We start from the raw sequence: 144,179 nt of genomic DNA, 5'->3' as shown, positions 1-144,179 counted from the left end.
AATGGAGTATTAAGGTCCTCCATTACAACTGCATTATTCTTTGATTTTTCAAGACTGCTCATACTTGTTTTATACAGTTGGGCACTCCCACATTTGATACATATATATTTATGGTCTTAATTTCTTCCTCTTGAATTTTTGCCCTTACAAGTATGTAGTGACTGTATTGGTTACTTTTTTCTCAATGCTGAGACAAAGTATCCAATGCCCCAAATTAAGGAAGGAAATATTTATTTAGCTCACAGTTTGTGGAGACTTTATCCCATAATCAGCTGGCTCCAAGACACAGTGGCATGGCACAGGGGCATTCTTTTGTGGTGACAGAAAACAGCAAAAGTAACAATAGCCAAAAAGGGAGGAGCATGGAGAGAAGTCGCTTTCTGTCCTTATGTTGTATATAGACCACACCCACACAAAGATGGGTGTAGTACTCACCTTAAGGTGGTTGTAGTACTCACACCCATAATCCCAGCACTGGAGCATGAACCAATCACAAATTCCAGATACCTGCTTCCATGACTGTGTGAGGCTTTGGGGAGACATCCAGACACAAGCCATAAACGTGTCTTTCTTTATCTTTTTTGATCATTCTTGGTTTGAAGTTCACATTGTTTGCAAACAGAATAGCTATCCCTGCTTTTTTCTGGGTTCCTCTTGCATGGAGTATAGTTTTCCATTCTTTGATTTTCAGTCTATGAATTTTATTTTGAGTTAAGCGCATTTCCTAGATACAGTGTATAGTTGGATTGTGTTTCTTGATTCATTCTGCCAATCTTACTCTTTTGATTGGTGAATTTGGTCCATTTACATTGATGGTTATAACTGATATGTATTATTTTATCTTTGTCATGTTATTTTCCTACTGTTGATTCCCTGTTTTTTCCCATCATTTAATTGCTTTCTCTGCCGGTAGTTTCTTTCTGTTGTTGTTCCTGGAATTGTGGGCATTTTAATCTCTATCTAGGGTATCTTTCAGTATTCTGTTGTGTTGTTTTGGTAGTCATGAACTTATTCAGTTATTATTTGTCAAGAGAGTATCTTATTTTTCCATTAATTTTGAAAGATAGTTTTGCAGGGGACATCAATCTGGGTTTGAACTTGTTTTCTTTCAGGAGAGTTGAAATACTTCACTCCAAAATCTTCTTGTCTTGAGGGTTTGTGTTGAGAAATCAGCTGTGATTCTGGTGGGTTTTCCTTTATAGACTATATGTTTCTTTTCTCTAATAGCTTTTAATATTGTCTTTTGTGCTTAATTTCTGGGATCTTGATTATTACATGTCTGGCTGTAGATTTATTTTGGTGATGGCTACTTTATATAGGCCTCACCACTTATTTGTATGTCAGATTTTTTTCCATGCCTAGGAAGTTTTCTGCCTTTACTTCTGCAAATAGTCTTTCATTTGTGCCAAATCCTGCTTTTTAATTGATATGAATCTTTTGCTATTCTTTGCATCATTTTACAGATGTTGAATTTCTTTAATTGTCCTTTGTTACTTTTAAGAGATCTTTCCTTTGGTGATCACTAGCTGTGATCCTGCCTTCTAAGTCTCATAGTCTATCTTCACTTTCATTCATGTGGTTTTAAAATTTTTTAATAGAATTTCTAATTTCCTGGATATCTCTTTGAGTCTGTTTCAACCCATTGCTTACCAGGTGTAAGGGTTGCTATTCTTGTCTCTTAGCCCATGCACTGGCTAGATCATGGGAAGACATGATGGGGTTCTTGATTCTCTTCCTGTTCTCCATGGCAGCTGCCGCTGACTCATGGGAAGGGGTAGTTTGGCTTTTTGATTCTCTTCTCATTCTGCATGGCCGCTTCTGCCTCAAGGGAAGACACAGTTTCTCCATCATTTTCTTATACTCCTCTATTTTTTCAATCTATAGGTACTCTAGATTTCCTGAGCAAGTTCTTCTTTGTGGTTGTCATCTCTTTTTTTACCTGAGAGATTATTTTTTATCTGATTTCCTCTATAGCCTCATGGATTTGTTTCTTTACTTTGGTTGCTATCACTTTGGAAATTTCAGGTGTGTGTCTTCCATTTTTCTCTATGTCAGTGTCTCCTTGTTCTGGAGGTCTGGGGTTATATTTTGCTTCTATATCTTGTCATTTTCTATTTTTTAAAGTTTTATTTTGCTTTCTCTGTTGATTCTTGTAAGTTTCTATAGTGAATAGCTTTATAGCTAGTATCAAGGCCTCCCTAGGAAAAGTCTGTTCTTCTGGGATATCTTCTGTGTCAGGGGTTCTTCGATTTGCGCTGTACCAAGATCCTACCTATCATATTTACTAAGGGTGTGATGTGGTATCTATTTGGTCCAGTCTCCATTCCTTTGGTACTGGATTATGGTGGTAGTTATTACCCCAAACCTTCCCAGGATTGTTATTCAAAGGAAAATAACTCATTATTACAGATATGACCTCCTTGCTAAAGTAGTATAATTAGCCATAATGATAGCATTGAGCACAACTTAGAAACTGAAAAATTGTAGTAATTATTTGTTCGATACCTTTAGCTATAGGAGCAAGACCTACAGTTGTATAACAGAATCCAAAATAAATTGGGAACTTATATGCAAAGTTTTTGCCCTTGGTAGAGTGGTTTTACCTTGTGGTGGTGGGGGATTTAAGAGGGATAGCAGATAAAACAGATAAATGAAGAGAAATAAAGTAGAAGTGAAGCTGGAGGACAAAGGATGATCACACAAGCTTTGGGAAACTAGCAAAAAAGGCAGAAGAGAAAAAATGAGGGAGTAAACAAAAGATTATCAAAGATAGCCAGGAAGATTACAGAGAATATTACTCAAATGAAAATGTGATTAAATCAAGAGAGATAAGAGGGAAAGGAGAAATATGACAAATAAAGTAGAACAAAAATATAGGTAAAAGACCTAAAAAAAAATGGGAAGAGAGTGAAACAAACAGCAAAGAAGGAATAAAAATAAAATTCCTCTAGGGTCCACTGAAAGTCCAAAATTACTGCACAACCCTGCCCACTCTGCAGTAGAGTTTGTGTTGGATATGAGACTGATCATGGGCTAAGATATAGTGGGTTGGGACCAGAATCTTCAACCAGTACTTTTTGTATGTCCTTTAGTGGCCCTCCGTCTCCTGACTCTGTTTCTCTCTGTAGTAGTTCTCTCCCAGTTGCTGTATTTCCCTCAGACAGGCAGCACACGGCTCCCAGTTCCATGTATAGCTGGCTCCTCCTGGTCCTTGCACAGCCTCCTGCATCCCTTCTTCTACTGAAAAGGCTCTGTCTTCTCAGGTCACTTATTGCAGGGTAGTGTAAGGTTCTGTGATGTGGGATGGCCCTCTGCTCCTGAAGGCACAATTCAAGGCTGCTCAGTCCTAATCCTTACTCCTCCCCCGAAAGGAGAATGCTAACCTGACCGTTGTGTGAGGGAAGTGCTGCTTAAGTCCCACAAGCCACTGGTAGAAGGGTGGCAGTAGAGTCATGCTGTTCCACTCCAGGTTTTCACATGGCACCTCCACAGCCACTCCATTCACCTCAGCTGTAGTCTGTAATCTCTTTGTGGCAGGCAAGATGGAGTAGTGTGTTGAGGAGTGATTTTCTGCTCCTGCCATTGGCATGGGGACACCGTGGCCGCTTGGTCTCACAATACAAGGCCATTTAAGTCCCCATGTCCCTCTAGTCACTGGTCACACAGAGGGGTTGTGCTGTTCCACTCACTGCACTCCCCTACAGTCTTTAATCTTATTCCTAGAGGTGTCAGTTAGTGCTCTGATGCATGAAAGGAGGGGGAAGGAAAAGAAAATTTAAAAAGAGAAAAAGAAAAGCTGGCTGGTCATCAGAGAGCCGCACGCATGCCTATGTGTGCTGGAAGAACTTACTCCTGGGCTGTCGTAGCCTCCATCTGGAGGAAGGCAAAAGAGGTAGGGGATCTTGTGTCCCAAGTCCACACTGTGCAGCTCGATTAGCCACACTACTTTAGTTTATCATTTTCTTCCCTTTCTTCTTTTGAACTTCCTAGTATAGTGGGCCTCTTTAGCTCATGGTCAGGTGACCCACCAGCAGCCCTAGGGGCTGAGGTCCTATGTCTATGCTTTGTTTGATCCACAAGTCTCTTATTCCACACTGATTTTGGCTTCAGGATGTGTGTCCTCCCCTTCTTCCAGTTATCTGTTTTTAGTTGAATTTCTCCAAGTAGCTCTGGATATGGCTCCTCCTCTATTCAGCCATTTTTCTTTTTGGCCTTATTTAATTTTTATACTAATCCCTTAAACCGTGTCTTGGTCATAATAAGTTTTCATTGATTACAATTCAAGAAGAGAAGGACTAACAGAAGGAGGGTAAGAATTAAAACACCAAAGGTTACCTATTTATATCTCCTGGAGCTGCAAGTTTATAATTCATCAGGAAGCAAGTTTAGGCCAGATATATCTGTTTCAGGCATTATTTGTATGAGCCACAATACTCCTTGCAATACTTCTTTCCTTAAGATTTCACACCAAAGTCCAGCAGCAAAGAAAAGAAATACATTTTCAGTGAGAGTGTACAACTTTCTAAAACTGGAAAGCATCACAAGCATGACTGCCATCATAACTGACATAAATGTCATTGCAATTTAGATGTCCTTGAAATTAATGAAAAATGGAAATGACAGAATTTATCAAGTACAGAAATTAAAATAAAAACCACCTAGATTGAATTAAATAAAAAAGTTTAATCGTAACTGAATTTGGATTTAAACACAACATATGAGAGAAGGGAGAAGACAATGTGGGGGAAAAAGCCCATTTTCATTCAGAAAGAATTGCCCAAATGTAAACACTGATTCACAAGCCCCAGCTTATCTGCATGATTGCATTTAAGAGGATTATTGTGACAGCCTTAGTCTGCTTCTCTGCTGAACCCCAGTAATCAGGTTGACAAGAGGGAAACCTACGCCAAACAGTGAGCACATTTGAGTTCTAAGGTCCCGGTGAACATTACAATTCAGTGTGACCCCAGCATCACTGACTTCACCAGTCACAGACTTTCTTCCTTATGCTAATTCTGAAAAATGTAGTAGTTCTAAAACAAAGAAACGTATCGTATTAAGACTTCATATACATAGCAGAGCGCCAAAAGTCCACATACACTCTCTCCTTAGAGTCCTCGGCCACAAGTAGCTGTGCCTCTTTCCTGATTTCTGTCATCTACCAATCTCAAGGTCATTTCCTCTCAGTCTCATCTTGGATTTTGTCTTTCTGTGTCACTAACCCGTGTATTTCTTTGTTGTTGTTATTTTGCCTTTTTATTGTAAAAGATTTCAATCATATGTAAAAAAGAAAGAGATTATGTAATAATCCCCATAACTCAGATTCCACAGTCACCAGCATCCTACCATTTGTTTTTGCCTGTTTCCCCAAGTTGCTTTGCTTTCTGTTTGTTTTTTATTTTGTTTTTGTGGTACTGAGGATTGATTGAAGGCCCTTTGCACTTGGTTGTATCTGCAGCTCTTTTTCATTCTTTGTTTTTTTAAGTCATGGGTGTCCTAAGTCATTAAGTTGCCCAGGTGACCTCAAACTTGAAATCCTCCTGCCTCAGTCTCCCAGAGTATTGAATTACAGAGGTACAGCATCATGCTTGGCTTGTTTGGTTTTGTCAAGTTTTGTTTTGTTATGATACATTCTAATTACTTTATCCTTTCACCTACAAAAAAAATGTTCAGTCGGTGCTCTGTGTGCATGTTTATGGTTAGGAATACTACACCGCACAACCTCAGAGAAACCATTCCCATGCCATGCACAATCTAAGCAGCCAGACATGGTGTTCCTGCCCACTGCTTAACAACAAGGGAAGCTTTGGATCTCATAGTACATTTATTTTTTATTTTTTGGGCCATATAGTATCTACAGAGACAACTACTCCAATCTATCATTGTAGCACAAAAACAGCCACAGACAATATATAAACAAATGAGCATAGCTGTGTTCCAATAAAATGTTACTTGCAAAAACAGGCAGGAGAAAAATCACCAGACTTCAGGGTACAAGTTCCTGACAGCTAACGCCAACACTGGCATATAGGAATGGTTCCATACATGATATCTAGTGTGAGAATAGAACAGAACATGTCTAAAAATGGATTCTTAAATGAAATACACTCCTAGCAAGAAAACACTTATCCCAATATGATGCTTTTCTTTTCATCTGAAATTTTTCAAACCCAACATCACCAATCAGACAGCCAGTAGATTTCAGCCTCCCACAGCACATCACATTCCGATGGGGATGCAATGTACAAGGCAAAGAAAATCAAAGATTCACATGTGCACTAAAAGCAAGATTCAGGCCTCGAATGTTCTCAGAAATTCCAAATTTAATCAACATCAGAACAAAGATAATGAATGTTTTGCAACAAAAACAATGCTCCCCACATTGGGGTGGGGGATAAATTTATATCACAAAAATGACTGACTTTTCCGGCAATGTACAAACAATGGATAAACTAAGAAAACAAAAAAAAGAAGGAAATTAAGCTAAAAAAAAGAAAAATGAGAAAGAGGATAAGCGAAGCACTGTAGGATGTATTTTGAGAAAACTCTTTAAACTTAATTTTCTTAAAGTCATATTGGGTTCTGCCTCATGTGCTTCCTGAATCTGAAAGTTTCCAAGGGCAACTTTCCAAAGGAAAACTAGTGTCTAGAAAAATATCCAACAAGATTAAAATCTACCTACCTTACCTCCCCATAGCTACCACCAAAGTCAATTAAGAAGGTTCTAGTGTCAACCCTGATCCAAGGCTGAAGGAATTTCAAGCCTTCCAGCCCTACACTGTAGGACTCGGAGATTACCCCCAGCTTCTGGACCAGCCTCAGCTTTGTACCACATAAACTCTGGCTTGTCCTCCTAGACTGGTCCCTTCATTCTGCAGCATTGTTCAGGTTACTGTGTCCCCCATACCTTATCACACCTGAGAACCTAGCCTAGAACGCCAGATCCCAGAAAGTTCAATCCCAGAAAAGACTGACTTTTAGGCTTGTACCCAGCCTTTCTACTGATAATGGGCATTCATTATGTCTGCTGGTCTGGCTTAGGTTTCTGACAATGGCCACCACCTGGGACTATCCTGCATCAGGAGCAATCCCTAACCCTTCCTTCAGTGCTCTACACCTTTAACCTCTCCTTCTTCCTTCCTACCTCTTTCTTTAAAGCATCTAAATTAATTTCAGTCTGAAAATATTTTCCCTTCAGCCCTACCCTTCAGAACAAAAAATCCTTAAAAGATTTCTTTCTATCTCTAGCTCCTGCACTAATATAAAATCTATCAATATTTACCTCACTGAAATGAACCTACTCAAGACTTTGAATGCCTTCCTTGTTGCTAAATCCAATACAAACGTTTCATCCATTAACTTCTTACTTTGGTGGCCCTTGACAATGTTGTATCACTAATTTTCAGCTAGTCTTTTTTTTCCCTCAGTGTCTTGACCTCTATCCATGCTGCTTTTCACACACACAACCCCTACAGTTCTCAACTCAATCCTCTTCTTTACCCCTCACTTCCTCTTAGTGTCTCAAATTATCTATTAACTCCTAAGTCCTTATCTCTAGCCAAGACTCTCCTGAGTTACACAACTCAAGTGGCTCCAAACTAAATGTCTCTAAACTCTGAAAGACTTCAAATTCAATATATCTATCAATGATCCTTCCATCCTATCCTAAAATCTTATTCTATTACTGAGTTCTCTAGGTCAACATTTTTCCCGCCCATGTACTGAAGAATACCTGTCATTCAAGGTGGACCAGGAAAGCACGATTCAAATAAATGTGGAAACACTACCTTGAAGATTCTCAATGAATATTGGCTACTCACACTAAAAATGCAAAACTTATCTAACATTGTTACTACTATACTTTCTAAACACAATTTCCCACAGAACTTCAGTAAACCCTATAGCAAATTCAACCATTGTCCAATCCATTAAAAACACTAAAAAAATTTTCAGTTTCTCACCAAATATCATGCTCTTCCCAACTGCCCAAACCAAAATTCAGAAACCTTATTTTATTGTTTCCTTTCTCTCGACACTCAGTAGCTCTGGTCCTTTCAACTTTGACTCCCTTCAATCTCTCCGACACATCTTCCCCTCCATCTCCACGGCCATGCCTTCCTGGCACCATTGCTGTTGGCCAGAATGACTAAAAATCATTGATAACTCGTCTAAATATAGCTGTCTTCAAATGATTCTCCATTGTCTAAAATAAAAATCAGATGACACTCTCCATTACTCCTGGCTGCTCAGACTTCCATTTGTGATCTGGCCATGCTCACCAGGCTTCATGTCTTTACCATTCTTCTTCCCTGTGTCCAGCTCCATCTCTGAGCTTTAACCATGCTAATCTATTTACAACCCTAGATTGGTTTGTCCTCTCCTACATTTTACCCTGTTGGTCCTTCTGTTTAGAATGGTTTCTGTTTGCCCTGTCCTTCAGGAAAACTCTTCAGTACATTTTCACCAGAGAAACTTCCACAGCCCATTCCCTATGTCCAGCCTAGATAGTATTCCTAAGCACCTAAAAAACTCCTAAGATGCCATCACTGTTCTATCACCCTGATTATTTGTCTTTGTAAAAGAACAAGCTATATTTGAAGGTAGAGAATATTTTGTATTTAATGACATAACTTTCTGTGTTCAGTTTAATGTTTGTTACATAAATTAATTAGACCTAGCCAGTGCATATTGCTCACCCGAACTACTTGCTATTGCTTATAGCTACAGCATTTAGCTGCTAAATAGGACTTTTGCCAGCATCTCTGAGCAGTTCTCTCAGGGTCACCAAAGGTCTCGTTTTTGCATAAGTCCTTGCCTAGATATAATGGCCTACCCATTCTCATTCAACTCAGAGTGTAACACATGATATTGCATTCACTTCCAATATAATGCATACATGTGGTAATAGATTATTAGGAACACTGATGGAAGGGGAGCCTAGGTGTAGGATTTCACTGGTTGTTTCCTCTCCCTCAAATGATGGGCTCTTGGCAGAAATCCTGTTAAAGGAAACATTATCATTGAGCATAACATCTATCAAGCTTCCCTTTGGGCAGTATTCCATCATAGTAACAACATCTGGCAGCTCAATCCAGTTTCCAGTGAATCTGCAAATGCTCAGATGATCTAATTCCCTGAGAAAACCAACAGAGATAAGGAGAGATTTATCTAGGACATGATCTCCTAATTTTTACTTTAAAATCTGACCCAGTTTTTTTAACCACATAAAGGAACGAATATCCTCCAGACCTAGTGCTATCTACAAAGCTTGCAAATCCACCCACTGTGATGCAGAGCAAAGCATTTTAGAAAACATATCATTAAGAACACAATTCATTGTGGCCTGGACATTTTATATTCTGTGTATAATCTATACAACAGCCATGACTGATGGCTATGATTGTCCTCACAGTAAAGGAGGAAATTGAGGCTGAGAGAGGTGAAGTGAGTTGGCCAGCATCTTCCAAAGAGACAGACCTTAAATCTAACTTTACCTGGCTCCAAAATTTATTCATGGCATTTTATCATTGCACTCCAATACAAACACAAATACAAATACAAAAGTCTCAAGTGAGAAAAAGTTTTCTTTTTCCAACCAAAGTTCAAAAAAAGGATAATTTTTTCCAATCAAATAGTTACAGACTTCTCACAGTTTCTCTGCACCTGCCTCTCACATGCTTGTTTTTATTGAGTTGGAATCCATGCACCTCACTCTGGGGGAGGGAGCAAAGCCTCCCTAAACCCCAGGCATGCACCTGGAATTTCAACAAGGTTAATTATTACTTTGCACTGTCAGCACAAAGGCAAAAATGCTGTTTTTGCACAAACCAAGGACTGACTTGCAAATTATCCATTAAGAGTTTTCCAGTCATAAAACTTTTCTCAAGTCAGAAATCTACCATCTTTATAGCTTATGGCTTGCCATCCCAATGACCAATCCTTAAATTAAATCAGAAATGAGGTATTCACAAGGGATAACATCACTTTTCAAAATCAGTACAAGAGTTAGGAGTAATGTTGAATTCCCACCTGGAAGATGAAAAGCCTTCTCCTCTCTCACCTCTCTCTTGGAGGCACTGAGCTAAATACTTGGTCCTGTCTACTGCTTACTCACTTTCCATCAAACAGTGGGTCATATGATGAATAGGAGCTCCTATTGTGCAGTGATTGCCAGTGAGCACCTCACTGGAGCAGAGACCATCTCTTCCATTTCTGCTTCCACAAGGTACACTCCCTGAGTAGTTTCTCCTAGCTGACACAGGGCTGTCTTTCTTGTTCTTGCTTTATCTACAACTGGATAAGTAAAACAGGCCTGTAGTCCTGGTGTGTGGATGTTTAGATAAGCAACCTTATTTCTGCTTTGCAGAGCAAGGTGCTCATTTTCTCACTCTCATGGCTGAGCACATGACTCTAGTGACAGATTTAGGCTGGGAGGAGGAAGCATGCACTTTAATTTTAATCCAGCATCACATTCTCCAACCATCTTTTCTAACAGCTTGCTTTGGAAATCAAGAACTTTCTATCCATAAAATAAGCGATGCTTTCCTTTCTTGATATTATTGCTTATATATGCTCCTCATAACCTCAGTGTCTTACAACTGAGAATTCTTGAGAATGAGGCTCTGGGCATATCACTCTCAGCATTAGAACACCAAGTCAAGGGTACATAAGTATCCCTCCTCCCACTGCAGGATGAGAAGTTTGAAACATAAATAATGGTATATTAAAAGAAGAGTTGATTCTGTCAAATTTCATGATCTATAATGTATTCTTATGTGTATACAACACATCAAATTAATAACTGGTTTGTTAAACCTATTGAGCTATAGAGCCCTCTGTGACAGTGAAAAAACAGAATGTGGTTTCCAATATGGTAGGGTACTCTGCTACCTGGAAGGCCAGTTTTAGTATCAGGACTACTTTGAAAGCCCTCAAAGTTCAACACAACACAGTATCTCCTAATAAAAATAACCTATTGTCAAATCATTCTTTTCCTCCATCCATCCCCTACCCTTTGGTACTTAGGAATAATACCAGAGGAAACTGAAGACTGACATTGTCACATGAACCTTTTGAAATAAAAGGAGAGGAAAAGAGAACAATGTGCCTTTTTCCTTTTTCTTTCCTTGTTCCTGCATCAGAAGCCAATCTAATGGAGTAGGAAGGGCTGAGAGGGCAAGAAGCTCAATCACAAAGAGGAAGACCAGTCATGATGTCCACTAATAGTTAAGTTTTTGGCATAACATGTTCACAAAATAAAGCCTAAGATTATAAGAAAATGATGACTCTTACATAATAAATGCCATTGTACTTTTGCTGCAACCAACTTTCTAAAACTGAGAAACTGATTAATTCAATCCAGTTATAATACTATGATCACACTAGTTTTCTAGTCCTTAGTGGATCTCTGTTTATCCTTTACCCTAAGGAGTTAAATGTAAAATAAAGTATAATAAAAATCAGTGAAAATTAAAGAAGTTTTATATTCCAGCTCTAAGAAGTTATTGGTAATGATTTACTGAAACATTGTACTAAGAAAGATTCTGAGATGACATGTGGACTCAGACGAAAATGTGCAATATTAAGGAGGCCCATAAACACGAGCAAGTCTCGTGGCTGTGAATAAATGCATATATTTTCCATCCTTTATTCTTGAGTCTAAAGGGCTAATTTGCAAGAACATTGGCATAAAGTTGATGTCCCAACAATGTACGAGGTGTGATTGAAGGATGTAATGAATGTTTCATTTTTTAAAGAAATATTGACAGTAAAAGACACATTACCATTAATCTCTCAAAAATATTGGCTCTCACTTTGAATACACTTATCCCACTAGAACAGTTCTTGCCACAGTTCCAAAAGTCCTCTTTCATGAGTATTTTTAGGAGGTGTGATCAAAAAGGCAGTGAAGATGAAAAGTCAACACCTCCTGAGAATTGGCCATGCCAAGACTGGGAGGACCCCACTGACAAGTCAACTATCTACCTTTCTGGTAAGCCATGCAAGACATGCAGGGCCAAGGAAGAGAAAAGTCTGATAGCGCCTCCCATGAACCCACCGGGAAAGGGCTGAGAATCACCAACTCCCCCTTCCCACCCACCCCCATAAGCAGCCAGCTGGTTTGGAGGACAGGCTAAGCTGATAGCAACTGAGGCACAAATCTCTTGCACTGTTCGGTTGATTTTCCAGGTCGAGGGAGAGCAGTCTGAGCACCTCTTTAGAGGATGACAGTATGCAATTTGGCAAATATGGGGGATTCCCTTCTATCTTATCTTTGAAACCCAATATTGTTCTGTTTTGTTTTGTTCAAATTAATTGTTTTGCTTTATTCAGTGTTCTCTTTTGATTGGTTTTATTCTGTTTTGCTTTGGTTTGATTTTGCTGTATCCAATGGAATGGACAACTATTGTGAAGATAACAAGATACACTATGGCACCATGGTTGTTTTTCTAGTATCCCTCTTCAGAGTTCTGTAACAATTTCACTGCTTTGATTAGATTTATTCTGTTTTGCTTTGATGGGTTTTATTATCTTTAAAGTTAAAAAATGCAATGAATGTTGGGTATTAAGATTCAATTAAGAAAAATAGACTTGTAAAACATTACAGTGTGTCCTTATCCAGATTATTCACCAAATCAGGTAGTTGGCCCTTCTGGCTCTTCCCCAAAGTCAAAATGATCATGAGAGATAAAAATTGTGAATAAATTCTGGTTCAAGGAAACCAAAAAGTACAACAAAAGAAATTCATAAAACAAGACTTCCAGATCTGCTTTCAGAAAATGACAAGAAAGATAGGAAAGGCACACCTGAACTGAGGGAAAGTATTTTGTGAGGAATTTAATGGCTATCTGCCTTTATTAAAATAAATGTTTATGTTCTGTTATTTTATTTTTAATTAAGTTTACAGATACATTTAGATAAACATAATGATCACATTCATCATAAGAAATTTGTACCTGTACAAATAGATAGATCTTGATTCTTCTTTTTTCCCATTCTCCACCTCTCCTTTCGACCCTTCTTCTCATTATCTATAAAAGCTCTGTTTTCATTGGCCCTTCTTTTCTCTTTATTCCTTTTCCCTTCCTTTATCTCTACATCTCCTGAATTCCCCTTCTCATTTAAATACTTTTTCTATATCACAATATCTATTGTATAGTTTTATCATTATTATACATTCAGTTTCTCATACTTAAGAAACAATACCATATGCTTTCAATTTATTTCACTTAAAAGTATATTCACAAGTGCATGCTTCTTTATGGGTGAGTAATACTCCATTATATTAAAACATGCATCTTCTTTATCTATTCCAGTTGATTGGAACTTGGGCTGTTTACAAGAATTACCTGTTAGAAACTGTGCCACTAAACCTCTACTCTCATAAGTTCCATAACACAGAAGAAATGGACAGATTCCTAGAAACATATGAAGTACCAAAGCTAGGTCAAGAAGATATTAAACTGCTGAATAACCCAATTTCTATTAATGAAATTGAAAATGTAATTAAGTCCCTGCCTACAAAGAAGAGCCCAGGCCCAGACAGATTCACTGCAGAATTCTACAAGAAGTACAAAGGGGGGCTGGGGATTTAGCTCAGTGGCATAAGCACCTGCCTTGCAAACAGGCAGTCGTGAGTTCGATCCCTGGTACCGGTAAAAAAAGAAAAAGAGAAAAAAAATTTAAAAAAAAAAAGAAGTACAAAGAAGACTTAATGGCTACACTCCTCAAACTCTTCAATGAAACTGAAAGGGAAGCAATCCTTCCTAAGTCATTCCTGGAAGCAAATATTACTCTAGTATCAAAACCAGAGACAGACCCAACTAAAAAAGAGAACTAAAGGCCAAACTCCCTAATAAACACAGATGCAAAAATCCTCAATAAAATATTGGCAAATAGTATGCAGCAAATCATCAAGAAGATTATACACCATGACCAAGTGGGATTCATCCCAGGCATGCAGGGATGGTTCAACATATGTAAATCAATAAATGTAATCCACCATATCAATAAAGCCAAAAGTAAGAATCACATGATCATTTCTATAGATGCAGAAAAGATCCATAATACATTCATGATAAAAATCTTACAGAAAATTGGAATAGATGGTCTTTACCTCAATATGATAAATGCCATCTATGACAAACCAACAGCTAACACCATATTAAATGGCCAAAAACTGAAGGCCTTTACCTTAAAATCAGGCACAAGACAAGGATGTCCCTTATCACTGTTCCTATTCAATATAGTACTGGAAATACTAGCCAGAGCAATTAGACAAGAGAGACAAGTAAAAGTGGTCAAGATAGGAAAAGAAGTTAAAATACCATTATTTGCAGATGACATGATACTCTACATAGAAGACCTCCAAAACTGCTTTGAAAGTCTCCTAGATAAAACAAAAAAATTCAGCAATGTAGATGGATACAAAATCAATACTCAAAAATTAATAACATTCCTATACACTAACAACAAAATCACTGAGAGAAAAATAAGAGAAGCCACACCCTTCACACTAGCATCCAAAAAAATGAAATACTTCTTTGTGACTTAGTAATACTCCATGGTATAAAAATATCACATCTTCTTTATCTATTCCTTGATTGATGGACATTTGTGTTGTTTCCAAGATTTAGCTATTACAAATTGTGCTGCTATAAACATGGGTGCACATATATCATTGTGGTATGATGTTTTCAATTCTAGTGCTTTGTCTGAGGAACAGCTAGAAAATTTTTTTTCCATTCTGTGGGCTGTCTCTTCACTCTGTTTGTGGTTTCTTTTACTGTGCAAAAGCTTTCTGTAAGATGAAATCCAAGTTATTGATTCCATGTAGTATTTCCTGTGTAATCAGCAGTTTTTTCATAGTTTGCCTACACCTACGTCTTCAGAAATTCTACCTATTCTCTCTTCCAGCAGATTTAGTGTTTTGTTTTAATATTTATATGTTTGATCCACTTTGATTTTACCTTAGTGTATGGTGATAAAATGGGTCTAATTTTAGTCTTCAGCATTGGAAAGCCAGTTTTTCCTGGACCATTTATTAAAGGCTGTCTTCCAGTGAAGGTGGTTGGTCCCTGTGTGGCAGGTAAGGTAGCTGAGTGTGTTTGGAGTTTTTTGTGCATTCTTCTAATCTGTTCCATTGACCCTGGGTCTATTTCTTTTGCCAGCATCATCCTGTTCTTATCACAATACCTTTGTGGTATAATTTCAAGTCAGTGATTGTAGTATCTCTGGCCTTGCCTTTGTTGCCCAGAATTGCTTCTGCTATTCTAGGTCTCTTGTGGTTCCAAGTAAACTTTAGGGTTGTTTTTTCTAATTCTGCTAGGTATGCTATGGGTATTTTTATCAGGATTGCATTACATCTGTATAACAATTTTAGGAGTAAGGCCATTTTCATGATGTTGGTTCTTTATATCTATGAGCAAGGGATATCCAATACACTCCTCAGTATCCTTCTTCAGAGTACCATAATTTTCAATGCAGAAATCCTTTACTTCCTTTGTTAGACTGATTCCTAAGTATTTCGTCTTTTTTTTACTCTGTTGTGAAAAATGTAACTTAGCTGATTTCTCTCTTAGTGAGTTTGTTATCTATGTAGAGGAATGCTATTGATTTTTTTTATTTTAAAGAGATTAAGACAAAAGAGGACATAACAAAGCAGATCAGAACAGAACAATTTAAGCAACATAATTTTGTACAAGACAAACCATAATTAATAGCAACTACCATAATGTCTCTTTCTTTGAAATATTTGAGCATAACTTCATATACAATAGTATCAAACATAACAAAATAATATAAAATCATTCAAGAGAATGAAAGTATCACAGGGCATTCAGAACCAAATAACAGAAAATGAACAATGGCTACTATATTATCTCATTTTCCATAGAAAATTTATGTATACTATCACACATAATAAAATCCAATAAGATACAACATGACAGAACCAACGGAAACAGAAGAACAAAAACATGGTAGGACTTCAAAACAATATGATATTAAATCAGCACTGGCTTTTATAATGTCTTGTTTTCTTCAAAATAGCTATTCATACCATCACACATAATAAAATCAAACAACCCAGAATAAAACCATTCCAACTAATGAATGAAAACATTATAAGGCTTCAAAGCAATATAATGGGGATTCATGATTACCATAAACTTTTATGTATTCTTACTATTTCTTACACTAGGGAGACTATATGGTATTTACAAATGAGTTTGATTTATTTTGCTTATGAGTATGATCTGTTGCATCCATTTATTTATAAATATCTCAATGTGATCATTCTTTATAGCTGAGTAGTACTCCATTATATAAAAATACCACAACTATTTTATCCATTCCTCAATTGATGGACAATTAGGTTGTTTCCAAGTTCTGGCTATTACAAATTGTGCTGCTATAAACATGGGTACACATATATCACTGTGGTATGATGTTTTCAGTTTTTCTGGGAATATGCCTATAAGTGGAATAGCTGGATCAAATGGGACTTCCAATCCCAGCTTTTTGAGGAATCTCCAGACTGACCTCCACAATGGTTGCACCAGTCTACACTCCCACCAACAGTGCAAGAGAGTTCCTCTTTCCCCACAGCCTCCAGGATAATACTTTCTTCCAGGAATGACTTTGAGAACATTGCTTCCCTTTTAATTTCATTAAATAGTTTCAAGAACAATGGCATTAAATCTCTAAATTTCTTGTAGCGTTCAGCAGTGAATCTATCAGGACCTGGGCTTTATTTTGTTGGTAAGTTTTTAATTACATCTTTGATTTCATTGACTGATATTTGGTCTTTTTAGGATTTTTATATCTTCTTGGTTCAGCTTTGGTAATCATAGGTATCTAGGAATCTGCTCATTTATTTTGTGCTTTCCATCCTATTATATAACACGGGTTTTCAAAGGATGTATTGATGATCTTATGGATTTTTATAGGATCTATTGTGGTGGTACCCATTTCATTCCTAATTGTATGGATTTGAGCTTTTCTTTTCTTAGTTTGATAAGGTTGGCTTTTTATTTAATCTTTCAAAGGACCAAATCTAACAAGATATACTATGGCAGCCATTGTTTTTCTATTATCCTACTTTGAAGTTCTGTATCAATTTCACAGCTTTGTTTTGATTGTCTTTATTCTGTTTTGTTTTGTTAACTTTTATTATCTTTAAAAAAAAAGAATCAAAGGACCAAATCTTCAAATTAATTGACTCAGCCTCAAATGCATAGATTTCCACTATGATCTTTACAATTTCTTCCCTCATTTAAGCTTTGAGCTTGACTTGTTCTTTCTCTAAAAATTTGAGGTTCAACGTTAGGTTATTTGAGCTCACTCTGTTTTCCTGATATGAGCATTCACCTGCTATAAGTTTCCTTCATAGGACTGCCTTCATCATGTCCCATGAGTTCTGGTATATTGTATTGGCATTATCATTTAATTGTAGAAACAGCTTAATTTCTTTGATTTTATCTGTGACCCACTGGTTGCTCAAAAGAGTGTTTTTTAATTTCAATGTGTTTATGGAGTTTTTGTGGTTTCTTTTGCCATTGATTTCCAATTTCATTGTAATGCAGTCTGATCATATAAATAGGTTAGTTTCAGTTCTTTTGTTTTGACTTGAGCATGTTCTGTGAGCTCATATGTAGTCCATTATGGAGAAGGTCCCATGTGCAGCTGCAAAAATGTGTATTCTGATGTTGTGGGGTAGAGTAATCTATAGACATCTCCTAAGTCCGTTTGTTCACAGATTTAGTTCAGATCTGATATTTTTTGTTGATTTTTGCCTACTTGATCTATTTGTGACAGTGGGGTATTAAGGTCCTCTATTATAACGGTATTAGTGCTTTTTGATTTTTCATGTCTGTTAATACTTCTTTTAGATAGTCGGGTGTGCCAGTTTGGTACATAAATATTTAAAATTCTCTTCCTTGGATTGTTCCCTTTACCAGTATGCAGTAAGCTACTTGTTACTCTTGATCAGTCTTGGCATGAGGTTCACCTCATCTGAAAATAGAATAGACACCCCTAGTTTTTCCAGGTTCTTGTCACACAAAATACTGTTTTCTAACCTTCAACCTTTAGTCTATGAATTTATTTTTGAGTTAAATGTGTTTCTTATATGTAACCTATTGTTGGGTCTTGTTTCTCAATCCATGGTGCTGGTCTGTTTACTTGATTGGTGAATTGAGATCATTAACATTGACAGTTATAACTGATGTGCATTGGCATATCTTTGTCATATTATTTTCCTATTATTGACTTCTGTAATTGCTTTCTGTTTGATTGTTTGCTTTGTTTAGTGGATTCTTTCTGTTGGTTGTCTTAGAATTATGGTCTTCTTCAGCTCTCTTTTTTTCTAGAGTAAAAAAAGCTTGTGTTCATTATTCATAAATAATACATCAGAATTTTCTATCCTTTTTTCATTTGCCTTTTCATTGACTTTGATTCTTCTGCAGTTACTCTAGAATTTTTCAAAATATGGACTATGAAATTGATGCTGTAGGTCAAAATTAACTTTTTTATTTGTTTATTTTAAAGATAATAAAGCTAAGCAAAATAAAACAGAATAAATCCAATCCAAAAAAATCAGTGTTAGTGTACAGAATTTCAAAACAAGATAATAAAAAATCAACAATGGCCACCATAATGCCTCTTGTTGTCTTCAAAATAACTGCCCATACCATCAGACATAGGAAAATCAAACAAAACAGAACACAATTGAACCAATAAAAACAAAATGATGAACACAATACAGGACTTCAAAACAAGATAATAGTACATTGAAAATAGCTACCATAATATATCTTGTTATCTTTGAAATAGCTGCTTGTACCCTCAGCTATAATAAAATCAAATATGACAATACAGAATAAAATGAAACCAAACAAAGCAATAAAAGTGATACAGGACTTTAAAACAAAATAATAAGAGATTAACAATGGCTATCATCTTCAGAAGGAGATCCCTCATTCATGCAATGCAGTGTATTGTATCCAGATTACTAGCTTTAGGCCTGCAAAGTCAATAAACCCTAAACACTACAAGCATTAAATTGTATTTTACTTCAATAGCTGTCATCTAAGTCTGTGTTTCACTGGACCCGGGGTTGCTTACAGGCGTGGGGCAAACCCTGGCTCTTCTTGTCTCCCAGCCTGCATGCCAGGAGGGACTAGCATCTGGTTGTCCTCCGCACAGCTCACACATGGTGCTGACTCACAGGAAATAGCCGGCCTCTTGTTCTCCTCCCCCTGGCCCATGAATGGTACTGACTCACAGGAAGGGGCTGTTGTCTGGTTGTCCTCCCTGTAAGCCATGCATGGTGCCAACTCACAAGAAGTAACTGGCTTCCTGTTCTCCCATGGCCCACGCATAGCACGGACTCACATGAAATGGCTATCTTCTTTTTCTCTTCCCCATGGCCCACAAATAGCATCAACTTGCAGGAAGTGGCTGGCATCTGGTTGTCCTCCCCATGGCCCACACATGGTGCCAACTCACAGGAAGTGGGTGACTTCTTGTTCCCCTCCCTGTGGCTCATGAATTGGTTTTTCATCTCTTTCTAAAATACTATCCAGAACATTTTGAAGAGCCTGTTTGGTGCTCTTTCTCATGGGAGTATCCTACCTCTCTGTTGACTTTGAAAGATAGTTTCGCAGGGTACTTCAAACTGGGAGGTTGTTTACTTTCAGGACTTAAAATACTTCTCTCCAGGATCTCCCTTATTTGAAGGATTGTGTTGAGAAATCCGCTGTGATTCTGATAGGCTTCCCTTTAGAAGTGATTTGTTTCCTTTCTCTAGTAGCTTTTAATGTTCTGCTCCTGTACTTGAACTTCTGGACTCTGGTATGTTATTATATTCCTTGATATAAATTTATTCTGGTTATGGCAAATTGGAGTCCTATATTCTTCACTTATCTGTATGTCAAATTATTTTTTCTGCTTGGGAACTTTTCTGTCACGACTTCTGTGAACAAACTTTTTATGTCATTGGTGCTATTTCTTGATTTTTTCCATTGACTCCAATCAGTCTTATGTTGTTTTCATTTATATCATCTTGGAGCTGTAGCATTGATTTTTCATGGTGCCATCTTTTTACAGAAATCTTTCCTTTTATAAACACTAACTGCAATCTTGTCTTCTAGATCTGATATTCTGTCCTCATCTCAGTTCATTCAGATGCCTATACTTTTGAATCCATGTCATGGATCCCATTTTTTTTCTACATTGGGCATTCATGCTCTCCATCATGTTCATAAGCTTCTCTGCTTTTTCTTTATCTGTGTGTACTATAGATTCACTGATCAAATTCTTCATTATGATTTTCACCTCTTTTTTTTACCTGAGATATTATTTCTGATCTTATTTTCTTTATTACCTCATTCATTTGCTTTTTTTCTGATGCTGCTACCATTTCACAAGATTCAAGTGGGTGGCTTCTGATTTCCTCCAACTCATTGTTCCATGAACTTGTCCTGGGTTTGCCAGAGGTCTAGGGTTGTATTTTGCTAACTGCATCTTTTTATTTTATATTTTTATTTTAATTTGTTTTCTGTGTTGATGGTTGTAAATTGCTTATGGTAGGTAGCTTTATCACTAAGATCAAGGCATCCCTAGGAAATGTCTATTCCTCAAAAACTTCTTCTATGTATAGCTGTCTATTGGTTTTTGTGTCCATCCAAAAGCTTACCTGCTGAATTTTTTGGGAATGAAAAGTTGCTGTCTATTGACCTGGCACCCAATCCTTTGGTACTTGATTATGGTGATGATTATGAACCCAGGCAATACAGTGTAGTAATACAAGGGAGAACAACTTATTACAACAGGTATGACTCATAGACTGTAGTAACTATTAATTTTGTACCATTAACCATAAGAGCAAGACCTATAGTTTATTTTTAAAATCCAATATAAAACAGGAATTTGTATGCAGTGAGTTTCTCCTTAGTAGAATGATTTTATCTTGGGAGGAATTTAAGAAAGATGGGGAAACAGAGTGATAAATGAAGAGAAATATAGTAAATGCAAGGTTGAAGGACAAAAGATGATCATACAAGTTTTGAAACACTGGAAAAGAGGACAGGAAAGAAAGAAAGGAGGAGAAAGCAAAAGAATAGCAAAGCAAACTAGAGAAACTAATGATGATGTTTATGCACATGATATAAATAAAAGAATTGAGAAAAGCAGTTGAAGAAAAAGAGAAAAAAAGACAAACAAAAAAATAATATAAATAAAAACCTAAATAACAAAAAAACAACAGACAGAAAAAGGAAAATAAAACAAACAAAAACAATAAAATTTCTCTGGTATCCACAATTCTATGGTAGATCCAGGTCAGAGCCCCAGTCTGTACTGGGTAAATCCACCAAGTCTGAAACAGGATTAGTGCTGGGTGTTGGGCTGATCTTGGCCTCCAGATGTGGGAGATTATGGCAGGAATGTTGGGTTCCATTCCATATGGAAATGTCAAATCAACAGACTGGAGAACAATGAACTCAATAAAGGACTTTGGAGCCTGTATTTTATGAGGAAAAACAAAAATATCCAACCTGCTGGAGAGAAAACTCAATGAAATCCTGGTACCTGTGACTTACTGTCATCCCCAAGGTTGCTCTCCCAAAGATTTTAGCAATCACTACTTTATCTAATTAGGCAATTCATATGAGCTATCTGGCATATTTACCTGCCTGTCACTTACATGGCATGCCTGCTGCTCTTAAATTGTTGGCTGGAGTCAATTAGCAATTATAATTAAAATTGAATGTTGATCATCACTTAACAGTGTTCTTGTTTAATTTCCTGAAGTTCAGAGATTATGAGATCCCCGACAGAAGATAATAAATACAAATAAAGCTACAAAATTCACATGTGCATTTCAGTCACAACCAAACAACTGCTCACCAAACTATTGTTACCAGTCAGAAATTCACCAGCCCACAAGATTAATGACCTTGTGGCTTACTACCAAAAGACTTGGATGCCTCTGCTATCTTTAAATGTTTAAAAATAGATAGCTGATGATTGCACAACAATGTGAATGTGCTTAATACCACAAAATTGTAGATGTAAAATGATTAAAATAGTAAATCTTATGTCAGGTACTATTGTATGACAATAGACATAAAGTGCCATCTAGAGAGCACCAATAGACATAAAGTGCCATCTAGAGAGCCTCATAGATCAGTTCAGGAATGAAGTTATTAATGACCTGAAGCTAGAAATAAGCAGAATAGTTAGAGAAATGCTAAGCACTACCCAAGAAAAAAAAAAGGTGGAATGGACGAACAGAAAAAAAGGGCAGAATTGTTTGATGGAGGAAATAGAGAAAATATAGAATACGTGAAGCAGGTTAAAAGAGATTACCAGGAAACTAAAAACTCTATCAAAAACTGGCATAACAGCTTGAAAGAAACTAAGGATAGATTATCTGAACTGGAGGGCAGATTTGTAATATGGGAGCATGAAATGAAAAACTTCTTAAAAATAACAAAGAAACAAACAGCAATAATACAAAGACTAGAAGATGATAAGAGGATCTATAACTTAAGAATAAAGAACATTAAAGAAGAGGTAGGGACACAAACAAATGAACTACAAAAGCTACTCACAGAAATAATCCAGGAGAATTTTCCTAATTTAGCAAAAGGTAAAGATACTCAGATGTGTGAAGCATACAGGACTCCAGCCACCTACAACACAAACAGAGCTACACCCAGGGATATAATAATCAAAATACCAGAAATCCAGTATAAGAACAGAATATTAAAAGCTGTCAGAGACAAGAAACAGATCACTTACAAGGGAACACCCATCAGAATTACAGTAGACTTCTCGGCACAAACCATCAAATCACGAAGACAGTGGGGGGAAATAATACAAGCTTTGAAAGACAATAACCTCCAGCCAAGATTGATATATCCTGCACAACTATCCCTGGAAATTGATGGAAAAACAAGGTGCTTCCAGGATAAAGAGGAACTAGAGGAATATGCGACTACCAATTCAACCCTACAGAGAATACTGCAGGATATTCTAAAAAAGAAAAATACGAAGAATCCAGAAATAGTGGCAGAGAGCGGCCACAATGAATGGAGCAGAAAACAAAATGAAGAAGACAAACTGACAACTAATGACAGAAAAAGAGCTCAACAGAAATGAGGCAGAGAAGATTGGAACAGCTATTTTGGAGAAAACAATGTCATAATAGGTAATGCTGATTTAATATCATCTTGTTTTGAAGTCCCATCAAGCTTTTGTTCTTCTGTCTCCATAGGTCTTAACATGTTGTCTCGTATTGGATTATATTATATGTGATAGTATAAACAAAAACTTTTATAGACAAGGAGATTATACAGAAACCATTGTTCATTTTCTGTTAATTGATTCTAAATACCCTATAATACTATCATTCTTTTGAATGGTTTTACATTGTTTTGATATATTTGATGCTACAGTATACGAAGTTACACTCAAAGATTTCAAGGAAAGAGACAATATGGTAACTACTTTTATGTCGGGATTATCTTGTGGTGAAACACTATTTTGCTTAAATGGTTATGTTTTGATCTGTGCTGTTTTGTTGTTATGCCCTCTTTTATCTTAATCTCCATTTTTTTATTTACTTTTTTATTTTTATCCTTTTAATTAAGGGAAAAATAAATTTTAAAATAGCAGGATATATTATAGTAACCCACTTTGATTTTTTATTAACTTGATTTGAAGCCCTGTATTGCTCTCACCATCTTGTTTTGACTGATATTCCTCTATTCTGTTTTGCTTAATAGTACCAGGTTCGAAAGTTTAGGCAACAGCTGTGAAGATAGTGGGATTCATTATGATGCCCATTCTGGTTGACTATTATATACTTCTGAAGACCTGTAATATCTCCAATGTTTTGGTTCTGTTGGTTTTGTTCTTTACTGTTTTGTTCAATTTTATTATAACTGATGATATAGGCAATTCTATTGGAGATAGCGGGAGGCATTATGGTAACCATTGTTGATCACCTTGTATTATGTTTTTATGTCCACCCTTTTGATTTGAACGACTCTGTTCTGTTATGTCACATTTGGTTTTACTTTCTTCCAAAAAAGTAATAAGAACTGTGGGAGTAATAAAACCCAAAAAGTATAATAGTCATTGTACAAAAGAGAGGAAAAGAAAGTGCTCTAAACGATATAACTGCATGTATATTTAAGTGTATAAGACAGACAATGATATTACTGAGTTTTGTTGGATCATTGAACAGAACTGCTTGCAGTCTCACTGTTTGAATGTCCACTTTATATGCTTTAATTTTGTAACTTGAACAAATATTTCTAAGATGACAATATGTAATCCATTAACTAGTGTTTTCCTACTGTTTATTTTTTTTCTGAAATTCTGTATAACTTGTACCCTTTTTCTGCTTTTTTTTTCTTTTTCTCCTTAAATAAAATTTTTTTAAAAAGTATGTCGTAGCCATAAAAGTATAGGATTGTCAGTTAAGAGTGATAGAATTCTGGCACGGCTGAAAAGACAAGAAGTATGAAATATGAATGACCTTTATTTTAAGAATGTGAGGAGGGACTCCCCGACCCTCCAAGGGGCGTTGTTTGTTTCCGCGGGCTGGCATTCTCTCCGTCGGACACGTGGAGTGGGGGCATACATGTAGCTTAGGTTTGGGGTGGTGCCTAAGGGGCATTAGTGACGCACAGGTAGCCCATTGGTATTCATTTCATGCCACAGATAAATTCCTAGGGGTGGGGAAGATAGAGCCCCTTGGTTCTGCTTCCAAGGCTTTACTGGCTACAGTGTCTGGGGCAAAAACCTTTCAGAGAGAAACTTAAATACTTTTTGGGCTACTCGCTGGATCTGTAACCTTCAAGCAAGTTGCTAAACCTCTCTAAATCTCAGTTTATTCTCTGCAAAATGAAATCATTTCCTAGTTAATGAGGTAAATAGTTGGAGGTAAGGAGCAGAAGTGATGTATAGAAATTACCCAGTGGTGACGTGGCTATTGAGGACAGATTAGACTCAGCATAAGAATCATTGGGTAAAATTTACAGTAGGGCCTACTAATATTCAAAGTAACAAAGATTTGATGACTTAGAGCTGTCAAACAGTGGAAGAAACACCTTCACAGAGGGACTATAGTTCCACAAAACCACAACTCTGCAAACCACAGAAATGGAGAAACAATGACCCAAGAACCTGAGGTTCACAAATGATTCACTCCCTAAGACCAAGGCTCCTAGTCCATTTTCTAGGATAACAGTAAGCTTTCATTATGCAGCTGAGACTTCCCAACAAGTAAGCCACCAGTCCCATGTTTTCTAATTACCCTCTTTGCTTCACTTCCTCATGGGTCACCTTGGAAAGAGTGAATGTCTTCTGGATTCTCCTCATGGCCACAGTCCTACCATCATCATAATAAGAAAATCATTTAACCTCTTATTTTTGTAAGTCTAAATTGTGTTGCCCCTCTCATCCTGGATAAGCCTAAGTGTATCCTCCTAGGACAAGTCACTTCAATGGACACAGGGATTTGGTTAATAATGTGGAAATTGATAAAACTGTGGGCTACTGGCGGCAGCTGAAAAGTTAAGAAGTATGAAATACAAATGACCTTTATTTTGAGAATGCGGGTAGAGACACCCCCGACCCCCTGGGCGTGGCATCTCCCCCAGGGGTCGGCAATCTCTCTGTGGAAGACGTGGAGTGGAGGCATATATGTAGCCTTGGTTTGGGGTGGAACCTAAGGGGGCATTAGGAATGCACAGGTGGCCCATTGGTCTTTGTTTGGCGCCATAGGTAAATTCCTAGGGGTGGGGGAGATGGAGCTCCTTGGTTCCACCTGAGGCTTTACCAACTACGGTTGTCCTGTCTGGGCCAAAACTCTTTCAGAAACCACTCCACTGAGGGTTTAAGCTGAGAGTCAAAACAACTGTCAGATATATTAATGGTACTATACCCTGTCTTGCTGAAAACCTTCCCTGGGAGTCCTAGTTGTTACCTTCAGGCCTCTGAGAGGAATAAGAAGAAGCAGAGATGGGGATACCTGTATAGTGCCTAGTTTTGCTATTAGTTCTTCAATTATTTTTCCAGCTTCTCCTGGCACTGTTTTCTTGGAGATCCCACAAAACTGTAGCAAATCTTTCTTACTGTCATGTTTCTGGGCTTATCTGTGTAAGTGTTCATGACCCAAGAACTGAGAGCCAAAAATATGTCTCTTTCTTGTTTGTACTTCCAGAACAGGAGCCAAGTACAAAATAAAATTTCAATGTAATATTGATGAAAAAATTAGATAGCAAGCTGAGGCCAAGTGGGCTACAGAAGGACAAAGAGAGGAAAACAAAGAAGAAAAGGAAACATTCATGAGGGACTGAGTCCATCCTGCTTTCAGGTGTTAGTTAATCTTCATGAGAATCTAAAGAAACAAGGCACTGTAATTTGAACTGAACAAAGAAGCAACTTTTCCAGAGATGTTCTTGAATGAGTGATGAGTCAAGATTCCAACCACACCTGTCTGTTCTATAATCCTGTGCTGTTTTAACAAAAAAACTACAACCCACTCCAGTCCCTTGCCCTGGTTCTGAAGTCCTGTCCAATCTCCATTCTGCATGACCCCTTCTATCCTTAAAGTTTCTCCAAAAATTCACAGAGCTTGGTTTTACTACAATTCCAAATTCAATGGATCCATACTAATACTTTCATGGGTTCTTCAAATGGGAAATATTTTTAAATGACTTCATGTACCTCAGCTACTTTCATTCTCAAAAAAAAAATGATAGCTATAGTTGCAGTGAAAATATGGAAGGGAATAAAAGACAACTCATGCTTTTATTTGGACAAAAACAGCTGTACAGAACTAAATTCTTGCATGCTAAGTAAAAATTGAGCTGAAAATAGTATTTTGATAAGAATCAACAAAGCAAAAGATTAATTTTGAAGTATCCACGTTTCATTGTGCAGACAATTTTAATAGAAATTAATTTGACTTCGTCTTCCCAATAGGATCAACTTTATTATTCCTACAGCTTTTAGAAATCTGTATTTTCAGATTTTCTCATAGAATTTAGCAAAATCCTATTCTAATTAAACCTATGTCATTGGGAGGTCCAGCCTGGTAGAAAGTTTCCAGTTTTTGAGGGCATATTCTCCTGGAAAGAGAGTGGGAACCTGGTCTTCATCATTTTCTTTTGCATCTAGCTATATGATAAGTAGCTTTTTGCTCTCCATGTGCTCCTTCCATGACCTACTGACTCCCTACTGGTCCAAATCCAAGGAGACCAACATATTGCAGAATGGAGCCTCCAAAATCATGAGTCGAAATAAACCTTCCTTGCTATAAGTTGATTTTTTCGGGCATTTGTACAACAGTGGAAAACTCACTATAATGAATCTTTAGAGGGGATAGATAGTAATAAAGGCAGAGGCTGCTGAGAAATAGCACTTTGATCACAATGTATTGCTTGTAGCAGATAATCTCAAAGTTACTTCAAAATTTAAAGGGGGAAATTGTCAGAACTGTGCCTTGTAAATGAATTGTTTTACTATAAAAACTTGACTGCCTTGACTTGGGTAAAGAAAATATTTTTAGTTAAATAGATTTCCTCCCTGGTAATTGTTGCAACATTTGCAGTTTTCATAGCAGTTTTCAATTTTACCAAAACCTGTTAGTTTGTTATGAGTGTTCTTTTGTTTTGTTTTGCTTTTTGAGTATATTCTTGAGAAACTGGGTACAGATACATGAGAGGCTGCTAAATAGATGTCATTTAAGCCATTTAATTGTTATTTTAATGGCATGTTGGAAGAAAGTATATTAGAGTACTACTAGGTAATCTGTCGATGTGTGACCCAGAAAAACAGATATATGTCAAACGTACTTTTGACTACTACTGGGAAAAACCTCATTTACTAGTGAACAAATGACTTAAACTCTAACAGATTTGGATTCTAACCCTGGATCTACTCAATACTATTTAAAAGCCCTGGGAAATCTTACTTAACAGGTCTGTGCCTCCATTTTCCCATATGTAATGTTAGAGAACTAAAACATAACTTGTAAGATTAAAGGACTACAAATAATGCATATAAGGAGCTTTCCAACAATAGCTGACACAAAGTAGCTAATAAATGCTAGGTATTAAGGCCATCAATCCTCGGTATGCCCATATTTCTTTATTATTTCTAGTCTAAAGAGTTCACCAAGAGAAAAGGAGGACATGAATTACGCTGAGTAAAGGGAAAAGGTTCTAAATGATTCTTCTAATTTGCAGAGTTTCTGACTAAAAAATCAAGCGTTTGCCTTTTAAAACATCAAGACAGCCCCTCAAGCTTAGCTCAGCAATGGGAATGTGCCACACTAAACACAAACTTAGGAATCCACTTGCTAGATCCTCAAAGAATCACAGCATCCATGAAAATGGGCCCCTTGTGTGCCAGCTGGCACAGGACCCCATCACCACTGCTGACTTGCTGCCTAGGCTCCATCATGAGCCACTGAACTACATCTGAGTGAAAGAAACAAACAATGGCAAAAGTTTGTGCAACCAATGAGGGGAACACATTGATCAGCAAATGTTTACTGGACAAGCCTTCCTAATAATATCGAAGGTTCCCGCATATGTTTCAGATACCCTCACAATAATACTGTGAGACAGGTATAGCTATCATCATTTTACAGAAGCCAAATGAGACCCGGAGAAATTCAAAGTAATTGCCTACCATTCCACAACTGGTAAGTCAGAAATAGGATTCCAACCCAGATTTGTCTAACTACAAACCTCTATCACAGCAGATAGGCTCTTCAAGAGTTTGTGTACAGAGCTGAACTGTTTTCTGCATGGAGTTCAGAACCTACTTTATAGACTCTGACCTGGAAAAACCTTGAAGTTGATTTTAGTTATTGAAACCCAAGCCTGCCATTGCACAGTCCACTTCTCCTTTGTCATTGCCCCCTTGAAGCATTTCCAGTAGTGGTGTGGGTGCAAGGTGCTAAAAGGAGACAGAGGGAAGATGAAGCACATCTGTTACTTCTTGCATGCCCCCATTTAAGTCACCATAACCCCAGCACTGTCTCCTCTTTACCTTGGCTTCAAGTCATTCGTTTCTGTAACACAACAATTCTGTTTATAGTTTTCTTGACCCCAGTCACACTTTGACAGCCTCCTTTCCCCTCCCCAGAATCTGCAGGTGTTAGGAAGCATGTGGCTCCTGATTTTTAAGTATCAATTTCTTACCTCTCTTGTCCTAGTCCTAAGGGTATGCCATGGTTTGTGTTTGGGTGCCCTCCCAAAGGCTTGTACAGTTATAGAAGCAGCTGAATCTAGCATTTATGATTGGTTCCTTGTCTAGCACTGGAATTGGTGGTGTGAATGCTGCACCCACCTAGGGGCAGGGAGCTGGTGTACAAAATAAGGCAGGGAAGGAGGTGCACTGTCCACTTCTTTGTCCTTTTCACTCGTTGCTGGCAGCCACCATGGCTGCCCCTCAACCACCCCACCCTGCCTTGGAGCCAGCTGAGTATGGACTGAAATCTCCAAAACCTGTAAGTTAAATAAACCTTTCCTCCATTCACTTTGGGCATTGGGTATTTCGTCCCAGCAATGAGAGAAAAGTAACCAAGACTGAGTGTTAGCTGCATCTTGCCGTTGCTACTTTACAGTTCTTTCATAAACTCTGAGTGCCTTTCCAGTTCTCAACATGTGACTAAGAATTGTTTATACTCATTTCTTTGTTAAATAACTGGCATTGTTTCTCTTTCCTGACAGTACCCTGAGTGGCATAAGAATCATCTACTTTAATCCAATCCAATGAGGAAAATGAGGACAAGAGAAGTGACTTGCTTAAGCTTTCACACCTTGATAATACTAGAATTTAAAATGGTTTGGCTAATAATTGTCAACTTAAAAATGTGTTACAACTTGAAGGAGGAGCAAAGATGGTGGATAAGTTACAACTGGCTACAGAGACTCCCTGAGATAGTCAACTTAGAATTCAACATAATACAGAGTGGGGAGCCCCAAACAGAGGAGATGAATTCTCTCATCCCGAGAAGAAATTAAGCAGGCGACTTGCCAGCCATCCAAGGTCCCGCCACAACCTGCTGAGGTTCCCCCCTGCAACATGCCAACGTCCTGCCACTTTGACTCATTGGAGGTGCAGATACATTAAGTTTGGGGGTCGGTGAGCCAAACAGAGAGCTGAGTTGGCAGGGTGGCTATATAGACCTGTGGTGAGTGACAGGAATGAAGCCATTCCATAAATAGGGGGCTCCAGTGGATGACATTCTGGGACTGGGCAGGACTGGCAAGTACAAGGGGCAGTGGTGACTTCAGTTTTGTTCCCAAACGGGATTGGTGGAGCGAGCTAGGCCTGGATCACGTGACCTGGCTGAGACCCAATAAGTTATCTGAAATCAAGTCCCTACAGTGGTGGCACACACTAACCACACTAACCCAGTGAAGCCTCAGAAGTTTGACTGATCTGGAGGGGAGGCAGCACAAAGTAATACAGTGCAGGCCACAGCAACTTGACTGACCTGGAGGAAAGGTGGTGCAAACCAGTACAGTGCAGACCACAGCAATATGACTGATCCGGAGGGGAAGGGCCAGCATATGCTGTCCCTGTCTGCTACTCACTAGCACATGGCAGTGGGAAGGTTCATCTAGCCAGCACACTTAGGAAGAATTGTAACCAAAAAAGAAACAAACTAGGGACTCCAGGAAGAAGCAAAAAAGATGGGAAGAGGAAGCAACAACAAAAAGTCCCCAGGTCCCAACTCTGAGAACACTGACCCAGGACAGATAAATACAAAGGAGAATGAGAACAACAAACATGCAATATCAGACACAGTGCCAGTGGACATAAAGAGATATATTAGGGAATTCATAGATGAGTTCAAAAGTGAAATATTTAGCTATATAAAGCAAGATATAAGAAGACTTAAAAAGAGATACTAAGCACCCCTCAAGCAGACACAGACGGAAGAAGGGAGGAACTCAAACAAAGGAGACAACCATTTGATGAAGAATATAAAAAAATATAGAATACAAGAAGCAGATTCAAAGGGATCACCAGGAAATTAAAAACTCTGGAAAGATGGCAAATCTGCTTGAAAGAAACTAAGGATAGATTATCCAAACTGCAAGACAATTTTGCAATGTGGGAGTATGAAAGGGAAAATTTTTTTAAAATAACAAGGAAACAAGCAGTAACAATACAAAGGCTAGAAGATGACAAAAGGATCTATAATTTGAGAATAAAGAATGTGAATGAAGAAGCTGGGGTACAAACAAAGGAACTACAAAGGTTATTCACAGAAATAATTAAGGAACACTTCCCAAACATAGTTTCCTATGATATTCTGATCTATGAGGCATACAGAACTCCAGCCACCTACAACCAAAACAGAACTACACCCAGGCATATAATAATCAAGATCCCAGAAATTCAACATAAGAACAAAATATTAAAAGCTATTAGAGACAAGAAACAGACCACCTATAAGGAAGGCCCATCAGAATAATGGCAGACTGGCGTGTCTGGAGGACTCTGGATATCTCCACCCAGACTGCTGGAGTTCCCCCAGGCTTCCAGGTGCAGTGAAGGGGAGAGGTGGGTTTGAGGCTTCCACATCAGCCTCCCCATTCCGGCTTCACTTGGAGAACTGCTGAGCTCCCGATAGGTGGGCTGGCCCACACTACCAGCCTAGCCCAGACTGTTTAGCTGCCGCGCCTGGCCATAGGTCTGCAGAGGAAGAACTGGGCAGATCTGGGGTGCCCTCACCGGCCTCTCTGCATGTCTGGAGGACTCTGGATATCTCCGCCCAGACTGCTGGAGTTCCCCCAGGCTTCCAGGTGCAGTGAAGGGGAGAGGTGGGTTTGAGGCTTCCACATCAGCCTCCCCATTCCGGCTTCACTTGGAGAACTGCTGAGCTCCAGATAGGTGGGCTGGCCCACACTACCAGCCTAGCCCAGCCTGTTTAGCTGCCGCGCCTGGCCATAGGTCTGCAGAGGAGGAGCTGGGCAGATCTGGGGTGCCCTCACCGGCCTCTCTGCGTGTCTGGAGGACTCTGGATATCTCCACCCAGACTGCTGGAGTTCCCCCAGGCTTCCAGGTGCAGCGAAGGGGAGAGGTGGGTTTGAGGCTTCCACGTCAGCCTCCCCATTCCGGTTACACTTGGAGAATTGCTGAGCTCCAGATAGGTGGGTGGGCCCACACTATCAGCCTAGCCCAGCCTGTTTAGCTGCTGCGCCTGGCCATTGGTCTGCAGAGGAGGAGCTGGGCAGATTTGGGGTTTCTGCATCGGCCTCTCCATGTGTCTGGAGGACTGTGGATATCTCTGCAACCAGGGAGGGTCCACCAGTTCCTGAAGCACTGCGGCCTGTGGTGAGTACCCTAACCCGGCTGCGATTGAAGAACTGTGGAGCTTCCAAGGGGCAGGTGGGCGCACAATATCCCTGAGGCCCAGCTTGTCTGGAACTGCGGAGTTCTGAGCAGGCAGAGGAGGGCCACTGGTTCTGTAGGCCCAATGGCTTGGGGTAGCGCGGTGCCAGAGTCTCAGTAGCTCCAAACATAGAAGGGGATTTTCAACAGATCCTGAGGAAGCTTTCAAATAACACTTGAAACAGAGAAATATAGGAAAATGACAAAATGAAAGACCAAATTACAACCTCAAACCTCCAGCCCATCTCAAGAAACCCTAGGAGCGATGTATATAGAAGAAAATATATCCCATCCACCTCATATATCGGACACAATAGCCACTGAAATTGACAAGTAACTCCAGGAAGCTTTAAAGAAATTCAAACTCGAAATAATCTCCCAGATAAAAGAAGAAATGATAAAAGAAATGAAAGAGATTCTAAATATATCTAAAGTAAACACAGATAAAAAATTGGAGGAACTAAACAAAAAGATAGAATCCCTAGACGAGCAATATAAGAAACAAACAGAATACATAATGCAGATGCACAGAGATATACAGGAAATAAAAAACTCCACTGAAAGTTGTAAAAACCGCCTTAATGAAAGTGAAGATAGAATTTCAGACCTTGAAGACAGGATTGCAGCTAGTGAACAGGAAAGGAAAGATCTTTTGAAAATAACAAGGAATCAGGAAACAACAATTCAACAACTGCAAGACGATGCAAAGAAGAATAACATAAGAATGATAGGGATTAATGAAAGAGAGGGAGACAACATGAAGGATGTCAGGAGGATATTTAGAGAAGTAATAGCTGAAAATTTCCCAAGCATGAGATCAGAAACTGACATCAGGATCAGTGAAGCATATAGAACTCCAAACAGTCATAACCAAAATAAAACTACACCCAGACATATAATAATCACCATCCCAGAAATCCAACACAAGAATAGATTATTAAAAGCTGTCAGAGAGAAAAGACAGATCACTTATAAAGGAAAACCTATCAGAATCACAGCAGACTTCTCAGCACAAACGATAAAGTCAAGAAGAGCATGGAGTGAAGTATTCCAGATCCTAAAGCAAAATGATTTCCAACCAAGACTGATATATCCTGCAAAACTATCATTCAAAATAGATGGTGAAATACTATACTTCCATGACAAAGAACAGCTGAAGAACTTCATGAACACCAAACCAACCCTGCAAAAAATATTGAAAGACAGTTTAGATACACAAAGGAAAAAACCACTAAGCAAAGCAAATAATTAAACAGAACAGAAAGATAAAGATGCAACAGCAGAGAGATAACATTCCTACAATTAACCAGCATTTAACAGTAATAACCATTAATGTAAATGGTCTCAATGCACCAATCAAAAGAAACAGACTAGCAGAATGGATCAAGAAACAAAATCCAACCATATGCTGTTTACAGGAAACCCATCTAACCCAGAAGGATACTCACAGACTGAAAGTCAAAGGATGGAAAACAATTCTTCATGCAGCAGGAATCCAAAAAAAGGCAGGAGTAGCCATTCTGTTTGCAGACAAGTGAACTTTAAACCAACAATGACCATAAAGGACAAAGAAGGTCACTACATACTCGTAAGGGGAAAACTCAAAGAGGAAGCAATAACTATCTTAAATATATACGCACCAAACTCCACAGCACCCAGTTATATAAAACAATTATTAACAGAAATGAAAACTCAAATTACCAGTAACACAATTGTAACAGGAGACCTTAATACACCACTGACACCAAGGGACAGATCAACCAGACAGAAAATGAGCAAAGAAATAATAGAGCTGAATCACACCTGTGAACAAATGGGTTTGATAGACATATACAGAATGTTCCACCCAACAACATCAGAATACACATTCTTCTCAGCAGTACATGGATCATTTTCTAAAATAGACCATATTTTAGCTCACAGAACATATTTAAGCAAATGCAAAAGAGTTGAAATCATCCCTTGCATATTATCAGATCATAGCGCTCTGAAATTAGAAATTAATGACAAAAGATACTGCAAAAATTCCGCAAACACATGGAAACTAAATAACACACTCTTGAGTAATCAGTGGGTCACAGAAGAAATTAAAGAAGAAATTAAACAATACCTAAAAGAAAATGAAAATGCAGATACAACTTACCGTAATCTGTGGGATGCAATGAAAGCCGTTCTGAGAGGAAAATTTATTGCACTGAGTTCCCACATCAGGAAAACAGAACGAATACAAATAAATAACTTGATGCTACACCTCAAACAGCTAGAAAAAGAAGAGCAAGTCAAGCCCAAAGCCAAAAGAAGAGAGGAAATTATAAAAATCAGAGCAGAAATCAATGCAATAGAGACTAAGAAAACAATCCAAATAATCAACGAGTCAAAGAGTTGGTTCTTTAAAAGAATAAATAAAATCGATAAGCCCCTAGCCAACCTTATTTAAAAAAGGGAAGAAAAAGCTCAAATTCATGCAATAAGAAATGAAAAAGGAGAAGTCACTACAGACCCAATAGAAATACAGAGGATCATCAACACCTATTTCGAAAACCTCTACTCTCAAAAGTTTGATAACACAGAAGAAATAGACAGATTCTTAGAAACATATGAAGTACCAAAGCTAGATCAAGAGGATATAAAACTATTGAATAACCCAATCTCTGCTAATGAAATTGAAAATGTAATTAAGTCCTTACCCACCAAGAAGAGCCCAGGCCCAGATGGATTCACTGCAGAATTCTACAAGAAATATAAAGAAGACCTAATGTCGACACTCCTCAAACTATTCAATGAAATTGAAAGGGAAGCAATCCTTCCTAAGTCATTCCTGGAAGCAAATATTACTCTAGTACCAAAACCTGAGAAAGACCCAACTATAAAAGAGAACTATAGACCGATCTCCCTAATGAACACAGATGCAAAAATCCTCAATAAAATATTGGCAAATAGGATCCAGCAAATCATCAAGAAGATTATACACCATGACCAAGTGGGATTCATGCCAGGAATGCAAGGATGGTTCAACATACGTAACTCAATAAATGTAATCTACCATATCAATAAAGCCAAAAATAAGAATCACATGATCATTTCTATAGATGCAGAAAAAGCCTTCGATAAGGTCCAACACTTATTCATGGTAAGAACTTTACAGAAAATTGGAATAAATGGTCTTTACCTCAATATAATAAAGGCCATTTATGACAAACCAACAGCCAGCATCATACTAAATGGCCAAAAATTGAAAGCCTTTACTTTAAAATTGGGCACAAGACAAGGATGTCCTTTATCACCACTCCTATTTAATATAGTACTGGAAGTACTAGCCAGAGCAATTAGGCAAGAAAGAGAAATAAAAGGGGTAAAGATAGGAAAAGAAGTTAAATTATCATTGTTTGCAGATGACATGATACTCTACATAGAAGACCCCCTAAACTCCATTGAAATACTCTTAGATACAATAAATAAATTCAGTAATGTGGCTGGATACAAAATCAATACTCAGAAATCAGTAGCATTCCTATACACGAACAACAAAATTACAGAGAGGGAAATAAGAGAAACTGGACTATTCACATTAGCAAGCAAAAAAATGAAATATTTAGGAATTACTCTTACAAAAGAAGTGAAAGACTTATACAGTGAAAATTATAATACACTGAAAAAAAATTGAAGATGATCTCAGAAAATGGAAAGACATCCCTTGCTCATGGATAGGAAGAACAAACATTGTGAAAATGGCCATTCTCCCAAAACTGTTATACAGATTCAATGCAATCCCAATAGAAATACCATCAACATACCTTATAGATCTAGAGAAATCACTCCTAAATTTCATCTGGAACCAGAAGAGACCTAGAATCGCAAAGGCAATTCTAAGCAGCAAAGACAAAGCAGGAGGCATCACAATCCCTGACTTGAAGTTATACTACAAAGCAACAGTAGTAAAATCAACATGGTATTGGAATCAAAACAGAGCCGAAGATCAGTGGAATAGATTAGAAGATACAACCACAACTACGAACACACTCAACCACCTTATCTTTGGTAAAGGAGCCAAGCAGGTTCACTGGTAGAACGACAGTCTCTTTAATAAATGGTGCTGGAAAAACTGGCTCTCCATTTGCCGAAAACTAAAGCTAGACCCATGTCTATCACCATGTACTAAATTAAAATCTAAATGGGTCAAAGATCTGAATATTAAAACAGAAACACTAAATCTGTTGGAAGACAAATTGGGTAGAAACCTTGGAGACATAGGAGTAGGTAGAGAATTCATGAACAGGACTCAAACCGCACAGGAAATACTTCCCAGAATCAATAACTGGGACCACTTCTTATTAAAAAGTTTCTGCATGTCAAAAGAAATCTCCAGCATAGTGAAAAGAAAACCCACAAACTGGGAAAAGATTTTAGTGAACTCTCTCTCAGACAAGGGCCTCTTGTCTAAAACATATAAAGAATTAAAGAAACTCAGACCTCCGAAATTCAAAGATCCAATCCAAAAATGGGCATCTGAGATGAATATGCAATTCTCAGATGAAGAAATGCAAATGGCAAATAAATACATGAAAAAATGCTCATCATCATTGGTCATTAGAGAAATGCAAATTAAAACCACACTGAGATACCATCTCACTCCTGAAAGAATGGCCAGGATCAAGAAAACCGACAACAAATGCTGGAGAGGCTGTGGGAAAAAGGAACTCTCCTGCACTGCTGGTGGGAGTGTAGACTGGTACAGCCTTTGTGGAGATCTGTCTGGAGATTTCTCAAAAAGTTGGGACTGGAAATCCCATTTATTCCAGCTATTCCACTTCTAGGCATATTCCCAGAAGAACTGAAAGCATCATACCACAGTGATATATGTGCACCTATGTTTATAGCAGCACAATTTGTAATCGCCAGATCTTGGAAACAACCCAAGTGCCCATCAACTGAGGAATGGATAAAAAAGTTGTGGTATTTCTATACAATGGAGTATTATTCAGCTATAAAGAAGGATCACATTGAGATATTTATCAATAAATGGGCGCAGCTTGAGACCATACTCATTAGTGAAATAAATCAATCTCGCATGTGTGAATACCGAATAGTTTCCCTAATGTAAATAATGATTCAAATATATAAAAATATGTGGTAATCATGATTCCCCATTAGGTGGCCTTGAAGCCTTATAAAGTTTTCACTCATTAATTAGAAAGGCTTTATTCTGGGCTTCTTGATATGAAAATATTTGAAGCTAGAGTATATGAAGTTTTATCCAAATATTTCAAGGAAAAAGACACTATGGTAACTACTATTAAGTCGGGTTATATGGTGGTGAAGTACTAGGTTGTTGAAACAGTCATGCTGTGACCTCTATTGTTATATTGTTATGTCCTGTTTTATCTCAATCTCCCCCTTATTGTTTCAAAAAAATTATTTAGCCATTTCTTATGTTTGTCTTAATTAAAGAAAAAATTCAAAAAATTAGGATATATAAATAGTAACTCTTTTTGATTTCCTATTAACTTGTTTTGAAGTCCTGTAGTACTCCCACGATCTTGTTTTGACTGATTAGACTCTGTTCCATTCTATATGATAGTATCAAGTTTGAAGACATAGGCAACTACTTTGAAGACAATAAGATTCACTAAGATATCCATTCTGGCTTGACTATTGTCTTCTTTGGAAGTCCTGTAATGTTTACAATGCCTAAGTTTTATTGGTCTTGTTCTCTACTGTTTTGTCCAACTTTATAATATCTAATGAGATAGACAATTCTTTTTAAGGAAACAAGGGACAACGTTGATAACCATTGTTGATAAACTTGTACTCTGTTCTACACCATGTGCTATGTCTATCCTTGGTATTGACTGACAGCTTTGTTTTGCCATATTTGACTGTATTCTTTCCCCCCCCCCCCAAAAAAAACTAATAAGCACTAAGGAGTAATAAAATCCAAAATGTGTAAATTTTGTTGTACAAAAGAGAGGGAAAAAAAAAAAGAAAAAGAGCTCTAACGGATATAACAGCAAGTGTGTTTAGGGGTGTTAAATAGCTGACTATATCAATGTTTTTGGATCATTGAACACAGCTGTTTGCAGTCTCCCTGTTTGAATGCCACCTTGTATTCTTTGATACTGTGATTTGAGGAACTATTTTCAAGATGATAATATGTAATCTACTAACAGGTGATTTCTTACTGTTATGTTTTTTTTGTTTTTTTTTTTTTTTTGTAGTTCTGTATTACGTGTACCATTACACTGCTTTGGTTTGTTTTGTGTTTTTCTCTTTTTCCTCTTAAATAAAAAAAAAAGAATAATGGCAGACTTCTTGACACAAACGATCAAGTCAAGAAAAGCCTGGAGTGAAATTCCAAGCCCTGAAAGAAAATAACCTCCAGCCCAGATTGATATACCCTGCTAAACTGTCTCTCAAAATTAATAAAGAAACAGGATGCTTCCAAGACAAAGAGGAACTTGGGAAATTTGCAACCATCAAATCAAGTCTACAGAGAATACTGCAGGGCATTCTAGAGAGAGAGAAAAGTACTAGGGTTCCAGGAACAGTGGCAGAGAGGCCTCAATGAATGGAGCAGAAAGCAGAATGAAGAAGATAAACAGACATCTGATGACAAAAAAAAAGAGCATAACAGAAATGAGGCAAATAAGATTTTATTCAAAACTGATATGATTGATAGTATCAAGTCTGAGAGTACAGGCAACTACACTGAAGATGACAAGACTCTATGATACACATTCTGGTTTGATAACTGCCAGTTTTTGAAGTTCTATACTATATACAAAGATGTGTTTTTTAATACTGTCATGTACTGATATATTCAATTATACTATGTCTGATGATATAGCCAATTCTACTGGAGATAATAAGAGACAACACAGGAACAGGTAGAACTCTTCGTACAACGGTCTTATATGTTTAGTTCATTTCATGTGTTTGTAGGAATATGTTTTGTTTTGCCTTGCTTTGTTTCGTTTCTCCCTCTAATATAGAATGTGGGAAGCCCTGTAATTGGCTGCCACCTTATATCTGCAGGCTGCACTAGCTTAACATCTGCAGGCCACACCATCTTAACTCCCTCTAGGAGTTAAGTTTGGTAGCTAAGCAGCACCTTGCCTACCTAGCTTGTTTGATCTATTCAGGGATTATGTTAATCAGCCTGCCTTATCAGCCCATGCTCAGGAAGTTTGAATTGACCTATAACCCTCTGTCTTGCCACTGTTGCTAAGTTATCTGCTGACATCTCAGAACCCAAACCCCTCCTCCTCAATACCCTATATGATTCTCCTTCCTTGAATAAATGAGACTTGATTGGACTTCTTCATCTTGTCTCCATCCTTTGTGTCTCTTGTCCCCTCTTCATCCCCACTCCCCTTCTAGGGTCTCCTTGGACTTACCTGCAGGCCAGGACAAATGGCACCCAATGTGGGGCCCGAGAATGGGGGACTTAGTGAGGCCCAAAGTAGAAAAAGGAAAAGAAAATAGAGGACCAACGTGGGAGCCCGCCATGCTGCTGAACCTCGGTAAGTGAACATTTATGGGACAGGTAAACAATTCACATAAAGTGAATCGTTCACATAAAGTGAATGATTATGGGACAAGATTAGACAGCATGAGATTTTTGTTGAAAGTTTAGAAATGCTTTAAAGATGCAAAGGGTAAAGGAAAAAACAATTTAGCAATTGTGTCCCCTAGGACAAGAAATGAGCCAACATGAGATTTTTGTTAAAAATTTAGGAAAGGCTTTAAAGACGCAAAAGGCAAGAGAAAAAAATTAAGCAATTGTCCATTAGGGCTTAATAAACTTTAACTCGGGAGCAAAGCGACCTGGTAACTACTTGCACCCAACCCCCTACAGGCTTAACACACTGCAGCCTCACCCTGCACCAGGCAGCCAGCGCAAACAAAGCCCTTAGCGTGGCCCTAGCCACACATACCTTTCCCCATACTGTAATGGCCATATAGTTCTGGCTTCAGCATGTTTAACTTTTGATACTAGGAAGGGATTAAGAGACCAAATTAAACTTTTAAAACAACAGATTAAACTGAAAGAAGAATGTCAGGATTTGATAGTTCATTTAGAAAAGCTAAAAATAGCAAAATTTAAAATGAAAAGTGAAACTAACCCCAGAGTTTCCTCCAGGATTTCTCCCTCTCAGCAATCCCCACTGAGAGGCATGATTTCTAAATTTACCCCCCTGGCCTGATCCAATATTAAAGCTAGATGATAGGGAGGCTTTCCCTGTCACAGAAATGATGGATGCAGAGGGCGGAGTTTTTTGCCACCACTCTGGTTTCGATTTCAAACTGAACAGAGAATTAAAAACAGTGGTTGCACAGTAGGGAGACACAGCCATGTATACTTTTGTTGTTTTGAATTCTTTGGCTGATGGTTGGCTCACACCTACAGATTGGCAAGGATTGGCCTGAGCAATTTTATCAGGTGGGGATTATTTTTTGTGGAAATCAAAATATATAAAAAATTGCAAAGAGACTCCCGGCACAGTTCACAAGCCGGCAATGGGTGGGACCTTGATATGTTAATAGGGGAGAATGCCTATGCAGACAGAGAGGCCCAAAAACTATTTTTTCACTCAAATTCAAACAGCAACTACTGGAGCATGGAGAAAGCTGCCTGCAAAGGATAATATGAGTTCCTCTCTCACTATTAAGCAAGGCCCAGATGAACCCTTCTCAGAATTTGTTGATCATTTGATTACTGCTGCTAGCAGAAGCTTTGGCCACGCTGATGCATGACCGGCACAGCCCCCCAATGAGACAGGAGACGCTCTTGTGGGCGACAGTTAACTGCTGCTTTATTTACGCGGGCTCTGGTTTATATATTTGGCCATGACCAATCACAGGCTGCCACGAGGAAGCAGGGCGGGAATGGGACGCAGGCTCTGGCTACTATATCCAGCTGTGGCCAATCAGGAGTTGCCACAGAGTCGGCACGGGGTGAATACGGAGTGAGCACGAGGTGCGCACGGGTTGCCTAATTTAAAGAGGGACGTAGCGCATTGCGGAAGCTGACGTGGTCCTTAGTCCCGGGTGGGGTATGGTATGTTGAGCGCCTGCACCCAACAGATGCGGGTACCAATTTTATTAAACAGCTAGCTTTTGAAAATGCCAACATCACCTGCCAGGCTGCTATCAGACCTTAGAAAAATAAAACAGACCTAACAGGATGTATATATGCCTTTGCTGTGACATTGGAACTGCTTATCAGCAAGGCCTTGCTATGGCTGCCGCCTTGCAAGGTTTACAGTTAAACAGTTCTTATCTCAAAAGCATAAACAAAAATGTTTTACCTATGGAGAGACTAGTCATTTTGCAAAGAACTGCAAAAAAGACTCCAGAGATAAGAGATTCCAATGTCAATGCAAAAGCCAAAGCACCAGGATTGTGCCCTAGATGTAAAAGGGGATAGAATTGGGCTAATGAATGCAAATCTAAAAGGGATATTAATGGAAAAGAATTGCTTCCACTGCAGGGAAACAGGAATCAGGGCCAACCACAGACCCCCAAACCCAAACAAATCTTTGGGGCAGTAAGCTTTGTTCCAACAAACAACAATCCATTTCAGACCTCTTTAGAGCCACAACAGGGAGTGCAGGATTGGACCTCAGTTCCACCATCCACACAATATTAACCCCTGAAATGGGAGTTCAGGCCCTCCCTACAGGAGTTTTTGGGCCCCTACCAAAAAATACATTCAGCCTTATAATGGGATGCAGCAGCACAACGCTTAATGGGCTACAGGTTTTTCCAGGTGTAGTTGATAATGATTATTCTGGAGAAATAAAGGTCATAGCATCCTCACCTAAATACACCACTACTATCACTTATGGACAAAGCTTTGCTCAGTTACTACTCTTGCCTCTAATTCAAACCTCTAATAAAATAATCTCCCAACAATGAGGTAATAAAGGATCTGGATCTTCAGATGTCTATTGGACAAAAGTAATTTCCACTCAGAAACCCCTTATGTTATTATGGCTGGATGGTAAAAAATTCTCTGGCCTTATAGATATAGGTGTGGATGTCACTAGTATAAGAAAGCAAGACTGGACTCCTGCCTGGCCCTTAGATATTACTTTGACTCATTTAAAAGGCATAGGTCAAAGCCAAAACCCAGAGAAAAGTTCAAAACTTCTGACCTGGAAGGATAGAGAGGGCAATCAAGGCACAATACAGTCATATGTCATAGCTGGATTACCAATAAATCTTTGGGGTAGAGATCTACTGGCACAAATAGGGTTAATTATAGGTAGCCCAAATACCATTGTCACTGCTGAAATGTTAAATAATGGATATTCACCTGGTATGGGCCTTGGAAAAAATAATACAGGAATGACAGAGCCCATAAAGACAGTACCAAAAACAGACCAAGCTGGATTGGGCCATTTTCCATAGGGGCCATTGACACTCCTGTGATCCATGCAGAAAAAATTATGTGGCTGTCAGAGGAGCCTGTATGGGTCAATCAATGGCCTCTCACCTCTGAAAAGTTAGTGGCTGCACAACAACTGGTGCAGGAACAGCTTAAAGCAGGCCATATAGTACCTAGTAATTCCCCATGAAACACTCCCATCTTTGTCATTAAAAAGAAATCAAGGAAATAGTGATTTCTTCAAGACCTTAGAGCAATAAACAAGACTATGGCCTTGATGAGAGCCTTACACCCAGGCCTCCCTTCACCTGCTTCTATAGCTTTGGGCTATTTTTAAATCGTCATAGATCTCAAGGATTGCTTTTTTACTATCTTCCTACATCCAGATGATCAGAAGCATTTTGCTTTTAGTTTACCAGTTATTAATTTTAGAGAACCCATGCAAAGATTCCAATGGCATGTTCTCCCACAAGGCATGGCAGAAGCCCTGCCCTATGCCAGTTTTTTTTACAGTCTGTAAGAGACTACTGGCCAGAAATATATCTCATTCATTATATGGATGACATCTTGATAGCTGGAAATAATGGGGGAAAAGTTTTGAGCTGCTATGATGCATTACAGGCTGCCCTACAAGATAAAGGACTTGAGATAGCCCTTAACAAAGTTCAGCTCACCAACCCATATACATATTTGGGTTTTCAAATGAGGGGACCTCAGATTTCTTCTCAAAATATACAGTTGAGGCTAGATAAACTTCAGACTTTAAGTGATTTTCAAAAACTTCTTGGGAATATTAACTGGATCATGCCCTACTTAAAAATTAGTAAGAGTGAATTAAAACCCCTCTATGATATCTTACATGGTAATCCTGACCCTACCTCCCCTCACAAACTCTCTCCAGAAGGAAACCAGGCAATACATGCTGTTGAGCAGGCCATTCAATCCCAGACCATTGCTTTTATAGATTATGGTAAACTCTTGAAATTTATCATATGCAGGATCACTCTCTCTCCAACTGCTGTCTTTGGCAGACAGCACCGTTAATGTGGATTCATTTGCCAGCAACACCTAAAAAGGTCATTGAACCCTATTATCAGGCTATATCTACCCTCATTCTCTTGAGAAGAGAACAAGGAAAATGTTATTTTGGTAAGGAGCCAGATATTATCATACTGCCTTATACCAAAAAACAGATTGATTGGCTCATGCAAACAACTGAATCCTGGCCCATTGCCCTTGCCTCCTACACTGGGCTTATACACAATCATTATTCCCCAGACAAGCTTATTGAATTTGCCAATCGACATACATTTATCTTCCCTATGGTCACATCGTTCCATTAAACCATTAAAAAATGCTTTGTTGGTATTTACTGATGGCTCCTCAACTAGCTTAGCAGCCTATGTTTTTCAAAACCAAGCTGTATCTTTCCAAACAAACAGTACATCAGCCCAGATCACAGAGGTGCATGCTGTCGCTGCAGCCCTTTCAGCATTTCCCAATCAGCCCGTGAATTTATATACTGACAGCACTTACATTGCACACTCTGTGCCCCTGCTAGAAATAGCTGGCCAAATCAAAAGTGCCTCCAACAGTGGAGAACTGTTTAGGCAAATACAGGTGCTTATTATAAAAAGAACTTGCCCTTTTTTATTGGACATCTACATGCTCACTCTGGGTTACCAGGACCTTTGGCCAATGGTAATCATGCAGCAGACCTGGCCACTCGACCGCAAGCTCTCCTTTGTACTTTAGCTAATGTTAGCTCCAGTGATCATGATGACAACGTTACTTCAGCACAAAAGAGCCATCAATTACACCATCTCAATGCTCAAACCCTCCACCTTATGTACAAGATCACTAGAGAACAAGCCAGACAAATAGTAAAAAATTGCCCCTCTCGTGCCATGCACCTCCCAGTTACACACTTTGGGGTTAATCCTGGAGGACTTATCCCCAGTGCATTATGGCAAATGGATGACACCCACATTCCTGAGTTTGACAATCTTAAATATGTTCATGTAACTATACATACATTTAGTGATTTCATTTATGCCTCTTCCCAGACTGGCAAAGCTACCAAACATGTTATTAGCCATATGTTAACTACCTTATCAGTTTTAGGATACCCACAACAACTAAAGACTGATAATGGTCCAGGCTATGCTAGTTCTGCCTTCGCCTGTTTCTGTCAACATCTTAATATTCATCATATAAAAGGCATACCTTATAACCCTTAAGGTCAAGGCATAGTTGAAAGGGCACATCTCTCCCTAAAACTCACTATTGATAAAATAAAAAAGAGGGAATGGTATCCCACAAGGGGGACACCTAAAAATATTCTATCTCATGTCTTATTCATCCTTAATTTTTTAAATTTGAATGCTGCTGGACAATCAGCAGCCACGCGTTTTTGGCATACTGAAACACAAAAGCAATTTGCTTCTGTACTATAGAGAGAGCCCCTGACTCTGGTCAGTCCTTATCTGGGGATGAGGATCAGTATGCATTTACTCTAAAGAGATGAGATGTCTGCCAGAATGATTGGTTAAACAAATAGATCAAATACAACAAATAGAGGATAATGTTACAGATGTTTCCAGTGATGAAAAAAAGACCTCTGAGAGAATTTTTTCACAGCTTTTATTTTTCAGATGATGGAACCAACAGCCTGGATCCTATCTCTTGGGATTATGATGACTAAGTTGATGGCTTTTGTCAAACAACAGGTGGATGTTATAAAAATGCAACCTACAGGACCATTACCACAGGCTTAGAATGGCTGATAGAGAAAATTACATGGAGCCTGCAAAACTGTATTATGATAATGCTTTGTGAAAGCATGCTGCCCGCTCCATTTCTCTTGCCTTGGTGCAATAGACTGAATAGTCAGAGATGGGCAACTGGGCCTCATACAGGATGCCAACCTCCACCTAAGACAGGAACTGGGCCTGTTGCTGCCCTGCCTTCCAATGATGGATAAGGCTAGGTTGGTCCCCCTGTGGAAGCGCCCTGACCCAAGACAGGCAGTCTCCTCAAGGATGCAGCCTCTTATATGCCTCTTATATTTTAAAGTAAAAGGGGACCTGTGGGAAGCCCTGTAATTGCCTGCCACCTTATATCTGCAGGCTGCACCACCTTAACATCTGCAGGCCACACCATCTTAACTCCCTCTAGGAGTTAAGTTTGGTAGCTAAGCAGCACCTTGCCTACCTAGCTTGTTTGATCTATTCAGGGATCATGTTAATCAGCCTGCCTTATGAGCCCACGCCCGGGAAATTTGAATTGACCTATAACCCTCAGTCTCGCCACTGTTGCTAAGTTATCTGCTGACATCTCAGAACCCAAATCCCTCCTCCTCAATACCCTAAATATTTGATTCTCCTTCCTTGAATAAACAAGACGATTGGACTTCTTCATCTTGTCTCCATCCTTTGTGTCTCTTGTCCCCTCTTCATCCCCACTCCCCCTCTAGGGTCTCTATGGACTTACCTGCAGGCTGGGACAATAAAAGAATAGAAATACATGTTAGGACTCATGGATGTGTAGAATCTATAAACAGTTTATGAGAACTGATCTTATGACACATGATGAAATGAACAGATTCTTTGAAGAAAAAGAGACACTAAAATACTCAGTGCTGACCCTGGAGTATCATAATGTGAAAACCAGCAGTAGTATTATTCTTTGTTCAGAGTGATATTAGCCTGCTTGGGTTTATTCAATCTCAACATAATTGAAGATATGGATAAAGTATGTTTAAGTGTATAGGATTGATAATCATATTTCTAAGTTTTTGTTGGATAGTTGAACAGAACTGGTTGCAATCTCACTGTTTGAATCCCCACTTTATATACTCCACTTTAGTATCCTGAATAATTATTTGTAAGAAGACAATCTGTAATCAACTAGTGATTTCTTACTGTTCATTTTTTCTTTGAAATTATGTCTTATTTCTACCCATTTTGTTTTGTTTAGTCTTTCTTTAGATTAAATTTTTTAAAAGACACTATATTACCCAGTATTATCACCGAGTGTCATGATGTGAAATCCAGCAATACTATTATTCTTTGTTCAGAAAGATTTTTAACCTGCTTTAGTTTGTTTAATCTAAACATAAATGAAGATACGGATAACTGCATGTATGTTTAAATGTATAGGATTGATAGTCATGTTACTAAATTTCTGTTAGACAGTTGTACAGAACTGTTTGTGGTCTCACTGTTTGAAGTCCCACTTTACATGTTCATTTTTTGTACCTTGAGCAACTATTTGTAAAACAATATGTAAACATCAACTAGTGATTTCTTACTGTTTGTTTTTTTTCTCTGAACGTATGTATTATTTCTACCTATTTTCTGTTTTGTTTAGTCTTTCTTTAAATAAAATTTTAAAAATAAATTTTAAAAATGTGTTACAATCTAATGAGGCACATACCACCATTCCTATAAAACATATGTGCATACTGAGGCTAAAAGTCATACTGTTATGACTTTTTTTATCCACTTCAGTTGAAATTGTTACAACTCAAAGAGATGTATATCATCATCCCTACAAAACAGATGTGCCATTTTCCCACACAATGAGTAATAGAGATATAATTCAACCAAATAGTCATTACTGCAAAACCAAGATTCTCAATCACTCCTCTGTACTTGGGTCTTATCTCCCCACACCTTCAGATTAGGTAAATATCCCTGCATGTTCAAGGGCTGCTGATGTTCCAAACTGTAGTCTTTCATCTTCTTCTTAGGACTGTTTACTCTTTTTTACATTCCTAGCATGCAATAAATATCTAAATATTATTCTGTCTACTAACATTTCTTTACCCACATCCCCAAACCAAAAGCAGCTATTTTTTAACATAGCATAAGTTGTCTCTCAAGCTATCCAGGAATCTTCAAAATGACTGAAGCTTCTCTCATTGCCAATCATAGTGACTCTGAGTTCTGGGTGATTCACAGACAAAAGAGGAAGAGAATGCTGAGCAATTAGCAAAATGTAAAATCATAGTTATGAAAGTTATAAATACCTTTCACGTGCCCCTTATAGATTGTGCTGCAAAATGAGAAAGCCCCAATATGTTACTTACTAGTTATCAAAAAGTGCAAAATTGTACTTCAAAAGTACCAGTAAGTCTTCCTTGCCCCCCTTGATAGGTGATGCCCAGTTAGGAGGTTCCAAGAAGCCGGGCTTGGAGTGCAGCCACTCCCTGTCTGAGAGCTCTGCTGAACACAGCTGAGCTGCACTCAGTAAATCATGGAAGGAGATTGACTGGGTCCTGTGTCAGAGACACTGCAGGGTCATGGCAAGATGGGAGGGTGCTTGGTGTCTACTAATAACTGTTACTGAGCCTAGCACCCCTGTGAACACCCCCCTCAGAGGAATTTGTCTCAGTTCAAGGCAAGGTGGAGATTATAACCATGAGCATCAGTGCATGCAGGAGGCCTGACCACTGTCTGAGGGTTGAGACCATGTACAAGTTGAGGAGTAGAGAACACAATGAGAAAAGACATGGCCTTTCATGCATCTGGCATCTTGGTGGACAGCTCCCTTAAAAGTCTGGAAAGTGTTGTTGCTTTTATTTGATAACTACAAAACACTAACTAGGGACCAAGCACTGACAGTATTGCTTTATTCAAGTCAATAAATGTTGACTGAAGAAAAAGGATTTATTCCCAGAGTGGTGGCTTTCTATGCTGGTGTGTGACTTCCTGCTCATCTCAGCACCCTAACTTTCCTAACTTCCTCAAAACTCATAGTAGAAGAATTTCAGTGACTAGAAACAGCACAAGATCATGAACCAGAGTGCTAAGTCTGGCCTCTGCCACTCATCTCCTGTAAAGTGCAGGCAAGTCATGGCACTAATTGAAAGGGTTTTGGCCCAGACAGGACACTGTAGCTGGTAAAGCCTTAGAGGCAGAACCAAGGAGCTCTATCTTCCCCAACCCTAGGAATTTACCTCTGGCACAAAACGAATACCAATGGGCTACCTGTACATCCCTAATGCCCCTTAGGCTCCACTCCAAACCTAAGCTACATGTATGCCCCCCACTCCACGTGTCCAACAGAGAGATTCCCAGACCCCGGGGAGAATGTCAGACCTCAGAGGGTCGGGGGGTCTTTCCCTGCATTCTTAAAATAAAGGTCATTTATATTTCATACTTCTTATCTTTTCAGCCGCGCCACAATTCTATTACTAATCACTTCATTTTTCTTACATGCCAAAAGGAAGCTGACTGATTAAAAGCCAATGAGACAAATCTAAAACTAGTTATTACTGGGGGCAAACAGCACGGTGCTGAAGTCCCTCAGCAAAAAAAAAAGCCTGCCAGGAGGAAGGTGGCCCCAAGCCTACTAGCGCACTGCCTGGGAGGCTGGACCTTCAAGAAGTGGCCAAAAATGAACCCCCAACAACAGCTCATGGCTCAATAGGGACCAATCTGGAGCTGAGTGTCCGGCTGGACTTCAATGCAATGTCTTCCCCATCTGTTAATAGTGAGAAAACCAGACCACCAACATTGGGAAGCGGTCAGTTCAATGGATCAGAACTGATAAGATGATGAAACACCTTTCTTTATGAAGCCAGAGCTAATCTGATTATCTAGGCCAGACAAACAGTAAACAATAGAAGAAGGACAAAGGAAAAGAAAACAGTGGACCAATTTACCTCATGAATATACTTCAGAAATCTTCAAAAAAAAAAAAAACTAGCAACTTAAATTCCACTGTTCATAAAAGGAAAAACATAATCAAAACTGAAAGAGTTTTGGCCCAGACAGGACTCTGTAGCCAGAAAAACCTCAGCCAGAACCAGAGAGCTCCTATCTCCCCCACCCCTAGGGATTTACCTGTGACTCTATCTCCCCCCACCCTTAGGAATCTGTCCCTGGCACCAAACGTGTGCCAATGAGATACCTGTGCATCTCTAATGGCCCTAGGGCACTACCCTAAACTTAGGCTACTTATATACCCTCCACACCAGGTGTCCGCAAGCGAGAAAGCCGGACTCCAACAGTTGGGGGGGGAGGGTTGTTCTCAGAATAAAGGCCTCTTTTGTTTTATACTTCACATCTTTTGGATATAATCTTATCAAAAACAAACTACAACTAACATCATACTTAATGGCAAATAGTTTTCTTCTATGACTAAGAACAAGGCAAAAATGTCTACTTTTAGCTTATCTCAAGCTCAGTGTTTTATTGTAAACTCTAGTCAACATTAATATAGCAACAAAAGACAGTAAAAGAGGAGACTGAAAAAGAAGGAATAAAATTGTTTCTATTGGCATACAACACAATTGTCCCAAAGAATCTTGTCCCAAAAATTGTCCCAAAAAACTAGCGTTTAGCAAAGTCACTGGAGACAAGATACACACACACACACACACACACACACACACACACACACATCTTCATTCAGTATACATTTGGCTCTCTATTTCTCCAGGCTCTTTGTCTGCAGATTCAGCCAACCATGGATTTAAAACATGTGCAAAAAATGTGTTTGAACCAAGCATGCATCTGAACCAAGATTCTTGTTTCCAAGTTCCCTAAGAAATACACCAATTGCTTACTGAGCTAATACATTGTAGTGGGTATTACAAATAATATGGAGATGATTTAAAGTATACAGGAGGATGTATATAGGCTGTATACAAATATTATGCCATTTTTAAAGAAACTCAAGTACCTGTTGGTTTTGGTATTTGTGTGGTTTCCTGGAATCACTTTTTCTCTCTCTGAAAGACCATTGTCTAGCAATGTACAATAGGAACATAAAATGATAAGAAGTACTTACATTAGTTCCAAAGGAACAGATACTTAGGTATAAACATAACATGCATGTACACTTGATCTCTATGCTGAAATCTAAATAGTGCTGAAGGAAATAAAAACATCTAAATAAATGTGTAAGTATACTGTGTTCATATAAAAACTGTCAATCTTTTATAGATTTCATACAGCTCCAGTAAAAACCCTAGCGGTATATTTTATGGACAGAGGGTATCCAACATCAAAATTTAGAGGAAATGTAAAGAAATTAAAATATTTAAGAGAATTTTGGAAAAGGAGAGCAAAATTAAAAGATTATACTTTGTGGTTTTGAGATAGTGTAATTTACAAAAAGTACTATGGAAGGATACAGACGTCCCTCCTCCACCTTTCCCTCTGTTGACTACTTCCTGTATTTGAAATGCTGGACAGAACACTAAACCAACAAAACATGGTTGTCAGACAGGCATGTCATTTCTAGAGTCATCCGTAGTTATATTCCCATCCAAAAAAGAAAATTAAATTATTTGAAAGAAGTTTCTAAAGCTCTCCTTTCAGCTTACAAACTTTCAGTCTAAAGACAGTCTACATACCCATTTATTTTGTCTGTCAAAGCTTCAGGTTTAATCAGATGAAGCAGAGGTAATCTTCTCATGCTGTACTAGATGTGCTAGTTCTGAAGCACTTTGTGAATCATGACTGATCCAAAGTACTCCTTTATCATATTCACACGAAAAGCAAACAGATAACATAGGTTCTACACTGAAGAAAAATAGGCTAGTTCTAAAAACAACAAACTGAATTCACTGTGAGCTGAAAGTTCAGTATTTAAAATTGTACTTGTAGAGTACATTGCTACTTCATTCACAACCAACAGAAAAAGTCGTTATTCCACAAAAGGAACATGATAATTTCCTAAGGTCTCTTTCATGAAAAGTCCTAATATTAAGAAAAGTTCTTGTGCAAAACCCTATTTTCTTTTTTTTTTTAATTTTATTTAAGGAGAAAAGAAAAAAAAAGCAGGGAAAGGGTACAAGTTATACAGATTTACAGAAAAAAAATAAACAGTAGGAAATCACTAGTTAATGGATTACATATTGTCATCTTAGAAATAATTGTTCAAGTCACAAAACTAAAGCTTGTAAAGTGGACATTCCATCAATGATACTGCAAACAGTTCTGTTCATTGATCCAATAAAACTCTGTGATATCATTTTCTATCTTATACACTTAAATATACATGCAGTTATATAGTTTGGAGCACTTTCTTTTCCTCTCTTTTGTACCATGACTATTACACATTTTGGGTTTCATTGCTCCCACGGTTCTTATTACTTTTTTGGAAGAGAGTAAAACCAAATGTGACATAACAGAACAGAATCGGTCAAGTCAAAAGGGTGGACATAAGAGATAATGTAAAAACATAACACAAGGTGATCAACAATGGTTACCATAATGCCTCCCACTATCTCTAATAGAATTGCCTATATCGATAGTTATAATACAATTGAACAAAGCAGTAAAGAATAAAACCGACAAAACCAAAACATTGGAGACATTGTAGGTCTTCAAAAGTAGATAAAAGTCAACAAGAATGGGCGTCATAATGAATCTCATTATCTTCACAGCTGATGCCTAAACTTTCGAACCTGATACTATCCAGCAAAACAGAATAGGGGAACATCAGTTAAAAACCAGATGGTGAGAGTAATACAGGGCTTTAAATCAAGGTAATGAAAAGTCAAATTGGGTTACTGTAATATATCCTGCTATTTTTTTCCTTTAATTAAAAGGATAAAGATAAAAAAGTAAATAATGGAGTGTAGATTGAGATAAAAGAGGGCATAACAACGAAACAGCGCAGATCAAAACATAGCCATTTAAGCAGAATAGTGTTTCACCACCAGATAATCCTAACCTAAAAGTAGTTACCATATTGTCTTTCTTTGAAATCCTTGAGTACAACTTCGTATACTGTAGCATTAAGTATATCAAAACAATGTAAAACCATTCAAGAGAATGACAGCATTACAGAGTATTTAGAATCGACTAACAGAAAATGAATAATGGTTTCTGTATAATCTCCTTGAATTTACAAGGTTTTTCTTATACTATCGTACATAATAAAATCCAGTAAGATACAACCTATTTAGACCATTGGAAACAGAAGGACAAAAGCTAGATGAGACTTCAAAACAAGATGATACTAAATCAGTATTACCTATTAAGATGTCATTTTCTCCAAAATAGCTGTTCCTATCATCCAATCTTCTCTGCCTCATTTCTGTTGAGCTCTTATTCTGTCAGTAGCTGTCAGTTTGTCTTCTTCATTTTGTTCTCTGCTCCATTCATTGTGGCCTCTCTGCCATTATTTCTGGATTCTTTGTATTTTTCTTTTTTTAGAATATCCTGCAATACTCTCTGTAGAGTTGAATTGGTGGTTGCAAATTCCCCCAGTTCCTCTTTATCCTGGAAGCACCTTGTTTTTCCATCAATTTCCAGGGATAGTTGTGCAGGATATCTCAATCTTGGCTGGAGATTATTATCTTTCAAAGCTTGAATTATTTCCCCCCACGCTCTTCGTGATTTGATGGTTTGTGCAGAGAAATCTGCTGTAATTCTGATGGGTGTTCCCTTGTAAGTGGTCTGTTTCTTGTCTCTTACAGCTTTTAATATTCTGTTCTTGTATTGAATTTCTGGAATTTTTATTATTATATGCCTGGGTGTTGCTCTGTTTGGGTTGTAGGTAGCTGGGGTCCTATATGCCTCATACATCTGAGTATCTTTACCTTTTGCTAAATTAGGAAAATTCTCCTGGATTATTTCTGTGAGTAGCTTTTGTAGTTCACTTGTTTGTGTCCCTACTTCTTCTTTTATGTTCTTAATCCTTAAGTTATGGATCCTCTTATCATCTTCTTGTCTTTGTATTATTGCTGTTTGTTTCTTTGTTATTTTTAAGAAGTTTTTCATTTCATTCTCCCATATTACAAGTCTGCCCTCCAGTTCAGATAGTCTGTCCTTAGTTTCTTTCAAGCTGTTATGCCAATCTTCTATAGACTTCTTGGTATCTTGGTAGTCCCTTTGAACCTGCTTCATGTATTCTATGCTTTCTCTGTTTTCTCCATCAAACAATTCTCCCCTTTTTTTCTGTTCTTCCATTCCACCGCCTGTTTTTTCTTGGGTGGTACTTAGCATTTCTCTAACTATTCTGCGTACTTCTAGCTTCAGGTCGTTGATAACTTCATTCCTGAATTGGTCTATGAGGCTCTCTATATGGTGCCTTATGTATATTGGTGCGGTGTCTGCTATTGCCTGTTTCTCAGAATTGGGGGCCGAGGAGCCTTTCTTGTTGCTGCCTCTTCCCATGCTGCCTCTTCTTCTCTGTTCCTTATATATGCAAGCTTATATAAGAGGCCCAGCTTCTCTCCCAGTCAGCCACAGCCTGATCGAATTGCGCCAGTTAGGTGTTCCCGCTCACAGCTGCGCACCAGGGAGTTACGGACCAGGCAGCCTACGTGTCTCCCCTCCTGGCCACCGTCAGGCTCTGGGATCTGGGTTGGGACAGCCTACCAGGTCCGCCGGCAGCGTCACGCAGGTCAGGCACTTTTCACCAATCCCGCCTGAGAGGGGGATGTGTGGCTGGAGTCGCCACTGCGCCCTGCTCCCGCAGGACTGCTCGGGCCCAGAAAGTCCTCCGCTGGAGTCAAACTGTGGTAGAGTGTCAGCTTCTCTCACTCACCTCACCACAAGTCAGTGCACGCCTCCCTGCCGTTCGCAGATTGCCGTTCTCAGAGCTTCTGCGCGTCTCTCTCCTTGCTGAGCCACTGTAGAGGCAGCCAGCCGCCGCGCGGCGGGAAACCCAAATCACGGCTTACAATGGCGCGGGGTCCATCCTCCACACCGAGGCTTTTCTGTTCCTGTTTTAGCACCAGGAATGCATTCCAAGTTGGTTTCTCTCAGCCCAGTTCGTTCCTGAGTCAGCAGAGCATATCTCCACCTGCTTATGTCTCCTTAGTCCGCACCATTCCTGGCTTCTGAGCCGAGTCTTTTAGAGAGCCTCCGGTAGTTGCTGTTATCTGTCCGCCATGTTCTCCCGGAAGTAAACCCTATTTTCTATAAGTGAAAGAAACCTATTGGAGATATGTGCGGTACTGGTTAAATGAGAGGATCCTCATTCTCAGTCATTATGTTCTGTAAGGTCAATATGAACAGTGAATTAGTGAATACTGAACTTACTGTTCAAATTTCTGCATATACCTGGACACATTTTCATTAACTAATAGGTCCATAACTGTGTTTTATTATATTTAACAGTGCTTTCATTAATGGATATTATTGATTCATATACATATATTATTGTATATTGAGTATATATATATATAGATTCGATAATGCATATTACTGATTAAACTCACAGCCCACAGTATAACTTGTGTCTGAATAAACCTTATCAAACACACATTTTCTCCTTAACCGTACTACAGCCTGTGCTCAGAATACTTCACAGCATTTGAGATGGCTGGAAGAGCATTTTTAACAAGCAAAATCACCAACAGAACCCCAAAATTAAATTAATAAGTCACTAAATAGAATACACAAAGGACACTCTTTGTGGTAAGAGCACTGAAAGAAGAAGGCCTTGTCCCAGGTTGATTGAGAAAGTGGCTGGTTGGTGACTCAATGTTTGTGCTGCTCTTCAAATGTCCACAAACGAATGGAAAGCCCAGGGGCTGTACAAATAAATTTTAGTGAGACAAATTTGCAAATATGGATCTATGACTAACCAAGATCACCTGATTCTAATGGTCTCCAGTACTTCTGCAGGTACTACACATACCTTCCAAGACAGGCACTGCCCTGGACTGTGAAATGCTGCATGCGTTTCCTGGAGTTAAGTGAACGTGGAATTTGAGTGATGTGTGTTCCACTTGAGGGATCAGTGTTCTGTGGGGTGAACTTGGGCAAATGCTGACTATGATAGTCTCCATACAACTTCCTCCTATAGATCGCATTGCTGCTATTGAAACAAAATGCATCTATTTCTCTTATAACAGTCTGCTTAGTATTTTAAATTCTAAATAGTAATTCTAATTGCCTTTCAGTAGATTTCCAAATATATTATGTTTTATTGGACATATTGGTATTGTCTTATTAGATTTTAATGTCAGTTATGACAAAGGATGTCTCATTATCTGGTATGCATCATAGTACCATGCATTATGTACTTAGTTAATATTTAGTACATTAAAATGCACTTCCTTTGAAAAATAAAAGTAGTTGTTGAAATTGGGAGAGGGAATTAAAATGACTTTAATTTAATCATTAGAAGAAACAAGTATAATTCTCTGAAGAGTAAAAAAAGACATGGGGAGAAACTAATACACAAAATCAGCCTCAAGAAAATGTGACCACAGATAGTTTTCTCTTCAGGATTGCTCCACTTTAACTTTTGGTGTCCACCTCAGCCAGTTCCTAAACCCAGAAGATAGACCAGCTCCACATCACTTCCTTCAGGCTCAGTGGGTCATAACAGGGAAGGCCCTCTGAGCCCTTCATCTAGTCAACTGTTCTACAGGACTCTGGTCTCTAACACTCGCTAAGGCCTTCTATCTTTTGCGTGGATACATTCATGGCTACCATGCTCGTTGTTTATCAGTATGACATTCCATGCCTGCTCAGCTTTGATGAGCAGAAAACACAAATCCAAAACCTTTCCCTGTAGATATGTCCCCTTACTTGTAGCTCAACACTTCTAACACTAAAGCCTCTTCCCCTAGAGCAGCATGTGACCCAGTCTCACTCTCCTCACCTTCCTAAGAACTGCTATCAATCTCTTTAGGGTTTACAGAAAATTTTCCCTACAGGTCATTAACAAAATAGTATTTCAAAGGAAGGGAGAAAAAATCCCACACTCTTACATTGCTTGGGCTCTATTAACAGAAAGGAGTTCTTCACCTTGTTGTTTGGAAGTTAGGCATGAAAATAGGCATGACCTTCTCAGTCAGACCCCAGAGAAGAAATACTAAAAATACAAATGTACATTTTCAGGCACCATGGCAGAGCTAACACTATAAATAACTTTCTTTGATCCCTAGAGACTCAGACAGGCAACACGAAGGGACCCGCAGGCGAATTTGTATGTCGGATGCTAGGACAGTCACAGTCAGGGCTGGTCTTTGTCCTCTAAAATGTAGTGTGACCCAGACCAACACAGGCCTCATCCATTCCTGAGCCTTAAAGTAGCCCAAAGGAGGAAATGGAGATATTCAATTACTAGGGTATTTGGATGTATTGTAATCATAACAATTCTCTACACTATTTGAGATTTATAATCAAAGAGTTGGACTCAAATTAACTTATGATTAAACCCAAATAATATCATCATATTGTTGATTAAAGTAAAATAAAGTCAGACCACTGTATTCATGGTTTCTAAAACTGAGGATTCGGCCAATCACAGGTTAAAAATATTCAAAAAACCAAAATATCATCTGTATTGAATATGTTCACAGCTTATTTTTGTCATTATTCCCTAAAAATTCCCTAGCTACTTTTATAACACTGACATTGTATTAGGCATTATATGTAATCTAGAGATGACTTAAAGTGTATGAGAAGATATGTACAGGTAATTATTATACCATTTCCTATAAGGGATCCACAGATTGTGATAGCCATGGGGATCCTGGAACGAATCCCTGCAGTAGCCAACGCTGTACCCTTCAATGAGTACTTAATCCTACATAAATACTATCAGCTAATAATATTTATTGAGCCAGTCACCATGCTTTTCTATCTCATTTAATCTGATCTCGTTTTATTCTCATTTAATCTTCACAACAACCCAATAAGGGTATACAATTTTTTTTCATTTTACAGATGAGAAAACTAAAGCCTATAGCAGGTAGGCAACTTGCTGGAGGTCATGCAACTAGTAAATTTTACCTTACATATACACTTCTGAAAGAAAACAAAACAGGCTCTGGCAGATGTGGAGTCTCTAGGTGCCTTTTTCCCCAAAGGTTCTTGATTGTAACCTAAACTACACCTGAGGTGCCAGTCGTATCATTTCTGGATTCCCAAGCTCCTCTGTCTCTTCTGCTACCTTAACTGAGCAAGGTACATTTCTTCCAAGCCTGTGCTAAAGCCCTGAACCCTTAAGCATGGAAGATCCACCTGGTGATTCCCAGACATCTGTCAGTCACGTGCTACCATCACAAGTTTGGAAATCTCTGTAAACCACTGTTACTTATTCCATGAGTTTCTACAAAATAGCTTCCATTAGTCCTCCACTTACTGAGATTTTACTTTACATGATTTCAGTTCCCCCGCGGAGCTGAACAAATCATAAATACTACACTATTTTATAAAAATATTACATGAATTGACAGGGAGCTGCTGGGACTGGCAGGTGGAAGGTCTGAGGAGGGCTCTTGTCCCCACCATTGAGCTGAGCTGCTGTTACTGGAAGGAAGGGAGCTTGAGAGGGGCTCCTGCTCCCTCCACTGATGGGACTCAGGGACCAGAAACCATCAGGAACCCAGTTACACAGTGGAACCCCAGCTAGAGCTCACACAATGGACTGGCAGGACCAGTGGCATGGGAAAGTCTGAAGCAACAGTAACAGTATGAGCCAGCAGGTAGTTTAAGTTAGGTGAATTAACTTTTTATTTGTGGACAAGGACATGTGGAGTAGGAATGGGTGAGTAGTGACAGCTTCTTTTCTTTTCCCTATTTTTTCTTTCTTTCTTTTTCTTCTTCTCTCTTTTTTTTTTGAAACATCTGGGGACAATTCCAGCTACAGAAAACATCCCACTTCCCAAATCCAGAGACAAAGATTGGACCCAAACCCAGCACAAACCCACCTGCAGTCCTGACTGGAGTGCACACTTGGAGATCAGATATGACCGACCACAGAACTGTAGACACTAAAGGAGTCTCACTACTTTTATTTTTCTCTGTCTGATGACTTTTCTTCTTAATAGTCCACTAGGTTAGTGTGTTTTGTTCTGCTGTTTGTTTTTATCTTATTTTCATTGTTGGGGGTTTTTTGTTTGTATTTTTTCTATTTTCTTTTCTCTTTTTCTCTCTGTTCTGTTTTGCCTTGTTTTGTTTTTCTTTCTGTATGTTTGGGTTTTTTTCCAGGTGTGTGATTATTTTTGTTTCCTATTTTTTCTTTTCTTGTTTTTTCTTCTTTTTTTCTTCTGTTCATTCTCTTTTCTACTTTCTTTTTCCTGTCATTCACAATTTAGATCTCTAAACTTTTCTTTTGTATTATTCCACTCATCCTCTTCCTCTCATCATCTTGCTGGATTTTATGAGACTTTCACTGCCTCTCACTTTTCTGGTTCACTTCAATACTCCTAGGCTTTCCTTCAAATTCATCCCTCTTATATCCTACAATTACCCAAAACTTGCATGACAATCCTTTGCCCACCAAATTTGCTCCTCCTATATTTAACCCCATCTACTTCTTCATCCTACCCTCTATCCCTCTAAAAGCCACACACACACGGCAGGGTAAAATCACTCCACTAAGTGGAAAAACATTGCATACAAGTTCCTCGTAGAAGTTGGATTATATTAAATAACTGTAGCACTTACTCCTATGCCATGGTTCTTCGGGTTAAGGACCGCAAGTAGATGAGAAAAATAAGGAAGAGACAAAGCTGGGGTCAGGTGGAGCCCTCATCCTCCTAATGGGAGGAAGGGAACTGCTCAACCAAGGCAGCATATTTATTTATATACTGGGAGGGATGATGTCAATTTCAGTCCCTCTGCCTAGCAACCCATTCCTTGGATTGTCTAGGAGCTTGATGTTTTCCTGGGCTGTAGCAACTTCTTCACGTGGCTGACTCAGGAGCTCTTTATTTTCTGGTAGGATCACATCTGGGTCATGCTTTAGGTCAATCTGCAGCTTCAGTGGCTCCCAACACTCCTACAGTTAAAGAAATAACACTAATAGTTACCTCAGTGTGTCATTTATTTGCATATTTTGAATCATCTCTGTATCCCTGGAAGAATTCAGCTTAATCATGGTGCCTAATTATCTTGACGATTTGCTACAGTCTATTAGACAGTATCTTATTGAGGATTCTTTCATCTATGTTCATTAGGAAGACTGGCCTATAGTTTTATTTTTTAGTTGGGTTTTTCTCTGGTTTTGGAATCAGGGTAATACTTGTCTCCAGAAATGATCTTAAAAGCATTACTTCCCTTTTAAGTTCCTTAAAGAGTTTTAGCATTAGTGGCATTAGATCTTATCTAAATTTCTTATAGAATTCAATTGCTATTCCATCGGGGCCTGGGATTTTCTTTGTTAGTGAATTTTTAATTACATTTTCAATTTCATTGGCTGATACTGGGTTTTTAAAGAATTTTTTGTATCTTCTTAGTTTAGTTTTGACAGTTGGGTTGTTTCTAGGAACTTGTCCATTTCTTTTGTGTATTCTATCTTATTAGAATATAGGTTCTCCTAAAAAGGATTTTTTTTTAATTTCTCTAGGATCTCTTGTGACTTTTCCCCTTTCATTCCTAATTGCTTGAATTTTTCTTTTTCTTCCCCTCTTTTTGATGTAGTTTGCTAATGGTTTATCAATTTTATTAATTCTTTCAAAGAACCAACTTTTCAATTTGTTGATTGTATGTTTTTTGGTCTCATTTGCTTTTATTTCTGCACTTATCTATATAATTTCTTCCTTTGTGTGAGCTTTGAGTTTGATTTGTTCTTGTTTTTCTAGAATTTTGAGGCTCAGCAGTAGGTTGTTTATTTGAGCTTTTCTTTCCTGATGTGAGAATTTATCACTATAAATTTCCCTCTTAGGACTCTTTTCATTGTGTCCCATAAGTTTTGGCACATTGTCTTGGCATTATTGTTTAATTATTGTGAATACTGTATAATTTCATGTTTAATTTCCTCTGTGACCCTATTGGTTGTCCAGAAGCACATTGTTTATTTTCTATGTGTTTGTGAAGTTTGTGTGATTTCTTTTATTGTTGATTTCCAGCTTCATTGCTACAATTGTATTACTGCTTATTTGGTTTTTCATGCCTGTTAATGTTTGTTTATGTAGTTTGGTGCACCAGTATTTGGTGCATATATATTTATGATTCTTATCCTCTCTTGCAGTTTTCCCTTAACAAGTGTTTCATTTGATCAGTTTTGGCTTGCAATTTACACTGTCTGCAAGTAGCCTAACTTTCCCTGCTTTTGGGGGGGTTCTTGTCATACGGAGAATTGTTTTTCATTCATTGACTTTTAGTCCATGAATTTGTTTTTGAGTTAAATGTGTTTCTTGAATGCAGAATTTTGATAGATCTTGTTTCTTGATTCATTCTGCCAGTCTGTTTCTTTCAGTTGGTGAGTTGAGACCATTTACATTCATGGTTATAATTGATATATTTAGGCTTATCTTTTTCATGTTATTTTCCTATTGTTGGTTCCCTGTCTTTCTCCTCTGTTTAACTGCTTGACTTGCTTTGTGGTTGCTTTCTATTGGTGTTTGTGTGTTTGTGGTCTTAGTTATCTCTTTCTAATATATTCTTCAGGGCAATCTGTAGTACTGATTTGGTGGTCATGAATTTCTTCAGTTCTTTGTCATGGAAGTATCTTACTTCTCTGTTTGATTTGAAGGATAGTTTTGTGTAGTACATCAATCTGGGCTGAAGATTGTTTGCTTTTTAGGGCTTGAAATACCTCACTCCAGGCAGACTGCTCATGTTAAGAAATCTGCTGTGATTCTGATGGGTTTTCCTGTATAGATGATTTGCTTCTTTGCTCTAGCTGATTTTAATATTTTGTTCTTGTGTTGAATTTCTGGAGTCTTGATTATCATATGCTTTGGTATAGATTTATTTTGGTTATGGATGTTTGGAATTCTATATGTTTCATTTATTTGTATGTCCACTAATCCTCAAAAATCAAGAGTACTCCTGTACACAAGCAACAAACTCACAGAAAGAGAAATTAGGGAAACTATACTCTAATACTTAGGAATCAATCTAACAAAAGAAGTAAAAGATCTATGCATTGAAAACTGCAGTACACTTACAAAGGAAATTGAAGAAGATATTATAAAATGGAAAGATATACCTTGCTCATAGATAGGAAGAACCAACATAGTGAAAATGACCCTACTACAAAAACTGTTACAAAGATTTAATGCAATTTCCATCAACCTACCATAAGCTTACCTCACAGAACTAGAGAAAGCATTCTGAAAATTTACTTGGAACCAGAAGAGACCTAGAATGGCAAAAGTAATATAGGGCAACATAGAGCATCACAATCCCTGACCTGAAATGATACTGCAAAGCTACTATTATAAAATAAGCTTGAGGGGCTGAGGATTTAGCTCAGCGGCATAAGCACCTGCCTGGCAAGGCAGGGTCGTGAGTTCGATCTCCAGTACCACCAAAAATAAAATAAGCTTGATATTGGCTGAAAAATAGGCCTGAAAACCAGTGGAACAGAATAGAAGACACAGACACAATTACAAATACACTAAACTTACAACAAAGGAGTCAAACATGTCCACCGGAAGAAAGTCTCTTTAGTAGATGGTGCTTGAAAAACTGACTTTCCACACACTGAAGACTAAAACTAGACCCATGTTTATCACTGTGCACTAAATCAAAGTCAAAATTAATCAAAGATCTAAATATTAAAACAGAAACACTATATCTACTGGAAGAGAAAATAGGTAGAAATCCTAAAGACATAAGTGTAGGCAGAGAGTCCATGAACAAAACCAAGACAGAATATGAAATACAACAAAGAATCAACAGGTGAGACCTCCCCTCATTAAAAAGCTTCTGCATAACAAAAGACATCACCAACAAAGTGAAAAGACAACTCTAAGAGTAGGAAAAAATTATAGCCAGTTGTCCCTCAGACAAAGAATTATACCTAGAATATATAAAGAATTTTTAAAAATCAGGCCCCCCAAATTCACAGGCTCAATCCAAAAATGGGCATCTGAGATGAAAATACACTTCTCAGATGAAGAAACACAAATGGAAAATAAATATATGAAAAAATGTTCTACATCATTGCTCATTTAAGAGATGCAAATTAAAATACTGAGATTGCATCTCATCCCACAAAAAAATGGCTATTATTAAGAAAACAACCAGCACTCAGGAGGCTGAGGCAGGGGATCATTGTGAGTTTGAGACCAGCCTGGGCTACAAAGTGAGCTCAAGGCTAGCCTGAACTGCACAGCAAGACACCGTCTCAAAAAAAAACAATAGGCTATTCACAGACTGGGGTAGAGAGAAGAAGGCCACACCAGGAAGCAAGGCCACCCTGAGAATCTGCACCATGCAAGGCTGCCACAGGACGGGAATAGACAGAGCCCCAGTCCCCTCCAGCACAGGGGCTGGCCAACAAGAAGTACCAATCCCACTCCCACCCCATCTGCACCAGAAGTGACTGGCTGATCCAGAGAAACACAGGCTGTGATGATAGCTATGAGGTTAAATGCAATTGGATGCCTGTGTGCTGTGGTGTTTTCTAACACTGCAGGTCTAGGGCCAGTGGTCTGATCATGGGTACAGAGGACAGCGATACGCAGTGTAGCGTCTGGGAGGATCTCCTTCTGAGGGCGGCAGCCATTGTTGATCCCCTATGACCTCGTTTTGGAGTCCTATGTCATTTCCATTGTTTTGTTGGGTTGAGTTTTATTTTCTTTTGTTTTGTTTATGTCAAATCCGATGGCAGGAGCAGCTGTTTTAAAGATAGCAAGAAATATTATGATAGCAATTTTGGATGTACTATAGGCTTATTTTGAAGTCCTTTACTGTATTCATTGTTTTGTTTTTATTGTTTCTATTCTGTTCTGTTCTGTTTGATTTTTTCTGTAGCTATTTTGAACATATCAGAGGCTTTATGGTAATTATTTTTGATTTCGGAATGTTTTGAAGTCCTGTATCTCTTACACTGGTTTGTTTTGATTGGTTTTATTCTGTTTCATTCTCTTTAAAATAAAATAAAAAAAGAAAAGAAGGGGAGGAGCAAGATGGCAGATAGACAACAACTGGCTACAGAGGTTCCTTGAGATAGTCAACTTAGAATTCAACATAATACACAGTGGGGAGCCCCAAACAGAGGGATATGAATTCTCTCACTCCAAGAAGAAATGAAGGCAACTTGTTGACCATCCAAGGTCCCAACATGGTACCGCCGCAGCTTGCCGAGGTCCACCATATCTTGCCGAGATCCCGCCGCAACTTGCCCTGCTGTCCCAGGTCCCGCTGCTTCAACACTGAGTTTGGGGACTGGCGAGCCAAAGGGAGAGCTGAGTTGGCAGGGTGCCTACATCAACCTGTGGTGAGTGACAGGAGTGGAGCCATTCCATAAATAGGGGGGCTCCGGCGGACAATATTCTGGGACCGGGTAGGACTGGCAAATACAAGGGGCAGCAGCAACTTCAGTCAACTGCTCCCTTTCTGAACAGGATGGGTGGAATGAGCTAAGCCTGGGTCATGTGACCTGGCTGAGACCTAATAGGTTATCCGAAATCAAGTCCCTACAGTGGTGGTGCACACTAACCATACTAATGCAGTGGAATCTCAGAATTTTGACTGACAGTGCAAGCCACAGCAGCTTGATTGACCCAGAGGGGAGGCGGTGCAAAGAAATGCAGTGCAAGTCACAGCAACTTGACTGATCCCCGTGCCCCTGAACTCCAGCAGCCACCTGCGGTGGCTCAGGGCCACGGCAAGACCTGTTTCAGGGCCTGGGAGTGACTGGGCGCCTGGCTGCCCCTGCCCCTGACCCCGCCCTGGCCACCAACCCAGAGGGGAGGCAGCGCAAAGTTCGCAGCTGCCACCGCTGCCTCTGCCGCTGCTGCTGCTGCCATGCTCCAGCCACCACCACCTGGAGGGAAGGGGAGGCAAAGTAATACAGTGCAGGCCACAGCTCTTGACTGATCTGGAGGGAAGGGGCCAGAATAAGCTGTCCCTGTCTGCAACTCACTAACACACTGCAGTGGGAAGGGTCATCTAGCCAGCTTCCTTCAGAAGAATTATAACCAACAAAGAAAGAAAATGGGGCCTCCTGGAAGAAGCAAAAAGATGGGAAGAGGAAGCAACAACAAAAAGTCTCCAGGTCCCAGCCATGAGAACACTGACCTAGGACAAGTAAATACAAAGAAGAACAAGAGCAGCAAACGTGCAATATCAGACACAGCACCAGTGGACATAAAGAGATATATTTGGGACTTCATAGATGAGTTCAAAAGTGAAATATTTTACCAAATAAAGCAAGATACAAGAAAATTAACTAAAGAGATACTAAGCACCCCCAAGCAGACACAGATGGAAGAAGGGAGGAACTCAAACAAAGGAGAAAACCATTTGATAAAGAATATTTTTAAAAATATAGAATACATGAAGTAGATTCAAAGAGATCACCGGGAAATTAAAAACACTGGAAAGATGGCAAATCTGCTTGAAAGAAACTAAGGATAGATTATCCAAACTGCAAGACAATTTTGCAATGTGGGAGTAAGAAAGGGAAAACTTTTTAAAAATAACAAGGAAACAAGCATAACAATATAAAGGCTAGAAGATGACAAAAGGATCTATAACTTGAGAATAAAGAATGTGAATGAAAAAGCTGGGGTACAAACAAAGGAACCACAAAGGTTATTCATAGAAACAATTAAGGAAAACTTCCCAAACATAGGAAAAGGAAGTGATATTCTGATATATGAGGCATACAGAACTCCAGCCACCTACAACCAAAACAGAGCTAAACCCAGGCATATAATAATCAAGATCCCAGAAATTCAACATAAGAACAAAATATTAAAAGCTGTTAGAGACAAGAAACAGATAACCTATAGAGTAATGCCCATCAGAATAATGGCAGACTTCTCGACACAAACAATCAAGTCAAGAAGAGCCTGGAGTGAAATATTCCAAGCCTTGAAAGAAAATAACCTCCAGCCCAGATTGATATACCCTGCTAAACTGTCTCTAGAAATTATGGAGAAACAAGATGCTTCCAAGACAAAGAGGAACTTGGGAAATTTGCAACCACCAATCCAAGTCTACAGAGAATAATGCAGGGCATTCTAGAGAGAGAGAAAAGTACTAGGATTCCAGGAACAGTGGCAGAGAGGCCTCAATGAATGGAGCAGAAAACAGAATGAATAAGATAAGCAGACAACTGATGGCAAACAAGAACATAACAGAAATGAGGCAGAGAAGATTTTATTCAAAACTGGTATGATTGATAGCATCAAGTCTGAGAGTATAGGCAACTACACTGAAGATGACAAGACTCTATGATACACATTCTGGTTTGATAACTGCCAGTTTTTGAAGTTCTATACTATATTCAAAGTTGTGTTTTTATTAACAGTGTTATATACTGATATATTCAATTATACTATGTCTGATAATATAGCCAATTATATTGGAGATAACAAGAGACAACACAGGAACCATGGTAGAACTCTTTGTACAATGGTCTTATATGTTTAGTTCATTTCATGTGTTTATAGGAATATGTTTTGTTTTGCCATGCTTTGTTTTGTTTCTCCCTCTAATATAGAAAGGATAGAAATACATGTTAAGACTCATGCATGTGAAGATTGGATGATAGGAACAGCTATTTTGGAGAAAATGACATCTTAATAGGTAATACTGATTTAGTATCATCTTGTTTTGAAGTCTCATCAAGCTTTGTTCTTCTGTCTCCATTGGTCTAAACAGGTTGTATCTTATTGGATTTTATTATATACGATAGTATAAGCAAAAACCTTTTAAAGACAAGGAGATTATACAGAAACCATTGTTCATTTTCTGTTAGTCGATTCTAAATACCCTGTAATGCTGTCATTCTCTTAAATGGTTTTACATTGTTTTGATATATTTAATGTTACAGTATACGAAGCTGTACTCAAGGATTTCAAGGAAAGAGACAATATGGTAACTACTTTTATGTCAGGATTATCTTGTGGTGAAACACTATTCTGCTTAAATGGTTATGTTTTGATCTGCACTGTTTTGCTGTTATGCCCTCTTTTATCTCAATCTCCACTTTATTATTTACTTTTTTATTTTTATCCTTTTAATTAAGGGAAAAATAAATAAAAATAGCAGGATATACTATAGTAACCCATTTTGACTTTCCATTATCTTGATTTAAAGCCCTGTATTACTCTCACCATCTTGTTTTTGACTGATGTTCCCCTATTCTGTTTTGCTGAATAGTACCAGGTTCGAAAGTTTAGGCAACAGCTGTGAAGATAGTGAGATTCATTATAATGCCCATTCTCGTTGACTTTTATCTACTTTTGAAGACCTACAATGTCTCCAATGTTTTGGTTTTGTCGGTTTTGTTCTTTGCTGTTTTGTTCAATTTTATTATAACTGATGATATAGGCAACTCTATTAGATATAGCGGGAGGCATTATGGTAATCATTGCTGATCACCTCGTATTATGTTTTTACATTATCTATTATGTCCACCCTTTTGATTTGACCAACTGTGTTCTGTTATGTCACATTTGGTTTTATTCTCTTCCAAAAAAGTAATAAGAACTGTGGGAGCAATAAAACCCAAAATGTGTAATAGTCATTGTACAAAAGAGAGGAAAAGAAAGTGCTCTAAATGATATAACTGCATGTATATTTAAGGGTATAAGATAGAAAATGATATCACTGAGTTTTATTGGATCATTGAACAGAACTGTTTGCAGTATCATTGTTGGAATGTCCACTTTACAAGCTTTAATTTTGTGACTTGAACAATTATTTCTAAGATGACAATATGTAATCCATTAACTAGTGATTTCCTACTGTTTATTTTTTTTCTATAAATCTGTATAACTTGTACCCTTTCTCTGCTTTTTTTTCCGCCTTAAATAAAATTTTTAAAAAAAGACGCATGCATGTGTAGAATCTATAAACAGTTTGTAAGAACAGATCTTATGACACATGATGAAATGAACAGATTCTTTGAAGAAAAAGAGACACTAAAATACCCAGTGCTCATCCTAGAGTGTCATAATGTGAAATGTCATAATGTGAAACCCAGCAATAGTATTATTCTTTGTTCAGAGTGATATTAGCCTGTTTGGGTTTATTCAATCTCAACATAATTGAAGATATGGATAACTGCATGTACGTTTAAGTGTATAGGATTGATAACCATATTTCTAAGTTTTTGTTGGATAGTTGAACAGAACTGGTTGCAATCTCACCGTTTGAATCCCCACTTTATATGCTCCACTTTAGTATCTTGAATAACTATTTGTAAGAAGACAATCTGTAATCATCAACTAGTGATTTCTCACTGTTTATTTTTTCTTTGAAATTATGTATTATTTCTATCAGTTTTCTGTTTTGTTTAGTGTTTCTTTAAATTAAATTTTTAAAAAGGCCCTATAGTACCCAGAGCTGATCACAGAGTGTATGATGTGAAATCCCGCAATACTATTATTCTTTGTTCTGATTGATTTTAGCCTGCTTCAGTTTGTTTAATCTCAACATAAATGAAGATATGGATGACTGCGTGTATGCTTAAGTGTGCAGGATTGACAGCCATGTTACTAAGTTTTTGTTGGACAGTGGAACAGAACTGTTTGCAATCTCACTGTTTGAATTCCCACTTTACATATTCCACTCTTATACCTTGAACAACTATTTGTAAAGCGACAATATGTAAACATCAGCTAGTGATTTCTTACTGTTTATTTTGTTCTCTGAACATATGTATTATTTCTACCTATTTTCTGTTTTGCTTAGTCTTTCTTTAAATAAAAAAAAAAAAGATTGGAAAAGAAACAACCAATAACAAATGCTGGCAGGGCTGTGGGGAAAAAGGAACTCTTCTATACTGTTAGTGGGAGTGTAAACTGACATAACTACTCTGGAAATCCATGTGGAGATTTCTTTAAAAACCAGGATTAAAGGTTCCATTCAATCCAGCTATTTCCCTTCTGGGTATTTTCCCAGAAGAATTAAAAACTTAATACCACAGATACATATGTGCCCCTATGTTTATAGCAACACAATCTGTAATTGTTAAAAAAGGAGTCAAAGGAGTTGGAAAAAAATTTTAAAAGATATGGCTTTTTATATAATAGAGTATTAATTACTCTGTCATAAAAAATAAACTTGAGGCTTTTACAGGAGTAAATGGATGCTACTTGAGACCATACTCATAAGTGAAACAAATCAGACCCACATGTGCAAACATCTTATTGTCTCACTTTATTAGAATCTGAAAGTGTAACAATATCCAAAATGTACAGTGAATATTGTGAATAGGGATGAAACTTTTCAAAAGAAAAGAAAACCTGTAAGAGAAAGAGGAAAGGAGGAAAGGAAAAGGAAAAATGTATGTAAACACAAGACAGTTAAGATAGTTGTACACCTGGTTTCTGTTGGTCACTGAGGGAAGAGCTTTGTGACTGTAATTTTCTGGACAATGTTTCATGCCTAAATCTTGTGCCCTGAACAACTACTGTGAGTATAACAATATACAATGTGCTGACTGTTTTTACTCTCTTTCTGGTCTGTTTCAAAACTGTTTTACTGTTGTTTGTTACTTTTTTCTATTTAATATAAAAATATTTTAAATTACATGAAAAATTCCAGAAATAAACAATGTAATTTTTAAATTAAGTGCAATTCCTTATATCATGACACAAGCTCTCCATCCTGCTCCATCCTGCATGGGACAGAGTCATCCCTTTGTCCAGAACATCTACATCAAATGTTCCCCTACTGACTAGTCACAGAGCAGCCGTGTCAGCCATCATATCTACTGTCCTGGCATTGCAGTACTGGTATTCAAGCAATCTTTATTTTACTTAAGGGCCCCAAAGACAAGAGATGCTGCCAATGTTATTACAGTACATTGTTATTTTATTATTGGTTATAATCTGTTATTCTGTATAACTTAGAAGTTCAACTTTATTATAAGTATTCATACAAAGGAAAAATAATATACATATGTCCAATATGTATATCCAAGGTTCAGGCATCTACTGGGAATTTTGGAGTATACGCCCTGTGAGTAACAAAATAAGGGACCTACTTTATTCCTTTTTATCTGTGTCTAAACCGAAATGTCTGAAATCATACATTAGTATGCTGACTAATTTTTTCAATATGTGTTAAAATGCACTAGTTTTTTTAAATTTCTCATTTATAATACACAAACCACTGCTGGCCAACTGCCTTATTAGAGACACAGATTTCTCTCTACCACTATGAACATATGATAAAATTTGTTTCATAACTTCAATGAGGGGACGCACCACTTTCTGACTGTTACCTAAAGAGTTCCTTCCCACATAGTCAAATAGCTTTGGAAAGACACTAGGCAAAACTGAAGAGAATAATGAGATAACCGGAAATTTCTGCATTATTTTCAGAAACATCAGAAATTCAGAGGTAGCTAGAATTTAATCACCATTACTCGGCTGTACATTCCTGAATAAAGTGATACTCTGAACCTCAATTTCTTCATTCTCTAAGGAAAATATGATACTCATCTGACAGAACTGTGCTAGGAGTGAGGCTGCATACATAAAGCATCTACCACAGCTCTTGGCACAGAGTGATCACCAAGTAAACACCAATTCCCTGCCCTTTCCAAAACAGTAATGAGTACGGTGCCCTGGAAGTGCTGGCCAGTGGCTTTCCTCGGTAAGCATATCCTGGTAAGCATCTCCTAGATGTGTTCCAATCATTCATTACTCTGCATGTGAACTTGGGGAGTATTTTCCTTCAGACTTGCCTGAGAGCCTGATTACCTTTGCAGGCCATAATGAGAATCATGATCATTCTGAGTATCAAGACAGAATTTCTGACTACAATGGCCGAGCCATGGCTATTAGTTTTCTAAAGAGGACAGGTTTCCATGATCCCCAAGGAAGATTGCCCTGTCTTCAAGGAGCATGCCACAAGCAGATGGAAGGGAGGATGGGCTCTAACCTGAAAGGAACAAAGTCTGCATCCAGCTGGATACTTAAGCTGACAGAATTTTGGCAGAAACCATCACCCATCACTGTCATAAGTCCTGGGGTCTATGAACAGAGGCAACACAGCTCACAGAAAACAGAGCTGGTGCACAGACAGCCCCAGTGAAGTGAGGTGCTATCAAAACCTCATGTGCATCCATTTGCACTCACTGTTATGTGGCATTAAGGAAATTTTCTGCTGACCTTGACATGTGATTTCTTGTGCTGCTCTGGATATATGCAGAGCATTATAAGTAATGATTCCCAAAGAGCCCATCTAATCTGACAATTTTCATCAGCCTTCAAAGAGAGATTTTACCTGTTGTCCATTTCTCCAGGTTTTTCCCCCCAGTGTTACTATAAAAAAGAAAGAGAACAAGATCTATAACCTTCAACAGTGTGTTTGCAAAAGTCAGAGATAGGACATAAATTCTGCCTTTCACTTGTCTTTACTGTATCTGCATTTCTCAGCAGGTAAATTAAATATATTCAACTAGCCAAACTCTCTTTCTAAGTCTTCAGGGTGCCCTCCAGGTGTTTCACGTTTGGCCTAAGAAAATCCTACTAGACTTTGGGACCAACCAGCATGAATCTGGGGTATCAGAGCCTGACCCTTCTAATCTCAGCCAACTGTGGGTCCACATTTGGGACATATGTTGTGAGTACTCTTGAATAAACTTTTGATTCTGGTCACTACAAACTTTGTTTGATATTAAATTCTGCTACCCAACTTTCATCCAAAACATCTTCTCTTTCTGATGTTGAGTTCACATAAAAAAGAAAGAAAACAAAAACTTAGAAGTATAAAATATAATTTAAATGCTTTATAGTAAATGCTATATAGTGAAAATTAAAATGATAGCATTCAACACAAAATCAATTATCACTAGCAAATGTAAGATCACCAATATGATGTTCACTGTAACTGTTTAATAAGTATCTCAGTTTAAAAATCATATAAGGGGGCTGGGGATTTAGCTCAGCGGCATAAGAGCCTGCCTTGCAAGCAGGCAGTCGTGGGTTCGATCCCCGGTACCGATAAAAAGGAAAAAGACCAAAAAAATAAAATAAAATAAAAATCATATAAGTGAAGAAGTCAGAAAGGGTATGAAGGATAAAGAGGTTGGATCTGATCAGTACACACTATTTGCATGTGTTGAAATGCCACAGTGAAGTGTATTAATAGATACAATTAATACATGAAAATTAAAAATTTTAAAGTGATAAAACAAGTCATATAATTAAGAAGCCAAAGATTGATAATTGAATACAACTTTTAAAACACTACCCATTTCAAGTTTATCAAAATCTCCATTTCTAACACATTTCAGATTTCAATTTCAAAATAAAGACAAATATTTTGTTTCTCAACCTTCAAACACTATTTCTATGCTTCCTCCCTCCTTCCTCCTGCTTCTCTGGAACCCTTCTTTATCCATCTTGTGAACTTCTCTCTCCATTTTCTTATTAAAATCTCCAAAGCACTATTTCTCTCTCACAAATTCTCCATATACACTTCTGCCACCACAGTCAGAAAGTTCTGGTCTTCATCCCAAGGAGAAAACCATCAGCATCAACAATAGAAAAAACAACAGAAAATGCCACACCCTAGACATCTTTTCGTAATGTACTGTATAAATTTGGGATGGGGAATAGGCCTTTCTCCTGATAGTCTCTAGAATAATATTTAAATATACTTTGTCAGTTTTTAGATATGCACCACCTGACACGAGGACCAGGAGCCTACACTTTAGACTATGAGCCGGTAAGAGGTTTTTCAGTCTGCCTCAGTGAGGACACACCACGTTGGTTTGACAGAGGACCAAAAAAATGCACGAATGGTCTCAGTCACTTCCCTGCCATGCCCCTACCTCCAAGCAAAAAGGAAGAGACGTTCCCCAAAAGCAGGACAGACAGCAATGGCCAAGTGTAGTGTGGAACATACCAAATACAGAACTGGTCCTGCACATCTCTCAGCCCGGGGGCTGAGAATCTGAGGTAATCTCTGATCAGTGCTGAAATGTGGTGAGAAGACTCTAGAATCCAGACAATTGAATTTAATCCAACCCCTGTCACTACCTTAATAAGAAGCAACACTGAGTCGGGTGGTTGAGCAAAGAAATGGACTGTGGAGCTAGGTAGAACTAGATTCAAAGCCAAGCTCCCTCACTTTCTCTTTCTGTGATCAACTTGGACAAAGTAGTTGACTTTTTGTGTCTTATTTTCCTCATCTGTATGAATGGATAGTTCTATATGCTTACTAGAATCTGTTGTAAATAAGAAAAGAGACACAGATAGGTACTCAATTAAGGTAGTTGTGGCCTTGAACAAATCCCTAAACATCACTGAACCTCAATTTCCTCATTTGTAAAGAATAGCGTGAATTATATAATTTCAAAGACTCTTGACTATGCACTCTGAGATGTCAGAGCCTAGCAAAATATAGCAATATAAAACACGAATAGCTGCAATATGAGATGTTACTACATCTTACAAAAATAGTCAAGACTGAGGCATCAGAAATCAAGCATATTATGAAGGCCATTATCATCTGTTAATCTCTAGGAAGAGGAAGCTACCCAGAGTCAGTCAGGCACGTGAAGAAGCTCCCACTCTCCTCCAAAGACCACCGCACAGACTGAGCCAATGGAGAAAATGAAGAGGTAGTAATACTATGTCAAAAAGTAAATTTTAATGCCAAAAGATATATATTCGATTAAAAATTTTGGTGGTGAGGTGGTGGCAGATAGGAATATAATTCAATGGTAGAGTTTATACTGAGTGTGTGGAAGGCCAAAGATTTGATCCCTAGTATTGCCAATTTTTTTTAATAAGGCAAAAAGCAGACTGGACTAAGACTATGTTCTGATACTGTTTTATCACTACTTGGTCCCCAATTTTGCTTCAACTATTGGGAAGCTCACAGCCAAATTCACTTTTAGTAACGCTATAGAAGTCTTTTGGTCAACATATTATCATTAAACACTACTTCCCCTTTCACTTGAGCACTATATTTTCTTTTCTATTGTGCTAATTTATCTTAGGGTAAGAGTAAGAAACACATAGAGAATTGGTAAGTTGTTATTTCTGGATATATCTGTGCGGGTGCTTCCGGAGAAGCTGGTCATGTGAGTGGATGACTAAGTGGGAAAGATTCACCCTCAGTGTAAGCAGACGTCATCCAGGCAGCTAGGGGCCTGGATAGAACAAAAAAGAAAAAAATGTTTCTTATGTTTCTCCTGAAACTGCGTGTACTTCTCTTCTCTTGTCCCTGGACCCCCGAACTTCAGACCCTCTAGTTTTGGAATATAGGACTTACGCCAGTGGCCCCCAGGTTTTCAGGCCTTTGTCGTCAAACTGAGAGTTACACACACAGCTTCCCTGGTTTCAAAAATTTTCAACTTGAACGGAACCACAGTACTAGCATTGCAAGACCTCCAACCAGTAGATGACTTGTCAAAGGACACGCCTTCCTTAACTGCATGAGCCAATTCCTAAAATAAGACACCTTTAATAGATATACATATTGAATATACATAATCCCCCCTAATATATATCTTCCATTGATTCTGTTTCTCTGCAAAATTCTAATACATTCATCATCACAGCTTTGTTTTCACATTTTTTATTTCATTGTGTCTATTCTTATAATCTGCTTGAATTCCTTTATGAAACAAGGGAGTGAGTAAATAAATAGAAATAATCTTATGAGTCACTCAATTACTTTAAATGTCATTTTCCATGTACAAAATTAGAGTTTAGGACTCAGTATCAAAAATCCCATTCAGCTCTAACTCTTTTCATCTAGTCTTTCATTTCTGAAGAACAAAGATCATGCATGTTAGATTATAAGCCTTCATTTGATAAGTATAGGCAGCACTTTCAAGTCCATTGGTTCTCCAAGGTGTTTTAAGTTATCCTTATACTGCACTTTTATTGAGAATAATTTATGATGTAGATTTTCAGTAGTACTAATGAATTTTAGATGACTCATTTTGTTATTTTCCTTCCCATCTTATTACTATTAGGTGCTTCTTTATTATCCTTTGAATTAAAGCTGGAACTCTAATACTGAATAGGACTTAATATTTGTATAAACTGCAACCAACTTGACTGAGTTTGAAATTTTCCCACTTACATGTTCAACAACCCCGTGTGATAAGTGAAACAGGAATGCATCTTCACTTATACTTGGGATAACACAAAGAGTTAAGTGACTCACTCAAAGTCACCCAGACCATTCTTGGCACAAAGATTTGAACTCTAATGTTCTGGCTCTAAGACATTTTTCAAACTCCTATGCTCTGAAAAGATCCTTCTAGTTTCCACTGACCACTTCTAGACCATGCACATCCCAGGACAAACTTACTGGTATGTTGCCATGGGATGTTACTTGCTCCCATCCCAGATTGGTCTTATCTTTTCTTGACTTACAGACCTTTTAATGTGTAAAAACAGCATTCCTGTGCCCTTTCAACCTTTTATTCCTGAGCTGAACAAATATCACAGTCTAATTCTCTGTGAGCCATTTTATCTGGTAGGCACCAGAGGCTCAGTGCCTGCGACCACCAGCTTTCCACGAGTCTGTGAAGAAAAGCAAAATGAATTGGCTCTCAGCCATAGATAACAAAAGCTGAAATTAACAGCCATTTAATTAACTGCCTGAAAAATATTATATTATGTCAATTTTGTAGTTAAATGTGTTATTCATTTTAAAAATCGCATTACATGTGAGAACAATTTGTGGACTAGATTCTCTTGTTTTGCAAAAACGCCTGAGTAGGCAATGATTGATTAGAAGACACAGCCAATTGAAGTGAATAAGTCTTTCAAAGCAAATAATTTCAAAAGCAAAACTGTAAAAATCACTTCTGCATTTTTATGGAAAATTCTAGATGTGAATGTATTGTAATATGTTTGGGCTAAATGACAAAGCCTGTACAAAAGCCTACAGGAAGCTTAAAATGGTCTTAATTCTTCAATTACCTAAATTTCTCCATGCAGGCTAGGATATCTTTTAGTAAAATTGTTCCCTATGGATTCACAGTTTATGTAATTTCTTCTATTTGCTGAATTTGGACAGAAAATTGAGCTTCATTTGTTGGAAGAAATGTAAAGGGCTGGGGAGCACTTGGCCCTGTCAACGTGGTGGACTATACCAGAGGTTGTAGATAACCAGGAATTCAAAAAGAAACTTCCTCTCTACACATCATCAAATTTAACCTGCTCCAGATATGAAAAAGTGCTCTTAAAAAATTCAAACTCCAGCAAAAGAGCCAATAAATTCAGCCACATTGCCAAGGGCATGGATCTAATTGCCTCAAGGAGCCTTGAGGTGCATTGGCAGGATCCTAAAAATGTTGTAGGCTAAAAACCACCTTGTATCCTGACAAAGAGAGTGCTGTTAATTCTGTTAAATTTCTTGTATTTAACTGCTATGGTTGGCATCAGAAATGGGCTGCTTTTTAAAGGCTCAATAGCTCTGCAAAAGCTGCCTCCACAGAGCCTAAGGTGAGACCATCTGGCAGGAAGTCTTTACCCCCAGAGCCCTCAGAAGTCAGCAAGGAGCAAAGCTGTGCAGATCAGCTCTTGAATACTAAGGGTTGGTAATGATGACAAACCTCTTTCCTGGAGGGATGAGCCTGTGACTCGGCTTCAATTCCAGGCCTTCAGAGAGTTCGGGGGAGCTGGATTACTGAGACGACAATATTGATGGTTCCTGCTGAAGCCACAGCCAATTTTAGAACTTGCTCTCCTACTGGGAAATGAAATCCTGAACTTCAGTTAGAATCTAGGAGATCTTCCTGAGTCCTCTGCCTAACACAGGAAATAAAGCAACCTCTTGAGAGGAGCAGGGTAGCAGGCAGGGGGCCCTGCATCAAGAAGATAAGCACAAGAAAACATTCTACCTGGAAGTATTTATGTCCTCAGAGGCTCAGTATTCTGCCTGAGGGTAAATTTTTCCTCTCAAAAGTCCCGGCTCCACTTAACACTTCAGAAGTCTGTCTGTGGCTGCCTTTTACTCCTTCTTCCAAATCTGCTTATTCTGCTTTTCTGTCTTGAATCTGAGTTCACTACTGTGTCCAGGTCCTTCAGACTGATATACAAATCAGCGTGGTTCTAAATCCTAGCTTCTCCAATGCTATCTGCACACTTCCTTTGTCTGTGCTCCAAAAGCCAGTTCCAGAATTCGGTCAGGACTAAAGAACCACGCCTCTAGTTGTCCAAGGGGAAGCTTTGAGTTCCCTAATGCAGATATTTCTAGAGCTTCCACGTAAGTTCATTCAACAACCTTGGGGCAAGAGGCAAGTTTGAACACAGAGTACTACACCACTTTTAGAAATGTAATAGTGCTTACTGGACCTGTGCTGCACAGTAACTGCACTAGACATAATACAGGTATGGCAAGAAACAAGGAGCACGTGCACTCCACCTTCACAGACTCTGGAGCCGCGTTTTGACCTGCTGAACAAACATTCTGCTTCCTTATCCACTGCCGGTAACACAGCTGTTTTGGCTTCCAAAACACCAGCTATCTTTCTTATTCTGATATGAGCAAGAAGAGAGAACATACCAATGTGAGCCAACACACCACCTGGAATATCAACAGGGCAAAACATCAGTACAGCCAAGACTTACTCAATCCCCTCTACCTGACAGCAGGAAAAATGTAGCTTGTGGAGCCACATTACATTATCTGCTAATCTTAAAACAAAACCGCTCATCCAAATTAAAATACTCAATACCAAAATTCGTAGTCACCTGCAAGGTATACAACTATTTAAAAAGAAGTGTTCTTGAATCATGAGATTGGTTTTTCAGAAGCACGTAAAAAGGGAAGATTGTCTCCTTTCTTTATGGTAAACCCAAGATGGGACTTCTAATAGCTATGACCACAGACACTGCCCCTCTTAATCTTTCACAGTTTGTGATATTTTAACTAAGTCTCTTCAAAATATTATTTAATCCTTGTTCTTTTATACTACCCTCAGTGATATTAAATTTTGAAGCTCAAATATCCACTATTAAGATCCACTGTCATTAGGTAGTAGATTTTAAAAACCAAAAATTGGAGGAGGAAAGGGAGGGTGGGAGGGGTAAAGAACAAAAAAGAATTAAGATTTATTATGTACGCATGACAACTCCCTGCAATGTTATCACTATGTTCTGAAAAAATGTACTAATAAAAAAACTTAAAAATAAAAATATAATACAGCTTGAAAGGAAAAAAAAACCACAAGTTTACTTAACATTTTTCAGTTTTAAAACTTATTTTAAATTGGGTATGTCACAGTCTTGTCTCTGTTTATCACAATTAGGCATGCCTCACTTCGGGTAATAACAGCATCCCACAAGATTCACCTTTAACATGATTCTTCCTCTTCTGAAAATCATAAAAACTAATCCTAAGACAAAACAAAATTATCTTCAATGATGCAGAAATTCTTTTTAATTCACACATTTAAAAGAGAAGTTTTTTATATAATAATAACACCCATATGAAGACTAAAGTTTCTTTTCTTTGACAGAATCACTTCTAGAGTTAAGAAAACGCAGCAATTATAGCTTAAGAACAGAACATCCTAGACTAAAATCTCATCCAGCTTTTATCAAATCTCCTCACCACCATTTTACAAGAGAATAACAGGAAATTCTCTTTGGGTGCTCAGACCTTGTTTCCTAGCAATTTATGGAAGCTAAAGAATGAGCAGTTGAGCCAGGGCTGGGCAAGGGTAGAAACTAATGTTCTGGATGGCAAAGGAAGTGGAACAGTAAAGTAATTATGAAGAAGCTGACCCCCTTTTATGCTTTCAGTGTTACCTACTTACTGCTCAATTTAAAGTTGAGCTTTATAGACGTCACATAGAAATCCTTTTAGTCAACCAAAAACCATATATATCCATAAAGTTTGAAAAAGGGATGGCAAACTCAGGTAAGAAAAAGGTAAATGTCTAATCAATGGGAGCCAAAACATAAAGTATTATAAATCAAGTTGCAAAGCGGTCAGGAGCTCAGCATCTGACCCAAGACACCAGTTAGACAAAGGTGGTTGCCTGTGTGCAATTCTGCACACATGTGTACATACTCCCACAGATACACCCACTGAAGCCAGTTTGCCTTCCCTTAAGCTGTACAAGCCATATGAGACCCAGGAAGAGAGTAGCCAGTTCGCCCTCTCGTGAGCTGGCAAAAGTCATGCTGGGCCTGGAAGGAGCCCAAGAGGAAGCCAATTTTCCCTTCCCATACCACGCAACCCATGTGGGGTCCCGAAAGAGAGAAACCAGTTCACCCCTCCAGTGAGCTGACCACCACTAGGGTGAGAATCAAGAACACACTCCCCCTCCCCTGCCATAAGCAACTGGCCAGTTCCGAGGACAGGCTGAGTTGATAGCAACTGAGGCTCAGAAACAACTTAAGGCTTGTAATGTTTGACTGACTTTGCAGGCCTAAGGTCAGTAGTCTGAGCAGCTACTAGGAGGAAATCATTTTGCAGTATAGCAGATATGGGGCATTTCTTTCTGTCTTAATTTTGAAATCCAAGATTTTTCTCACTGTTTAAGTTTGTTCTGATTTATTGTCTTGTTTTGTTTTATGTTCTGTTTTGATTGACTTTATTCTGTTTTGTCTTGATTGATTTTACTATGTCTGATATTATGGACAACTATTGTGAAGATAACAAGAGATACTATTATGTTAGCCATTGTAGATTTATTATCCTATTTTGAAGTTCTGTACCACTTTCCCTGCTTTGATTTGATTGGGTTTATTCTGTTTTATATTGTTAGGTTTTATTCTCTTTAAAATATAGATAGATAGAACCGGGCGTGGTGGCGCACTCCTGTAATCCCAGCACTCGGGAGGCTGAGGTAGGCGGATTGTTGCAAGTTCGAGACCAGCCTGAGCCATAAAGTGAGCCCAAGGCCAGCCTGAACTGCATAGTGAGACTCTGTCTCAAAAAGACAATAGGTAGATAGATAGATAGATAGATAGATAGATAGATAGATAGATAGATAGATGTATTATGCCCTCTAAAGAAAGAATAAAAGTTCAAGTCCTAGATCCACTAAAAACAAAAAGATATACCCATAGTAAAGTAATCCAGCCTCATGACTTTGCTAAACATTGGTACAGACTTAATGAGAAGAAAAGATCAGGAGGATAACTCAGAATACAAACCTAAACATGTATTTTCAGCTATGTAAAAGTAAAGAGATTTGTCAAGCTTTAATGATGGTTATTTAGATATCTGAGGATAATTATGCTTGGTTTTTCTTTGTAAGTTTTTGCAACTTTCCTAATTTCTATAGTAAACATTTATAATGATGAAATGTTTTTGTTTTACAAAAGAAAGAAATAGTTTCAAATCAAGGAACAAGCAAAGAGAAATTTTTCTGAAAAAAGAAAAAAATAAAGGAAGGCTTGATCCAGAGGCTGGGAATACAGTTGCTAGAAAATATATTAAAATTCACCTAAGAGGCTGCACCTGAAGAGAGCCAGGATTGAACATAAAGATGACTCGGGGTGAAAGAAACAGGAAAAGTAAAAAGTGGCTGGCATTAGTGAAGTTTCATAGCTGTAATTTACCCACTGGGGTGCCAGGGGCACCCCCCAAATTACTTTGCATATAATAAAAACAATCTTTCCATTTAAATTGTCAAGTGAATGTGTGAACACAAGGCTCATTCTTGCAAAGGACATTTGAGGAGTGGAAGAAAAATACAGCCATCCTAAAAAGTGCCATGTAGAGAGGATATTTCCTGTTGTCAGTGGAAAGAAACCATGACAATACCTCAGAAACTCTGGTAGGAACTAAGAGCCAGTTACTGAAGCATGTGGCCCAGAGCAACCTCAACAGGTGCAGCTATAAGAATTGTCCTCCCCAGAGTGTAGACCCTTTATCGGGTGGAAGAGAGAGCAGAGTCCCCACTGTGGAAGTTGTGATCCAACCCTTCTTTCCCCAGTGGCTGCAGTATAATTCAGGAAATGATAACCTGAAAGAATACACATCATGTACATGGTAAAGAGAAATAGTTCATATGCACTAGTGCCCAGCTTCTCTTCTCCACATTTAAGAGAAATCGCCCTCTGTATTAGTCATTTTCCCATCACTAAGACAAAATACCAGACACTGCAACTTAAAGGAAATGACATCTATTTTGGTTCCCAGCTTCACATGGTTCAGTCCATAACCAGTTTACTTTCAAGCAGAAACATTATAGAAGGGCATGGCAGAAGAAATCTGCACAACAGAGAAATCAGAGAGAAGGGGAGGAGCCAGGGGCAAGAATATATCCTGCCAGGTCAAGCATTCAGTGACCCACTCTTCCAAATATACCCCACATCTGCAGTTCCATTCAGCTATAAACGCATATGGATAGTACCCCATGGTCAATGACCTTCCAAAAGCCCCACCTCTGAACACATGAGACACTGAGGGAATATTTCAGAACCAAGCCACAACACCCTTCACCCTACTCGCAACCTAGCCACAGACAGCTCTGTATTGCTAAGTAAACCCTTAGAACTTTATGATGCAGAGGGAAGGTCCAGGAGAGAAGGGTGAGAGGTCTAGGAATTACATCTTATGGGGGTATGGAGGGTATGTTAGAGGGAGGCTGGAGTGAGGGAGATGAGGAAGCAATTTCAGTGTGAGGGAAACGGGTGGAAGAGAAAAAGAGGTATTAAAATGAGGTGTTTTGATCTCCTTATCTCCCCTTGCAAAGTTCAAGAAAGACAAATGCCTGAGATCTTTGGAAATTACTTTTTAAAGTTGGACTCCACTTTTGAACCATAACAGTGCATCCCACGAAGACACATAATTTAGAAAAGTTACACGTTGAGGCATCACACCATACCCATATAGGACCTTGAGGCTCGTGGGAGCATTAATGAGAGTCCAGAAAGCCACAGCAAACAGCTTTTATTCCTACTGCTCTTGTGTGTGCTGGCTACAAGAAGGGTCTGCAGCACTTATTGCTTTCCTTGGGTTTTATTTCTGTCAACAGAATTGTCCCTATAGCTCCTAACTCTGACAGTTAAAATTTCTTTCACAGTACAGAAAGTAGAAAATCATATAGCATTGAAAGTGATGAAGGAAAATGATAATATCATAAGATAAATAAATGAATCTGATGCTGGCAAAAATGATAATATCTTCACTAAGTTACAGCTGTACAGAAATCTCTAGGTTTGTTTTAAAAAATGAATTACCAAACTTAATGGTCTGCATATCTAAAGAATGGTACTTGAAAATTTCATACCCTGGAGTGAAATAAAAGCCATTTAATAGAACCATTGTATTAACTTAATCAGTAGGAATAAGTCACCCTATATGCACTAAAATGGTGCTGCTAGTATCATATGCATGTAGTCATATACAGTACATAAGGTGCACAATGGTACTTGTTGGGGATAAGAAATCAGTAGCAAACCCTGAGTCTTTGTGAACAGTCAAGAGGTAAATGGTGACGAATTACTTCCTTGACATGGTAGAGAAATGTTCATTGCATGAAACACTATGGCACATAGATAGCAAGAATGCAACATGCCTATTACCACTGTACCTTCAGCAACCCTGATAGACATCATAAATTGTTTACAAACTTCTGCTGAATTCTCCTAAAGCTTTTTCCTTACAATCTTGATTGTCGACCTGGTTGGCATGAGAGACAACTAGATTAGTAAAGCACATTTATAGGTGGGTCACGAGGACATGACCTCATAAACTGTGTCTGGTCCCTGGGTCTTCCTCTCTTGCTCCTCCCTTGTGCTCTGTTCTCTGGTTGCCATGAGGTTTGAAATGTCCTGCCAGAGATGCCAGGAATATGGAACATCTGCTGAGGAAACCCACATGCAGTGAATGAAGCCACTCAAAAACAGAAGGTATGTGGGCTCTAACAGCAATTCGTTATGCATGGGGCTCCCAAGACCTTTGGAGCTCACATCCCATAACAGCCTGAAGCAGGTGCTGGATATGGAGCTACAGGCTTTCATGTTTGCTCTGCTGGGTTTAGGCTTGCTTTGGTCTGAATCCTTTCTCTGTGTTCCTCCCTTTTGAAATGGGAATGTTTACCTGTGCCATTGTATATTGGGAAGTAATTAACATTCTTTTATGTTTACAGATGCTCACACACGCATTCTCCCTGAGTAACAGAAGATACTTTGGACTTGGACTATGAAGACTTTGAGACTCTAGAGGATGAGCTAAGTGGATTTTGCTTAAGATGGAAATCAGCTGGGCACTAGTGCATATGAACTATTTCTCTTTACTATGTACATGATGTGTATTCTTTCAGGTTATCATTTCCTGAATTATACTGCAGCCACTATATTATGGCTTAGATATAAAATGTCTTCCAGAAGTCTCTATGTTCAGAGGTGGCGCTTTCAAAAGACGATTGGATCCTTGTGTCATGAGTTCCTAGATGAACATGCTGTTAGAAAGTGAGGTCTAGGGTTGGGGATACAGCTCGTGGCACTGCAGCTGCCTGGCAAGTGTGAGGTCCTGAGTTCAGTTTCCAGACCCAAAATAAAAAGAAAAGAAAGTGGGCCTTGCTCACCGAGGGCATGACCTAAAAGGATGTATTCTTGTCCCAGCTCCTCCCTTTTCTCTCCACTTCCTGGTTGCCAGGCATTACGCAGCATTTCTCCTCCATGGCAATTCACTGAGCCAGTTCTGCCTTGGAGCTGAATCTTAGATGTTTGTTTGTTTGTTTGCTTGTTTTTGGTACAGCGATTGAACTCATGACCTCACACTTGCAAGACAGGCACGTATGACACTGAGCTAAATCCTCGGCCCGATGTTAGATATTTTGTCTCAGTGACAAGAAGGTGACTAATACAGTCAATATCCATTGGTATTCAAATAATTTGCTTTGAAAACTAACATTGCACAATGCTCTCTGGCTCTCTCTGCTTCACTTACCTTCTCTGACTTTTTTTTTATTTTATTTAAGGAGAAAAGAAAAAAAACAGTGAAAGGGTACAAGTTATACAGATTTACAGAAAAAAAAATGAACAGTAGGAAATCACTAGTTAATGGATTACATATTGCCATCTTAGAAATAATTGTTCAAGTCACAAAATTAAAGCTTGTAGAGTGGACATTCCAACAATGATACTGCAAACAGTTCTGTTCAATGATCCAATAAAACCCTGTGATATCATTTTCTATCTTATACACTTAAATATACATGCAGTTATATAGTTTAGAGCATTTGCTTTTCCTCTCTTTTGTACAATGACTATTACACATTTTGGGTTTCATTGCTCCCACGGTTCTTGTTGCTTTTTTGGAAGAGAATAAAACCAAATGTGACATGACAGAACAGAATCAGTCAAGTCAAAAGGATGGACATAATAGGTAATGTACAAACATAATACAAGGTGATCAACAATGGTTACCATAATGCCTCCCGCTATCTCTAATAGAATTGCCTATATCATTAGTTATAATACAATTGAACAAAACAGTAAAGAACAAAACTGACAAAACCAAAACATTGGAGACAATGTAGGTCTTCAAAAGTAGATAAAAGTCAACGAGAATGGGCGTTATAATGAATCTCATTATCTTCATAGCTGATGCCTAAACTTTCGAACCTGATACTATCCAGCATAACAGAATAGGGGAACATCAGTCAAAAACAAGATGGTGAGAGTAATACAGGGCTTCAAATCGAGATAATAGAAAGTCAAAGTGGGCTACTATAATATATCCTGCTATTTTTTCCCTTTAATTAAATGGATAAAAATAAAAAAGTAAATAATGGAGTGGAGATTGAGATAAAAGAGGGCATAACAGTGAAACAGCGCAGATCAAAACATAACCATTTAAGCAGAATAGTGTTTCACCACCAGATAATTCCAACCCAAAAGTAGTTACCATATTGACTCTTTCCTTGAGGTCCTTGAGTACAACTTCGTATACTGTAGCATTAAGTATATCAAAACAATGTAAAACCATTTAAGAGAATGACAGCATTACAGAGTATTTAGAATCGACTAACAGAAAATGAACAATGGTTTCTGTATAATCTCCTTGTCTTTAAAAGGTTTTTGCTCATACTATTGTACATAATAAAATCCAATAAGATACAACCTATTTAGACCATTGGAGACAGAAGAACAAAAGCTAGATGAGACTTCAAAACAAGATGATACTAAATCAGTATTACCTATTAAGATGTCATTTTCTCCAAAATAGCTGTTCCTATCATCCAATCTTCTCTGTCTCATTTCTGTTGAGCTCTTTTTCTGTCAGTAGCTGTCAGTTTGTCTTCTTCATTTTGTTCTCTGCTCCATTCGTTGTGGCCTCCCCGCCACTATTTCTGGGTTCTTTGTATTTTTCTTTTTTTAGAATATCCTGCAATACTTTCTGTAGAGTTGAATTGGTGGTTGCAAATTCCCCCAGTTCCTCTTTATCCTGGAAGCACCTTGTTTTTCCATCAATTTCCAGGGACAGTTGTGCAGGATATCTCAATCTTGGCTGGAGATTATTATCTTTCAAAGCTTGAATTATTTCCCCCCACACTCTTCGTGATTTGATGGTTTGTGCAGAGAAATCTGCTGTAATTCTGATGGGTGTTCCCTTGTAAGTGGTCTGTTTCTTGTCTCTGACAGCTTTTAATATTCTGTTCTTGTATTGAATATCTGGAATTTTTATTATTATATGCCTGGGTGTTGCTCTGTTTGGGTTGTAGGTAGCTGGGGTCCTGTATGCCTCATACATCTGAGTATCTTTACCTTTTGCTAAATTAGGAAAATTCTCCTGGATTATTTCTGTGAGTAGCTTTTGTAGTTCACTTGTTTGTGTCCCTACTTCTTCTTTTATGTTCTTAATCCTTAAGTTATGGCTCCTCTTATCATCTTCTTGTCTTTGTATCATTGCTGTTTGTTTCTTTGTTATTTTTAAGAAGTTTTTCATTTCATTCTCCCATATTACAAGTCTGCCCTCCAGTTCAGATAGTCTGTCCTTAGTTTCTTTCAAGCTGTTATGCCAGTCTTGGATAGACTTCTTAGTTTCTTGGTAGTCCCTTTGAACCTGCTTCACGTACTCTATGCTTTCTCTGTTTTCTCCATCAAACAATTCTCCCCTCTTTTTCTGTTCTTCCATTCCACCATCTGTTTTTTCCTGGGTGGTGCTTAGCATTTCTCTAACTATTCTGCATACTTCTAGCTTCAGGTCATTGATAACTTCATTCCTGAATTGGTCTATGAGGCTCTCTAGATGGCGCTTTATGTCTATTGGTGCGGTGTCCACTATTGCCTGTTTCTCAGAATTGGGGGCCGAGGAGCCTTTCTTGTTGCTGCCTTTTCCCATATTCTCTGTTCCTTATATATGCAAGCCTACATAGGAGGCCCAGCTTCCCTCCCTGTCAGCCACAGCCTGATCGAATTGTGCTGGCTAGATGTTCCGGCCCACCGCAGTGCACCAGGGAGTTACGGACTAGGCAGCCTATGCGGGAGTCACCCCTCCGCGCCACCATCAGGCTCTGGGATCTGGGTTGGGCCAGCCTACTGAGTCCGCCAGCAGCGTCACGCAGGCCAGGCACTTTTCACCAATCCCGTCCGAGAGGGGAATGTGTGGCTGGAGTCGCCACCGCACCCTGCTCCCGCAGGACTGCCCGAGCCCAGAAAGTCCTCCGCTGGAGTCAAACTGTGGTAGAGTGTCAGTTTCTCTCACTCACCTCATCACAAGTCAGTGTACGCCTCCCTGCCTGTCCTGTTTTCGACTCCGTTCGCAGACTCCCGTTCTCAGAGCTTCTGCGCATCTCTCTCCTTGCCGAGCCACTGTAGACACAGTCCCCACGCGGCAGGAAACCCAAATCGCGGCTTCCAATGGTGCGGGGTCCAGCCTCCACACTGAGGCTTTTCTGTTCCTGTTTTAGCACCAGGACTGCATTCCAAGTTGGTTTCTCTCAGCCCAGTTCGTTCCTGAGTCAGCAGAGCATATCTCCACCGGCTTATGTCTCCTTAGTCCGCACCATTCCTGACTTCTGAACCAAGCCTTTCAGAGAGCCTCCAGTAGTTGCTGTTATCTGTCCGCCATGTTCTCCCGGAAGTCCCCTTCTCTGACTTTTGTAAACCTCATTGGTGATTGCTTTGAGCAATAGTTTAACATGTTTTCTTCAACTTGGTAAAATGCTGAAATGTTGTGGATAATTTCATTTCACAACCTATTTGTGTTGAGTTAGCATTTATTTTATCTGGTGTTACATTATCCATCAGCAAGACTGACTACTGATAGGTGAAGACTGACTATTGATAGATGAAGAGAGGCAGGTATTAGCGTTAAGCAGATCCTTGACAGAAAAGGCAAGCGCTTCCAAGCAGATGAGTGAGCATTTTCATGTGAAGATACACTTTGTTTCCCTATTAAACCAAGTAACTATTGTGACTGAGATAATGAACATTTAGATATTGAGGATACCTGTATTATACAACCCTCCTCCTCGGGCCACAGCTGACTGCTTGCAAGATTGACAAAGACCTAACTATGACAATCATTTCACTTTTCTGGGGATTTCAGGTTAAGGCACAGTTACATGTATACAATAGTAATCTCTAACCCTGGGCCTTGCACATGTTAGATACATGCTCTAACCCAGAGTTATACCCCCACCATATCTCTGAACTGTTTTGGCTACACACCCCATCAGTAAAAAAATTTTAATTGCACACTTAAACATGAGTATGCTTTATATATAAATTTATTTTTAAACTATATTAATATAATTTTTAATCTTTTTTGAAAAGTGAATGATGAATGAAAATATATTGAACATTTTACTATATAACTAAAATAAAAACCTTTTAATTCTCTATATAAAAATTATGAATATGATATTTTTTCACTTATTATTCATTGTTTTTAAGAATTGTATTCAATTCTGGGACACAAAAGTTCATGTTCAATGCTGTGTCGATTTAGCCAATAGGTGGTTTCAATGCCTGCTTAGATTAAAACCTAATTCATAATGACAAATAGACTAAAGTAAAAGAATGGATACATCATTGGTCAGGTTTTGAATTTTTTTAATGCCATCCATCAATTACACACTGTTGAATATCTTTAGACATTAGGAAAATGCAAATCAAAACTTAATTGAGATTTCATGTCCCCACAATAAAAATGACTATCATCAAGAATACAAAAACTACAAATGCTGGGAAGAATGAATAAGAAAAGGAACCCTTCTACAGTGTTTTTGGGAGTGTAATTTAATATAACCACTATGGAAATCAGTATGGAGTTTGCCTAAAAAATAAAAATAGAGGGCAAGTGATATAACTCAGCAGCACAGTGCCTGCCTGGCAAGTGCAAGGTCCTGAGTTCAATTCCTGATACCGAAAAAAATAAAAATAAAGCTAACATTTGATCCAACTATACCATTCCTCAGTATATTCCTGGAAGAATTAAAGTCAGAATACTAGAGAGATACTAGCACACTCATGTTTACTACAGTGTGATTCAAAATAGCGAATGGAAATAGCCTAAACTGCCTACCAACAGATGAATGGATGAAGGAAATGCAGTATATACACAATGGAATATTATTCAACCATATAGAAGAATGAAATCAGGTCATTTTCAGGAAAGTGGATGGAACTGGAATTCATTGTATTAAGTGAAGTAGTCCAGACTCAGCCAAATATTACACATTTCCTCTCATGTGAGAAATCTGAAGAAGAAGGGAGAGAGAGGAAAAGAGAAAGAGCACAAATATAAAAGTAGAAAAGAGCCTAATATGGAAGAGGAAGAGCACTGAGGAGGGGAAAGAAAGGGTGAGGCAGTTCATGGGAATATGATCAAAATATGTTAAGTACATGGACAAATTTGCCAAAATGAAATACACTAGTCTATATAACTGATTCACACCATTAATTAATTAATTAACTTTCTTTTAAAAAGCATAGTCATTGAGAGTAATTCAGCTAGGAGAGATGTGTTGTAAGGAAGAAAAGTAAAACAGAAAGAACTATGTCAGACGTACCCATGTTGCTTATAAAAAATAGGAACTACACATAGACTAATAATTAAGAAACTGCTCAGTGAACTACTGTGTCAATGCAATACTATATTCTACATCACTAAAATAATGTCTAAGAATATTCTGATATGACACTAAGGAAGGTTCAGTATGCACTACCTCTTAGAACAAAGAAGCATAGACATTTGCACACACATGAGAATTACAGCTTTGGAGGATACTCAGAAGTCAAAGGCTGAGAGGAAAACAAATCCCAATAATTGCTTGGAATGATGACACATGAGCCATCTTCACAGTGTGCTTTCCAAAGTTTCTTTTATTGTAATTATATTATTCCTATCACTAAATACATGGAAGTAAATAAAGATTATTAAACTAATTTAAAATTTATGGGGCAGGGAAGTTAGCTCAGCAGCATAAGCACCTGCCCAGCAAGCACAAGGCCATGAGTTCAATCCCTACTACAAAAAAAAAACAACCTTATGAATGCACTCCAAAGGTCTTCAGATTTTTCTTTTTTTCTTTTTATTTTAAAGGGGTAAAATTAAACACAACAAAACAAAACAAAATAGGACATAAGAAAGCAATGTAAGAGATACAAATTTCAAAGCTAGACAACCTGAGATCTTCACTGTCTATCATATTGTCTCTTGTTTTCTTCCAAATAGTTGTCCATGTTTTTGCATATAGAGAATTCATACAAAATGCCATAGTATAAAACTGACCTGAACTGAATGAGGAAGGCATTTTAGGTCTTCAGAACCAGACAATAGGGAAGTCACTAATGGCTATCATAAAGTCTCTTGTTCTCTTTAAAATAGCTGTCCATACTTTCATGTACATTGAAGTTCAACAAAACAAAACAGGTAGGGGAGGACAGGTTGCTTGGTTTCCCGGCGTTCCAGGTCCCAGCATGGGGCAGGTCCCAGTAAATGCCAGTGGCTCCCGTCCTGGGCCTCTCACAGCCACTCACCAGGGGTGGAAGGGTTGCTGCAAGCTGTTTCTTTTTAATGAATTGACCATTTCACTGCTCAAGTTCTGAAACGGCCAACAGAAAGACATCTCTTTAGGCTCCTGCTTGAAACCAACAGCATCAGGAAGCTGCTGGTCTTGATTCAGGGCCAGAGGTCTTCAGATTCTTACAGACAGAGGTCACAACAAGAGAGAGAAGTGAGGAGGCTCACAGTAGGGTAGGAACGCTACAAGAGTGGATTGGAGTGAAAGTAGATATATACAATCTGTTCTTTCTACCAGAATTTTACCTGAACATTGAAAGATGTGGTTTAAACAACAGAAACATTTCCTCACAAGAAGAAGCTAGAAGCACAAGATCTATATGTCAATATGATCAGTTTTGTCCTGAGATTTCCCTCCTTGGCCTTCGGATGTCCATTTTCTCTCTGCTCACATTGTCTTCCTCCTCCTCTTGTCAATCCTAAGACTGTCTTCTTTTCTCTCCCTAAAATCATCTCTTCATAAGGACACAAGTCATATATTTTTACCATGATTACTTCTTCAAAAACCTTATCTCCAATATTTTAAAGTACTAGAGATTAGGACTTCATCCTATGAATTTTAAGGTACAATGAAAAGAAAAGTAACCCTGATTTCCAACTTTCAGAGGGCTTGCCATGGCTGACTGGTCATAAGCATGTTTCCTGAAGAAATTCCCACTAGGTTTCATGTTTTTCCCCTCCACAAAATAGGTGGCAGAATGCTGGTGTGAACTATCTTTTTCCAAGTCCCTTTGCCTTAGCTTTTAAAATATTAATAATCCTTTGCTTTAAGTTCAAAAGTTTCCTAATAGATCACTGCACTGTTCAAAGCAAATATTTCAAGTACAGACTTAAAGAAATGATATCCTACCTACAAATTACTCATTGTCAAAAGCATCATCAAAAAGATGTTGAACTTGTAATTTTAAAACATCCACAGTAAAAATCTCAGAGTAAGCTTCCTCCTCTTCCTAGTCTAGTATCATGATTCCCTTTCCACATCTTTGCCAACCCTATAAATTCAATTTTTAGAACTAAATCTATATGTAAATCAAGACATGCCTGCTGCTTGTAATTTCAATCAATAAAACAACAAGCTGCCAAGCGGCTTTCTTAAGTGTTTGGAGGTACAAAAGAACTGCATGGAATCTCTCTGGATTCATGTAAAGCCTATTTTTTATACTAAAAATGTATCAAAAGTTCTAAAGAAAATAAAGAGACAGAGACACTTCAGGAACTTTTCTCCTTTAAAGCTTATGCAAAATAGTACAGAAGTTTTTTAAACTTATCCTTAAAGGGGAAAAGACAAAAAAAAAAAAATTGGCCTGAGGTTTCAAAGGCAAGTTACACAGCTAATATGAGGCACTCTCCAGCACAAACAGCACTCCGAGCTTATGAGTTATTAACTGGGGAAATAAGAGTCTAGCTGGCTAACACTGTAGATTCCAGAGCAAAAGAGTGATCCTTGTGGGCAGGTAAGCTGTAAAGCCGGATGTGGCTGCCCGTGCCCGGAAGGAAGTTCTAAGTATCCTTTCATCAGGAAGAGAGAAAGAAGGGAGAGAGAGTGAAAAGATTTTGCTGTTTTGTTCATGAAAGTAAATGATATATGTCAAAGGATAAGCTTCTCAAAGACTCATAAGCAGAAACAGAGGCAAGAAAGAGACCTTGTTTGCGGAAGAAAATCATAGAGATCAAAACCACTGCCATAATTTCCAAACTCAAAGATCAGGACAATACAGCCTAAAGACTTTGACACAAATAAAACATTCAGAGTCACAGATTCAAGATTACTAAGTAGATCATTATAGTGAAAGTGTATTGGATATTTTTACTTTGTTCAAAGATAGTTAATTGAGGTCATTCATGGACCAAGAGTAGAGAGGACAAAGCCACACCGCAAGCAAGCCCATCTGGGAACCAGCACCATGTGCGGGCCACTGCCAGACTGGAACAGACAGACCCCAGCATCTCTCTGTGAGTCAGTGCCATTTATGAATCAGGGATAACAAGAACCAAGCCACACCAGCAAGCAAGCCCATCTGGGAACCAGCACCATGCGCGGGCTGCCACCAGACTGGGACAGACAGACCTCAACCCAGCACACAGGCTGGCAAACAAGAAATACCCACCCCTCTCCCCACTGCTGTAAGTGACAGGCTTTATCTGGAGAAACACAGGCTGTGATGATAGCTGTGGCGGTGAAATACAATTTGATGCCTCTGGTGCTGTGGTGTTTTACTAACACTGCAGGTCTAGGGCCAGAGGTCTGATCATAGGTGCAGAGGACAGTGGTATGCAGTGTGTCATCTGGGGGGTATCCCCTTCTGAGGGTTGCAGCCATTGTTGATTCCCTGTGGTCTTGTTTTTGAAGTCCTATGTCATTTCCATTGTTTTGCTAGGTTGGGTTTTATTCTCTCTTGTTTTGTTTGATTATGTCAAATCCAATGGTATTTCAAAGATAGCAAGATATATTATGGTAGCAATTTTGGATTTACTACAGGCTTGTTTTGAAGTCCTTTATTGCATTCATTGTTTTGTTTTTATTGTTTCTATTCTATTCTGTTTTGTTTGATTTCTCCCATGTCTGAAGTTATCTGCAGCTATTTTGAAGACATCAAGAGGCATTATGGTAACTATTGTTGATTTCATAATGTTTTGAAGCCCTGTATCTCTTACACTGGTTTGTCTTAATTGGTTTTTTCTGATTGATCCTCCTTAAGACAAAAATCTTTTTAAAAAGCCAGGTGTGGTGGCTCATGCCTGTAATCCCAGCACTTGGGAGGCTGAGGCAGGAGGATCATTGTGAGTTCAAGACCAGCCTGGGCTACAAAGTGAGTTCAAGGCCAGCCTGAACTGCATAGTGAGACCTTGTCTCAAAAAGACAAAAAAAAAAAAAAGATAAGTGATTGGCATAAATGGATTTCAGGCATCACTCCCTTTACACAATTATAATACGTGCATATTTCAATTACCATGGCTTACTTAAACAAAATACCAGTCATCCTGTTATGACTAAGACAAGGATGTCCCCAAAGGCCTCATGCCTTTGGGAAAGTGACTGAATCATGAGGAGGACATACCTGATTTACCATTAGGAACTGGGCTCCCATGAAGAGGTGGGTCACTGGGGGCCTGACCCAGAAGGGGCTATCTCTCTGCTTGCCTCTCCTTTCACTCTGCTCCCTGACTGCCATGAAGTGAGCAGCTTTCCTCTACTATGCCCCCCTGCCATGTCATTCCTGTCATTTCTAAGCAACATTGGACTGTAACCATTACCTAAAATAAGCCTCTCCTGCAAATGGCAGATATTGGGTATTTTGTTCCCGCAGTGAGGAAAATGACCAAGACACAACCTCGAAACAGTCCGAACTGCAGTTACCGCCTTATGCTAACTGTGAGTAATCACACAAAGTACCGATTGCGCTGCTGAACTTCAGTGCACAGATGTAACTAACAAATGGGCCTCATGATCAGCAACTAATCACATCTTTCTTTCAAAATCTGATTGGTCACTCATTTGTTCACCATTCAGACACAGACAATAAAGCACAAAGTTGTTCTTGCCTCCTTGTCCCCACCAATAAACCCATGCACTGTAGTGTCTTTTTTACCCAGGAGTGTACTTTCCACTGTTTTAGTTACCCACTATCAACCAAGGCCCAAAACTATTAAATAAGAAAATCCAGAAATGAGCAATTCATAACTTTTAAATCAAGTTTATTGTAGTATATTACTAAAATAGATATTGTTAGTATCTATTGTGCTTAATTTATAAATTTAAATTCATCACAGGTATATATGTGTAGGAAAATTACAGTATAGTCATGTGCTGCCTAATGCTATTTCAGTCAAAAATGGACCATTTATAATTATAACCCATAAGATAATAATAGACCTGAAAAATTCCTATTGCCTAGTGAAAGAAAATATTGCTGAACAAGAGGCAAGAGAAAAGGAAACTGCAAGAGGAAAATATAAAAATTCACAATAAAAAGCCTAGCTGGCTGGGGATTTAGCTCAGCAGCACAAGCCCCTGCCTGGCAAGTGCAAGGTTATCAGTTCAATCCCCAGTACCAAAAAAAGGGGTGGGCCCAGCTGAAGCTTTTGCAGACCTCAACAATCTCCTTTAAAAATTAGAACATGAGGGCTATAGATGTAGCTTAATGATAGAACACTTGCATCGCATGTGTGAGACCTGTGATTCCCAGCACCACAAAAGGAAGTTTGAACGTAACTCCCAACACAAGAGGTTTCATTACTGGAGAAGAATACTCATGGTGTATCATCTGCTTATGAACAAATTTGTGATTTTTAAAACCATGTAGGCCAATTTTACCTTTCCATAAGCCAGAAGCAGCCATGTGGGACCCAGCAGGAGAAACAAGAAGCCAATTTTCCCTTTCCATGAGCCAGCCAGCATGTGGGCTGGGACACACACACACACACACACACACACACACACACACACACATACAGAAACAAGATAAGCAGCTGGCTAATTCAGAGGAACACAGGCTGAATTGATAGCAACTGAGGAACAAGATTCAGAGGAACACAGGCTGAGCTGATAGCAACTGAGGTACAAAAATAATCTAATGCTTTGTATATATATATTTTTTTGTTTTGTTTTGTTTTTATCGGTACCAGGGATCGAACTCACGACTGCCTGCTTGCAAGGCAGGCACTTACGCCGCTGAGCTAAATCCCCAGCCCCCAACTGCATGTATATTTAAGTGTATAAGATAGATAACCATATTACTGAGTTTTGTTGGATCACTGAACAAAACTGTTTGCACTCTCACTGTTTGAAAGTCCCCTCTATATGCTTTAATTTTGTAACTTGAACAACTATTTATAAGATGACAATATGTAATTAACTAGTGATTTTCTACTGTGTATTTTTTCTGAAATTCTGTATAACTTGTACCCTTTTTCTGTTTTTTTTTTTCTTCTTTTTCTCCTTAAATAAAATTTAAAAATAAAAAAATAATAATCTAATGCTTATATTGTTTGTTTGACTTTGCAGGCCTAAAGGCAGTAGTGTGAGCATCTATTTATAGAATAATAGTATTCAATATAGCAATCATGAGGGATTTCCTTCTGTCTTGTTTTTGAAACCCAATATTGTTCTCACTGGTTTGTTTTTTTCCATATTAATGTTTTGTTTTATTCAATGTTCTGTTTTGATTGGTCTTATTCTGTTCTGTTTTGTTTGATTTTACTGTGTCTGATGGTCTAGGCAACAATATTGAAGATAACAAGAGGCATTATGGTAGCCATTATCAATTTCCTATTATCTTGTTTTGAAGTCCTTTATCATTTTCACTATTTTTCTTTGATTGGCTTTATTTTGTTTGGTTTTATTCTCTTTAAAATAAATTTTTTTTAAAAATTTAGAAACATTCGAACTACACTATTTCTGAAATAATAATATCTCCTCAAGAAAAACCTCAGGCAGGTCTTTAGGGAGATATTTCAGAAGAAGCCATTAACCTCACAGGATGAAACAGCCCCATACACCTAAAGACTTCCCAGTGGGGCAAGATTTAGAGGTGAAAGATAGTGACACTCATGATCCTGACACTGTGTAGACCTGGGCTAATGTGTGTGTTTATATCTCAGTTTTCAACAACAACAGTAACAATAAATTTTAAAGTAGAAAAGAATTAAAATTTGAAAAATAGAAAGAAGCATATAGAATAAGTATATAAAGAAAGGAAATAAGTTTTGGAGAGCTGTACAATGTGTTTGTATTTTAAATTTAATGTTACTACAAAAGATAACAAGCTTTTGAAAATTAAAGTATTTATGAAGTAAAAATATTATAGTAAGCTAAAGTTAATTTATTATTGGAAGAAAATTTTTGTAAATGCAGTGTAGCCTATAAACTGCAGTGCTTACACAGCCCCCAGAATGTGTGATACTACCCCAGGCCTTCACGTCCCCGTGGCACTCACTACTGACTCACCCACAGCAACTACCACTCCTCGTGCATCATTTATGGTGTGTGCTTTACACAGGTATATATCTGTATCTTTTTATTATAAGTTTACTGCACCTTTCCTATGAATGAATATGTTTAAATGCACAAATAGTTTCCCATAGTTATAACTGTCTTTAGTATAGTAACACACTCTATAGTCCTGTGCCCTATGAGCAGTAAGAGTATAGCATATAGCTTAAGTGAATAGTATGATTTACCACCTAACTCTACATATGTAATGCTGTGATGTTCACATACCAACAAAATCACCCAATGACACATATCTCAACATTTATCCCTATGATTCAGTGACACACGATTGTATCTATGGGCTTCCACTGGGAACCTTGGAATGTATCCTCCAATGATAGGAATGGACTACTATCATACCTTTCAAAAGGTTAAATGCAACAAACAAAATTGATAATCTTGAAGATGAAACTAGACTGATGAGAAGATTTGGAAATGGCAATATAAAAGTCAAAATAGGGTGAGAGCTAGCTCTCCAAGAAGCTAGGATATAGAATATATTGACTAAGTTTGAAGACTCTAGGAAAACTAGCTATAATTTAGCTTGAATTGCAATGGGAATAGAAAGTTGTAGATATTAAAAATGTGTGCTTACTTGTACTTTAAATTGAAATCTTCAATAGAAATTAATCACAATCAGTTTGACTAGCTTTCAGTCCAAAGAGTTAGTTTTCACATTGAAAGAAAACAGTAACTGCAGGGAAACTGAAGAAACTTTTACTGCCAGTAAAAGCTGGTTTCATCGTTTTAGATGCTGGCATGAGCTTATTAGTGCTAGGTTAGCAGACAAAATAGTTAATGAAAATAAGAATGAAGTCATGAAATTTGAATCCAAATTCCAAGGGTTAGTTACGCAGGTAGTTATGTTCTCAACTATGAAACTGGATATGACCGAAAATAAGAAGTGAAACTGCAAAACAAAAAATGACAACAGCAGAAATCACTTCAGGTTAAAGAAACTGTCAGAGCTATTTCACAATATTGAAAGTGCAAAGGACAAAAATGTTGAAGGCTGATCCAAAAAGCTTACTGTTACATTTTGCCAAGCCATAAACAGGAACGAAAGAGTGACGAACTTTCAAAGATTATGCTAGCAAAACAAACTATCACAGAAGAACACATATTATCTGATCCAATTTATATGAAATTCTAGAACAGACAAATCTATAGATACAGAAAATAGAAATAGTTGCCTCGGGCTAATGAGGGAACAATGGAAGATGACTGCTAAGTGGTAAGGGGTTTAAACTGTTTCTTTAAAGCTATCATAGGGCTGTCAAACAGCCAGGGTTAAAAGGCCAAGATTCTAAAGAAGAGAGAAGCTCGTAAGATGATCCATTTTTCTGTGCACCTCTTTCCCTCTCAAGACATTAACAGCCCAGAAGTAGGGGATTTAGCTCAGTGATACAAGTGCCTTCCTGGCAAGCATTAGATCATGAGTTTGATGCCCAGTACAAAAAAAAGAAAAATTAACGATCTTGAGATGGAAGGTTTTACTGTGAATCCAGGCAGAGTGGACCCTCTGAGACCAAGAAGCCACAGGAAATACAGAAACTGGAATCTGCAAAGCAGCTTGAACTCAAAAAGCCAAAATTCCTATGGTGGGGAAACCAAGACAGAGCCTAAAACCTAATCTTCTAGCAAGCCAAAACAAAAAAAGAGAAAAATGCAAATTACAAATAATGGGAACAAAAAGGTAAACTCACAACAGAGCCTGAAAACAGCAAAGACTTCCTAATGGCATATTAAACAACTTTATATTATACATTTGAAAATTTAATACCCCTAGAAAAAACACAAGTTACAAAAACTGGTACAGGAAAATCAAAAAATATGATTAGTACTTTAATTATTAATGAAATAATCTATCATTTAAAATCGTTCCACAAAGCTGTCTCCAGTCCAATTGGTTTCACTCATGAATTCTTCCAATTAAAGAAGAAATACCAATACTAAGAAAATTACTTTCAAAAAGATAACCTACAAATAAGTGAATCTATCAAGTTTATCAAATGTCAATATACAACAAAAATAAAATACCAAAATAAACTATAAGAAAACTGGCGAGGATTTAGTTCAGCAGCTCAAGTATTTGCCTGATAAGAATGAGGTCATGAGTTTGATCCCCAATGACAAAAAAAAACTATCAGAAAATGAAATTTGAAAAATGATACAATGGACTCTCTCATCTGCTCTTTCCCCAATAAGTTTAGATTTTACCTTTGTGTAATTGCTTGATATTGAATTTATACACTGGAATCAAAGGAGAAGACCTATACTTAAACACCTGGACTTTATCCAATGAACAATCTGTGACTTGTTTACATATATATACTTTAAGAATAGTTCACCTAGTATTTGGCTACCAGAAAGCCCAACATCCCAGAGGCTGGGTGTCTAGCGGGCCTCCCTGAGTTCCAGAGGAAGCGAAAATCCAGTGGAAAGCCTGGATCCAACCCACAAGCTCATCCTCTAGTTTATTTTCAAGGGGTACTGGTCTTATAAGAAAATCTTCCTCTGGCCTGGCTGGTGCACTTTCTAGAACAGCGGACAAGGGGTGAGGGCCTAACCCTACCCCTAAGGCCCTCTCAGAGACAGAACTTCAGCAGAACCTATACTAAAGACTTTAACTCTTTCCTTCCTACTACCACTGCACTACTACAGCAATAACGGTGTGGAAAATGATTGTAGCAGTATAAAAAGGATTACTGATGCCCTTAACACTGTTGAGCATATAATTATCAATCTAAAAGACCCCTAAAACCCACAAATAGAAGTGGGTTGTGACCATGAACAGAATTAACAGAGAAAAATGCCCAATACAAATGTAAATGTTCTTTATGCCTGTGAAAAGTATTTACCTGGGATGGAAATAAAAGTTGAGTTACTTACTTTTTGTCAAATGGGTTAGCAGAGATTTTTTAAAATAAATGTTTTCCAAAACAGTAGAATAGTGATAGGTGTGTATTCATAGGTCTTCAAATCTACAGAAGCTGAACAGATAAGAAAGAGACCCTGACAGGCTGATTCTAACCTAAATACTACTTTGTAAGAGCTGTGAGGATGGGAGTGACTATGTCCTAACTCCCCTCATGTCTAAACAACTGAAACAGCCTTTGCTGGAGATAAGTACTGCCCTCCAGCGACAGCACATATGAAGATTAGGCTCTTCCTTTATGCTGTGACCTGATTTTTCTGTCATGACTCAGGAATGACCTTAAGAGAGAACTAAATTGACTGGCAAACTATATTCAAAAGAAGAGTTTGAAAAGAACACATTTCAGCATTTGAGTTTGACAGTCTACTCCTAATATACCCATCCAGTATACACACACACTCTACATACACTCCCACACATGTACATTACTTGAGTATTTTCTTCCCTTCATTTTAAAGAAAAATATAGTATGCTTCTTTTAATTCTCTCTTTTCTATTTGGCCAATTTCCCCTTTCTGTCAGCTAATTTTCCTCTGTATGACTCTCAGATACCCCAAATGATTTGTATCCTTGGCTTTGTTCTCTTTCAGGCTTATACCTTCTTATAAGACTCTCAGACCCTGCTACTGCTGCAAAATTTCTATCTTTATCCTGTCAGCTTCCAAATCCATATCTCCAACCCAGTGTGAACTAACCTCATAAGTCAATCTTTCTTGCATTCACTTCAAATTTACACATACGAAATGAAACATTCCTTTCTTACCCCAGCCCTCCAATGTTTTAGTCTTTCATTCAGCAAACTGTTACTAAGCACCAGGCATTATTGGTCACTCTTACTCCAAGCTAGACCCTTGAGCATCAACCTTCAGTCTTCTCCATCCTTTGCCTACTCAGATCAACTCTGTGCTCTAACTTAGGTCTCTTAGATTCAGCCCGTTTATTCACCTCCACAAAGCCCAAGGACTCATCATTCCCCACCAGAATGCCTGTGGCAACCTCTTATGCATTTCTCTGCCAATAAAGTCAGCCCACTTTCCACATATTTGGCTGAATTATCTTCCTAAAAAGTAAATTGGGTCATGTCACCCATCTTCTTAAAAATAATCCTAGTCCATAGTAATGATGAAATCTGTGTACTGGACACTTCATGTATCTTTGCACACCCTGAAGGTGGCCTTACCTCTGATGTAAACATGGTGGCCAGTGTTACCCAGGTCCAGCCTACACAGTCTGATAGCTATTTGGCACTCTCATTCTGTCCCAGGGCTTCTCTGACACCTCTAGTGGACATTCCCATGTGTGTAACTCAGAAGTGTGAGAGATCTAGTGTCCTTGAGAGAAACCCTTGTCCAGAGTGGGAGGAAGCCAGCCAATGAATGACCTTCCCCTTTCTTCCCTCATGGATGTTCTAAGAGAGATTTGATGAAGCATCTTGTAAGACAAGACTGGTAAGGGTAAGAAAAAGAAAGCCAGGAAGATTAGGAAAACTTGACCAAAAGGAACTGAACAAGACCAAGCTCATTTGGACCAGAAACCCTGAGGACATCACTCAGGAGGGTTATGGAGAATTCTACAACCTCATCAGTGACTGGCAGTGAAGCACTTCTCTGTGGAAGGTCAACTGGAATTCAGGCCACTGCTATTCCTCTCTCACAGGCTCCCTTTGACCTCTTTGAGGGCAAGGAAAAAGACAAGATCAAACTTTTTGTCCATTACACATTCACCAACGATGGCTGTGATGAGTTGATCCCCAAGTACCTAAACTTTATCCATGATGAGGTCAGTTTGAAGGACCTGCTCCTGAACATCTCCCAAGAAATGCCCCATCACAAGACCTTGAAAGTCATTCCCAAAAACATAGCTAAGACATGCCTTGAGCTCTTCTCTGAGTTTGCATAAGACAAAGAGAACATAAGAAATCCTATGAGGCATTCTCAAAAAATCTAAAGCTTGCAATCCCTAAGGAGTCCACTAACAGGTGACACTTTTCAGAACCACTGTGATAACACACCTCTCACTCTGAAGACAAGATGATGTCCCAGTCTGAGTATATGTCTTGCATGAAGGGTACATAGAAGTTCACCTACTAGATCACTGTGAAAGCAAGAAGCAGGTGGCCAATCCTACATTTGTGGAGCATGTGCAGAAATGGGGTTTCAAGGTGGGGTACATAACTGGGCCTATCAATGAACACTGTATGCAGTAGGTCAAGGAGCTCAACAGGAAAAACTTAGTGTCTGTGACCAAGGAAGACTTGGAACTGCTCATGGACTAGGTGGACAATAAGATGAAGAGAGCAAGATGAAGTTTGAGAATCTCTACAAACTCATGAAGCAAATCTTGGATAAGAAAGCTGAGAAGGTTACAATCTCCAGTAGACTTATGTCTTCACCTTGCTGCATTGTGACAGCATCTATGGCTGGATGGCCAGTATGGAGTAGACCATGAGTTACCAGGCTCTCCATGACAACTCTACATGGGTCACACAATGGTCAAAAAACACCTGGTGACCAACCCATGTGAAGGTGCTGCAACAGAAAGCCAAAGCTGAAAAAAATGACAAAAGAAATGCCACAGACCCAGGGGTGCTGATGTTTGAGACTGCCATGCTCTGTTCTGGCTTCTCCCTGGAGGACCCTCAGGCCCACTCAAACTGCATCTACCACATGAGCAAGCCTGGCCTGGGTACTGGCGCAGACAAAGTGACTGCAGAGGAGCCCAGTGCTGCTGTTCCTGACAAAATCTCTTTCCCGTTTAGGGAGCTAAGGATGTATTTCATATGGAAGAAGCAGATTAGAAGCTTTTGTTCCTGGGAACCTGTGCCATCTGTTTAATGTCCCCATTACTCCCCAGTAGCCTGAGTGGCCCTGTCCTACCTCGATCATTCTGCTGATGTCTAGTGGTTTTCTCCTCTCTTGTCCTGTATCTATAACAGAAAGCAAAGGCCTCAAGTCACTTTCCCTTCATAATTTGGCAGCAAGTTTGGATGTTGTATATGTGGTATCATTTTTTGTGTATTTTGTTCTGAAATTAAAGTTTATGAAATTGAAAATATTAAGCCAAATAATTGCAGAATCAGAATGGCTTATATGATATAGCTGACTTATATCTAGATATCTCCCAGGAGCTTCATACACTCATAGGCAAGGTAATTAGACAATGGCTGGGTTATGGGGATTAACAACTGACGAGCTGGTAGGAGGCAGTTGGGAGAGGCAGGTCACTGGCATATCTCCTTCTGGGCCCTCTCCTCACTCCTTGGTTTCTGTCTGCCATGCTCTGTGCCATGCCATCCTGACTTGGAACCAGCTTCTCTCTGGGTAGGTGACAGGTGCTTTGTCCAGAGAGGAAAAAACTGACTATGATAAACATGGTAGGGTTTTGTTACTGTCGTTTTTAAATGTGCTCAGAGCACCTTCCTCCATTTTTTAAACAATTATCTGTTTCAACAAGGGAAATGACATAGGTAGGACAGCTTCAACAAGTGAGTGAGAGCACTTGACCCAAGCATCAAAGGACATTTGCCCTATTAATATAACAGACCCAGCCCCAATGATATTGTAAAACCCGCTGTGAGCATTCATTAAGTGACGTATTATTTACTCTACCAACATGAGCGGCAACACCAAAGTAAAGCTGAGTAGTTACTCGTGAATCTAATCTGCCCCAGTGGAACAGACCCATCCCTGGGTATCTGCAGAATACTGGTCTCAAAAACTTCCCTCTGCCTCCCAGGATGCCAAGATCCAAGAGTGTTTAAGTCTTATATAAAATGATATAGTATTTGCATATCTTTTTATATACTTTAAATCAGCTCTGGTTACTTAATACGTAATATAATGTGAAGGTTATCTAAATATTTGAACTGCATTATTAAAAAATAATGACAAGAAAAAAATCTGTATATGTTCAATACAGAAAGAATGTATTTTTCCTTCCATGGATGGTTGAATTTCTTTTTGCAGTTGTAGAACTGAGGGTGTCTTGGTTACTTTTACTTTTCTCTCATTGCTGGAACAAAATACCTGACACTCAAAATGAAGGAAGGAAAGGTTTATTTATTTTACAGTTTTTGGAGGTTTCAGTCCATAATCAGCTAGTTCCAAGGCAGGGTTGCACGGCACAAGGGCAACACCTCAAGGCTGCAACCAGAGCTAAAGGAGGAAACAAGCCTCTTCTTCCTTATATTGTACCCAGGACCCAGCTCTTCAGGGCAGGTGTAACACTCACATTGGGATTCTATCTTCTAAGATTCATTGTGAACTTACAGTTGATCTTTCTGTTACTGTTATGGTTGATACATTGTGTCAACTTGAGAAGTGTAGCAGTTTAATTGAGAGACTCAGCAGGGAGCCAGGGTTTGTAAATATCTTCATCCTTTGCAAAAGATGACAAGGAGATTTTGTGAGTGTTACACCTGCCCTGAAGAGCTTGCAGAAAAAGAGCTCAACAGAAATGAGGGAGAAAAGGCTGGATAGTAGAAACAGCTATTTTGGAGAAAACAAGGCATCATAATAGCTAATGCTGATTTAATATCATTTTGTTTTGAAGTCCCATCAAGCTTTTGTTCTTCTGTCTCCAAAGGTCTTAACATGTTGTATCTTATTAGATTTTATTATATGTGATAATATAAACAAAAACTTTTATAGACAAGGAGATTATACAGAAACCATTGTTCATTTTCTGTTAATTGATTCTAAATACCCTATAATACTGTCATTCTCTTGAATGGTTTTACATTGTCTTGATATGTTTGATGCTAGAGTATACGAAGTTATACTCAAAGATTTCAAGGAAAGAGACACTATGGTAACTACTTTTATGTCAGGATTTCTTGTGGTGAAACACTATTTTGCTTAAAGGGTTATGTTTTGACCTGCGCTGTTTTGTTCTTATGTCCTCTTTTATCTCAATCTCCTTTTTTATTATTTACTTTTTTATCTTTTTAATTAAGGGAAAAATTAAAAATAGCAGGATATATTATAGTAACCCACTTTGATTTCCTATTAATTCGATTTGAAACCCTGTATTGCTCTCACCATTTTGTTTTGACTGATTTTCCTCTACTCTGTTTTGCTTGATAGTACCAAGTTCGAGAGTATAGGCAACATCTGTGAAGACAATAAAATTCATTATGACGCCCATTCTGGTTGACTATTATCTTCTTATGAGGTCCTGTAATGTCTCCAGTGTTTTGGTTTTATTGGTTTTGTTCTTTATTGTTTTGTTCAATTTTATTATAACTGATGATATAGGCAATTCTATTGGAGATAGCGGGAGGCATTATGGTAACCATTGTTGATCACCTTGTATTTTGTTTTACATTATGTATTATGTCCATTCTTTTGATTTGACTGACTCTGTTCTGCTATGTCACATTTGGTTTTACTCTCTTCAAAAAAAAAGTAATAAGAACTGTGGGAGTAATAAAATCCAAAATGTGTAACTGTCATTGTACAAAAGAGAGGAAAAGTGCTCTAAAGGATATAGCTGCGTGTATATTTAAGTGTATAAGATAAATAACCATATTACTGAGTTTTGTTGGATCATTGAACAGAATTGTTTGCAGTCTCACTGTTTGAAAGTCCACTTTATATGCTTTAATTTTGTAACTTGAACAACGATTTCTAAGATGACAATATGTAATCTATTAACTAGTGATTTCCTATTGTTTATTTTTTCTGAAATTCTGTATAACTTGTACCCTTTTTCTGTTTTTTTTTTCTTCTCCTTAAATAAAATTTTTTAAAAAACATTGTACAACAAACACAAAGGAAGGACATAATTCCATGCCACCACCTCTTAACTCATCAGGAAAATGGATTTACACACGAGACAGAAGAGATGAGCTCTTTTAAAGTCCTGAGCATAACAACTCTGAATATAAAAGGCTTTATTTGCTAAATTAAACTATCACCTTGGTTAAAATTACAGTAATTACTGTCACTTTAGTATAGTTTATAATTTTTAAGTTTTCTTCTAAAAAATGAACATTTTAGCTTAAGAAGCACCTACCAAATTATTTCTTGGAAGGTGAAATGTTTGAAAAAAAAGACTTCTGACTGACCTCAATGTAGAAATACTTTTAAAACAAAGTCTCTGAGCCCTACACAAGACCAAAGTTCCCTGCACAAGACCACACACACAGCTTGTTCATTGCACACATCCTGGATGCCCACACACACATAACACACAATATGTCATATTACTCACATGCAGCACATACATCCATTACACAGAAATACAGGGCCACTGCTCATGTGTACCTGTTGCACACATAAACATGCCATAGATATGCCCAGTTCACAGCCATTACAGGAACACACATACACCACACATAAACAGCTATTGCACAAAAACTACACTCAGCATATGCCCACGGCATGTACAAAACACACACACACACACACACACACACACACACACACACACACACCCTAAGTCTCCAAACAGCAAGGCGGTATGTGCCCCATCTCCCTTCTGATTGATTTTTTTTTTTTAAGAGGAAAAAGAGAAAAACACAAAACAAACCAAAGCGGTGTAAGGGTACATGCAATACAGAACTACAAACAAAACAAAACAAAACAAAAAAACATAACAGTAAGAAATCACCTGCTAGTAGATTACACACTATCTTCTTGAAAATAGTTCCTCAAATCACAGTATCAAAGAACACAAGGTGGACATTCAAACAGGGAGACTGCAAACAACTGTGTTCAATGTTCCAAAAACATTGATAAAGTCAGCTATTTAACACCCCCAAACACGCTTGCTGTTATATCCGTTAGAGCTCTTTTTCTTTTTTTTTTTCCCTCTCTTTTTTACAACAAAATTTACACATCTTGGATTTTATTACTCCTTAGTGCTTATTACTTTCTTTGGGGGGGGGGAAGAATACAGTCAAATATGGCAAAACAAAGCTGTCAGTCAATACCAAGGATAGACATAGCACATGATGTAGAACAGAGTACAAGTTTATCAACAATGGTTATCAACGTTATCCCTTGTTTCCTTAAAAAGAATTGTCTATCTCATTAGATATTATAAAGTTGGACAAAACAGTAGAGAACAAGACCAATAAAACTTAGGCATTGTAAACATTACAGGACTTCCAAAGAAGACAATAGTCAAACCAGAATGGGTATCTTAGTGAATCTTATTGTCTTCAAAGTAGTTGCCTATGTCTTCAAACTTGATACTATCATATAGAATGGAACAGAGTCTAATCAGTCAAAACAAGATCGTGGGAGTACTACAGGACTTCAAAACAAGTTAATAGGAAATCAAAAAGAGTTACTATTTATATATCCTAATTTTTTGAATTTTTTCTTTAATTAAGACAAACATAAGAAATGGCTAAATAATTTTTTTGAAACAATAAGGGGGAGATTGAGATAAAACAGGACATAACAATATAACAATAGAGGTCACAGCATGACTGTTTCAACAACCTAGTACTTCACCACCATATAACCCGACTTAATAGTAGTTACCATAGTGTCTTTTTCCTTGAAATATTTGGATAAAACTTCATATACTCTAGCTTCAAATATTTTCATATCAAGAAGCCCAGAATAAAGCCTTTCTAATTAATGAGTGAAAACTTTATAAGGCTTCAAGGCCACCTAATGGGGAATCATGATTACCACATATTTTTATATATTTGAATCATTATTTACATTAGGGAAACTATTCGGTATTCACACATGCGAGATTGATTTATTTCACTAATGAGTATGGTCTCAAGCTGCGCCCATTTATTGATAAATATCTCAATGTGATCCTTCTTTATAGCTGAATAATACTCCATTGTATAGAAATACCACAACTTTTTTATCCATTCCTCAGTTGATGGGCACTTGGGTTGTTTCCAAGATCTGGCGATTACAAATTGTGCTGCTATAAACATAGGTGCACATATATCACTGTGGTATGATGCTTTCAGTTCTTCTGGGAATATGCCTAGAAGTGGAATAGCTGGAATAAATGGGATTTCCAGTCCCAACTTTTTGAGAAATCTCCAGACAGATCTCCACAAAGGCTGTACCAGTCTACACTCCCACCAGCAGTGCAGGAGAGTTCCTTTTTCCCACAGCCTCTCCAGCATTTGTTGTCGGTTTTCTTGATCCTGGCCATTCTTTCAGGAGTGAGATGGTATCTCAGTGTGGTTTTAATTTGCATTTCTCTAATGACCAATGATGATGAGCATTTTTTCATGTATTTATTTGCCATTTGCATTTCTTCATCTGAGAATTGCATATTCATCTCAGATGCCCATTTTTGGATTGGATCTTTGAATTTCGGAGGTCTGAGTTTCTTTAATTCTTTATATGTTTTAGACAAGAGGCCCTTGTCTGAGAGAGAGTTCACTAAAATCTTTTCCCAGTTTGTGGGTTTTCTTTTCACTATGCTGGAGATTTCTTTTGACATGCAGAAACTTTTTAATAAGAAGTGGTCCCAGTTATTGATTCTGGGAAGTATTTCCTGTGCGGTTTGAGTCCTGTTCATGAATTCTCTACCTACTCCTATGTCTCCAAGGTTTCTACCCAATTTGTCTTCCAACAGATTTAGTGTTTCTGTTTTAATATTCAGATCTTTGACCCATTTAGATTTTAATTTAGTACATGGTGATAGACATGGGTCTAGCTTTAGTTTTCGGCAAATGGAGAGCCAGTTTTTCCAGCACCATTTATTAAAGAGACTGTCGTTCTACCAGTGAACCTGCTTGGCTCCTTTACCAAAGATAAGGTGGTTGAGTGTGTTCGTAGTTGTGGTTGTATCTTCTAATCTATTCCACTGATCTTCAGCTCTGTTTTAATTCCAATACCATGTTGATTTTACTACTGTTGCTTTGTAGTATATCTTCAAGTCAGGGATTGTGATGCCTCCTGCTTTGTCTTTGCTGCTTAGAATTGCCTTTGCAATTCTAGGTCTCTTCTGGTTCCAGATGAAATTTAGGAGTGATTTCTCTAGATCTATAAGGTATGTTGATGGTATTTCTATTGGGATTGCATTGAATCTGTATAACAGTTTTGGGAGAATGGCCATTTTCACAATGTTTGTTCTTCCTATCCATGAGCAAGGGATGTCTTTCCATTTTCTGAGATCATCTTCAATTTCCTTTTTCAGTGTATTATAATTTTCACTGTATAAGTCTTTCACTTCTTTCGTAAGAGTAATTCCTAAATATTTCATTTTTTTGCTTGCTAATGTGAATAGTCCAGTTTCTCTTATTTCCCTCTCTGTAATTTTGTTGTTCGTGTATAGGAATGCTATTGATTTCTGAGTATTGATTTTGTATCCAGCCACATTACTGAATTTATTTATTGTATCTAAGAGTCTTTCAATGGAGTTTAGGGGGTCTTCTATGTAGAGTATCATGTCATCTGCAAACAATGATAATTTAACTTCTTCTTTTCCTATCTTTACCCCTTTTATTTCTCTTTCTTGCCTAATTGCTCTGGCTAGTACTTCCAGTACTATATTAAATAGGAGTGGTGATAAAGGACATCCTTGTCTTGTACCCAATTTTAAAGTAAAGGCTTTCAATTTTTGGCCATTTAGTATGATGCTGGCTGTTGGTTTGTCATAAATGGCCTTTATTATATTGAGGTAAAGACCATTTATTCCAATTTTCTGTAAAGTTCTTATCATGAATAAGTGTTGGACCTTATCGAAGGCTTTTTCTGCATCTATAGAAATGATCATGTGATTCTTATTTTTGGCTTTATTGATATGGTGGATTACATTTATTGATTTGCGTATGTTGAACCATCCTTGCATTCCTGGGATGAATCCCACTTGGTCATGGTGTATAATCTTCTTGATGATTTGCTGGATCCTATTTGCCAATATTTTATTGAGGATTTTTGCATCTGTGTTCATTAGGGAGATCGGTCTATAGTTCTCTTTTTTAGTTGGGTCTTTCTCAGGTTTTGGTACTAGAGTAATATTTGCTTCCAGGAATGACTTAGGAAGGATTGCTTCCCTTTCAATTTCATTGAATAGTTTGAGGAGTGTTGGCATTAGGTCTTCTTTATATTTCTTGTCGAATTCTGCAGTGAATCCATCTGGGCCTGGGCTCTTCTTGGTGGGCAAGGACCCAATTACATTTTCAATTTCATTAGCAGAGATTGGGTTATTCAACAGTTTTATATCCTCTTGATCTAGCTTTGGTACTTCATATGCTTCTAAGAATCTGTCTATTTCTTCTGTGTTATCAAACTTTTGAGAGTAGAGGTTTTCGAAATAGGTGTTGATGATCTTCTGTATTTCTATTGGGTCTGTAGTGATTTCTCCTTTTTCATTTCTTATTGCATGAATTTGAGCTTTTTCTTTCCTTTTTTTAATAAGGTTGGCTATGGGCTTATCGATTTTATTTATTCTTTCAAAGAACCAACTCTTTGATTCGTTGATTCTTTGGATTGTTTTCTTAGTCTCTATTGCATTGATTTCTGCTCTGATTTTTATAATTTCCTCTCTTCTTTTGGCTTTTGGCTTGACTTGCTCTTCTTTTTCTAGCTGTTTGAGGTGTAGCATCAAGTTATTTATTTGTATTCGTTCTGTTTTCCTGATGTGGGAACTCAGTGCAATAAATTTTCCTCTCAGAACGGCTTTCATTGCATCCCACAGATTCCGGTAAGTTGTATCTGCATTTTCATTTTCTTTTAGGTATTGTTTAATTTCTTCTTTAATTTCTTCTGTGACCCACTGATTACTCAAGAGTGTGTTATTTAGTTTCCATGTGTTTGCGGAATTTTTGCAGTATCCTTTGTCATTAATTTCTAATTTCAGAGCGCTATGATCCGATAATATGCAAGGGATGATTTCAACTCTTTTGCATTTGCTTAAATATGTTCTGTGAGCTAATATATGGTCTATTTTAGAAAATGATCCATGTACTGCTGAGAAGAATGTGTATTCTGATGTTGGTGGGTGGAACATTCTGTATATGTCTATCAAACCCATTTGTTCACAGGTGTGATTCAGTTCTGTTATTTCTTTGCTCATTTTCTGTCTGGTTGATCTGTCCCTTGGTGTCAGTGGTGTATTAAGGTCTCCTGTTACAATTGTGTTACTGATAATTTGAGTTTTCATTTCTGTTAATAATTGTTTTATATAACTGGGTGCTCTGGAGTTTGGTGCGTATATATTTAAGATAGTTATCTCTTCCTCTTGGAGTTTTCCCCTTACGAGTATGTAGTGACCTTCTTTGTCCTTTATGGTCATTGTTGGTTTAAAGTTCACGTTGTCTGCAAACAGAATGGCTACTCCTGCCTTTTTTTGGATTCCTGCTGCATGAAGAATTGTTTTCCATCCTTTGACTTTCAGTCTGTGAGTATCTTTCTGGATTAGATGGGTTTCCTGTAAACAGCATATGGTTGGATTTTGTTTCTTGATCCATTCTGCTAGTCTGTTTCTTTTGATTGGTGCATTGAGACCATTTACATTAATGGTTATTACTGTTAAATGCTGGTTAATTGTAGGAATGTTATCTCTCTGCTGTTGCATCTTTATCTTTCTGTTCTGTTTAATTATTTGCTTTGCTTAGTGCTTTTTTCCTTTGTGTATCTAAACTGTCTTTCAATATTTTTTGCAGGGTTGGTTTGGTGTTCATGAAGTTCTTCAGCTGTTCTTTGTCATGGAAGTATCATATTGCACCATCTATTTTGAATGATAGTTTTGCAGGATATATCAGTCTTGGTTGGAAATCATTTTGCTTTAGGATCTGGAATACTTCACTCCATGCTCTTCTTGACTTTATCATTTGTGCTGAGAAGTCTGCTGTGATTCTGATAGGTTTTCCTTTATAAGTGATCTGTCTTTTCTCTCTGACAGCTTTTAATAATCTATTCTTGTGTTGGATTTCTGGGATGGTGATTATTATATGTCTGGGTGTAGTTTTATTTTGGTTATGACTGTTTGGAGTTCTATATGCTTCACTGATCCTGATGTCAGTTTCTGATCTCATGCTTGGGAAATTTTCAGCTATTACTTCTCTAAATATCCTCCTGACATCCTTCATGTTGTCTCCCTCTCTTTCATTAATCCCTATCATTCTTATGTTATTCTTCTTTGCATCGTCTTGCAGTTGTTGAATTGTTGTTTCCTGATTCCTTGTTATTTTCAAAAGATCTTTCCTTTCCTGTTCACTAGCTGCAATCCTGTCTTCAAGGTCTGAAATTCTATCTTCACTTTCATTAAGGCGGTTTTTACAACTTTCAGTGGAGTTTTTTATTTCCTGTATATCTCTGTGCATCTGCATTATGTATTCTGTTTGTTTCTTATATTGCTCGTCTAGGGATTCTATCTTTTTGTTTAGTTCCTCCAATTTTTTATCTGTGTTTTCTTTAGATATATTTAGAATCTCTTTCATTTCTTTTATCATTTCTTCTTTTATCTGGGAGATTATTTCGAGTTTGAATTTCTTTAAAGCTTCCTGGAGTTGCTTGTCAATTTCAGTGGCTATTGTGTCCGATATATGAGGTGGATGGGATATATTTTCTTCTATATACATCACTCCTAGGGTTTCTTGAGATGGGCTGGAGGTTTGAGGTTGTAATTTGGTCTTTCGTTTTGTCATTTTCCTATATTTCTGTGTTTCAAGTGTTATTTGAAAGCTTCCTCAGGATCTGTTGAAAATCCCCTTCTATGTTTGGAGCTACTGAGACTCTGGCGCCGCGCTACCCCAATCCATTGGGCCTACAGAACCAGTGGCCCTCCTCTGCCTGCTCAGAACTCCGCAGTTCCAGACAAGCTGGGCCTCAGGGACACTGTGCACCCACCTGCCCCTTGGAAGCTCCACAGTTCTTCAATCGCAGCTGGGTTAGGGTACTCACCACAGGCCGCAGTGCTTCAGGAACCGGTGGACCCTCCCTGGTTGCAGAGATATCCACAGTCCTCCAGACACATGGAGAGGCCAATGCAGGCACCCCAAATCTGCCCAGCTCCTCCTCTGCAGACCAATGGCCAGGCGCGGCAGCTAAACAGGCTGGGCTAGGCTGATAGTGTGGGCCCACCCACCCGTCGGTAGCTCAGCTATTCTCCAAGTGTAACCGGAATGGGGAGGCTGATGTGGAAGCCTCAAACCCACCTCTCCCCTTCACTGCACCTGGAAGCCTGAGGGAACTCCAGCAGTCTGGGCGCAGATATCCAGAGTCCTCCAGACACGCAGAGAGGCTGGTGAGGGCACCCCAGATCTGCCCAGCTCCTCCTCTGCAGACCTATCACCAGGCGCGGCAGCTAAACAGGCTGGGCTAGGCTGGTAGTGTGGGCCAGCCCACCTATCGGGAGCTCAGCAGGTCTCCAAGTGAAGCCGGAATGGGGAGGCTGATGTGGAAGCCTCAAACCCACCTCTCTCCTTCACTGCACCTGGAAGCCTGGGGGAACTCCAGCAGTCTGGGCGCAGATATCCAGAGTCCTCCAGACATGCAGAGAGGCTGGTGAGGGCACCCCAGATCTGCCCAGCTCCTCCTCTGCAGACCTATCGCCAGGCGCGGCAGCTAAACAGGCTGGGCTAGGCTGGTAGTGTGGGCCAGCCCACCTATCGGGAGCTCAGCAGGTCTCCAAGTGAAGCCAGAATGGGGAGGCTGATGTGGAAGCCTCAAACCCACCTCTCTCCTTCACTGCACCTGGAAGCCTGGGGGAACTCCAGCAGTCTGGGCGCAGATATCCAGAGTCCTCCAGACACACAGAGAGGCCGGTGAGGGCACCCCAGATCTGCCCAGCTCCTCCTCTGCACTCTGATTGATTTCTACATCCACTTACCATGTAACTGCACCTTTCATTTTCAATTTGACAAGCACAGCTCTGCGGGGACGATTGTTTCAAACTCGGAAATGCCTGCATTAACTGACAATTTCTGTTATTTTTTATAATCAAAAATGCAATTTACATTAGCCAAAGAAGGGGGAGTGTGAGCTTCAAAAGTCAAAGCTCTTAAGCTTCCTAAATCAGTCATCTTTTAAAAAAATCCTGAATCTGCTATTAATGGAAAGAAAGAAATATATTTCATGATCTGTAATTCTTATGATGAATTTCCTAGTGTGACTCATGTTATAGATGCCTTGTACAAATGTAAAAGAACACAACAGATTGAGAATTTCAATGACAGGAAAGGAGTCACTTAGGCCAATCAAGCCCTCTCCAGGTTTCACTGACTTGGGACTGCTTGGCAAAAAAATAACTGAATAAAAAGTATTCTCAGAGAAAAAAAAGTATTCTCACATTCTCCTGGCATAGGACATCAGTGTTTAAAAAAAAAAAGGATTTTAAAATTTGTCCTTGTCAAAACTCCTGTAATGCTCACTAACAAACACTCTCTGAGACCTACCAGTGAAAGGAATAACGGTATTAGGAAAATTTTTCTTTTTCAAAACTTTGTTCTCTTTGAAGCTGTCTAGCTCTGTAACTGTTTCGTGGCTCTGTCATTTCTTTCTTGACCCCTGTAAGCATGAGAGCATAACCAAACATGAGTGCACTAAGCTCTATGGTAATGTAGTCTTGTAAATTATGGTCATCAACCTAGCCCCGTAATCGATACTCTCACCCCACTAGCTAAGCAGAACTGCCAGGCTGTCTTGCCCTGCTTTTGCAAACCCTGCTTATGCCTCATGTACAGATACTGGCTCACAGACACTCACTGCCTGGCTTTTGCTGTAAGTTATTCCAACTAGGACCACCGTGTAAAATGAAGCTGTTCACTGCTCCTGACTTCCTCAAGAATCGTTCCTTTCCCAGAGCGATTGTTTGGCCACGACATCAGCTGATAGTCCTTTTTTTTTGTCCTAATTAAAAACTTTTACTGCTGCATGCAATGTGCCATTGTGGATTGGATCCTAGAGCACAAAAAAGACAACAGTGGAAAAAGTAAAATCTAAGTTCTTATATTAGTTGGTGATACTGTACCAGTGTTAGTGTTCTAGGTTTGACATTTGGATGTAATATAAGATACTAACATTGGGTAAGGTTGGATCAGAATTGTATGGAAGCTCTCCATACTACCTTTACAACTCTTCTGTGAACCCAAAATTATTTCAGAATAAATGTTTTCAGTACTATGGTATACCATTGCTCTCTGTCTAGACTTCCTTGCCTAAAAAGAATGTCATACAAAACACTTTTGAAGGAATCTATAGGATATTTGGGTATACATAAGCATAGCCTTTTATTTCATGAATTTTGAGTGGGGGAGAGTTGGTGGCTTTTTGATACCAGGGATCAAATTCAGGACCTTGCACTTGCCAAGAAGGCGCTAATGCTGTTGAGCTAAATCCCTGGCCCTTTGTGAACACTTTTAAGTGTCTACCTAAAAGCTATTTCAGGCACTGGGGCTACCAATAAGTGGCTCAACAGCCTGTCCAGCAAGCGCAAGGTCGTGAGCTCCATCTCTTATACCCCCCAAAAAAATTCAAATGTCTTTTCAATTGTTTTTATTCTCTGAGTCACGCAAACTTTGTTGCCCCTTAACATATACATACAATTTCACACAATAGTGAATACTAACTGTGCTAGGCACTTGACCAAAGTCCTAGCTATCATTTAAATAAAGTTCATGTGCTTCCAGGAGAACATGGCAGACAGATAGCAGATACTACGGAGGCTCTCTGAAAGGCTTGGTTCAGAAGTCAGGAATGGTGCGGACTAAGGAGACATAAACCGGTGGAGATATGCTCTGCTGACTCAGGAACGAACTGGGCTGAGAGAAACCAACTTGGAATGCAGTCCTGGTACTAAAACAGGAACAGAAAAGCCTCGGTGTGGAGGCTGGACCCCGTGCCATTGGAAGCCACGATTTGGGTTTCCTGCCACGCGGCGACTGCCTCTACAGCGGCTCGGCAAGGAGAGAGACGCACGGAAGCTCTGAAAACAGGAGTCTGCGAACAGAGTCAAAAACAGGACGGGCAGGGAGGTGTACACTGACTTGTGGTGAGGTGAGTGAAAGAAACTGATACTCTACCACAGTTTGACTCCAGCGGAGGACTTTCTGGGCTCGGGCAGTCCTGCGGGAGCAGGGTGCGGTGGTGACTCCAGCCACACATCCCCCTCTCGGACGGGATTGGTGAAAAGTGCCTGGCCTGCGTGACGCTGCTGGCGGACTCGGTAGGCTGGCCCAACCCAGATCCCAGAGCCTGACGGTGGCCCGGAGGGGCGACTCCCGTGTAGGGTGCCTAGTCCGTAACTCCCTGGTGTGCTGCGGTGGGCAGGAACACCTAGCCAGCGCAATTCGATCAGGCTGTGGCTGACAGGGAGGGAATCTGGGCCTCCTATGTAAGCTTGCATATATAAGGAACAGAGAATATGGGAAAAGGCAGCAACAAGAAAGGCTCCTCGGCCCCCAATTCTGAGAAACAGGCAATAGCGGACACCGCACCAATAGACAAAGCGCCATATAGAGAGCCTCATGGACCAATTCAGGAATGAAGTTATCAACGACCTGAAGCTAGAAGTATGCAGAATAGTTAGAGAAATGCTAAGCACCACCCAGGAAAAAACAGATGGTGGAATGGAAGAACAGAAAAAGAGGGGAGAATTGTTTGATAGAGAAAGCATAGAATACGTGAAGCAGGTTCAAAGGGACTACCAAGAAACTAAGAAGCCTATCCAAGACTGGCATAACAGCTTGAAAGAAACTAAGGACAGACTATCTGAACTGGAGGGCAGACTTGTAATATGGGAGAATGAAATGAAAAACTTCTTAAAAATAACAAAGAAACAAACAGCGATAATACAAACACTAGAAGATGATAAGAGGAGCCATAACTTAAGGATTAAGAACATAAAAGAAGAAGTAGGGACACAAACAAGTGAACTACAAAAGCTACTCACAGAAATAATCCAGGAGAATTTTCCTAATTTAGCAAAAGGTAAAGATACTCAGATGTATGAGGCATACAGGACCCCAGCTACCTACAACCCTAACAGAACTACACCCAGGCATATAATAATAAAAATTCCAGAAATTCAATACAAGAACAGAATATTAAAAGCTGTAAGAGACAAGAAACAGACCACTTACAAGGGAACACCCATCAGAATTACAGCAGATTTCTCTGCACAAACCATCAAATCATGAAGAGCATGGGGGGAAATAATTCAAGCTTTGAAAGATAATAATCTCCAGCCAAGATTGAGATATCCTGCACAACTGTCCCTGGAAATTGATGGAAAAACAAGGTGCTTCCAGGATAAAGAGGAACTGGGGGAATTTGCATCCACCAATTCAACCCTACAGAAAGTATTGCAGGATATTCTAAAAAAAGAAAAATACAAAGAACCCAGAAATAGTGGCGGGGAGGCCACAACGAATGGAGCAGAGAACAAAATGAAGAAGACAAACTGACAGCTACTGACAGAAAAAGAGCTCAACAGAAATGAGACAGAGAAGATTGGATGATAGGAACAGCTATTTTGGAGAAAATGACATCTTAATAGGTAATACTGATTTAGTATCATCTTGTTTTGAAGTCTCATCTAGCTTTTGTTCTTCTGTCTCCAATGGTCTAAACAGGTTGTATCTTATTGGATTTTATTATGTACGATAGTATAAGCAAAAACCTTTTAAAGACAAGGAGAGTATACAGAAACCATTGTTCATTTTCTATTAGTCGATTCTAAATACTCTGTAATGCTGTCATTCTCTTAAATGGTTTTACATTGTTTTGATATACTTAATGCTACAGTATACGAAGTGGTACTCAAGGACTTCAAGGAAAGAGTCAATATGGTAACTACTTTTGGGTTGGAATTATCTGGTGGTGAAACACTATTCTGCTTAAATGGTTATGTTTTGATCTGCGCTGTTTCACTGTTATGCCCTCTTTTATCTCAATCTCCACTCCATTATTTACTTTTTTATTTTTATCTGTTTAATTAAAGGGGAAAAAATAGCAGGATATATTATAGTAACCCACTTTGACTTTCTATTATCTCGATTTGAAGCCCTGTATTACTCTCACCATCTTGTTTTCGACTGATGTTCCCCTATTCTGTTATGCTGGATAGTATCAGGTTCGAAAGTTTAGGCATCAGCTGTGAAGGTAATGAGATTCATTATAACACCCATTCTCGTTGACTTTTATCTACTTTTGAAGACCTACAATGTCTCCAATGTTTTGGTTTTGTCGGTTTTGTTCTTTACTGTTTTGTTCAATTGTATTATAACTAATGATATAGGCAATTCTATTAGAGATAGCGGGAGGCATTATGGTAACCATTGTTGATCACCTTGTATTATGTTTTTACATTATCTATTATGTGCACCCTTTTGACTTGACCGATTCTGTTCTGTTATGTCACATTTGGTTTTACTCTCTTCCAAAAAAAGCAATAAGAACCGTGGGAGCAATGAAACCCAAAATGTGTAATGGTCATTGTACAAAAGAGAGGAAAAGAAAGTGCTCTAAACGATATAACTGCATGTATATTTAAGTGTATAAGATAGAAAATGATATCACAGAGTTTTATTGGATCATTGAACAGAACTGTTTGCAGTATCATTGTTGGAATGTCCACTCTACAAGCTTTAACTTTGTGACTTGAACAATTATTTCTAAGATGGCAATATGTAATCCATTAACTAGTGATTTCCTACTGTTCATTTTTTTTCTGTAAATCTGTATAACTCGTACCCTCTCACTGTTTTTTTTCTTTTCTCCTTAAATAAAATTAAAAATAAATAAATAAATAAATAAAGTTCATGCGAGATTTATGAGTCAGTGTACTCAAATTACATAATTTCTCCTGAATTTGACACCAGCTAGAATTTTTTTAAAACTCTTTTGTCTTGGTTACTTTTCTCTCATTGCTGAGGCAAAATACCTGACATTCAAAATTAAGGAAGGAAATTAAAAAAAAAATAAAATTTAAAAAAAAAATTAAGGTAGGAATGGTTTATTTAGCTCAAAGTGAGTAAAGGTTTCAGTCCACAATTAGATGGCCCCGAGGCAGGTTAGTACCGAACAGAACCAACAGTCCCTGGCTGCAGAAGACAACAAAAGCAACCAAAGCCAAAGAACAGGCGGTGGGGGTGCAGAGCAACCTTCCCTCTTACTGTATATTGTTAGTAGGCTATGCTCTGCCAGGCGATATAGCACTCACACCACCTCTGTGCCTTCTCCTGGAAAAGGATGAGGGTGTGTACAAAGGGAAGCCCCTGGCCCCTGCTGAGCTGCTTACACTTCCAAACTTCTTGAGATGACAGTGTATCAACAATTACATCTTTTAAGCAGGGATTTTTTTAAAAAGACTTTTTTTAATGTAGACAAAACTTAAAAGCAACCCAAGTCTCTGTGGAAAGAAGAATGGATAAGCAAAATGTTATATAGACATACAATGGGCTTTTTTTTTTTTTAACCAGGGATCAAACTCATGACCTCGAGCTTGTTTGCAAGGCAGGTGCTTACTTCACTAAGCTAAAGCCCCAGCCACATGATGCAACATGAATAAACCTCAAGGACATTATTCTAAGTAAAATAAGCCAGCCATGAAAAGACAAATACTGTATAATTCCACTTGATGAGGTACCTAGAGTAGCCAATTTTATAGCAACAGAACATAAAATGATAGTCACCAAAGGAGAAGAAAGAAATTGGAAGTTGTTGTTTAATGGATATATAAGTTCAGATTTGCAAGAATAAAGCTCTAGAGATTTATTGCACAACTGGTGATGAATGAGAACCATTACCTCAAAAATGAGATGGAGATCACAGCGTAGGTTTCTGAAAGCATAGAGAAATATAAACTGGGACAAATTTCTTTGGTGCAGGAAACTAAGGATTGAGTACCATCCACAAGCCAGAAAGCTCTTCTGGGTACAGTGAGTGGTAACCAGAATAAAGAAAGAGAGCAAGAGCCAACACTCAACACATTTCCCAGACAAAATTAGCTTGTCTGGTTGAGGAGTAAGTAGAAGAGAACCTGAATTCCCTAATGCTCTAGAGCAACATTTGCTAGGTGGATGGCTGAGGCCAAGAGCATAAACTTCAATGCAGAGAAGCACTAGCGAAAGAGAAAGGCACATCTTCCTAGTGTAGAAAACACAAGCCACTGATAGCAAAGCCTAGAAGAGGCTTTTCCAGAACAGGGGCATTTCCAGAGAAAAGCGGGGCTCTTCCCTGATAGAGTGGACAACAGCATAAGAAAGAAGCCTGACTACAGCAAGTTTGGCTCCTGGCAGAGTCAGTTCCCCCGAGACAGTGTCCTGCCAGGCTTGCCTGAAGCTTAATGACCTTAACACTCCCCTCAGGCTATCCCACTGCTGAGCAGGGCAAACAGCTGCTGGCTCAGGAGAAAAATCCTCAAAGCATCCAAGTGGAAAGTGAGAATACCCAAGAAAACCGTGCTCACCTATTTTGAGGATAAACTCCAATGTTTGACAGAATCTTATAGATCAAGTTTGAGTAAAATGATAGGAGCCTAGTTTTTTAAAGCTAATACTTGTAAAAGACCATAGAACTCCAAAGACAATAAAATAACATTTAATAATACAAATTTTCTCATTGCTGTTTCAAGCAACAACACACTCTGATTTCTTTCCTTGTGGAGGTTTGAATCAGAGCAGAGTAGATCTTGCTGTCATTACACACCTCATTTCCTAATTATTGCTCCAAAGCCCAAGACAGTTGGGAGATTTGCCAAATCTGAGGAGACAGTAAGGAACTGTGAATGTATTCTGTAAGACTAAGAAAAAATTTACAAAAGCTTACCAGCAGTATCTAGAATCCAATGATTCTGCATGTGGCTGAGACCAAAGCTGAGCTTAGTGTCAGCAAAGAAATCATTGAGGGGTTGCTGGCTGCTCCAAAGAGCTATGTGTTCCACACTGGCACACAGACATCAGGACTCAGAACCTAAAGGCACAATAGCAAACAGCTCAGAAATAATCAGTGCAGACAGAGAGCCAAGGCCTAGAAGATACACCTCAAAGCTCTATAACATCCCCCCACACCCCTTTTTCTTACTAATCTGGAATGGAAAAGGCTTTTAAACATTAAGCAAATTTCCAACAAATCCAATGAAATGGGGTCTAGAGTCTAAATTAAGGCAATAAACTAAGAATTTTAAGTGTGTTGTTCTTGCATATGCAGTAAGTATCCATATCTGTTTTTTGCTCTCATTAAGTTTCTGGGGGGAAAATCAAGTATAGAAAGAACTCCAAGAATGGAAGAAAGTGGTGGCATGCTGACTGGTAGCAAAATTCAGCTTCTCTGAGATCTGGAATTCAGACACTAGAAAATGAGTTAGTGAAGAAAGAATAGATTGCCAAGAATTAGGAAGGAACTGAGAAGAAAAATTAGAAGCTAGAAAGGAAGTTGAAAAGATAGTTGAAATGCAGAGAAAAGAAAGAAGTCATCTAAATTCTCTCCACAGCTCATGGCTCACAGGGAGGTGAACCTGGTTCCCCAGAAGTAAGGCATCCAGGGCTGAGAAATAGAGAAAAACAGTGGCAGAGCACATAGCCTTTGAAAACTGCAAAAAACTAGTGGAAAGTTTACTCTGAAGGAATTCCTTCCATGTGGCAGGCAATAGCCAGACAGGGATTCAAGCACAGGCACCCATCTACAAAAGCACTTATTAAGGCACCATTTCAGGGAGGGGTTGATTATTTAAGAAACTCAAAACAACTAAAAAAAAAACAGCCTCACTTCAGAACTGCCAATGGTACCCTCCCACCATGACTGGGGAGAGTCTACTTTGGGAGACAGTGGCAGAAAGCAGGTTAGAAGATTCCCTCTGAAGTTTAAACTCAGGTCAGGAAGGAACACAGACCCTGGTCCGGTCCCCACCTGGTGAGAAGTCATGCCTGGTTTGAGTTATACTCAAAAGTGATGGGCCTAAAAGTGCCTACCAGTATTAAGTACTTGGGTGCTTGCCTTGCTGCATACAGCTTCCCCAACCTGAGGTCTAGTTGTCTTCTCTGTCTACCAGTATGAGAAAATATACATCTTGGTGTGGACATTTGTACATCTTGGGGTAAACAGAGGGGTCTCTGGAATAGAAAGCCCACCTCACAAACCCATAGATCATAAGGCTAGGTGGAGAAAACCAACGCTTACTAGACTCAAGTTTTACTGGAAGAAGAGCACTCATTCAAAAGTACAAAGACATATATTAAGATGGCAGAACAGTAAACAGCAGAGTAAACAGCCTCTCTGTGAGAAACAGTCCAGGTGCTGGAATACAGCACCATGGGGAAGTCAAGAAGGAAGGAAGTGGGTCCCCCTCAACCCAGGAAGCCTAAAGTGAGAATTGAAGCCCACAGACAGACTAAAAAAAAAAAATCCTGAAACAGAAGAAGGTGGTAGCTGGCGGTGCTTCCACCCAGAGCTGGACCCACTGTGCAAAAAGAGCTGTGGAGACCTAGGACACACAGTCACAGTGAAGGTGGTGGCTGGCAAGCCCGAAGGCCTCTACAAAGAGATGTGGTGGCAGAGGGGAACAGCGGACTGGAGAACTGCACTGGCTGGTGGTGAGTGTGGGGGACTCAGTCCTCCCTCGGGAGAGGAGTATTGGCTGGGAGCCATTTTGGAGTCAGGCAGGATAAGCCAGAACCAGAACTGCAGCCAGCTCCCTTCAGCCACTCCTAGCTCAGAGCAGACTGGTGGAAATTGCTTAGACTGAGTCCCACCCTTGTGCACATTCCCATAGCCATTGCTGAGGTTTCCCTAAAGTTATCCCCCTCCAGCTCTGCCCGCTGTGTGTACTCTATGTGGTGGGGGCTCCCTTTTATTAATCAGCTCATGAGGGAGGCAACAGCCTGCCCCACCCCTGCTTGCACTCCACCAGCCACAGGTGAGCCAAAGCAGGCTGGGAAAAGCAGCAAACAGCTCGACACAAGTGCACTCAATGGTCACAACCAGATATTCCTAGCCAGCACAGGCTACAAAAAGCAAAACAGTCTCACTTCAGAGAAATTGTAGCCAACACAGGAAGTGCCATGGACCCTACTACTCACTTGTCTGGAAGAAATCAGGAACATAACAAGAGGAAGAAGCAAAATGCAGTCTCTGGCCTCCAACCCAAGCAATTCTGGCCCAGGAGATATAAACATGGAAGAGACTGGAAGTCGCACACCTGAAGTTTCTGAAGGAAGGGCAACTGAAGTAAACAACTTCATGAGGCTATAAAAGTAATAAGAACAGAAATACTATCTCAGGTAAAAGAAGAAATGAAAAAGATAATAAAAGAGGTGCTAAGTACCTCTAAAGAAGACACAGATAAAAGAATAGAAGGGCATAGGAAAATGAGGGAAACCTTGAATGAAAATATTTAAAAATTTAGAATACATGAAACAGATTCAAAGAGATTACCAGGAAATTAAAAACTCCATTGAAACCTGGAAAAACTACTTGACAGAAACCAAAGATAGACTTTCAAACCTTGAAGACAGGTTTGCAGCTTGTGATCATGAAAGGAAAGATCTCTTAAAAATAACAGGGAACCAGGAAGTAACAATTCAAAAGCTACAAGATGACATGAAGAAGTATAATTTAAGAAGAATAAATGTGAGTAAAAAAGCAAGGATCAACAAAAATGCAATACAAAGGTTATTTGCAGAAATGATTAAAGAAAACTTCCCAAGCATAGGAAATGGAAATGATATTCAGATAAGTGAGGCATACAGAACTCCAGCCAGCTACAACCAAAATAAATCTACACCCAGACATGTAATAATCAAGATCCCAGAAATTCAGCACAAAAACAGAATATTAAAAGCTGTCAGAGAAAAGAAACAAATCACCTATAAAAGAAAACTCATCAGAATCATGACCGACTTCTTGACACAAACCATCAAATCAAGAAGAGCTTGGAGTGAAGTATTCCAGGTCTGAAAGAAAATAACCTCCAACCCAGATTGATGTACCCTGCAAAACTATCTTTCAAAATTAATGGAGAAACAAGATACCTCCATGACAAATAACAACTGAAGGAATTCATGACCACTAAATCAACTCTACATAAAATGCTGAAGAATATTCTTGAGAGACAAAAAAGATCATGGCTTCAGAAACAGTGACAGAGGGGGCTCACTGAGCAGGAAAGACAGTGGAATGAAAGAGAAAAATAGGCAACCAACAGCAGAAAAATAGCATGGCAGAGAAGGTTGGCCATAATATGGATGGCCTCATTTGACCAATAAAAAGAAATGCAGGCAGAGTAGATCAAGAGACAGGGTCCATCATTATGTTTTATACAAGAAATACATTTAACCTGAAAGGGAGTTTAGGGCATGGCTAACAACTATAGTCCTTTGCTTCCATGCCAAGATTGAAAGTCAAAGACTGAAAGTCAAAGATGAGAAAACAATGCTCTATGTGACAGGGAACCAGAAAAAAGTAGGGGTAGCTTGCCCATCAACTGCAGATTGGTTAGAAACCAGGACACTTTTATACAATGGCAAACTACTCAACTATAAAGAAAGATAACCTTGAGACTCTTGTAAGTAATTGGATACAGCTTGAGATCATGCTCAGGGGTAAAAAGTTTCAGAGTCACATAGATGAATAGCAGGCTGCCTCCCTAGTATAAAAGAAAAGTTAATGGGATTCAAAATGCACCCTGTGAAAGTGAAAGGGGAGCAATTGTCTAAAAAAGGATGGCAGTGGCCATTGTTAATCTATTATCATGATTTGAAACCCATATTGTTTTAATTGTTCTGTTTAGTTTGGTTTTATTCTGTTTCAGTATGTCTAATCGTATTAGATTTGATGTCATGGACAGCTATCCCAAAGATAGCACGATATATTATGGTAACCATTTTTGATTTCCTATTAACTGATTTGAAGCCCTGTATTGCTTTCATTGTTTTGTTTTGACTGATTCTATCCTATTCTGTTTTGTTTGATAGTATCATGTCTGATGGTATAGGCTACTACTTTGAAGACACTAAGATGCGTTACAATACCCACTGTGATTTTACTGTTATCTTCTTTTGAAGTCCTATAATGTCTCCATTGTGGTTTTTTGTTCTGTACTGTTTTGTTCTATTTTTATTATGCCTGATGATATGGGCAATTCTTTTGAAGATAACAAAAGGCATTATGGTAGCCATTACTGATCTCCTTGTATCTTGTTTCTAAGTCACATACCATGTCCATCCTTTTGTTTTGATTGACTCTATTCTGTTTTGTTTGTCTCATTTGGTTTTATTCTCCTCAAAAAAAGACATTAAAAAAACCAAAAGTAAAAGATAATTTTTTTTCTTTTTGGGGGATTCATTTTCTTTTTATTTCTTTCTTCTTTTTCTTACTGTTTTTTCTCTTTTTTCTTTTTATGTTTATTTTAATGTTTTACATGTTTTCATTCATCATATTATTTATTTTTATTTTTTCTTCTACTTCTCATGTGTTTTTCTGTCATATTTGTCTAATTTTATAAATATCCTTTCACTCCTTAGTACAACCTTTTGTCTCACTTTTCCCTCCCCCTTCTCATATCCCATTATCTAGTCTTTCAAATTTCTCTTCTTTAACTCTCCTTATATCTTTAATAGTTATAACTATTAAATTCGATGAATCTTTAGTTAGTTATCTCTATGTTACTACTGTTGAAATTTTTTCTACCATTAGTCCAGGCATATTTGTCACGTTGAGTAGATATCTGCTATACATCAACATTTGACTTCTCTTAATGTATATATTATAATTATAGTTTTTTTCCTAAGGTTAAAGACGGTCCTTTTGATAAATCAATATCCAGTTTGTCTTGGATGATATTACTGTCACTGATTTATTTACTACTGCCAAGATTGTATAATTGTTATCATGAACAGATTTTCTCTGTGTGACAATACACAGATTACTTTGATGACATTAACAATACTGCAGTACATTCTTGGAGAAAGGATGCTATGCCAATTACACAGTATCCTACACTCCCAAATTAATAGAAGTGGTCAGATCTTGGCATGGAAGCAAAGGACTATAGTTGTTAGCCATGCCCTAAGGGCATCACTGAAAAACAGACTAAAAAAAACCTACACACTAGCAACAAAATCTTTCCATTATAAGTGACCACAAACCTAAGCACAAAGACAAACAAAGAAACAACAGAAAACTAAGAAGGTGAGGCAACAAAATACTTCCCAAAACTCCCAACTCCCCCAGAGCAGACCCATGGTTCATGAATCACCAAATTCAGGCCCATACCTGGATACAAAGTCAACACTCAAAAATCAATAGCACTCCTATAAACAAATAACAAACTCAATGACAGAGAAATTAGAGGAACAACACCTTTCACACTAATACCCAAAAAATGAAATACCTAGGAGCCCATCTAATGAAGAGAGTAAAAGACCTTCACATTGAAAACTACTGAAAAAGGAGATCAAAGAGATATCAGAAAATGGAAAGATATCCCTGTTCTTGGGTATAGACAAATATAATGAAAATGGCAATTTATTCAAAATTGTTATACATATTTAATGAAATCCCAATCAAAACTCTAACAGTATATTTCACATAATTAGAGAAAATAATCCTAAAATTCATTTGGGACAGAGATCTAGAATAGCAAAGTCAATTCTAGACTATGAAAACCCCTGACTTGAAATTATACTAGAAAACTACTGTGGTTTTAAAAAATCATGGTACTGGAAAAAGAAACAGACCTAAGGATCAATGGAACAGATTAGAAGATTTAGAAACAACTCCAGACATACTCAGATACCTTATCTTTGATAAACAGTGCTGAAAAAACTGACTTTCTACATGCCAGATGTTAAACTTAGACCCAAAGCTTTCACAATGCACTAAACTAAAATCAAAGAGGATCAAAGATCTGAACATTAAAACAGAAATACTCAATCTTCTGGAAGATAGAATAGGTAGAATTCCTGAAGACATTGCTACAGGCAGACTTCACAAAAAAAAAACCCCAGTTGTACAGGAAATATCACAAAGAATCAACAAATGGAATTTTATCTTATTAAAAATCTTTTTCAGAGCAAAAGAAACCACTAACAACTGAGTGAAAAGATAACCCACAGTGTGGAGGAAAATTTATCAGTTGTTCCTCAGACAAAAGACTAATATCTAAAATATATAAAGAACTCAAAAAATCAGATCCCCCCAAATTTAAAGACCCAATCCAAAAATGAACATTTGAAATGAATACACACTTCTCAGATGAAGACATACAAACAGCAAATAGATATATGACAAAATGTCCAACATCACTAGTTATTCAAGAGATGCAGAATAAACCAATTCTGAGATTCCATCTCACTCCAGAAAGAATGGCTGTTATCAAGAAATCAACCAATAGATGATTTCAGAGCTATGGGGAAAAGGATGCTTCTCCAACTGTTGGTGGGATTGTGGACTGGTGCAATCAATGTGGAAATCTGTGTGGAGATTTCTCAAAAAAAACTAAAACTGGAGGTTCCATTTGACCCAGCTAGTCCCCTCTTGGTATCTTCCCTAAAGAATTAAAATCAAACTACACTGATATGTGTGCATCACTGTTTATAGTGGCACAGTTGTAATCGCTAAATCATCGAAACAACTCAAATGACTGTCAACTGATGAGTAGATAAAGCAGCTACAGCTTTTTTATACAATGAAGTACTACTCAGCCATAAATAAGGATAAGCTTGGGGCATTTTTAGGTAAATGAATGCACCTTGAGTCCAAACTCTTTTTTTAATTTTATCTAAAGAAAAAAAGCAAAACAGTAAAAGGGTAAAAGTAATACAGAATTTCAAAAAATAAACAGTAAGAAATCATTAGTTAACAGATTACATGTTGTCATCTTAGAAATAGTTGTTCAAGTTACAAAATTAAAGCATACAACGTGGACATTCAAACAGTGGGACTGCAAACAGTTCTGTTCAACGATCCAACAAAAATTTAGTAATAGGGTACTCTATCTTACACACCTAAACACACTTGCAGTTTTATCCTTCAGAGCACTTTCTTTTCCTCTCTTTTGTACAATAACAATTACACATTTTGGGTTTTATTACTCCCACAGTTCTTATTACTTTTTTTGGAAGAGAATAAAACCAAATGTGACAAAACAAAGCAGAGTCAGTCAAAACAAAGGATGGACATCGTATATGATGTAAAAACAAGGTGATTAACAATGCTTACCATAATGCCTCTTGCTATCTTAAAAAGAATTGCCTATATCATTAGGTATAATAAAATTGAACAAAACAGCACAGAACAAAACCAATGAAACCTAAACATTAGAGACATTACAGGACTTCAAAAGAAGATAATAGTCAAACCAGAATGGGCATCATAGTGAATCTTACCGTCTTCAAAGTAGTTGCGGATACTCTCAAACTTGGTACTATCAAACAAAACAGAAAAGAGTAAAATCAGTCAAAACAAGATGGTGAGAGCAACACAGGTTTCAAATAAAGTTAATAGGAAATCAAAAAGTTACTGTAATATATGCTGCTAGTTTTTTAAAATATTTTCCCTAAATTAAAAAAATAATTTTTTTAAAAGGTGGGGAGGTTGGGATAAAAGAGGACATAACAACATAAAAATACAGGTCAGAAGATAACTCATCTTAATAGTAGTTACCATAGTGTCTCTTTCCTTGAAATATTTGAGTATAACTTCGTATACTATAGCATCAAACATATCAAGACAGTGTGAAACCATTCAAGAGGATGAAACTATTACACGGTATTTAGAACCAGCTACAGAAAATGAACAATGGTTTCTATATTATCACTTTGCTTATAAAAAACTTTGTTTATACTATCACATATAATAAAATCCAATAAGATACAACATGATAAAACCAATGGAGACAGAAGAACAACAGTTTGATAGGACTTCAAAACAAGATGATATTAAATCAGCACTAGCTATTATGATGTCTTGTTTTCTTCAAAATAGCTGTTCATTTCATCACAGACATAAAGTCAAGCAGCCCAGAATAAAACCATTCCAATTAATGAGTGAAAACTTTATAAGGCTTCAAAGCCATATAATGGGGAATCATGATTACCACATACTTTTATGTATTGTTATTATTTCTTACACTAGGGAGAGTATTCAGTATTCATACATGTGAGTTTGATTTATTTCACTTATGAGTATAGCCTCAAGCTGTGCCCATTTATTTATAAATATGTCAATGTGATCCTTCTTTATAGCTGAATAGTACTCCATTGTATAAAAATACGACAACTTTTTTGCCCATTCCTCAGTTGATGGACACTTAGGTTGTTTCCAAGATCTGGCTATTACAAATTGTGCTGCTATAAACATGAGTTCACATATATCACTGTGGTATGATGCTTTCAGTTCTTCTGAGAACATGCCTAGAAGTGGAAAACCTGGATCAAATGGGACTTCTAATCCCAGCTTTTTGAGAAATCTCCAGACTGGCCTCGACAGTGGTTGCACCAGTCTACACTCCCACCAACAGTGCAGGAGAGTTGCTTTTTCCCCACAGCCTCTCCAGCATTTGCTGTTGGTGGTTTTCTTTTTCCTGTTTATCGGTACCTGAGATCGAACTCACGACTGCCTGCTTGCAAGGCAGACACTTATGCCGCTAAGCTAAATCCCCAGCCCCCCTGGTGGTTTTCTTGATCCTGGCCATTCTTTCAGGAGTAAGAATCTCAGTGTGGATTTAATTTGCATTTCTCTAATGAGTAATGACGATGAACATTTTCTCATGCATTTATTTGCCATTTGCATTTCTTCATCTAAGAATTGTGCATTCATCTCAGATGCCCATTTTTTGGATTAGATTTTTGAATTTTGGGGGTCTGATTTTTTTTAATTCTTTATATGTTTTAGACAGAAATCCTTTGTCTGAGGGACGGTTCACTAAGATTTTTTTCCCAGTTTGTGTGTTTTCTTTTCACTGTGCTGGAGATTTCTTTTGACATGCATAAACTTTTTAATAAGATGTGATCCCAGTTATTGATTCTGGGAAGTATTTCCCATGCAGTTTGAGTCTTGTTCATTAATTCTCTAACTACCCCTATGTCTTCAAGGTTTTTACCCAATTTGTCTTCCAATAGATTTAGTGTTTCTATTTTAATATTCATATCTTTGAACCATTTAGATTTTAATTTAGTACATGGTGATAGGCATGGGTCTAGATTTAGTTTTCAGCATACGGAAAGCCAGTTTTTCCAACACCATTTATTAAAGAGACTGTCATTCTTCCAGTGAACCTGTTTGGCCCCTTATCAAAGATAAGGCGGTTGAGTGTGTTTGTAGTTGTGGTTGTATCTTCTAATCTATTCCATTGATCTTTGGCTCTGTTTTGATTCCAATACCATGTTGATTTTACTACTGTTGCTTTGTAGTAAAACTTCAGGGACTGTGATGCCTCCTGCCTTGTCTTTGATGGTTAGAACTATCTTTGATATTCTAGGTCTCTTCTTGCTCCAGATGAAATTTAGGAGTGATTTCTTGAGATCTATGAGGTATGTTGATGGTATTTTTATTGGGATTTCATTGACTGTATAACAGTTTTGGGAGAAGGGCCATTTTCACAATATTTATTCTTCCTATCCATGAGCAAGGGATGTCTTTCCATTTTCTGAGATTGTCTTCAATTTCTTTTTCAATTGCATTATAATTTTTCCTGTATAGGTCTTTCACTTCTTTCATGAGAGTAATTCCTAAATATTTCATTTTTTTGGTTGCTAGTATGAAGGGTGTGGCTTCTCTTATTTCTCTTAGTGATTTTGTTGTTAGTGTATAAGAATGCTATTGATTTTTGAGTATTGATTTTGTATCCAGCCACATTGCTGAATTTATTTATTATATCTAAGAGTCGTTCAATAGAGTTTTGGGGGTCTTCTATGTAAAGTATCATGTTATCTGCAAATAATGATAATTTAATTTCTTGTTTTCCTACCTTTAGCCCTTTTATTTCTCTCTCTTGTCTAATTGCTCTGGCTAGTATTTCCAGTACTATATTAAATAGGAGCAGTGATAAGAGATATCCTTGTTTTGTGCCTGATTTTAAAGTAAAGGTCTTCAATTTTTGGCCATTTAGTATGATACTGGCTGTTGATTTGTCATAGATGGCCTTTATTATATTGAGGTATAGACCATCCATTCCAATTTTCTGTAAGATCCTTATCATAAATGAATGTTGGACCTTATCAAAAGCTTTTTCTGCATCTATAGAAATGATCATGTGATTCTTACTTTTGACTTTATTGATACGGTAGATTACATTTATTGATTTATGTATTTTGAACCATCCCTGCATGCCTGGGATGAATCCCAATTGACTATGGTATATAATTTTCTTGATGATTTGCTTCATCCTATTTACCAATATTTTATTGAGGATTTTTGCACCTGTGCTCATCAGGGAGGTTGGTCTGTAGTTTTCTTTTTTAGTTGGGTCTTTCTCAGGTTTTGGTACTAGAGTAATATTTGCTTCCAGGAATGACTTAGGAAGGATTGCTTTCCTTTCAATTTCATTGAAGAGTTTGAGGAGTGTCAGCATTAAGTCTTCTTTGTATTTCTTGTAAATTCTGCAGTGAATCCGTCTGGGCCTGAGCTCTTTTTTGTAGGTAAGGACTTAATTACATTTTCAATCTCATTAATAGAAATTGGGTTATTCAGCAGTTTTACATATTCTTGATCTAGCTTTGGTACTTCATATGTTTCTAGGTATCTGTCTATTTCTTCTGTGTTATCAAACCTTTGAGAGTAGAGATTTTTGAAGTAGGTGTTGATGATCTTCTGTATTTCTATACAGTCCATAGTGATTTCGCTTTTTTCATTTCTTATTGCATGAATTTGAGCTTTTTCTTCCCTTTTTTAAAAAAGGTTGGCTAGGGGCTTATCAATTTTATTTATTCTTTCAAAGAACCAACTCTTTGATTCATTGATTCTTTGGATTGTTATCTTAGTCTCATGTGCATTGTTTCTGCTCTGATTTTTATAATTTCCTCTCTTCTTTTGACTTTGGGCTTGACTTGCTCTTCTTTTTCTAGATGTTTGAGGTGTAACATCAAGTTATTTATTTGTATTCGTTCTGTTTTCCTGATATGGGAGCTCAGTGCAATAAATTTTCCTCTGAGGACAGCTTTCATTGCATCCCACAGATTCAGGTAAGTTGTGTTTGTATTTTTGTTTGCTTGTGGGTATTGTTTAATTTCTTTAATTTCTCCTGTAACCCTCTGATTACTCAAGAGTGTGTTATTCAATTTCCATGTGCTTGTGGGATTTTTGCCGTATCTTTTATCATTAATTTCTAATGTCATCGCGCTATGATCCAGTAACATGCAAAGGATAATTTCAACTCTTTTGCATTTATTTAAATATGTTCCGTGAGATAATATAGGGTCTATTTTAGAGAATGTCCCATGTACTGCTGAGAAGAATGTGTATTCGGATGTTGTTGGATGGAATACTCTCAATATGTCTATCAAGTCCATTTGTTCACAGGTATGATTCAGTTCTGTTATTTCTTTGCTGATTTTCTGTCTGGTTGATCTGTCCCTTGGTGTCAATGGTGTGTTAAGGTCTCCTGTTATAATTGTGTTACTGGTAATTTGGTTTTTCATTTCTGTTAATATTTGTTTTATATAACTGGGTGCTCTGGAATTTGGTGCATATATATTTAAGATAGTAATCTCTTCCTCTTGAAGTTTCTCCTAACCAGTATGTAGTGACCTTGTTTATCTCTTCTGATCATTATTGGTTTAAAGTTCACATTGTCTGCAAACAGAATAGCTACCCTGCTTTTTTGGGGGTAGTGGGGGGGTTCTTGTTGCATGAAGTATCATTTTCCATCCTTTGACTTTCAGTCTGTGAGTATCCTTTTGGGTTAGATGGGTTTCTTGTAGACAGCACATGGTTGGATTTTGTTTCTTGATCCATTCTGCCAGTCTGTTTCTTTTAATTGGTGCATTGATACCATTTACATTAATAGTTATAACTGTTATATGTTGGTTTATTGTTGACATGTTATCTTTCTGCTGTTGCATCTTTATCTTTCTGTTCTGTTTAGTTGTCTGCTTCACTTAGTGGTTTTTTCCTAAGTAGTGGTACTTTCCTAATATTGAAAGTATCTAAACTTTCAATATTCTTTGCAGGGTTGGCTTGGTGATCATGAAGTTCTTCAGCTGTTCTTTGTCATGGAAGTATCTTATTTCTCCATCCATTTTGAAGGACAGTTTTTCAGGGTACATGAATCTAGGTTGGAAATCATTTTCCTTTAGGATCTGGAATGCTTCACTCCATGCTCTTCTTGACTTTATTGTTTATGCTGAGAAGTCTGCTGTGATTCTGATAGGTATTCCTTTATAAGTGATCTGTCTTTTCTCTCTGACAGTTTTTACTATTCTATTCTTATGTTGGATTTCTGGCATGGTGATTATTATATGTCTGGGTGTAGTTTTTATTTTGGTTATGGTTATTTGGAGTTCTATATGCTTCACTGATCCTGATGTCAGTTTCCAATCTTATGTTTGGGAAATTTTCAACTATTACTTCTCTAAATATCCTCTTGACATCCTTTATGTCATCCCTTCTTTTTCATTTATCTCTATCAATCTTATGTTGTTTTTCTTTGTGTCATCTTGCAGGTGTTTCATTGTTATTTCCTGATTCCTTGTTATTTTTAAAAGATCTTTCCTTTCCTGTTCACTAGCTGTAATCTTGTCTTCGAAGTCTGAAATCTATCTTCACTTTCATTGAGGCAGTTTTTACAGCTTTCAATGGAATTTTTGATTTCCTGTATATTTCTTTGCATCTGCTTTATGTATTCTATTTGTTTCTTATATTGTTCATCCAGGGATTCTTTTTGTTTAGTTCCTCCAATTTTTTAACTGTGTCTTCTTTAGATATGTTGTTCAGCATCTCCTTCATTTCTTTTGTCATTTCTTCTTTTACCTGGGAGATTATTTCTAGTTTGAATTCCTTTAAAGCTTCCCAGAGTTATTTCAGTTGCTATTACATCTGATATTTCAGGTATATGGCATATATTTTCTTCTATGTACATCACTCCTAAGGTTTCCTGGGATGGGCTGGAGGTTTGAGATTGTAATTTGGTCTTTTGTTTTGTCATTTTCCTGTATTTCTGTGTTTGAAGTGTTATTCCAAGGCTTCCCCAGGGTCTGTTGGAAATCCTCTTCTATGCCCATAGCTCCTGAGACTCTGGCCACCCAGTTCCCCAGATTGAAAGAGGGTCACTGGGGGTGGGGCAGGCCGGCTCAAGAACCGCCAAGATTGTCCAGTGCAACAGGAAGCCGTGAAGTTCCCTTTCCAGGCTGAGGAAAGATCCCAAACTAGCTGGGCTAGGGGGAAGTTGCAGGGGCACTCACCCCTGGCCGCCCAGCCTCTGGAACTGATCACGCCCGCTTGCTTGCTTAGAACTCCAGAGTCTACCAAGTATGGCCAGGAGCAGGGAGGCCATTGCAGGCCCGCTCAGGACCTGTCAAGACCAAACTCTTAAGTGAAGGAAATCAGACACACTTATGTAAATACCACACTGTGTCAATGGTGTGAGAAACAGAAAATGTAAATAAGAACCAAAATTATAATAGAAATTGTGAAATAGGAAGAAAATATTCAACTGAGAAGGGGAACTGGGGAAAGGAAAAGAAAGAAAGGGAACAAAAATTAGAAAAGAAGGAAAAATGGAAACAAAGCTCTTGTAAATGAGGGGAAGAACAGTTGAAGGGAAGGGAGGGAAATGGGAAAAACAATTAAGATGCATTATGTACAAGTACCAATTCCCTATGATGACGGTGATCATGGTGTGCATTTACAATGTGCAAATAAACTTAATTTTGAAACAGAAATCAGTATAGTGGGCCAGGAATTTAGCTCAGTGGCATAAATGCCTGCCTGGAAAGCACTAGGTCATGAGTTCAATCCCTGGTACAAAAAAAAAAAAAAAGAAAGAAAGAAAGAAAGAAAGAGAGAGAGAAAGAAAAAAAGAAAAGAAATCAGTATAGTGATTCCACAAAAAACTAAAACTTAAAGAACTGAAATTTAATTTGACCCAGCTATTCTCCTTCTGACTATCTTTCTGAGAAAGTTAAAGACCTCATTTTACAGTGGTGCATGCATATGCATCTTTATAGCAGCACAATTCACACCAGCTAAATCTTGGAGAGGTCTATATGTCCATCAAAAGACGAATGGACAAAGAAAATGTTGTATTCATACACAAAGGAGAACTACTCTGCCACTGAGAAGTTTAAACTTGAGTCATCTGTAGAAAATGGACAGGGCATGGTGGCCCACATGGTGCTGTTACTTCTGTAAACTGGTTTTTTATGCCCTTCACACTGTCTTCTGGTTTTCATTAATTCTAATTATTCTCAGATTATTCTTTGAGTCATCTAGAAGTTGTTGGATCCATTTTTCAAGTTATCTGGTTGTTTTAAGGTATCTTTCATTAACTGATCAGTAACCACAGCCCTGTCTTCTAGATCTGACTCTGTCCTCTCAGTGATCTCTTCTGCTGCCTAGACTTTCAACTGGTTTTTTGTTTTCTTGTTTTGTTTTGTTTCATTTTTTGTGACAATATGTTGCCATGTAGCCCAGGCTGGCCTTGAACTCACAGCAGTCCTCCTGCCTAAGCCTCTTGAGTGCTGAGATAACAGGCACACACTCAGCTTCAATTGTCATTTTGATTTCCCGGGTTTCTGCTTGGAACTTTTGTGTAGGCTCTCATTCTTTTCCAGGCTAAGTGCTCATGCTGGCATCTCTTTCTTCTGTCCCACTGTATTTGTATTAGTCCTTCCTCTAGACTTGCTGAGCATTTGTTTCTTTTGGGTCATTATCTGTCTGGTTACATTTTTGACTCTCTAACACCTCTTTAGGCTGTTTTGTTACCTCCATTGACATCTTTCTAGAAATTTCTGCCTTGTGTCATGATTTCCTGTCCTTCAATCCCACCCCCATCAACTGTGGGAGAGTTGGGAGTTCTGGCAAGTCTCGTTGCCTTGTTTTCTCACTTATTTTTTGTTTGTTTTCTATGCTGAGGTTTGCAGCAGCGTCAGTCCAGTGCCTGCCTCTTCAGGAATGAGCCTCGGTACTGTTCATGATCCTAAATAATCCAGATATTGGCATACAGAGAAAGCCAACTGACAGCATCAACAATGTTATCTTGGACATAGCAATAAAGTCAGTAGGAACAATGACATCAAATATGAATTGGATCCTAACAAATCCTGAGATACTCATGAGCCATGCTTAACTAGAGCAAAGAGCTCTATAATTTTAGTTTAGATGCTTGTTGCCCTGATAATAACCCATAGTGAATTAGATCACTAGTTTCTACTGGATATAGGAAGTGGTGCAAAAGCTGAAGCAGACCACTGGACTAAATTCCATCACCTTCAGATCCAGCCCCTTGGAATGCTATACCAATCAACTTGGTCTCCTACCACAGAAGACAGGCCTCGTGATCTTTCTGGCCTAATTTTGAGTTTATCAAGGAGTCTTAGGAGATCTCTGTCTAGCTCCTACCCTCTCCAATCCAGTCTCTCACCCAGTCTCCAAAGTAGGGAAACCCCTTAGTGGTAGAGGAAAACTCTCCTCTGGCATGTTGGTCTCATCCTCACTCAGGTTAGTCTTTGGTTGTCACCTCTGCTTCCCTGTGCCTCAGGGCATGTGAGGCCAGGATGTTAGCAGCAGTGGTGGGTCAGGACTTCTGTCCTCTCCCTCAGGGCCCATAAAGTACTGAGGTCAGCAACAGAACTAGGGTGGAGCCACCCTCTTCACCTGGAAGGGTGCATGAGGTGCTAGTGTCCCCAAGGAGAACAGAGTGAGGCCTTTCTCCTCAAGCATGGGAAGCCAGAGGCCCTATGTCCTGTGTTCTCTCCTCCCATGCACCCCATGGGGCACAGTATTGGTCAGAACTGTGATGGGGCCCCTTTCCTTACTCCGGAGGGGCACATGGTATTGGTGGAGCCCACTACAATCCTATCAAAATAAAATTCAAATTATTTTAGATATGCTACTTAAGAAGTCACATTCTTGCAAGAGAAAACACAGAACATAAAAAAGCAGACATACATACTCATGGTCAAATTCTGAATTATACAGGGCAAGGTGAAAGTGTTCTAGATAAAGTCAATTAAAATATATAACAATTGTTTTTTAAAAGAATATAAAAGTAGGTCAAGCTATAGTAAATCAATTTAAAATCATTTGAGGTCTTTTCCAAATGGGGAAATGTGTTTCTGCCATGTCCTTTTAATAACGAACAGTTTATGCTATCATTTTTTGATCATTTGATCATGTTTTATGCCTAAATCTTGTAACCTGCACAACTACTTCTAAGATAAAAATATACAATATGCTAACTAGTGTTACTTTCTTAATTTTTTTAAATTCTGTATTATTTCTATCCTTTTTCTGTTTTGTTTTTTAAAATAAAAAAAGAAATTGCACAAAAATTAACATTTAAACATGGGGTGAATTACATATAGCAAAATTTGTGAAAAATAAATTAATTACAGGGTTGGGGCAGGAATCTATACCACAGTAGGTACCCATTATTCAAAAAATAAAGCTAACAAGGATTCACTTCACAGACTATTCTGGGGGGGAAAAAAATCTTTGTCTTAGCTTTGGCTGCTATTACAAAGAGCATTTAGTTTTCACAATCCTGATGGCTAGAAGTCCAAGATCAAGGTGCTGGAAGCCTCAGATATTGGTGAGGGCCCGCTTGGTGGATTTTACACACTGTCTTTTCATTGTGCTCACATGGCCTTTTCCTGATTTGCGTACATGCAGAGAGAGGGTGCTCTGCCTTCCTCTTCTATTAAGAGCATTAATCCCAACTTTATAACCTAATTTAAACCTAATCACCTCCCAAAAGTTCCAGCTCTAAATAATGTAACATTGGGGATTATACTTCAGCACATTGTGAGAGAGGAGGAAACGGCCTTTGTCTGCATGTGCTCACAAGGATTCAACTTAGGACCCCTTGGCTTCCCTTAACTTGGAACATGTCTTGGTGTCTTTACTCTCACAGTGGGTTGGATTGGTGGTGGTAGATTGAAATTAACTTGCTAGGATTCCAATAACATAATCCAATGGGATTACAAATATAACTTTTTGGGTGTGAAGATAACCAGAGTTATCAGTTGTATGGCTGAACTTGATATTTGGGTTTATAATAATGCTGATCTGCTCTGCTAGAGGACTGGCCTGAAACAGGGATGGCAAATGACACAAGCATCTGATGGCTCTGATTGCCTTGCAGTAGCTGCTAGGGACCTATGGGAAGGAGCCTGCAGGTGAACAAAGACTGACTTCAGAGACAAGTGTGTTCATCAACTTGAAATGTTTGTTTCAAGTGTGCATCTAGTCTGGACATATGGAACATAACAGAGATTCCATATAAAAGTGGAACTAGAAGAACTGTAACCAACAAGGAAAGGGACTTGGACCTCCTCTATACACCTGTATGAAAGAAACAAAAACTATTAGAAGAGGAAGCAACAAGAAAAAGACCCAGCCCCCACCCTGAGAACATTGATCCAGGAGAGGTAAATACAAAAGAGATTGAGGACAGTAAACATGCAATATCAGACACAGCATCGGTGGACATAAAGAAATATCTTTGGGACCTCATAGAGGAGCTCAAAAGTGAAGTATTTAACCAAGTAAAGCAAAATATAAACAGATTAATAAAAGAAATGCTAAGCACCTATCAAGAAGACACAGACAGAAGAATGGAGGAACACAAAAAGGAGAGAAACATTTGATGAATAATATAAAGAAAACAGAATACATGAAGCAGGTTCAAAGAGATTACCAGGAAATAAAAAAACTCCATTGAAAGCTGGCAAAACTGCTTGAAAGAAATGAAGGATAGACTATCCATACTGGAAGGCAGGTTTACAATGTGTGATCATGAAAGGAAAAATTTCTTAAAAATAATAACAAAACAGACAGTAACAATACAAAGGCTAGAAGATGACAAGAGGATCAATTTGAGAAGAATGTGAGTGAAGAAGCAGGGGTTAAAACAAAGGAATTACAAAGGCTATTCACAGAAATAATTAAAGAAAACTCCCCAAGCATAAGAAAAGGAAATAATATTCAGATGTATGAGGCACACAGAACTCCAGCCACCTACAACCAAAACAGAGCTACATCCAGACATATAATAATCAAGATCCCAGAAATTCAGTATTAGAACAGAATATTAAAAGCTGTCAGAGAAAAGAAACAGATCACCTATAAAGGAAAACCCATCAAAATCATGGCAGACTTCTTGACACAGACCATCAAATAAAGAAGAGCTTGGAGCGAAATATTCCAACCCCTGAAAGAAAATAACCTCCAGACAAGATTGATGTATCCTGAAAAACTATCTCTAGAAATTAATGGAGAAACAAGATGCTTCCATGACAAAGAGGAACTGGGAGAATTCGCAATCACCAATCCAACTCCACAGAGAATGCTGAAGGATATTCTAGAGAGAGAAAAAGGTACCAGGATTTCAGGAACAGTGGCAGAGAGGCCTCAATGAATGGAGTAGAAAACAGAATGAAGAAGACAAGCAGACAACTAATGGCAGAAAAAGAGCACAACAGAAATGAAGCACAGAAGGTATGCTATAATCTTTAATATAGATGGCCTTGATAGCCTAAACAAAAAAAGGAGAGAGAGAAACACAGGCAGAGTAGATAAGGAGTTAGGGTCCACAGAGATGCTCTTTATAGGAAATATGATTAACCTGAAAAGGGTTTATGGACCAAAAATCAAATATGAGAAAACATATCCCTCTATGTGACAGGGAATCAGAGAGTAATAGGGGCAACTCGACCAGCACCTGAGGATAGGTTGGAAAGACAGGCTTTAATAGGTAAAGGAATACAACTTGAGACCAAGTTCAGGAGGGAGAAGGTTTGGAACCACTTAGGTAAATAGCAGGTTGCCCCGCTACAATCTAAAAACTGAGGGAGGTAGTGAGACCCAAAAATGCACAGTACACCCTGTGGGAGTGAAAGGGGAGGAATAGTCTTTAAAAAGACAGCAGAAGATATTATTAATAGTGTAGCAGGAATTAAAACCCATATTACTCGCACCGCTCTGCTTAGATTATATTCTGTCTCAGTTTGTCTAATTGGACTAGATCTGAGGGCACAGACAGCTATCCCAAAAATAACAGGATATAGAACAGTAATCATATTTAATTTCCTAATAAGTTAATCTGGAGCCCCGTATAACTTATACTGTTTTGTCATGACTGATCTAGTTAAATCTAGTTAGTTTGATTGCTGTCTCGTATTGACAGATTTTATTCAAAACTGTTATGATTGATAGTATCAAGTCTGAGAGTATAGGCAACTACACTGAATATGAGAAGATTCACTACAATACCCATTCTGGTATGACCTTTCTTTTTAATTTTATTTAAGGAGGAAAAAAAAGCAGAGAAAGGGTACAAGTTATACAGACTTACAGAAAAAAATAAACAGTAGGAAATCACTAGTTAATGGATTACATACTGTCACCTTAGAAATAATTGTTCAAGTTACAAAATTAAAGCTTATAAAGTGGACATTCCAACAGTGAGACTGCAAACAGTTCTGTTCAAGGATCCAAAAAAACTCAGTGATATCATTATCTATCTCATACACTTAAATATACATGCAGTTATATCATTTAGAGCACTTTCTTTTCCTCTCTTTTGTACAATGACAATTACACATTTTGGGTTTTGTTGCTCCCCCAGTTCTTATTACTTTTTTGGAAGAGAGTAGAACCAAAAGTGACATAACAGAACAGTCAGTCAAATCAAAAGGGTGGACGTAATAGATAATGTAAAAGCATAATACTAGGTGATCAACAATGGTTACCATAATGCCTCCCGCTATCTCTAATAGAATTGCCTATATCATTAGTTATAATAAAATTTGAACAAAATAGTAAAGAACAAAACCAACAAAAGCAAAACATTGGAGACATTATAGGTCTTCAAAAGTAGATAATAGTCAATCAGCATGGGCGTCATAACGAATCCCACTATCTTCACAGCTGTTGCTTAAACTTTCGAACCTGGTACTATCAAGCAAAACAGAATAGAGGAACATCAGTCAAAACAAGATGGTGAGAGCAATAACGGGCTTTAAATCAAGATAATGGAAAGTCAACGTGGGTTAGTATAATATATCCTGCTATTTTTAATTTATTTTTCCCTTAATTAAAAAGATAAAAATAAAAAAATAAATAATTAAAAAGGAGATTGATATAAAAGAGGACATAACAACAAAACAGCATAGGTCAGAACACAACCATTTAAGTAAAATAGTGTTTCACCACAAGATTATCCCGACATAAAAGTAGTTACCATATTGTCTCTTTCCTTGAAATCTTTGAGTATAACTTCATATACTGTAGCATCAAATATATCAAAACAATGTAAAACAATTTAAGAGAATGACAGTATTACAGGGTATTTAGAATCAACTAACAGAAAATGAACAATGGTTTCTGTATAATCTCCTTGTCTATAAAAGGTTTTGCTTATACTATCATATATAATAAAATCCAATAAGATACCACCTGTTTAGACCAATGGAGACAGAAGAACAAAAGCTTGATGAGACTTCAAAACAAGATGATACTAAATCAGTATTACCTCTTAAGACGTCATTTTCTCCAAAATAGCTGTTCCTATCGTCCAATCTTCTCTGCCTCATTTCTGTTGAGCTCTTTTTCTGTCATTAGTTGTCAGTTTGTCTTCTTCATTTTGTTTTCTGCTCCATTCATTGTGGCCTCTCTGCCACTACTTCTGGATTTTTCGTATTTTTCTTTTTTAGAATACCCTGCAGTATTCTCTGTAGAGTTGAATTGGTGGTTGCATATTCCCCTAGTTCCTCTTTATCCTGGAAGCACCTTGTTTCTCCATCAATTTCCAGGGACAGTTGTGCAGGATATCTCAATCTTGGCTGGAGATTATTATCTTTCAAAACTTGAATTATTTCCCCCCACGCTCTTCATGATTTGATGGTTTGTGCTGAGAAGTCTGCTGTAATTCTGATGGGTGTTCCCTTGTAAGTGGTCTGTTTCTTGTCCCTTACAGCTTTTAATATTCTGTTCTTGTATTGAATTTCTGGAATTTTAATTATTATATGCCTGGGTGTTGTTCTGTTTGGGTTGTAGGTGGCTGGGGTCCTGTATGCCTCATACATCTGAGTATCTTTACCTTTTGCTACATTAGGAAAATTCTCCTGGATTATTTCTGTAAGTAGCTTTTGTAGTTCATTTGTTTGTGTCCCTACTTCTTCTTTTATGTTCTTAATTCTTAAGTTATAGACCCTCTTATCATCTTCTAGTCTTTGTATTATTGCTGTTTGTTTCTTTGTTATTTTTAAGAAGTTTTTCATTTCATGCTCCCATATTACAAATCTGCCCTCCAGTTCAGATAATCTGTCCTTAGTTTCTTTCAACCTATTATGCCAGTTTTCAATAGACTTTTTAATTTCCTGGTAGTCTCTTTGAACCTGCTTCACGTATTCTATGCTTTCTCTATTTTCTCCATTAAACAATTCTTCCCTCTTTTTCTGTTCTTCCATTCCACCATCTGTTTTTTCTTAGGTGGTGCTTAGCATTTTTCTAACTATTCTGCTAATGTCTAGCTTCAGGTCATTAATAACTTCATTCCTGAACTTGTCTATGAGGCTCTCGAGATAGCACTTTATGTCTATTGGTGCTGTGTCTGCTGTTGTCTCTTTCTCAGGATTGGGGGCCGAGGACCCTTTCTTGTTGCTGCCTCTTCCCATATTCTTTGTTCCTTATATATGCAAGCGTATATAGGAGGCACAGCTTCCTTCCCTGTCAGCCACAGTCTGATTGAATTGCGCCGGCTAGGTGTTCCCACCCACTGCAGCGCACCAGGAAGTTGCAGACCAGGCAGCCTATGCAGGGCCCACCACTCCAGGTCAATCTACCTTCAGGAGCTGGGACCCGGGCTGTGCTAGCCTACTGGGTCTCAGCCAGCAGTGTCACGTGGGCTAGGCACTGCTCACCAATCCCACTTGAGAGGGGGATACATGACTGAAGTCACTGCAGTGCTCTGTTCCCGCAAGTCTGCCCAGTCCCAGAATGTCCTCTGTTGGAGTCTCCTGGACCATGGAAGAGTCCCAGTTTTCCCTCACTCACCAGAGGTGGATGCACAGCTCCCCGCCCATCCCGCTCTCAACTCGGTTCACCAATTCCCATTCTCAGAGCTTCCACGCGTCTCTCTCCCTGCTGAGCCGATGCAGATGCACAGCGGCGGCGGTGGGAAACCCAAATCGCGGCTTCAAATGGCGCGGGCTCCAGCTCCCATGCTGAGGCTTTATCTATTCCAGTTATAGCACCAGGATTGCATTCCCAGTTGGTTTCTCTCAGCCCAGTTTGTTCTTGGGTCACTGGGGCATATCTCCTCTTGCTTATGATTCCTTATTCAGCACCATTCCTGAATTCTAAGCTGGGTGTTTCAAGAGAGCCTCCATAGCTGCTGCTATCTGTCTACCATGTTCTCCCGGAAGTCCCATTCTGGTTTGATTACTACCAGTTTTTGAAGTTTTACACTATCTACAAAGTTGTGTTTTGACTAATATTGTTATGCACTGCTATATTCAATTATACTATATCTGATGACATAGACAATTCTATTGAAGATAACAAGAGACAACACAGTAGAGCCAACATGGTAGAACTCCTCGTACAATGGTTTTATATGTATTTTCATTTCATGTGTTTATAACAATTTGTTTTGTCTTGCTTTGTTTTGTTTCTCCCTCTAATATAGAAAGGATAGAAATACATGTTAAGACTCATGCATGCATAGAACCTATAAACAGTTTACTAGAAATGATCTTATAACACATGATGAAATGAACAAATACTTTGAAGAAAAAGAGACACTACAGTACCCAGTGCTGATCCCAGAGGTCAGGATGTGAAACCCAGCAATACTATTATTCTTTGTTCAGAGTGATTTTAGCCTGCTTTGGTTTGTTTGATCTCCACATAAATGAAGATATGGGTAACTGCATGTATATTTAAGTGTATAGGATTAATAACCATATTACTAAGTTTTTGTTGGATAGTTGAACAGAACTGGTTGCAGTCTTGCTGTTTGAATCCCCACTTTGTATGTTTCACTTTTGTATCTTCAACAACTATTTGTAAGAGGACAATATGTAATCATCAACTAGAGATTTCTTACTGTTTATTTTTTCTTTGAAAGTATGTATTATTTCTACCCTTTTTCTGTTTTGTTTAATCTTTCTTTAAATAATTTTTTAAAAAATTTTATTATTGGGGCTGGGGAATTCGCTCAGCAGCATAAGCATCTGCCTTGCAAGCAGGCAGTTGTGAGTTCAATCCCTGGTACCGATAAAAAGGAAAAAGATTTTTTAAAAATTTATTATCTTTAATCTTCTATTATAAAATAAATATGGTATGTGATTTTATGTAAATGTTAGTTAATTTTGAGGAAAGTCTCAAAAGTTTACTATAAGTTACCAACTGTTTAATTCAGCTTTTGGGAGGCTGAGGTAGGTGGATCTCCTCAAATTTGAGGCCAGCCTGAACTAGTTCCAGCCTAGCCTTAACTGCACAGAAAGATTTTGCCTCAAAAAAACAAAGCCAAAGTTTATGATGAGTCATTTACATCACTGAACAGGAGATAACAGGAGTAGCTCAGTGGCAGAGCACAGACACCCTGAGCTCAATCCTCAAAACAACAGCAATGATGAATGAAATTGCTAAACATTTGAGCCACTCAATGTTACTCCTCAACAAAACTATTCGTAAATAATGTAACTTAATCAACATCTCACAAGTGTTGTATACAGTAAATTAAACAGCATTTTGTGCTTCAAGAAAGAAGTTTTTTTAATACTAGAAAAATCCTTCAGTGTCAGAAGCCAGAGGAGAGTTAAATAAAACAAAAAAATCTTTGGCTTGTGAACTTTTCTTAAACCTCCAAAATCTAGCTCATAGAACTTTACTGATAACCTAACATATTCTTAATGGGGAAAATTCTTTTTTTTATTTTATTTAAGGACCAAAAAGAAATAAAAGCACAAAAAAGGTACAAGTTATACAGAATTTCAAAAATAATAAACAGTAGGAAATCACTAGTTAATAGATTACATATTGTCATCTTAGAAATAGTTGCTCAAGTTACAAAATTATAGCATATAAAGTGGACATTCAAACAGTGAGACTGCAAATAGTTCTGTTCAATGATCCAACAAAAACTCAGTAATATGGTTATCTATCTTATAAGCTTAAATATACGTGCAGTTATGTCCTTTAGAGCACTTTCTTTTCCTCTCTTCTATACAATGACAAGTATATTTTGGGTTTTATTAATCCCACAGTTCTTGCTACTTTTTTTGAAGAGAATAAAACCAAATGTGACATAATAAAACAGAGTCAGTAAAATCAAAAGGATGGACATAGTACATGATGTAAAAACAGAATACAAGGTGATCAACAATGTTTACCACAGGGGCTGGGGATTTAGCTCAGCGGCATAAGCGCCTGTCTTGCAAGCAGGCAGTCGTGAGTTCGATCCCTGGTACCGATAAAAAGGAAAAAGACAAAAAAAAAAAAAAACAAAAAAAAAAAAACCAATGTTTACCACAATGTCTCTTGCTATCTTAAAAAGAATTGTCTGTATCATGTTACAATAAAATTGCACAAAACAGTAAAGAACAAAACCAAT

At 38.2% G+C, this 144,179-nt stretch overlaps 2 pseudogenes; one reads left to right on the top strand and one right to left on the bottom strand.

The window, feature by feature from the left end:
• Positions 1-39,874: 39,874 nt before the first annotated feature.
• LOC100719044 (heat shock protein HSP 90-beta-like) lies at positions 39,875-101,325 on the top strand (annotated as a pseudogene).
• LOC111757114 (small nucleolar RNA SNORA2/SNORA34 family) lies at positions 89,578-89,707 on the bottom strand (annotated as a pseudogene).
• Positions 101,326-144,179: the final 42,854 nt, after the last annotated feature.

Source organism: Cavia porcellus, unplaced genomic scaffold (genome assembly GCF_034190915.1).
Source record: "Cavia porcellus strain 051 isolate PalLab524CR breed Dunkin Hartley unplaced genomic scaffold, mCavPor4.1 scaffold_1, whole genome shotgun sequence".
Taxonomy (NCBI): Eukaryota; Metazoa; Chordata; class Mammalia; order Rodentia; family Caviidae; genus Cavia; species Cavia porcellus.
Note: the sequence above shows the minus strand (reverse complement) of the source record. Positions and strands in the feature narration are given on the sequence as shown.